Source organism: Cucumis melo, chromosome 5 (assembly GCF_025177605.1).
Source record: "Cucumis melo cultivar AY chromosome 5, USDA_Cmelo_AY_1.0, whole genome shotgun sequence".
In the NCBI taxonomy this organism is placed as follows: domain Eukaryota; kingdom Viridiplantae; phylum Streptophyta; class Magnoliopsida; order Cucurbitales; family Cucurbitaceae; genus Cucumis; species Cucumis melo.
In genome coordinates, this window is record NC_066861.1 from 22,292,935 (window position 1) to 22,437,113 (window position 144,179).

The 144,179-nt window shown below is 33.9% G+C and overlaps 7 protein-coding genes across 18 annotated transcripts; 3 read left to right on the plus strand and 4 right to left on the minus strand.

Annotated features, from left to right (window-relative positions):
* Window positions 1-35,884: 35,884 nt before the first annotated feature.
* Window positions 35,885-43,845, plus strand: LOC103492606 (subtilisin-like protease SBT2.5). 11 transcript variants are annotated; one of them, XM_051084569.1, is made up of 13 exons: window positions 35,885-36,230; window positions 36,841-36,940; window positions 37,081-37,290; window positions 38,276-38,420; window positions 38,526-38,920; window positions 39,230-39,325; window positions 39,408-39,480; window positions 40,430-40,715; window positions 40,964-41,289; window positions 41,607-41,874; window positions 42,224-42,505; window positions 42,886-43,325; window positions 43,548-43,845. In XM_051084569.1, exons 3-12 carry the CDS (start codon window positions 37,118-37,120, stop codon window positions 43,290-43,292), a joined length of 2,451 nt encoding a protein of 816 aa, XP_050940526.1. In that variant the 5' UTR covers window positions 35,885-36,230; window positions 36,841-36,940; window positions 37,081-37,117; the 3' UTR covers window positions 43,293-43,325; window positions 43,548-43,845. The 11 variants fall into 11 exon arrangements, with proteins under 11 accessions (XP_050940526.1, XP_050940524.1, XP_008451292.1 ...); XM_051084567.1 differs by having other exon boundaries at window positions 35,969-36,286; XM_008453070.3 differs by lacking the exon at window positions 36,841-36,940 and having other exon boundaries at window positions 35,969-36,286.
* Window positions 43,846-44,898: 1,053 nt separating this feature from the next.
* LOC103492648 (pentatricopeptide repeat-containing protein At5g57250, mitochondrial) lies at window positions 44,899-56,476 on the plus strand. 2 transcript variants are annotated; one of them, XM_051085471.1, is made up of 4 exons: window positions 44,899-48,485; window positions 55,332-55,510; window positions 55,659-55,776; window positions 55,860-56,476. In XM_051085471.1, exon 1 carries the CDS (start codon window positions 45,030-45,032, stop codon window positions 48,288-48,290), a length of 3,261 nt encoding a protein of 1,086 aa, XP_050941428.1. In that variant the 5' UTR covers window positions 44,899-45,029; the 3' UTR covers window positions 48,291-48,485; window positions 55,332-55,510; window positions 55,659-55,776; window positions 55,860-56,476. The 2 variants fall into 2 exon arrangements, with proteins under 2 accessions (XP_050941428.1, XP_008451327.3); XM_008453105.3 differs by lacking the exon at window positions 55,332-55,510.
* Window positions 56,477-59,689: 3,213 nt separating this feature from the next.
* Window positions 59,690-63,450, plus strand: LOC103492657 (oxysterol-binding protein-related protein 4C-like). The gene is made up of 7 exons (XM_008453116.3): window positions 59,690-59,748; window positions 61,244-61,411; window positions 61,491-61,736; window positions 61,905-62,001; window positions 62,099-62,393; window positions 62,536-62,635; window positions 62,981-63,450. Exons 1-7 carry the CDS (start codon window positions 59,746-59,748, stop codon window positions 63,233-63,235), a joined length of 1,164 nt encoding a protein of 387 aa, XP_008451338.1. The 5' UTR covers window positions 59,690-59,745; the 3' UTR covers window positions 63,236-63,450.
* A 6,614-nt stretch (window positions 63,451-70,064) lies between these two features.
* On the minus strand, window positions 70,065-70,553 carry LOC103499134 (uncharacterized). The gene has a single exon (XM_008462036.1). It carries the CDS (start codon window positions 70,551-70,553, stop codon window positions 70,065-70,067), a length of 489 nt encoding a protein of 162 aa, XP_008460258.1.
* A 6,570-nt stretch (window positions 70,554-77,123) lies between these two features.
* On the minus strand, window positions 77,124-78,574 carry LOC127149570 (uncharacterized). Its single transcript, XM_051085355.1, has 3 exons — window positions 78,344-78,574; window positions 77,975-78,292; window positions 77,124-77,867 (listed from the first exon to the last, which is right to left on the minus strand). The coding sequence occupies exons 1-3, from the start codon at window positions 78,572-78,574 to the stop codon at window positions 77,124-77,126; spliced, it is 1,293 nt and encodes a 430-aa protein (XP_050941312.1).
* Window positions 78,575-87,993: 9,419 nt separating this feature from the next.
* On the minus strand, window positions 87,994-94,707 carry LOC103492663 (glycosyltransferase BC10-like). The gene is made up of 11 exons (XM_008453129.3): window positions 94,307-94,707; window positions 90,850-91,374; window positions 90,144-90,242; window positions 89,874-89,974; window positions 89,718-89,789; window positions 89,543-89,633; window positions 89,186-89,266; window positions 88,967-89,026; window positions 88,758-88,880; window positions 88,623-88,661; window positions 87,994-88,516 (listed from the first exon to the last, which is right to left on the minus strand). Exons 2-11 carry the CDS (start codon window positions 91,228-91,230, stop codon window positions 88,382-88,384), a joined length of 1,182 nt encoding a protein of 393 aa, XP_008451351.1. The 5' UTR covers window positions 91,231-91,374; window positions 94,307-94,707; the 3' UTR covers window positions 87,994-88,381.
* Window positions 94,708-113,156: 18,449 nt separating this feature from the next.
* On the minus strand, window positions 113,157-115,799 carry LOC127149571 (uncharacterized). Its single transcript, XM_051085356.1, has 2 exons — window positions 114,116-115,799; window positions 113,157-114,034 (listed from the first exon to the last, which is right to left on the minus strand). Exons 1-2 carry the CDS (start codon window positions 115,797-115,799, stop codon window positions 113,157-113,159), a joined length of 2,562 nt encoding a protein of 853 aa, XP_050941313.1.
* Between the last annotated feature and the right edge of the window lie 28,380 nt (window positions 115,800-144,179).

Consider the following 144,179-nt stretch of genomic DNA (forward strand, 5'->3'; position numbering starts at 1 on the left):
TGTATGTAAATTAGTAATTTAACACATTGAGTTATTTTATTTAATTGGGCCTATTATGTGACCTATTTAATTAAGACTTAGGATCCCTAATTGAGTATGGACTAAATGGATAGAAGTCTATTCCTAGATTGATTATGATTTAATGGGGATCCTAATTAAACTAGTATATAAAAGACCTAAGCCTATGGTTCCCCATATACCAAAACATTAAGGACTCAGTCTTTCTTTTATCACATCAAGTCTTTCTTTTATACCATCAAGAGAAAGATCTCACTAAGGACATTCGGGATTTTGGTTGAGGAAGACAATAGCTATTTTACTGCAATCAATTTATAGCCATCATCAATTCAAGGAGATAGATTCTAGTGTGTAATTTATTCTTGACAATAGAATATGGTAGATAGTATTCTTAACAATTTGACATGAATGATTTTGGGTTAATTTATTATATAGATTTAAAGTATTTTATTCTAACAAATGGTATCAAAGCATGAATTTCATGTTAAATTGTTGGAATTTGCTTGTTTTGTATTAAGTTTAAGCATTCAAGATTCAAGATTTGATGAATCGTATTGGGTTTTTAAGTTTATTTATTCTAGTTTGAAAGATTTGATTAATTAATAATGTAGTGAATTTAAGTTTAATTGATCATGTTGTAGATTCAAAGTTTGATTAATTATCATTATGTTGCGAATACAAGTTTAATTGATCATGTTGTTAATTCAAGATTAGTAGATTCAAGATTAATTAATCATCCTATGGATTAAACTTGAATGATGATTCTTTTTTTTTAATATTCACATGTTTATGTTCCATTAGTTGTATTTGAATGTACCCAATCATTGGGTGAACTTTGGTAAAGATTATTTAGTGTTCTTCCTTCGTTATTTTTTGCAATAATAAAATTATTGTTATTGTGTCTTATATTTTAGATTAAATTGGTCAAAATAACATGTTGTCAAAGTAGCATTTGTTATCTAGATTAGTTTAATTCTAAAATATACGATGTACATATTCAATGATTTATGCAAATAATTATCGGTCCAAAGGAAGATAATTATTTGGCTAAATTATGAGTATGCATGTGGTAGTGAGCAGGTGACAATTATAAGGATTGCTTATGTGAAAAATAGTCAGTCCAAAGAAATGCTAATTTTTTTGGCAGAGTTTACCGTCAATACTTTGATTGCTACGTTGAGTGTACCATTTACACTTGATGTCTCTACCCAAAGGTTGAACATCAATGTTGTATTAGATATCTTGTAAAAGGGGCACACCATATATGTTAAACTATTTTGTCATATTTTATTTTATGACACCTATTAATTGTGAGCATATAATTTATTTTCTTGTTCTTTGTTTAGTTGGTCTTGCTCAAATATCTGGTAATCTGAGTTCAATCCCTAAGTTGAATGGATCAAATTTCAAGATTTGGAAGTAAAGCTTAGAGATACGTCTCCGGTATATGGATCTGAACCTTGCATTAAGGATCGATAAACATGCTTCTACTAGAGAACAACCAAATACGGATAATATTGAGATGTGCGAACGGTCAAATCGTATGTGTTTGATGATTATTAGACACTCCATTCCAGAGTCTTTTTAGAGTTCTATGACTGAAAGTGATAATACCAAAAAAGTTTCTTGCTAAAATTGAAAAATATTTTGCTAAAAATGAAAAAGAGAAAGCAAGTAGTCTCTTGACTACTTTAACTTCCATGAGGTATAAGGACAATGGAAACATCGAGGAGTACATTATGAAAATGTCCAATCTCGCTGGTAAACTAAAGGTACTTGACATCGAGATAAATGAAAATTTACTAGTACATTTGGTACTTATCTCTTTTCTTGTACAATTCACTCAATTTAAGATAAGTTATAATACTTAGAAGGATAAATGAAGTATTAATGAACTTATCTCACAATGTGTGCAAGAAGAAGATAGGATTAAGAGAGAAAGGACAGAAAGTGCTCACTTGGCAATTAACTTTCATGCTAAGAAGAAAAGGAAACCTACGAATGCTGTAGAAGGGACATCTCAGCAGAATAAAAAACAAGCTATGGAGAATCCTTGTTTCTTCTACAAAAAGAAAGGTCATCTTAAGAAAAATTGTCCCAAGTACACCAAATGGCGTGTAAAGAAGGGTAAACTTCTTACTTTGGTTTGTTCAGAAGTTAATTTAGCTTCTGTACCTATAGATACTTGGTGGGTAGATTCTGGTGCTACTACTCATATAAGTATATCCATGCAGAGTTGCTTGTTGTGCCGACCGCCAAATGATGCTGAAAGATTCATCTATGTGGGAGATGACAAAGCAGTTGAAGTTATTGGCAATTTTAGATTACTTCTAAAATTGGTTATTTTTTTAGATTTGAATGAGACTTTTATTGTACCGTCATTTAGGTGGTACTTAGTATTTATTTTCAGTTTGGACAAATTTGATTTTTCTTATTCTTTTGAAAATAAGAAAGTTAGTATTTTTCAAAACTTCAAGCTTATTGGTACCGATTCTTTAATTGATAACCTATATATACTTGATTCTTATGCTTCATCTAACAAGGTCATGTTATCTAAATCATGTGGTACAAAGCGTAAATTAAATGAGAATTCTGCTATGTTGTGGCACGAACATTTAGTTCACATCTCTAAACAGAGAACTTAGAGACTTGTGTTAGATGAAATTCTTGATTCCCTTGATTTAAGCAAATTTGAAGTTTGTGTGAAATGTATTAAGGAAAAAGAGATAAAAATAAGAAAAATAGGTGCCAGTAGATGTTCAGACGTGTTATAGAACTAATACATACAGACATTTGTGGCCCATTCCCTACGACTTATTGGAATGAACAACAATACTTCATTATGTTCATAAACGATTATTCAAGATATGGGTACCTATATTTAATTCATGAGAAATCTCAATCTTTGGACATTTTCAAGTCTTTTAAAGCTAAAGTTGAACTTTAACTTAGAAAGAAAATTAAGGCTGTCAAGTCTGATCGTGGTGGTGAATACTAAGATAGATATGATGGATCAGGTGAACAACGTCTAGGACCCTTTGCTAAATACCTAGAGGAATGTGAAATTGTCTCACAATACATTATGCCAGAGAAACCCAGCATGAATGGTGTAACGGAAAGGCGAAATAGAACACTTAAGGATATGGTAAGAAGTATGATTAGTTATTCTTCTTTACCAGAATCCCTTTGGGGTGAGGCACTAAAGACTGCAGCATATATCCGCAATTGGATACCTACTAAAGCAATAGATAAAACTCTTAATGAGTTGTGGACACGAAAGAAGCCTAATATTAAACATCTTTATGTCTGGGGTTGACCAGTTGAGGCTAGGCCTCATAGACCAAACGAAAGAAAATTGGACCTAAGAACTATTACCTGCTATTTTGTTGGGTATGTTGAGCATTTTTCGGGTTTCAAAATTTATGATTCCACTTTGAAATTATTTTTTGAGACTGAAAATGCCAAATGCCTTAAGGATGTTGAGTTTGAAGGGGAAGATAACATAAAGAAAGTTGTCTTTGGAGAGGAATTAGTTTCTCTTCCTAATGTGGACATAGTTGATGTTTTTACTCCAATTCCTGAGTTTACTATGGAACCAACTATTGAAAAAGAAAACAATGAAGTCTCTGAAGTGCAAACTCAACAATCTCAAGAAGTGCCATTAAGGAGATCCATTAGAGAAAAGAGAAGTGCCATGTCAGATGATTATATTGTGTTTTTTTCAAGAACATCAGAATGACATTGACATAATGGAAGATGATCCAATCAACTTCCAACAAGCTCTACAAAGTTCTAACTCTCAAAAGTGGATGAATACTATGGAAGAGAAAATCCATGAAAGACAATGACGTTTGGAAACTTGTCGAATTGTCATCAGGAGTGAAACCTATAGGTTGTAAATGAACATTTAAGACCAAAAGGGATTCACAAGGAGAAATCAAAAGATCTGAAGCTCGTCTTGTCACAAAAGATTTTACTCAAAGGAAGGCATTGATTACAAAGAGACTTTTTCTCTGATTTCATCGAAAGACTCTTTTCAGGGTAATCGTGGCATTAGTAACTCACTTAGATTTAAAGCTACATCAGATGGATGTGAAAACTGTGTTTCTCAATGCAAACATTGTTGAGATGATTTATATGGTACAATTAGAAAAATTTGTAACTAATAATTCAAAGTCTATGGTGTGCAAATTTGACGAAATTCATCTTTAGTCTCAAACAAGCCTCTCGTCAATGGTATCACAAATTTCATGAAGTAATTACCTCTTTTGGTTTTGAGATTAATATAGTAGAAGATTGTGTATATCACAACTTCGGTGGGAGTAGATTTATTTTCCTGGTGTTATATGTTGATGACATACTCATAGAAAACAATGATATAGGTTTATTGCATGATATTAAAAGGTTTCTAAAAAAGAATTTTGAGATGAAGGGTTTTGATGATGCTTCTTTTATATTAAGAATAGGAATACTGCAAGATTGCTTTAGTATTTTGAGATTATAACAAAAGAACTACATTAAAATTTTTGAGTAGATTTGACATGAAAGATTGTGCACCAGGAGATACCTCTGTTGCTAAAAGTGATAAATTTCATTTAGGTCAATGCCCCGAGACGACACTTGAGATTAAGGAGATGCATAAGGTTCCCTATGCATCAGCGCCTAATATGTTCATAGTTGGAGTGTTAGGCAGATATTTGAGTAACCCGAGGATGAATTATTAGAGAGCAACCAATCAGGTTATAAAGGTATTTACAAAGAACAAAAAGTTTTATGCTCACTTATCAGAGATAAAATTTTTTGAAAATCATTTGGTATTCTGATTCCGATTATATTGGATGCCAATACACTTTGTGATCCACTTCAAGCTATAACTACATGTTTGTTGAAGGAGTTATATTTTAGAAAAGTGTTCAACAAACATTTATGGCTTCTTCTACCATAGATGTGAAGTTTATAGCATGTTATGAGGTATCTAGTCAGGGAATATGGTTGCATGAAAATTAGTCTTCTTTCCGATTCCGATCTTGAGGAAAGTCCTTTTCTCGACTAACTGGTAAGGAGTGGAACGGCCATCTAGCGATCCGAAATGCTAGGAGATCAACTTCTCTTCCTACTTCAAGGACTTATGCTAGAGAAAGAACTGGAAGACCCACTTCTCTTACAAGATCGAACCCTTCATCCTCACTAGTCGCCCGCGAAAGGGAAAGAAGTCAGATGACGAAGATGAGTGGAATCGAATCTCATTGAATGGATCCCGGAATAGAATCAGATAGGACGGAAGGATTTGAACCTTCTCTAATAGCGGCCTTACCGCGCCCCATGAAAGACAATACCTCCTCTCCTTCGTCCCTTCCTTCGTTAGCAACTTCTAACCTTGTATCAGCAGAGTCATGGAGACAGACTCCACCAAAAAAAAGGAGTCTTTCTTGTAAGGGATTCCATTTAACAATAACTCAGCAGTAATGTATTCCAATAATAACAGAAGCAATACAAAATCAAATCATGTAGATGTAAAGCTTCTAGTTGTGAAAAAAAAAATTCAGAATGGTCAAATTTTTTATAGAACACATAAAGAAGAAACTCGATGGTAATAGATCCATTGACTAAAAGTACACCACTAAAGTTTTCCTTTAGTATGTTACTCACATTGGTGTTAGTCAATTTTCTGATTTCATGGTTTAGAGGGAGTTTGTTATTAAGGATGTTCTTTGACCTTAATTTGTTTATTTTCTATATAGAATAAAGTTGATGGTTTATATTTTATTATTTGAACTTGTTTATCATGCATGCAGTTTTGCAAATGTGGTTTAGCATAAAGTTTTTTAAGAATGATCTCACTAAAAAATTTGGATAAGTTGGAAACAGACATGATCTAAATCACTTTGCATGTAATTTCCATGCTATCCATCCATACTTTGATCTATGTCATTGAATGTATTGGAATTGGTGATCAAGGAAGGTTTAGTTACAAGGATAGTGACAAAAGCCGCCTTAGTTCCATGCTAATACAGGAGATGAACCAGATTGAGCTAAACAGGAATTCTATTGAAATAATCTATTTATGCGCGCTTAAGGTTTATGTGATTTAATTAAATCAGAAATACGAACATAGCCCATGTTGGAGATTGTTAGATGTATTTAAATAATACGTATAATTAAAGTGTGGGCTATGTGTGTAAATTAATAATTTATTACATTGGGTTATTTTATTTAATTGAGACTATTATGTGATCTATTTATTTAAGGCCTAGGATTCCTAATTGAGTATGCACTGAATGAGCCTATTTCTAGATTGATTAGAATCTAATGGGGATCCTGAGTAAACTAGTCTATAAAGAACCTAGGGCTATGGTCCCCCATATACGAAAACAATAAGCTTTTATCCCATCAAGAGAAAAATCCCACTAATGGTATTCAGGGTTTTGGTTGAGGAAGACAATAGTCATTTTACAGCCATTAGTTTATAGCCATCATCAATTCAAGGAGATAGATTCTGGTATGTAATTTATTCTTGACAATAGAATCTGATAGGTCACTTATTCTTGTCAATTTGGCATGAATGATCTTGCGTTAATCTATTATATGAATTTAAAGTATTTTATTCTAACATTTAATGAAAAACTTCACGTATATAAATTCCAAAGCTCAAACTCATTTTAAAACACAGAATTGTTGATTTTTGTAAAGATAATTTATTAATTAATTTTTAAATGAAGAAATTTCACATAGTTATGGAATTTAAGTCATAAAACCCATAAAGACACGATACTTTTCACCGACTTAAATTTTTATATTCATATAAAAAATCAGCAAAAAAAATGAATTTTTTGTTATGCATTTTTTTACTTATACAAATTGGATAATAAATAAATAATAATAATAACAACAACAAAAAATTAACTAACATCCTAAACTAAATATTTACTTTTACTAATTTTTTAAAAGAAAAACAAAAGAATTCAAATGTTTTTTTTTTTACATCCTAAATTACATATTTACATGGAAATCAAAATTCTAAGTTATACGAAATGCAGGTAAATATAAATGATAATTTGAAATTTGAAATATAATTCTTTATGTTTAATCAAATTGGACTCCACAAAGAAAAAGAAAAAAAAAAAAGAGAGAAAAGAAAAATTAGTATTACAGTATGTTTGGTAAAATAATAAACGGGATCACCAATTAATCAATTAATATCAAATCTAACACACTCAATTAACATGTCATTAACACAGCTAAATTCAATGAAATTCAAACAGGCCAAAGTAAACTCAATTCAAACAAATTACCAAATCTAACAAATACACAAATCAAATACATAGCAACCACCAAATTTAATAAAATTAATCAGAATTAATTACATTAAGTTGAGAAAAGAAAAAAGAAAGGTAATTTATGAAAAGGAAAAAGAATTACCTGTGAAGACATTAATTTGGGAGAAAAGTTTCCTCACTTTTTTTTTTCTAACCCTTCCGATCGAGAGCAAATGAGAAGATTTTTTTTTTTTTTTTTTTTTTTTTTTTTTTATAGTGAAAGAGAAAATTTAAGTACCCTCCTTAATTCCTCTTTGAATCTTTATTTATTGGACAACAAGTTAGTTCTTTTAGAATGAGAAGGAAGCAGAGGGATAGTTGTGAGAGTGTGGAGAATATGGAGAATTGCGAAAAGGGAGAAATAAAAATTCGTAGGAGAGAAAATGGAGAGATGAGATATTTGAGGGAAACTAGGGAGTGGAAAATCGTGAGATTACGTTTTTTTTCTATTCCTTTTTGTTTTCTTATTTTTTATTTTTTAAAAAAGTTAAATTCAAATCTAATTTTCTTTTATAAAAAGAAAACAAAAAATACCAATAATATATCACAAAATTCCATAAATTAAAAACAAATAATTAAGTGAACCAACAAATTATAAGAATAAAAGATAAAAATGTAACGATTGTGACTCTCTTACATATTTTTCAAGTCCTAGTAGACTTGCCAAACTATTGTTACGTGATCAAATAAACTTTCTATCAAATAATTTAATATCCATTTTCGCTATGGTGTATAACAAAAAACTCCACCCCATAAATATCCACGGTTGCAACGGTCTCGAGACGATGCGGAGCGGCCGTCGTCTTCAAAATGGGTTAGTTTTTAAAATAAAATAAGAGTCGCCACTAATCTTTTTACGGTGTGATTGAACATCGAAATATAGTAAAAACCTTTTAAATAAAATCATTAAAAAATGGCTTGCGAAAACTAGAGTTGAGTTCGGGAGTCATTTGTGTACGAGAAAGGTGTTAGCAGTGGCCAAATTCCAAATCTTGAATTTAATTTCTTTAAAAACTATTAGTCTTATTTTACCTATCATTACTCCAATATTTGAAGTAATGATCTCATAAATAAGTGGAAAACATTCAATCAATTAGACTATGGTGAAGAAAATCTTCTCAACTCAAGAAAATGAGGAATTAGTACAATTTCTCAAAATCCGTTATAGGAATAACCTTCTCATAAAAACATTTTTTTAAAACATTAATTAAAATCATTTTTTCTTAGGATCAAATATTGTACTCCCAAAGATATGATCTCTCACATCAAGAATTCTATAAAATCAAACTCCCAAATTTTCTAGATTCCATCATAGGATTTCGTTTAGAAAAAACGATATAAGTTATTAGAAAAGATTGACTAAGAAACCTTATGAAATCATAGATTAAATTTTGAACGTTTGAAAAACATAAAAAAATTGTAACTTTAAAAGAAAAAAAATTATAAATGATTAAAAAAAAGAGTTTTGTGAAATGTTTTAAAACTTAGATAATTTGAAGTTAGAAAAATTTTAAAACATTGAGAATTTTAATTATAAAGAGTTGAAAATTTTAAATAGGAAACAAAATAAGGCTTATAAAGTTGAAATAAACAAGAGTAAAAAGCATCATAATAAATTATGCAAACATAAAATAATATATTGAGATTTTAATAAAAACATATTGGAGATCGATCTTGGACTTCCAAAGAATTCTAAGAAATTGGACTCCCAAATTTCTTAGATTCCATCGTCGGATTTTTTAAAAAGAAAAAATAATTTAAAATGTTAACAAACTTAACATTATTAGCAATAACATATTAAATTGACCAAAATAGAGGAAAAATAAAATACTAAATAACATATAAAAGACAAGAACATATTAAAAAAGCAATAATCAAAATGAGAAAAATATTAAAGAAGTGATAATAAAATACTAATGAAGTAATAATAAATGCTATAAAAAGAAAAAATAATTAAATAAATAAAAATGCTAATTATATATAAAAAAATGTAAACAAACAATATATAGAAAATAAAGCTTAAGAATGAATTAGTAAAGGAAAGACGTAATAAAAAATAAAAAATAGATAACAAGGTATGAAGAAATACGTAATAAATAAAAAAAAAACTATAAAAGAGAAGCTCACAAGATAATAAATAAATAATTATAAGAGAAATAAAAGTAGAAAAATAAGAACAATAATAATAAGCAAATATTTAATCATTTAATTTTCTTTTTTTTTTTTGTATTTTTTATGAATGATTGAAGAAAGATAAATAAAATAATTAAAATAGTAAGAATAATGAAAAATAGAGAACTTTGAAAGAAAATGTAACGACCCAACTCCTTATGCTGAATCGAAGTCATTACTAAATATAGAACAAGTGGTTTAAGTCTAAAAATTTTATTAAAACGCATACGGTTTAAGAAATTCATTTATAAAAACATAAACAAGGTAGTCATGCAAAAATGTAAGAACGTTCTGAAATCCTACTCGGGCCCTATCTACATAAAAGATAGTGAAAAATAAAAAGTACTCAAACTCAAATGCTAAAATCTGAAATAAGAAATAAGCGGAAGCGGTAGTCCCTATGGCCCTCCTCGGTCTCACTTCGGGTCGCTCGCCAGCTTGCCCTTGCCCTTGCCTCGTCCTCTACCTGAAAACATAAAATGGAGAGAATGAGTATAAAAATACTCAGTAAGGGACCCACTACTAGTCCCACTAGGTGCCTGTTAACTTCCTGTTAGAGTCCTGATAACTGGTACCCAATCTCTGGCACGTTCCCGAACACGTGCAATCATGCGCTCCCGTAGGAACGTAACTCTGGTCTTCGGTGCCCGGGGACACCTAGGACAGTCGGGATGCGAGGACCCCGTCGAGTCACTCGAGTCATGTCTATATCATGCTAGACTGGCGTCCCGTCGGACCACACAGTCCTCAATAGGTGGTGATCCCGAAGGACACCCATGCAGGTACGACTCTAACAGAATCGAGCTAACAGGTACCCTAATTGCAGTATACATACACATGGCATCAGCATATAACATGTCACATAAATCATTTCTACACTCTCCGTCCCGACATTCGTCGTAACCATAATAGATCTTGCCACACATAACAGGCTATAGCACAACTATATCGTCATTTGCATCATACTAACATTTATTTCAGGCATCATACTGTCAAATTCTCAATATGCAACATAGGGCATACACAGTCTCATACTTCAAACATGAAACTAGTAGTAGAATCTCTTACCTGGAGATCTACTTGTCGCGTCCTAACCGCGAGGCAGTACGCTTTCCAAGCGACGAAGTCCTAACTGTTTAATAAGTCAAAGTTCGTAAATAGGTCGCCAACGACTAACGGTTCGAGACTCAATTGAAATGACTTACCCTAGAAGGAGGTTGCAGTGCTCGAGCCCCTACTGAAGAAATCCCGCGCTGCAGTAATTTCTTGGTCCAAGACGTCCCTTGAGGAAAATAATTTAATTTAGATCCACATTAATTTAACTAACGTCCGAGCACGGAGTCTTACCGAAAAACCACAACAATTAATTAGATTACCAAAATATAGGTGGATGGAGCCAAATTAGTCCTGGCGGCTCGGCTGGAAGAAGACAGGATCGGCTCGGCTTGGGCAGACGCGGCTCGGCTCGGTACAGGAATTTCGCGTGCGGCTCGGCTTGCAACAGGGGGAGACGCGGCTCGGCTTGCGACAGGGGGAGACGCGGCTCGGCTTGCAACAGGGGAGACGCGGCTCGGCTACACAGACGCGCGCGGCGCGGCTTCTCACGCGGGCGCGGCTCACGCACGGGTGCACGCGGGCGCGGGTCGAGGTTCCGGAAAGTGGCGCGCGTCGGTTCGGGTCGCGGGGCGGGTCTTCGGTCGGACCTTTGCGCGCGAGGCTCCGGCTTCCGGATTTCGGGCGGCGCGGCGGCTGCTGGTGGTCCGGCTACCGCGGCTTCGCTCGGCGACGGCTACCGACTGGCGTTTCGGCTGCGCTTGCGTCGGATCGGAGCGGCGCGCCTCGGCTGGCTGACGGGTTGGCTGCGGACGCGCGGAGGCGGCTTCGACTCGGCTTCGGCGTGCGAGAGACGGCTGCTCCGACGGACGCTCGGCTGCGCAGATCGGCTTGGACGATTCTCCCGGCGCGGCTGGAAGCTCGGCGACGGCTCGGTTGCGACTGCGGCTCGGCTGCGCTGCTGAACAGAGAAGGGTGCTTGGCGGCTCGGGTTCGCGGCGGCGGCGGCGGCGGCGGCGGCTAGGGTTTCAATAGGAAAATTTTTCCCCCTTTTTCTTTCTTTGAAAATTTTCCTCTTCCTCTTTACGCACGAGTCCCAAGGCCTCTTTTTAAAAGAAATAAAAATAATAAAAGAAATCTTTAAAACCCTCTTTCCTCTCTCCTCAAATAACCACCTTTGACCCTTTCCAAGGCCATTTATTTGATAAGCCAATAATTTATTTCACCCCCTAACTTCAAAATTAATACATAAAAAACTTTAGTTTAATACTAATAATAAACACACTTTAGTATTAATATTAATGGTCACAACAAAAGGAAACCGAAATTGTTGGGCGTTACAATCTTCCCTCCTAAAAAAAAACTTTCGTCCTCGAAAGTTCTAATCCTCGAACAGCTCGGGGTACTGGGCTCTCATATCCTCTTCTTTCTCCCACGTTGCCTCTTCCACTCCATGGTTTTGCCAAAGGATTTTGACCAGTGGAATTTCTCGACTGCGAAGCTTCTTGACCTCCCTTGCCAGGACCTCGACAGGCTGCTCCTCGTAGCTCAGATTCTCGCTAATCTGCAGTGGCTCGAAGTCCACCACATGTGTTGGGTCTGTGACATATTTCCTCAGCATGGAGATATGGAATACGTCGTGCACTGCAGCAAACGATGGGGGTAGCGCCAAGCGTAAGCCACGGGGCCAATTCGCTCCAATATCTCGAACGGCCCTACGAAGCGTGGACTCAGCTTCCCCTTCTTCGCGAACCTCAGAACACCCTTCATAGGCGCTACCTTCAGAAAGACCATATCTCCCACTTCAAACTCGAGGTCCTTACGTCGTACATCAGCGTAACTCTTCTGTCTGCTCTGGGCTGTCAGCATGCGAGCTCGGATCTTCTGTATGGCTGCGTTGGTCGTCTGCACTAACTCGGGGCCTAGCATCCTCTGCTCTCCAACCTCGCCCCAGCAGACAGGGGATCTACAGCACTTGCCATACAGAGCCTCGAACGGTGCCATACCGATAGTAGCCTGGTAGCTGTTGTTATAGGCAAACTCCATCAGATGCAGATGGGAGTCCCAACTTCCTGAAAACTCTAGTACGCAGGCTCGCAGCATGTCTTCCAAAATCTGGTTCAATCTCTCTGTCTGACCATCAGTCTGAGGGTGGAATGCCGTGCTGAAGTCCAACCTTGTACCTAATGCAAGTTGAAGTCCTTTCCAGAACTTCGATGTGAAACGGGCGTCTCTGTCTGAAATGATGGATACGGGTACTCCATGTAGTCTCACAATCTCTGTCATATATAGCTGCCCCCACTTACTGGCAGTGTAAGTGGATTTCCCTGGCACGAAATGGGCCGACTTCGTGAGTCTGTCGACCACAACCCAGATCACCGTGTAGCCCCTTAGGGTCTTGGGCAGTCCCGTAATAAAATCCATCGACACACTCTCCCACTTCCACCCTGGCACACTCAAGGGTTGCAACAACCCTGCTGGATGCTGCCTAGGTGCCTTCACCTGCTGGCACACCAAGCATCTACTGACAAAGTCTGCCACATCCCTCTTCATGCCCCTCCACCAATAGACACTCCTTAAGTCCTGGTACATCTTCGTACTCCCAGGGTGCATGGTAAACGGGGAACTGTGAGCCTCAGTCAAAAGCTCCGTCTTAACTGCGCTGTCTTCCGGCACACACAGGCGTCCCTCAAACATAAGGCCATCGTCAGAGGATATGGAGAAGTCTTCACCTTGCTCTGTCTCTACCACACGACGCTTCTCTGCCAAGTAAGGGTCATTCAGCTGAGCAGCAATGATCTTTTGCCTCAAGGTTGGCTGAACTGTCAACTGAGCCAACTGTGCGGTCACCTCACCTACTGAGACTGCAATCTCGGCTCTCTCAAAATCCCTGAGTAAGGGGGTCTGCTTGGTGATTAGCGCTGCTGAATGTGCAACTTTCCTACTCAGCGCATCAGCCACTACATTTGCCTTACCTGGGTGGTATAGGATCTCGCAGTCGTAGTCTTTCACCAACTCAAGCCACCTCCTCTGCCTCATGTTCAACTCCTTCTGTGTGAAGAAGTACTTCAGGCTCTTATGATCGGTGTAAATCTGAATCTTCTCACCGTACAGATAGTGCCTCCATATCTTCAGTGCAAAGACTACAGCTGCCAACTCCAAGTCATGGGTAGGGTAGTTCTGCTCATGGATCTTCAACTGGCGGGAGGCATAAGCAACTACCTTACCCTGCTGCATCAGAACACAGCCCAGTCCCTTCTTGGAGGCGTCACTATAGATTACGAAGTTTCCCGAACCATCGGGCACTGTCAGGACCGGTGCCGTCACTAGCTTCTGTTTGAGCTCCTGAAAGCTCCTCTCGCATGCTGGGCTCCAGACAAAAGGGGTTCCCTTCCTGGTCAACTGGGTCAACGGGCTGGCTATACGTGAGAAGTCTTCCACGAACCTCCTGTAGTAACCTGCCAAGCCCAGAAAACTTCGAATTTCACTAACCGTGGACGGTCGGGTCCAGTTGGTCACTGCTTCAATCTTTGCGGGATCTACTGAAACTCCCTCACTGGAAACCACGTGGCCAAGAAACGTCACCTTCCTTAACCAGAATTCACACTTGGAGAACTTGGCATACAACTTGTTGGCTCGAAGGGTCTCCAAAACTTGGTGTAAGTGCTCCTCGTGCTCAGCCTCAGTTTTTGAGTAAATGAGGATGTCGTCAATGAAGACTATGACGAACGAGTCTAGAAACTCCTTAAACACCCTGTTCATCAGATCCATGAATACTGCAGGAGCGTTAGTCAAGCCGAAAGACATTACAACGAATTCGTAATGTCCGTACCTCGATCGAAAGGCCGTCTTGGGGATGTCACCGTCCCTAATCCTCAACTGGTGATAGCCTGATCGCAGGTCGATCTTGGAGAAGACGGTGGCTCCCTGCAACTGATCGAACAGGTCATCAATCCTGGGCAAGGGGTAGCGGTTTTTGACTGTCACCTTGTTCAGCTCTCGGTAGTCAATACAAAGGCGCATTGACCCATCCTTCTTCTTTACGAACAATACTGGGGCTCCCCAAGGCGACACACTGGGCCGGATGAAGCCTTTGTCCAGCAACTCCTGTAACTGGACCTTCAACTCCTTTAGCTCGGCTGGAGCCATTCTGTAAGGGGCCCTCGAGATAGGAGCAGTGCCCGGCTCTAACTCGATGGCGAAGTCTACCTCTCTGGGAGGCGGAAGTCCTGGGAGTTCGTCTGGGAAAACGTCGGGGTACTCTCTTACCACTGGTTCGGAAGAGAGGGAAACTTCTGGCTCTCTCACATCCACTACGCTTGCCAAAATACCCCAAGTACCCTGGCTGAGTAGTTTACTAGCCTTCATGGCTGAGATGACCTTGGGTATACATACCATGCCTGCCCCCCTGAATTTGAAACTAGCCTCGGAGGGAGGGTTGAAGACAACTTCCTTGCCATAACAGTCTATATTTGCATGGTTGGCTGATAGCCAATCCATGCCTAGTATCACATCAAAATCCTGCATGTCTAACACTAGCAAGGTCACGTCTAACATACGATTCGCTATCTCTACCCGACATGCCTTTATTTGTTCTTTGGATAACAGGACCTCCCCAGATGGAGTAGAAACCGACAAGACACTACCCAAAGGCTCTACCTCTAAACCCACATGCTGAACGAAAACGGAGGATATAAACGAGTGGGATGACCCAGAGTCAAATAGCACAAAAGCATAGTGCCCCAAAATTGGGAGCGTACCTGTCACCACAGTGCCAGCTCGCTCGGCCTCCTGCCGGGTAGTGGCGAAAACTCTCCCCTGCTGGGCCGCAGAAGGCTGGGGCGGTGTCGTCTCGAAGGGTTTCCGAGGACACATATCAGCAGTGTGCCCCGGCTGTCTGCACCTGAAGCAGACTCCACTCCCAGCCAAGCAACGACCTCCGTGGACTCTCCCGCAAGTAGTACAAGCGGGTAGCTCTCTCAGAGTCCTCCCGGCTGCTGCAAGCTCCCGTCGGTGCCTCTGGAAGACACCTCCTGACCTTAGTGTTCGCTGCGGTGCTACGTCAGGCTGCGTCTCAACCTTCCTCTTCTGTCCCAAGGCTGACCCTCTGCCGGCGGCCTTAGACGCATCGGCTCTCTCAGGCAGGCTCAAATCCAGTGCTATACGTAGTGCATCAGCATGCGTGGCTGGGCGGAGGGCTCTGACAATGCCCTGAAGGTCTAGCCTGAGTCCTCTAACGAATTTCTCCGTCCTGGCAGCCTCGTCCCTTACCATATCGGGAGCAAAGCGGGACAACATATCGAACTCGGCGTCGTACTGCTCCACCGTCATGTCGCCTTGCTCCAAGTTTAGGAACTCTTGCAACTTGGCGTGCTTCACATTGGCGGAGAAAAACTTAGCATAGAAGTTCTCCTTGAACTGCTCCCAAGTTATTTTGCTTACATCGCCCCCTAGCATTCTCTCCGCGGTCTCCCACCAGGCGGTGCCCCTGTCCTCCAAGAAGAAGACTGCACACTGCACCTTCTGGTCTTCTGGGCACTTCATGTACCGGAAAATAGTCTCTATGGACGTCAACCACATTTGGGCCTTTGTGGGGTTGTCCATGGATCCGTCAAAGGTCTTGGGATTATACTTCCTGAAATCCCGTAAGTGTTTCGCCTCGGCCGACAGTTGAACTGGTACTGGTTGAGCTTCCTCAGGGGCTGGAGGAGCGACGGCCTGAGCCTGAACAGGGGCGGCCTGGGCCTGAGCAGGGGCGGCCTGGGCCTGAACGGGGGCGGCCTGGTTCTGCTGGGCGGCAAGGAAAGGCGCCAAAGCAGCTTGCAGCATGTCCTGATAACGCTGCTCCATCGCGGCGAGATCCGCCTGGGTGACCGGTGCGTTTGGGTCGACTGCCGGTGCAACAGGTGGCGCCTCCGGCTGGCCACGACCGGCTCCTCTGCCTCCCCTACCACCTCCTCGGCGAGTAGCTCTACGTGGCGGCATTCTCCCTAAAATTCACCAACAAACTTTTCACCACAAGAACTTAACACCCTATATCTAGGTCTTAGACTATTCAGGCAAAATTGTAATCTTAACATTAGCAAGGCTTTAGACATACCTGGCGAGTGCCGAAGGACCGTGTAGCCATAGGGTGAAGTAAAACCAAACAAAAATGACTTACATCGTAGGTCAGTCTACAGAACCTAAAACACTGTGCTCTGATACCAACTGTAACGACCCAACTCCTTATGCTGAATCGAAGTCATTACTAAATATAGAACAAGTGGTTTAAGTCTAAAAATTTTATTAAAACGCATACGGTTTAAGAAATTCATTTATAAAAACATAAACAAGGTAGTCATGCAAAAATGTAAGAACGTTCTGAAATCCTACTCGGGCCCTATCTACATAAAAGATAGTGAAAAATAAAAAGTACTCAAACTCAAATGCTAAAATCTGAAATAAGAAATAAGCGGAAGCGGTAGTCCCTATGGCCCTCCTCGGTCTCACTTCGGGTCGCTCGCCAGCTTGCCCTTGCCCTTGCCTCGTCCTCTACCTGAAAACATAAAATGGAGAGAATGAGTATAAAAATACTCAGTAAGGGACCCACTACTAGTCCCACTAGGTGCCTGTTAACTTCCTGTTAGAGTCCTGATAACTGGTACCCAATCTCTGGCACGTTCCCGAACACGTGCAATCATGCGCTCCCGTAGGAACGTAACTCTGGTCTTCGGTGCCCGGGGACACCTAGGACAGTCGGGATGCGAGGACCCCGTCGAGTCACTCGAGTCATGTCTATATCATGCTAGACTGGCGTCCCGTCGGACCACACAGTCCTCAATAGGTGGTGATCCCGAAGGACACCCATGCAGGTACGACTCTAACAGAATCGAGCTAACAGGTACCCTAATTGCAGTATACATACACATGGCATCAGCATATAACATGTCACATAAATCATTTCTACACTCTCCGTCCCGACATTCGTCGTAACCATAATAGATCTTGCCACACATAACAGGCTATAGCACAACTATATCGTCATTTGCATCATACTAACATTTATTTCAGGCATCATACTGTCAAATTCTCAATATGCAACATAGGGCATACACAGTCTCATACTTCAAACATGAAACTAGTAGTAGAATCTCTTACCTGGAGATCTACTTGTCGCGTCCTAACCGCGAGGCAGTACGCTTTCCAAGCGACGAAGTCCTAACTGTTTAATAAGTCAAAGTTCGTAAATAGGTCGCCAACGACTAACGGTTCGAGACTCAATTGAAATGACTTACCCTAGAAGGAGGTTGCAGTGCTCGAGCCCCTACTGAAGAAATCCCGCGCTGCAGTAATTTCTTGGTCCAAGACGTCCCTTGAGGAAAATAATTTAATTTAGATCCACATTAATTTAACTAACGTCCGAGCACGGAGTCTTACCGAAAAACCACAACAATTAATTAGATTACCAAAATATAGGTGGATGGAGCCAAATTAGTCCTGGCGGCTCGGCTGGAAGAAGACAGGATCGGCTCGGCTTGGGCAGACGCGGCTCGGCTCGGTACAGGAATTTCGCGTGCGGCTCGGCTTGCAACAGGGGGAGACGCGGCTCGGCTTGCGACAGGGGGAGACGCGGCTCGGCTTGCAACAGGGGAGACGCGGCTCTGCTACACAGAAGCGCGCGGCGCGGCTTCTCACGCGGGCGCGGCTCACGCACGGGTGCACGCGGGCGCGGGTCGAGTTTCCGGAAAGTGGCGCGCGTCGGTTCGGGTCGCGGGGCGGGTCTTCGGTCGGACCTTTGCGCGCGAGGCTCCGGCTTCCGGATTTCGGGCGGCGCGGCGGCTGCTGGTGGTCCGGCTACCGCGGCTTCGCTCGGCGACGGCTACCGACTGGCGTTTCGGCTGCGCTTGCGTCGGATCGGAGCGGCGCGCCTCGGCTGGCTGACGGGTTGGCTGCGGACGCGCGGAGGCGGCTTCGACTCGGCTTCGGCGTGCGAGAGACGGCTGCTCCGACGGACGCTCGGCTGCGCAGATCGGCTTGGACGATTCTCCCGGCGCGGCTGGAAGCTCGGCGACGGCTCGGTTGCGACTGCGGCTCGGCTGCGCTGCTGAACAGAGAAGGGTGCTTGGCGGCTCGGGTTCGCGGCGGCGGCGGCGGCGGCGGCGGCGGCGGCTAGGGTTTCAATAGGAAAATTTTTCCCCCTTTTTCTTTCTTTGAAAATTTTCCTCTTCCTCTTTACGCACGAGTCCCAAGGCCTCTTTTTAAAAGAAATAAAAATAATAAAAGAAATCTTTAAAACCCTCTTTCCTCTCTCCTCAAATAACCACCTTTGACCCTTTCCAAGGCCATTTATTTGATAAGCCAATAATTTATTTCACCCCCTAACTTCAAAATTAATACATAAAAAACTTTAGTTTAATACTAATAATAAACACACTTTAGTATTAATATTAATGGTCACAACAAAAGGAAACCGAAATTGTTGGGCGTTACAGAAAATAAACAAATAAGAAGAAGAAGTGGGAAAAGAAAAGAAAGGAAAGTTGAAATCTCAACACACTAAACTTATTTGTTGTTGAGGTGTGGATCATTGGGACCAAAACCCTACCATACACCTCCAATTAAGTTAAAGTTTTTTGGTATGCTGGATTCTTGACATTGTAGAGAAAAAAAATGAAGATTTAGAGGTTGCTAGAAGAGAAGATAATGGATTTTGTATATATATTTTTTTAAGAAGGTATGAAGGTTAAAACAAGCAGGGGTATGGAAGTTGGAGATTAGATGAAGAAGAGAGAGCCCGAAGGTAGTAAAAATTTCTAGGGTTCTTTTTTTTTGTGTGGCCTTTCCTCATGTTGTATTGTGTGTATGAAGAAGAAGAGATTATTTATAGCTTGTATTTGAAAATAATACCAACTTTAGCATTCATATCAAAATGACATGAAGCCTTTAATAACCAAAATCAAATTAAAAAAAGTTACCATCTTTCAAAAAAGTTATAATCTTTGGTATTTATCCCCTACCTTAGTTAGCCTAGTTACCCTAACTAAATGGTTTAGTTACTTTAACCAAACTACCTATAAAACTTAAAAAGTAGTTAAATAACATTTAACCAAACTACCTAGTTAAATAACATTTTTTTAGAAAAAAAGTAGTTAATCACAAAATTAAAAATAAACCAAATTATGACAAAAAAGAATCTAACAATTAAATTGATTTTAAAAAATGTCGGATAAAATTAGGTGGGTACATCCACAACACACTTTGATTCAATGGCAACCATATTGGTTAAAAATCAACCATAAACCAATGATATTTTTTCAAAATGTCTCATGGTTTTCAATTCATATTCAAGAAAAAGCGTGAGTTGATAATTATTGGTGGCATAGAGCCATTAAAAAAATGGAGTTTATATTTTTTTTCAAATGATGATTTTTCATTCATCAGAATATTAGAATATCAAACTTTGATATTTTAATATCTATCATAGGTGTTCACGTATATAAATTCCAAAGCTCAATCCCATTTTAAAATGGAGAATTATCGATATTTTTTAAAGACAATATATTAATTAATTTTAAACATTACTGCTTCCCCCAACTTAAATTTTTATATTCATATAAAATTAGAAAAAAAAAAAAACAAATGAATATTTTGTTACACATTTTGTACTTATAAAAATTGGAAAATAAATAAATAAATAATAATAATAAATTAACACCCTAAACTAAATATTTACTTTTACTCATTTTTTAAAAAAAAAACAAAAGAATTTAAGTGTTTTTTTCTTTACATGCAAAACGATAGTTATATGAAAGGTAGGTAAATAGAAATGATAACCTCAGTATAATTCATTATGTTTATTAGTAAAGTAAAATAATAAACAAATGACCAATTAACCGATTAATATCAAATCCAACAAACTCAATTATTATGTCATTCTTACAAAGAATTAATTCAAACAAGCCAAATCTAATAAAACTCAATCCAACGAAATTCAAATACACCATAGCCACCAAATCTAATAAAATTAATTTGAATCACATTAAATTGAGAAAAGGAAAAAAGAAATACAATTTATAAAAAGGAAAAAGAAATACCTTTAAAGAGCTTAATTAATTTGGAATGTGTGAGCAAACGAAAGAAATATCTCAACGTACTCTCTCCTGAATTACTCTTGGGATCTTTATTTATAGGGCAATGCATTAGTTTTTAGAAGCAAAGGGATCCTTGTGAAAGTGTATACGGAGGAAGTAGTTGAGGAAAACTAGGGAGGGAAATTGCTTCTTTGATTAAATTCAATTCAAATCTAATTTTCTTTTATAAAAAAAATAAATAAAACAAAGTAAAGTAAATAAAAGATTAAAATAAAATAAAAAAAAGACAAAATATGGTATTTACAACCACACAAATTAATTAACTATTAAATATTTTTTTTTAAATTCATAGTTTAAAAATGAAAGGGAAAAAAAAGCTGTTGAATGTTGTTTTCTATAGAATTTCATCAAATTCATTTTGTAGATATGCTTTAAAATTAATTGAATGCGTAAGAGCTAATCCATATCTTTAACGATATGATGTATCAATTTTTAAAGTTTTGTAGTTAATATTATAATAATTATCTAATTCTTAGATGCAAATCGATGAAATATACAACCTAATAAGGTAATTACATATGGGTTTTGGAGGTATGACGACAAACACTAAAGGATACATCAACTTAGTTGACCATTATAAACACCTTTTGTTTTTCCTTATTTTAGTATTTTTATTAAAAAAAAAAAAACAAGAGTAAAAATATTTTTCTCCTAAATTTCATATATCGTCACACCCTTTGATTATATCTCATACTTTTCAAACTTGAAAATAATAAAATTAGTTGTATTTCAAGTTTGTATAAATCATGTTTAAAAATATAAAATGAGGGGAGAGCAAACCTATTTGAAAAAAAAAAAACCCAAAGTGATATAGACTATTACGTTAACTTCACCCGAATAATAGCAAAAACACTTATTAATAGAGTTCTTAATTAAAAGATATTTTTTTTTTTAAAAAAAAGACATCAACTTAGTATAATATTACACTTTACTATCGAAAAACTTCTAACTCTACCCCTATCTAAAGAATAGAACTCGATCATTCCTCTCCGATCACTCTCAACCTCTCTAGTAATTAGGGTTCGACTTCTAAGAAGCTCATGCAACGTAACACTACCCTTTATAAATAATATGTGTTTTATGATTTTGATTATTTAAAAGAATGATATAAAGTAAGAAGAAGAAAATGGAGATGATGGTGACATATTCTATAAACATGGGGTTGGAAAAAGAAAGGTGAGAGAGAGTGGCGTTTTGGACCTACTACCATGTGCTCTCCCTAAACTAAAATGGAGACAAATTGGATTTATTCATCTGCCAAATAATATTCTTTTTTATCATTATTTAGGTTAAATCATTGTTTAGGTTCCTATACTTTTACTTGTACAATTTTCGGATCTGTTTCGATTGATTTAGAAAATATATTTTTAAAAAAACTCATTTTTGTTTAAACTCATATTTGTAGAAGTTTATTAAAATACACTTAAAAACTATTATAAGTGGTTTTCAAACACTCTAATTTTTTATTAAACATTGAAAATATAATCAAACATTTCATTAATTTAACTACATTAAACTAATTTTAAATTTAGTCTCTCAAAATTAAATTTTAACGATGAGTAAATATGTTTTCAAATGTAAAAATTTATATAAACAACAAAATACATTTTTTAAGAAATCAACAATTAAATTACTTACACTAAGGCTTAAGTTTAAGATTTATTAGAAGTCCCGCGACTAAAATTGAATAATTAAAAGACATATGAACTAAATTTGAACAAACTTCGAAGATATAAATACTATAATGGATTTTTAAACCTTAACATTATTATTAAGAAAAAATATATGTTATGTTTTTATTGAAAGTTATGATTTCATGAAACCAAATTTGATATAACAATAATAACATGGATTATTTTTAAATATATATAAGAAAACGAATCAAAATATTTACAAATTCTAGCAAAAATGTTATTGCCCATCATTACTTGATTATTATTATCAGTTATTATTTATTAGATACCAACAAGTATCTATCAACGTGTATCTCTCTTTCATTGATAAACGGTGAGTTTTGTATATTTATAAATATTTTTGATAATATTATCGTTTAAAATAATTAATCTAATAATAATAATGATAAATTTTATTTGAGAATAACGTTAAACTTTTAGAGGGCAAAAAGATAAACCTTAGGTGCCAATCTTGGAAAGATTAATTACCATAAATTAACTTAATTAAGTATATAAGTTTTAAAAAGTGAAGAACAAGCGTTGATTGGACTTTTTTTTTCTTTTTTTTTTCCTAAATTCAATCAAAATTTATTTGGCTTTTTTTATGTATTTACCTTTATGAAGAAATTTTATTTAACGTTATCATATAGCTTAATAGTGGGCATTGTATATAATTCGGCATACACTTATTTAGCACTTTTGATAAGATGATAACTTTCGGATAGTTATTCCAAAATAATAATAACAATAACAATAACAACAACATTTTAAAATAAAAGTTATTGCTTTTATATAAATCATAGAGAATGAACAACAGTAGACTTCGTGATGTTTCAGAATATTCACAACAAGCCCTTAATATATACAACAATGATGAGAAGTATATGGACGAGATACATTATACGAACAATGTACCTCTTGTACTGTTGTACCCTTTATCGGTCCAAAGGAGATGTATGTTAGAGTAGAAGAAACTGAGTTTGACGAGGTTAACCATCATGTAGAAGAAGTGCATTCTATGACACAAACACAAAGCTATATCGGTTATGTTAGCCTCATGATGATGATCTTAGCTTTTGGTATAGTTTATTATGACTCAAAGGGTCGATCCATCGTCAGACTTTGAAACAAAATATTATGATACAGGGATCAGTCCATCGTTAGACTTTGGAACAAGATACTAGGATTTAGGGGTTGATCTATCATCTTCATACATGCAAGGAAACAAGCACGATTGTGAAGAGCATAACAAATATTTGTATTATGGATGGAGCATTGTAGAGGTACCAGAGCTCTACCGACAACCAGATAGTCAAGAGGGATTGAAGAAACATAAAGTTCAAAGTCAACGACAACAACTAACTTGAAATCAACCGCATCCAAGTCGTGGGACACAGTCAAACAAAAATCTAAACTAACTCAAATGCATTTTCATGATAATTGACTCAAACGTGAAAGAATGGAATTCCCACCGATATATTTTAGCTGTTTAACTAAAAGAAGCAATAAACAAACTAAAACTTAAAAAAATAAAAATCATATTGACAAATTTAGTTCTTAGGTATAGAGATGGGCATTTTGTTAGAAAAGAAATGATAATAATAAAAAAGTATTTAATTGTAATGTGAATATTATTAAAAAAAGAAATAGATTGGATTGGAAAGTATTGAAAAAGTGAAAAGTCCAAAGGAAGGTGATCCCGTGATTGGCGAAGGGACGTACGGACAACGACCCATTACTTGTTCGTATTCTCATACTTACATCATCCAAATTAAATAACAAACTCTTCCCACCTCGCAACCTATTTTACACATTTCTCCATAAACTTTTACTTACTTTTGTTTTTAATCTTTAATTTTTTATATATATACAATTTCATCACTACTGTGTACTCATGTGATCATGTTTCACAATTTTTATATTAAGATGTTGGTTAAAGTTAAATATCATTTTTGTCATCAACTTTCAAATCTTTAAACTATGCTTTTTAAATTATATGTTTCCCTTTTCTTTCCCTTCATTAAATTAAATTATTTTGTAATTATATTATATTTGACTCATATATCTTCCTTAATTTAAACAATTTTATTATTTTCCTCTAATATGATTACAAAAATAACTTCAAATTGGGTAAATATTAGACATTTGTGATATTGTTTAAACTACTTTTAAAAGTATTAAGTTTGTCCTCTACAAACCAACACGAGTTCTTTCAATATGTTTTGTTTTTAAGAAATTTTTCAAGAGATTACTTGACATTGGATTGCTCCAAACTTGGCACGATTACTTGTGGAGTTCTCTCTTATGATAGAGTCATCAAAGGAAGATGCACCTTAGCTTGTTGGTATATATAGTAATATTAATTTTTTTAAGTCTTTTTTAACTATGTTTTTATGTCTTTATAATCCTTCTTGTTTGAATATGATATCCATTCATTCATGTTTTTCTCTTGTATCATAGTTCTTAATCTCGTTACATGTCCACAAGTTTTCACTTGGTTCGTCTCATAACTACATCTTATTGGGATTGATTCAGAATCTTGAATCTATGGCGTTACATTTTTCATCTTTAAAGATATGGTTAAAATAATTTACACAATCAATTTAATTTGTACACACATTATATATATTAGTTATCGTGTTAATCTATGTAAATTATGTCACCTATGTCATCTTTCATTTTTTATACATTAGTTGTTTGATAAATTTACATTTTATTTTATTAAGGAAAATTATATTCTCTTGAAAGATATTTTTATGTAACAGATTTAAAAGTTCAAAGATGCATAGAAATGAAACCTTTTAAATCAGTGAGCAACAGTTGAAATCTATTCCAAAGTTGTTATTTTATATAACTTAACATTTAAAATATGATTAAAACATGAAAACATGTGAGAAGTAAACCCAAATATTGGATAGAATAATTACAAATTCAAACTAAAAAACAGTATATAACATGAGACCTAAAATATTAGTATGTATGTCACGATACACAACAAAAAAAAAAATGAATATAAAACAAAATTTAGATTTAGCTTTTAAGATTTATAAATAATAAAGACTATATTGCTAATTGAATTATATATATCACTAGTAGAGTCCTATCATTAATATAATATATTATTGACTTAATTTGTTATATTCATAATATATTATTCTAACCCTTTTGTTTGAATTCTAGAAAGTTGAAAAAAATGATTTTAAAGCTTATAATTTGAAATCCAAAAAATGATTATAAAATATTTATTTTGTTTGGAAAAAAAGATTTGAAATGAATGTATTTAAAATTTCACGTGAAAACAATGAAATGAGGAAGTTAATTGAAAATTATTGTGTTATATATGATAGTGATAACAAACAAGCAATTAAAATTGGTTAAAATAATGGTAAAGTTAAAAAAGAGCATAAAAAATGAAATGTGTATTAGAATTAGGAATAGGAAAACAAAGGAGGACAATGAAATATAGAGGCGATGATACTGTCTCATTGTGTCGTTTATTTAATTTTCATGGCCATAATGTTCCACGCGGTTGGAATCCAAAGCACATTATTGCAATTTTCTTTTTTTTTTTTATTTATTTATTTCTTTTTCATGATCATTGACCCTTTCTTTTTCTTTTTCTTAAAATAGGTTCTTTTCTTTTTCCCTCCATTTCTATTTATAAAAATCGAGAATAAGTTTATTATATTAAACAAAAAAAAGTTTAAAAAAAGAAATAAAAAATAGAAATAGAAAGAAGTAGTGAATAAATATTTCTTTTTATGTTTTGAATTTTGTTTAAGTATTCCTATTATTGCAAAAGTCGATGCAATATAATAAATGCACCAATCCACGTGAGAGTATTTCTAGATACGATTCTTTACCAAATTATAATATTATATATATACTCAAAACTATTAGCCTAAAATGAAATTAAGATGCATTTATCTTTTTTTTATTATTATTATTGGATAATAATAGGGTAATTGATGTAAATTAAATAAAAAATGCATGGTAGATTCCATGTTAGAGTATAGAACAATAGAAAGAAAAAAATGGTATGACTGCCGATTGATTTTCGTTGTAGAATGTGACAAACATAATCCATCGTGTAGATGAGTTCTATGTCTCAAAATGAACTTATCTATTTTGTTTTTTTTTGAATTTAGAAGATAATTAGAATAGTTATTTGAATTTTAATGGATTGAATATCTCTTTATACCTAAAAATTTGATTAGTACAATTTATTTCTAATTTAGTCATATATATAAAATATTCATTCATTATCGTGTAAATAGAATATGTCTCACGAACTAAATATGTAGTTAGATTCATAAAATCACAGAGACTAAATTCAAATTAACTTTTGGAAGAGAGGAAAAAAAAAATTATGCGAAGGTTAATACAGTAAACTTTCTTTTCTGTTTTTTTTTTTGGGGAAAGAAAAGGTAAAAAATTACCATTTGCCTTTCCTCCTTGGTAACATTGTATTCAAACTTCATCATATTTTACTCATACTTTCCTTACCCTTCATTTTTTTATTCTCAACCTTTTTTTCCTCTTTTTCTTTTTAACTTTTTGACTGTTATACCAATTTCAAATTATCTGCTATAGAAAATGTGTGTTTATGGCACCTAAATTAATATTATACTCTTTCAAAGTATATGTATAGGAAAAGAAAATACATTCTAAAAATAAATAATGTCAGAAAAAAAAATACTAAACTTATCTACAACAATACTCTCTAAGAAATGGTCAAAACAATTTTTTATGTTTGAATTTACATTTGATTACTCTAGTCCTTGTTTATCTGCTTTTTGTAATCGTAATTAGATATGGGGCCTATCTTGAAATTTGTAATTAAATCTTGTAGCTTGGTTGAGAAGTAAAATGTGTTCAATTAAATTGTAGCTGAAAATTACGTGGTACAACTTACTACCATTAACGTTATCTTTATCGTTACTGTTACAGATATTGTTATTGACAGTATAAAATTATGATTTTTTCATGTTTTTTTTTTGTTATCGTTACTATTGTCATTATTGTTAATCGTTATTGTTATATACCTAGGTTTGGAATAGTAACGGTAACGATAATAATAAAATGTGGCAGATTCATATTTTTAGGACAAAAAAAGCAATCCAATTACATTTACGATTCTTGCCTATCACGATTCATCCATATCAATGGAATTTCATTCTGATTAATTATACCAATTTTCACTATGATTTGGTAAACGTGGCCATAGCTCATTGTGAATGTAGTTGTTGAAATTAAAAAAGAATAAGTATTAAATTGAATTAATTAAGAATATTTAGGAAGGGTTTGGTGAGCTGGAATTTAATCAAGATTATAAGGAATCAGAGGAGTATTGGAATATATGTCGAATTGAGAACAAAAATGAAAACGACGGAAAATATAGCTTAATTGAAAACTACCAAAATGAAATGAGTTTACTATTACAATTTGAACTCAAAACGTGTTCAATCCATACATTAGTTTTTGATTACATTACAATGCCTACCAATCTCATTACGAGTGTCCAAACACCCCATTAGTGTATTTAGTTTCAGGTGATTTAATAGTCGTTTGGGATGCTTGCACATGTACCTAGCTATGAAATAGAATCTTAATAAGCTGAGGCGTGGTACTCAACCAAACACACTTTGATACTTAAGTTAGTATTAAGACAAGATTGGTGTTGAACTAAACACATCGTAATATCACATACTCCTAGCATCTATTTGTGAGTTTTGTTTATATCAGTAGAAAGAATGTTGAGGTTTAATTGTTTCACATAGCTAATTCCAATTAGGGTTTATTTCTTCTTTTTAAAGTTGAAACACTGATCATCTCGTTGTTAAATCTTGAGAATTACAATTTTTTGTTTGCGAGACTTCAATTTGTCATTTTTCTAGGACCACAACATTTTGGCTTTGCACCTAATTTAATCCATGAACAAATATATTTTCTAATTGATGAATGAAATAATGAAACTATATTTAAGCCTTATCCATAAATACATTATAGGTAACAAACCCTATAATTGTTGGTTTCATTATTTATAACTTGTACTCGAAGTCATGTGATGCACCAATTTGTAGTCAGTTGGAAAATCATGTCAAAGATTTTCTTGACTTATATAGGAAAGGATGAATTACTTTTGTGCATTGAAAAGTGGTACCAAAAAAGACATATATTGGATTTTAATTTTATGTACTAATTCTTTTTAATATTAAATTGCTTAGAAAGCAATCTTTTATTTTTATACCAACAAATCTCTAATTAAGGTATATATGTTAACTACTTAAATTACTTTTCAAGTTATTAAATGTGTGTTTCTTATCCATTAATTACGTAGATGAAATAGGTTTCTATTGCATCTCTCTCTTGCATACCAAGAAAAAAAATATGACATTAATATCTATAATTAATTTTAAATAATTATAAAAGGAAAATTATATAATTAATTTTGATGGTGATGGATGTTTCTTTTCAAGTGTTTGAATTAGATATCGATAATTAGTTGAAGTGGTGCTAAAGTGAGCTTAACTAAAAAATAATTAACATAATTTTGTTTCTTTAGAGGTTGAAGATTCGATCTCCTAATTTTTCATGCTAATAGTACTATTTCAAAATTCATTTCTTTTAACCAATCACATGATCTTTTCTAGTTTTAAAAATACAAAATATTGAAAAAGAATTTAATTAGAGATCGTATCCCATAGAGTATTTTTAATTTTAACCGGAACCATTTGAAACTAAAGGGTGGTAGCTTAAGCTTCTTTTTATACTTTGTCCTTATAATCTCAAAATTAGATTTCCTAATTCTTTTAAAGTATAAATCAAGTCCAATCAGTTATTTTAGAAATAGGAACTCGTTACATTCTAATACATTTCAAATTTGAGATATTTTTCTTCTAACATTCTAAAAAATCCAACACTGTTTGGATTATAAAAACACCAAGATCTAGCTAGTGATCGATGAGACATTTGAAATTTGTCTCTTCTTAATTTATGGAAAAACAACAATTCAAGAGTTGTACCAAACACACGTTATATTGATTTAAAAAATAAATCTATGATTGATTATAGTCTATAGGCCGTTAATTTTTCTTTCTCAATGATTGCAATTAAAAAATCATTACCAAGACTAGCAAACTGTCTAAAAGGAGTTTTGAGCTCGATTATCTCAATACAACAATTTATTTTTGTTTCTTATAGCACTACAAAAACTAAGTCATTTTCGATCTGATGTGGAAAATCATTGGGAAAGATCTAAAAAGCATTGGTAAAGAATCTTCCGACGTAGCGAGCCTTGTCGAGAGGATGGTTGGGAGATGTCCATTGAGAGATATTCCCCCGACGTGTAATTGAAGACAATTAGAAGTTCACACTATACATATATACGACATCAGGAGTAACTATCTCCTGACGCATACTTGACCAACGTCGGGACCCCATATGAAGTCCCGGCAGTCCTTTGACAAGATTTTGGAGTTTCTTTCCCAAAAGGTATGGCATCTCTCGATGCTGTCGTCGAGAGTTCTACAATTTTAAAAAAAAATATGTTTTATTATTGTTTGTTTTTTCCTGCATTTACCTAAAATTTAGATCCCAAATCTAAAACAATAATTATTAAACAAATTCTTTCCCGACATTCAAATAGAGAACAAAGTCATTAACAATATTCTTACAACATAGATAAAAGAGAGAGTTCTATTGAAGAATAATGTTCACATAATCAACAAGCATAAAAACTTCCACACAAGTGGAAGATTTTGTAGGATTGGAAGGAAAATTTCAATCAAGATTTGCAGCTCAAAAAGATCTAGGAGAAAGTGTGGAAGATTTTGCAGGATTGAAAGGGCAATTTTTTTTCTCAGTGGGCGGGAAAGAGATCCTTATAAAGATAATGGTCCAAGCTATTCCGAATTACATAATGAGCTATTTTTGATTTCCTATATCCACTTGCAAGGATCTTAACCGACGTTGTGCTCAATTTTGGTGGGATTCCAACTCGGGTAAAAGGAAGACTCATTGGGTCAGTTGGAAGAAGATGTGCATAAGTAAAGAGAGAGGTGGAACAAGATTCAAAGACTTCAAAGTTCTTAATCAAGCTATGCTTGCGAAGTAAAGTTAGCGTTTATGTAGAAATGATGATAGTCTTGTAGGTAGAGTTCTAGAAGGGAGGTACTTCCCCGAGGGATCTTTTCTTAAGGCTTCTCTTGGAAAGAACACTTTGTTCACATGGAGACGTATTTTATGAGGTAGAAGTCTATTTGAGAAAAGTGTTATATGAAGGATTGGTAATGGTAGACACATCATTGTTGATGAAGATAAATGGATTCCCCAGGAAGGTTTAGGAGGCTTGGTGCTGGTTTGTGAAGATCTTAAGAAAATGAGAGTTTTGAATCTTATTGATTTCGATGGAAATTGGGATGAAGAGTTGATAATATCTTATTTTATCAAGTTCGCTTATGTTTCTATCATCAATATTCCCCTTGAGAATCCCAAATCAAAGGATGATATTTTTTGGGGTTCTGATCCTAAAGACAACTTTTTGGTGAAAAGTGTGTATCGCATTGCAATTGATGGTAAAGATTCCTTTGAGGCCTCTTCATCAAATCGAAAGAATCAAAATAAGAGATGCAAAGCTATTTGGAGCTCAAAAGCACTCCCTAAAGCGAAAATTTGGGTCTGGAGAATTTGAAAATATGTTATTCCCTCCAAGTCGAATTTATGGAGGAGAGAAATTACTAGCTATCCTTTTTGTCTCTTTTGCATGAATTTCGAAGAGATCGTTGTGCCTATTATCTAGAATTGAAGATTTGCAAAAAAGATTTGGAACTTATTTTTTCCATCCTTATGTTGGTTTTTTTTTTCTTGCAGGAATTCTAAAGATCCTTTGTTGGTGTGGGACTAGCTTGTGGAAAATCTTTTGGAGGGGGAGATTAAGAAGGTTATTTTGATTTGGTTTGGTTGTGCTAGAACTTGTGGACCTTTTAAAGCAACGTCCAACTAGTGAAATAATTAAACATGTAGTCAGATTCAAAGATCTCTTTATGAAGCTTCATTATCCGGTGCTTCTTTGGTCATTCCTCAATTAAGGTCAAGCTGAGTTGCTCTTTGTGGGTGTCTCCTCACAGTGGCTAAAAATTAAACGCCGATGCATACTAGTGTGATAAGCTTCGAACGTGTTGCAGGCTGGATTATTTGCCACTCTAGTGGCTCCGTGCTCGAGGTCGATTTCAAAAGGTTGTATAATCACTATAATATCAAATACTTGGAGATGAAAGCTATTTAGCTTTAGAAGTGATTGTGAAATCTGACTTATCTAAGGCTATTTCTACATTATCAAATCTAGACTTTTACCTCTACGTTGCATTGAATCTTTCTAGAAATGTTCGAAAGTTAGCTAATGCCCTCAGATCTATCTCCTTTTCTAAGTGTTCGAGGGAGGGTAATATGGTTGCACACTCTAAACTAGGTTAGCGGTTTCTTCTGCTTGGAAGTCCTTTTTAGGTTGATCTTGTTCTTCCTCTTCTTTGGAAGACTTTATGGTGTGTTTTTTAGGAGAACGATATTCTCGTTTCTGTCTCCTCTGTTTTGTATGAAGAGGACCTGATTACTATTTAATTGTTGTATTGGTCGTTCTTTAAAAAGAATTCCACAAAAAGCATTGAAACCTCAAGCATCAAGCTAGTTGTGTTTGTGGTGGAGACATTGTGTTTGGGATCTTCAAACCAAAGTGTATTACAAAACATGTTGAAATAAAAAATAAAAAAAATATTCAAATAACTACAATTTAGTTGCGTTTGTGGTCTAGAAATTGCATGTATTATTGATAGTCCTTCATCAACCTACAAAAAATCATTAAGCAACAAAAGTTAAGTAAATTATTGAAATTAAGAAATAAAATACTAAACAGATATACATACATATTTAAACTTTGTTAGAAGGTCAAGAAGAATATACAAATTTATATAAAATATCAGAAAATAAATCAAATTTAGAAGAGAATAAACACAATAAGAACACTAGCCATAACTACAATTATGAAACCAACAAATTCTAATAAGGTCTTATGATGATGGAAGAAAAAGTAGATAGAAGAAAAAAAGAATCTATTGTTGGGACAAAACCTTCCTCTTCTACCGTAGAAATAAGCAGAAGAAATTAATGAAAGCAATAAAAATTTAAAACACAAGAATTTACGTAGAATAAAACTCCCAAATGGAGAAAAACAATAAACAAGAAAAAAACCCACTATGTAAATAATTCCTCTCTTCCGACACTCTCTAAAAGTTTTTGACCGCTCACATCTTTTACCCTCTCTCTAACTAGAAAATACAAAAGAAATTTAATTAAAGTCAACACTAAAGCTTAAAATACATTAATGGAGAAATTTGTAAACAAAGGTGGTGAGCTTCTTTTATAGGCTTGGAGCCACGTACCTTTCTACTGAACAACCGATGTGTGACAACCCTTCTTGCGGAACTCAACATCTATTAATGACAACAAAGCACATTGTGAAAAATAAGTTGTGGTTATGTAACAAAAGAAGATAATATCAAGGACATTTCTAAACAATAGATGACATAGCTAAGGACATTATGCTTTCACCATCGTATAAATTTCTCAATTCCAATACACAACAAAAATAACACTTTAACACATTGAATCAAATATATCAAGCTAGAGTCTAACATTAACACATTCAGAATCGTGCATATATCTATATATGACAATATGAATGAGCATATAAGTCAATTCATGTTAGAAAAGGGTTACAAGAATTCAATATTTTTCCCTTTTGATACTTACTGCAGATCTTGCTAAGAATATATGGTGCATACTCAAGCTTCCCATGCCAAGACAAAGAACAACCCCTATACAACCAATAGAAACATTAATACCCAACCATATGCACAACAAATTACCCAAAATAACTAGCAAGTCTCGTATAAATGCTTTCTGAAATACATACCACACTTAATACATAACTTAAAAACCACAAAACAATGAATCTAAAGCTCTTGATCTCTTAGTACTTTTTTTACACTAAGGTCAAAGAAAACAATAACCATAAAATTGCTATCACAATGAAGAAGAAGCAAGTAAAAAATAACTCAAATTTCTTATTTTTGGATACAAATTAAAGAAGCCAAAAAATAAGAAAGTCCTAACCTAAACTCCATAAATTAAATCTAGCTAAAGAAATAGAGCAATACCAAAAATTTGAATTAGATACGACGATCGAAGATAGAGAGAAATTATTAGAGAGAAAAAGTGGGCAGTGCGCGTGGTGTCTATATTAGGGGCACTGGACAATGTAAAAGTTGGTCGACATTGGAGATAGAGGGAAATGATCAAATTTAGTAGAAAATAGGGGTGACGAGCGTCAAACGACTGAATTTAGAAGAAAAGCTAGGGAAAAAAAAGAAACAAATGTTTGCACGAAGAAGAAAGATTTTAAAACCTATATCTTGACCCATTAATGAAAGCATCGGGAGTTCGTACCTAACTCCTAGCGCCCTGTTTAATGCATCAGAAGAGGGGTTTAAAAGTTTTCATTCTCACTAAAGGAGCACCTGACGACGTCTCTTCAACATTTGGAGTTCGTCACAACTCTCGACCACTGCTGTATATGGTGTCAGAAGATGGACTTTCTGTCAACGATATTTCTTCCAGTGATTGTTTTGGCCTCAGTAATTTTTTTTTCCTTACAATGTAGGCTCATATTTGATAACGCTAATAATAGGCTTAGTGTATACATACATACTCTTAAAAGTGATAAGATGAGGAGGAAGTTGTGACACTAAAGAATTGATGTATAATTAAATTTATCAACTTAAAGTTTTTAATAAATCATTAATTTAACATCGTATCATAAAAGAAGACGTTAAAATTTAGGTCATTATATAATTTAACACTAAGGGATCCAAATCACTAACTTCATTTATTTAAAATTATGCCACCAACTCTTGAACATGTATCAAATCAACTCACCACATAATTCTTTGAATAATTCTTTGATAAATTACATGTTATTAATTAGACACAAATATATATATATATATATATATATATAGACCCACATGCACACAAAAAAATAGATACTTAATAGATTCAATACAAAGCTTTAAACATGTATGAAAAAGTAGATACAACTTTGAAATTTCAACCAATAAACTTGTAACTTTAATTTAATCTCCTTTAATAACTATTTGTTTTTTTTTATATTATCAAATTCTCTTAATACTATTTCTACCTAGAGATTTATTTGTATTGTTGCTTAATTTCTAGATTTATTTTCAAATAATAAGTTGTGTTTTTCATAGTCATTTTAAAATTTTGAGTAGAAATTCAAATGTTTTTCTTCTTTTTCTAGAAAAGTGAAAAATCATACTAAAAAAAAAGATTTAAAAAACAAATCATATAACAACAATTAGGTTCATTGATTTTAAAAAATCAAATAAATTCCTTAATAAAATTTTAAAATCTTATTTTAATTTAATCGACATATTGTACTCACTTCATTTTAGCTATTGTATTATTATATTTTTTTAAATGCTCAAATTCGATTTATTTTCCATTAATATTGAAATTAGTAACTATTATTAGTTTTGAGCTACTTTTTTTTTTAATCAAATTTGATAAAACATAACAAATAGCAATTTATATTAAAAAAAGAAGACCTCACGTGAAGATCTTTTCAAAATCTATATATAGAAGTCTAACAAAAGACTTTTTTTTCTCTAATAAAAAAAAGCTAACTATAAACTAACTAAATATACTTTTAGTACTTATGTTATAAAAATAACATTTGAATTTAAACATTTGGAAGTTTGAAAATTAAAATAGAACAAATTTTAAAAGATAAAAGTCAAAATGATATTTTAGCCCATTTGAATTTTTTTTTTAATAATTCTTAAATTTCAAACTTTTTATAGAATACATTTTTATATTTTTATAGGATAGGATAGATCTTTATACTTTCAATTTTTGTTTCTAATAAGTCGTTATATTATTCGTCAATTTTCAAACTTTATAGATTCTAAAAAGAAAAAAAAGAACATTTTATCTAATAAGACAAAAACTTCTATTTTTCTAAATAAATCCATAAAATTTGATTAGATACAAAGTTAAAAATAACTCATTCCACACTTTTTAAATTTGATGAAGCTATTAAAATACAAAATTAATAAATATTATTATTTCATCTTCTTCTACCTTCATAATAGTACAAAGGAAAATAAGATAATAAACAAAATAGCAAAGAAAAAAAAAAGAATATTTAGCTTTGTCACAAGTAGGACACAAGCACATGCCTAGAAAAGCAAAATCCCATACCCAATAATACCCTTCAAACCCAAAGTAATAAACCCAATAAAAGCACATCAATTTCCAAGGGCAGTTTCGTAAATTCATCCAAACTGTCCGACGCTTTTCGCGCCAATCTCTCTCTACGCGTCCCTTTTTTCTTCCAAAAATCTCCACAGTTTCAAACCCAAAAAATTAAAAATTAAAAATTGCAAAAAAATTAAAAAAATTTCTTCTTATTTTTTATTTTTATTATTATTTTTTAATTGTAGCATTAATTGACCAATCGGTCCAAAGTTTTTCTGATCTGTGACTCTCTTCATGATCTTCCTCTCTCCTTCTTCTTCTTCTTCTTCTTCTTCTTCTTTTTCTTCTTCTTCTTCTTCTTCTTCTTCTTCTTCTTCTTCTTCTTCTTCTTCTTCTTCATCCTCTTCCTCTCTACTAAGCTACCTACTACTTGCTTTACTAAAACCCTAACTCTCTCTATTTTCATCTCTGATTCAATCCCCATTTCCAATGCCTCATTGCTGATCTGATCCCACATTTACTCTCTATGTGATGTGAATCTCCCCTCTACTTCTCCGATTCGTTTTTTTTTCTCCAATCTCATTTCAATGTATGCCTAAACTTTTTTTTTTTTTTTTTTAATATGTTTTTGCTTTTTGTTGTTTAATGGGCTTTCGGCGATTTGCATATACTTTGCTTGGATTGCTTGCTAAAGTGCTTCCTGGGTTGTCTTCCTTTTTCGTTTATTTATTGCCGTGTTTCTTTTTTTGGGAAATTTTTGTTTTTCTAAGTGTGTTTGAAGATTTGGGTTTTGCTTTTGATGGAGTCAATCATGATTTGGAATTTCTGATTTTGGGTTCGGGGTTGTTTTCGGAATCTGCTTTTACTGTCAGAGTTAGCTCGGAAATGAGTGTTCTGTTACTTCTTCCTTCGTTTTAATCTCTTTTTGGATTTTCCTTTTCGGGGTTGATGAAGTTCCTCGTTCTTAATTAACTCTGTTTTTTTTAATTGCTTTTGGTAATGGCTTTACTATTGAAGTTTGAAATCCTGCTCTAATCTCTGTTTCTGTTTTTTTCATGGTTGGCTTCTTTTTATAATATTCTAATTCTAATTCTTTTCCTTCTATTTTTTTTTGTTCTTCTTCGGCATCCTTCTACATTTTAGTGCGACTATTGGAACGCTTAGATGAAGTTGCATCTCTGATTTACATTTGGGTGTTGAGCGGTTCTTTTTGAAATCTCTTGCACTTGCCTTTTCTTGAAATGTAAACTTACTATTTTTTTCAGTTGATTTTTAATTTTTCACGATATTTTATTATTTATTTATTTATTTTTTATTGGGTTTGAGCTTTTCTTCATTGTGAAGTTCTTGTTTAGTCTATTGATTTTGATGGATTTTGTCCAGATCTTGATCTGAAGTTACCTTCTTGACACTGTAGACAATGGTGGTGAATTTCCAGTACACTGTTCTTGTGTTCTTGGCGATTCTTTTTGTTGGAAAGGCAGAAATTTACATTGTCACCATTGACGGAGAACCGATTGTAAGTTACAAAGGTGATCTTGATGGGTTTGAAGCTACAGCAATGGAATCTGATGAAAAGATCGACCCTACCAGGTTTCAACAATTCAATTCTGTATTTGTTTAGTGGTTGTGTGTGTTTTGTCTTTGTCATGTTCATCAATGGGGTTTATAATAATGGTTGAAAATTATCCTCTAATGCTTTTTCCAGCCACAAAATCATTTACCACCAATAAATAGTTGACGGAATTTTCGAGCTTTTCCTGTCCTTGTTGTGACTTTTGCATGTGGGTTTTTGGATTGTGAAATGTCATTTTCCAACAGGGATTTCAGTTTATTATTTTGGGAGCTGTCGAGATTTGGCCCCCCATGTTTTGACTTGTCTGGTCTTTGTGATCCTATCGAAAATTGAAGAAAGCTATTAGGCGTTTGGATGTCTTACTCCCAATTATTTATAAAATTAGGATATTTGGTTTAAGAATTTGACCAAATTAGTTTTGTATTTTCTAATTGAACTTTATAATGCATTAAAATATTCTCCATTCTTCTTGTTTAATGATTTTATATATTTCTTTGAGTCAATAACGCAATACATATGTACCACTTGATTATTCAAATCCTATTATTGATTACTGAAATTGAAGCAAAACCTTAGGATTTCATCTTACTTCTAAATTATAATTAAGGGCGATATGATTCCTCTCCCTTGTATAGTTTGGTCAGCTTATTTTTAAAATTGTTACTCTAGAAATTGTATACACTTCTCTTGATTATTTTCACATGGAGGTGGTCTGGTGCGGAAAGGCAATTGGAAAACATTTCCTAACATGTATATGTTCCTTTTAATTCTATAAACTAGTTAATGTTCATTCTATACTAGTGGAGCTCTTGGAATAAGATTTCATTGTAAGGCTTTTGAAAATCTATATATAGAGCTCTTGGAATAGATAGTTGTAAGTAGTGTCCTTGTAGTCACTAGTTGCTTCCTTTTAGTTTTCACGGAATTTTGTTGTTTTGAAAGATTTTACCAGCTTTATGTCATTGAATGCTGTGATTTTCACTCATGTAAGTATTTTTGCAGTGAAATCGTGACATCATATGCTCGTCACCTCGAAAATAAACATGACATGCTTCTTGGGATGTTGTTTGAGAGAGGGTCCTTCAAGAAGCTCTATAGTTATAAACATCTCATCAATGGATTTGCTGTTGACATCACACACGAACAGGTTAGACTTCAGAAATCTTCTTGCGTTCTCATTGTTGAAATAATTGGTCTTTTCCCATAGAGTATTAGTATGTCTCTTTTATGTAATTACCTTTTACATTTGTAGGCAGAGTCTCTAAGACGCACACCAATCGTAAAATCTGTTGAGAGGGACTGGAAAGTTCGAAAACTGACAACGCACACACCAGAGTTTTTGGGCCTTCCAACTGGCGTATGGCCAACCGGTGGTGGCTTTGATAGAGCTGGAGAAGACATTGTGATTGGATTTGTGGACTCTGGGATTTATCCACATCATCCTAGTTTTGCAACATACAATACCGAACCTTTTGGGCCATGCATGAAGTATAAAGGGAAATGCGAAGTTGACCCCAACACTAAGAAGGATTTCTGCAATGGGAAGATCGTTGGAGCCCGACATTTTGCAGAAGCTGCTAAAGCTGCTGGGGCATTTAATCCAGATATTCATTTTGCATCTCCTTTGGATGGTGATGGACATGGAAGGTTGGCCTTTGTTCTTTCTTTCTTTGTATTTAAATTTTATTTTAATTGAACTCTTCCAAAGGAACTTGAACCATGCGCTTTGTACTAATATTCTGAAGCCTCACTTGCACTAAATGCGCTACTTAACATCTTTGGAATTGGTGTTGAACCTTTCTTTAAAATATTTATTTTTTATCAGTTCCCCTTCTTTTTCTACTCTGTTTCAAAGATGTTCCTCTTTCAAAAGAAATGAGTTGAATATGCTTTGTTCATTTAATTATGGAGTCGAATGATATATATTTTGATTCACTTTATATTTTACTGTACCAGCCATACGGCAGCAATTGCAGCTGGAAATAATGGAATCCCTGTGAGAATGCATGGCTATGAATTTGGTAAAGCAAGTGGGATGGCTCCACGTGCTAGGTGAGGGAGATAGGAATGGCTCTATTTAAAGTAGCTCTATCATTCTCCTCCTAAACGTTTCACTTGAATTTTCTATGCATAGAATTGCTGTATATAAAGCTCTCTACAGAATATTTGGAGGATTTGTTGCTGATGTTGTTGCAGCCATTGATCAGGTGTGTACATCCAAGGACTTCTGAAAATCTAAAATAAAATTAAGAGATCACACTTTTAATTGCAATTTTCTTACTCTGATGTTTCCTTGATTCAACTTGTTGCTTATTAAAGAATTGTCTTTATATTCCCCTTGTGAGGCTTTGAGTTCTCACCCGTGACACTTGAGTAAAATTTTCAATATCTATGTATATTTATTTTTGAATGCAGACAATCTGTTTGATTGGTAAAGTGTATGTTTGGGTCATTTTTTATTTACCTTTTTTTTAGCTGCCAGTTATGATTTGCCTCTCCTGTACTAACATAATTCTCTATGAATTTTTGCTTCTTTTTTAATTCTAAATACAAACATCAGAATTTTGTTTTAGGAGGAATTCTCATAAATTCGTATAGGCTTGGTTTACAACTTAGCGCGGAATTCTTCATGCTGATAGTATATTTCACTTTGCATGCACCTTTCTCGGGAAATACTGCTCGGTACATGAATGTTTGTTCTATTGACATCAGTAATGCCAAGATATGTGAAGATTTGTTTCTGTAATTGTTAGGTGGGAATGCGATCAAAGTCCCACATCGGTTAAATAAGGGGATGATCATGGGTTTATAAGGGAGGACAACTATCTCCAATGGTATGAGGCCTTTTGGGTGAAACCAAAAGCAAAACCATGAGGGCATATGCCCAAAGTGGACATTATCATACCATCATGGAGATATTTGGAGGTTTGTTGTCCCAAACACTAATTATATATTTTTTTTCTTTGTTCGATCCATAGGATAGCCTAACTGGTTAAAAAAGGCTGTTTGTGTAAAGAATTATAGCTTCAAACTCCCTCCCCAACTGTCTTTTAAATAAAAGGAATTCTTCTTTTCCTATTAATGTCACTTGAGATCTTTTCCAGTTATGGTAAAATTCTGTTCAGATGATTTAAAATAATGAACTCGTGCGAACAGGCTGTACATGATGGGGTTGATATTCTCAGTCTTTCAGTGGGCCCAAATAGTCCTCCTGCAACTACCAAGATCACATATTTAAACCCTTTTGATGCGACCCTTCTTTCTGCCGTGAAGGCTGGTGTATTTGTTGCACAGGCTGCTGGAAATGGAGGTCCATTTCCTAAAACTTTGGTGTCGTATAGTCCATGGATAGCTACTGTGGCAGCTGCAATTGATGACAGAAGATACAAAAACCATCTGACACTTGGTAATGGCAAAATTTTGGCTGGACTTGGGCTATCACGTAAGTTTCATCAAATTGACCTACTTGTTCGGTATTTCAGATTTCAAAAGCATCGTAGTTGTCTGACGTATCCTTATTTGTCAAGATTAAATGGGACATCATGGCTTTGCCATTAAATTGTTGCCTTGCTGAAATTTTGATCAGTGAAGATACTATCTCACTATAATCCAGAAATTTATGTTTTAGCTTAAACTGTAACTGATTCAAAAAAGAAGATAGAAATGATGTAAATTGGTTATTTTGTGCAGCTGCTACACATTTAAATCGAACATACACATTGGTCGCAGCTAATGATGTTCTGTTAGATTCTTCGGTGACGAAGTACAGCCCTTCAGACTGTCAAAAGCCTGAACTTCTAAACAAACACTTGGTTGAAGGAAAAGTACTTCTCTGTGGTTATTCATTCAGTTTTGTTGTTGGTACTGCTTCAATCAAAAAGGTCTCTCAAACAGCAAAAGCCCTTGGGGCGGCTGGCTTTGTTCTTGCTGTTGAAAACATTTCTCCAGGAGCAAAGTTTGACCCCGTTCCTGTTGGCATTCCTGGTATTCTTATAACTGATGTCAGCAAGTCAATGGTAATTTTTTAATTCTATTACCGTTCCTTGCATGCCAAGTTAGATATTCATGATCGATTACATATTTGGTATCATTTTGTGATGTAATATGGTTAAAACATCATCTTATAGTGTATTTCTTCCAAACTTAGATTTGGTGTGCACATTAAAACTTCCATAGTATGGGAGACTTGAGCTGCTCTTGATATTTGGTTTTTACCTTTCGCTATATTTTGCTTTCCTTTTCCCTCTGCATATGTTCTTTATGCTTGCTTGTTTCTTCTCTACCATCTCCTAACTCACTATTTGGTGATTTTGCTCTCTGGAATTTACTTTAGGATCTTATAGACTACTACAACACCTCTACACCCAGAGACTGGACGGGTCGGGTCAAGAGCTTTGATGCTGTGGGTAGCATTGGGGATGGTTTGATGCCATTATTATACAAATCAGCTCCTGAGGTAGCATTGTTTTCTGCTCGTGGGCCAAATATTAGAGATTTTAGCTTTCAGGATGCAGACCTTCTCAAACCAGATATTCTAGCTCCTGGTTCTTTGATTTGGGCTGCTTGGTCTCCAAATGGAACGGACGAACCAAACTATGTTGGTTAGCATTATAAAACCTATTACTGTTTATGTTCCTTTTATGCAACCACCATACTTATATCAAAGTTCATTTAGTATATGATGTAATTTTTGCACCAAAAAAACAAAGGATCGATTAAGGAGAAAATGCTTCAATTTTTTCTCATATTCTCAGTGTTTTAGGAGCACTGAACTCCAGTTTTGTGGAGAGGAAAGTGACAACACCTCGACCACTTAGGAACCCTTTGTGCTGCATTCCTTTAATTTTGTTTCTTTGGGGAAAAAAAGGAAGTAACAACTCCTTCAGGACAGGAATTCTATACTTAACACGGAACACTATTATGAACATGCTAACTGTTTACTTCATCCAGGAGAGGGATTTGCTATGATTTCTGGAACTAGCATGGCAGCGCCACATATAGCTGGCATAGCAGCTCTTGTTAAACAGAAGCATCCAAACTGGAGTCCTGCAGCCATCAAATCGGCTTTAATGACAACATCAACAACAATGGACAGAGGAGGAAGACCTCTTAAAGCACAACAATTTTCCGAAACAGAAGCCATGAAATTGGTAACTGCAACACCTTTCGATTATGGTAGTGGTCATGTAAACCCAAGAGCAGCATTGGATCCGGGACTCATATTTGATGCAGGTTCGATTTTTTTCTTCTATCTAAATTTGATGTCTGAATCATCCGCGCTAATCTTATCAATCAAGTTGATTAAATTTGAGCACGGATCTCTACCAGATCAAGACCTCCAAAAGGAGACGTTTCATTAGGAAAAGAGGGAGACTCATCGGAATCTACCTTCTCTTGGGATAATTTATTATTGGCTCATGGGTTATATATGCTCACCTTTTGTGTTATTCCTCTTATAAACACATACTTTTGACTTGAGATATTGAGATCTAAATGAGTCAAAAGAGCACTTTTAAAAATGGTTTTCCATGCCTAATCATTTACATTGGTTGAGTAGTTTTTCAAATCTGTATGCAATGACTCCGCCCACGTCAAATCTTGGTAATTTTCAGGTTATGAAGATTACTTGGGATTTTTGTGCACAACGGCGGGCATCAATGTTCACGAGATACACAACTATACTAACTCACCTTGCAACTTCACCATGGGACATCCCTGGAATCTCAACAGCCCATCAATTACCATCGCCCATCTCGTGGGAACTAAAATCGTTACTCGCACTGTAACAAATGTTGCCGAAGAAGAAACCTATACAATTACTGCAAGAATGGACCCTGCTGTTGCCATAGAAGTGAATCCTCCAGCAATGACTTTACGGTCTGGTTCATCAAGAAAATTTTCAGTAACTCTCACAGCTCGATCACTGACAGGAACATATAGTTTTGGCCAAGTTCTACTTAAGGGCAGTAGAGGACACAAGGTTAGAATACCTGTTGTAGCCATGGGATACCAACGATGAGTTTGGTTTTGGTTAATTCAGATAAAGAAAAAGGTACAAGTTTTATTATCGGGTTGTAATATTCTTTGTATGTGTTGGAATAAGCTAAATAGGATCTCAGATGTAATATGTCTGAAATATGTATGTGGCTGTAAAGATCAACTCAGAACAAGGGAGGAGGCTACTGGTTTCTTCCACCTAAGTTTTGATTACTAATTTGTTTAGTAATACAGTTAGATTTTTGCATAATGAGTTTTCTTATCTATGCCTTTTCAGAGTCCTCATTCTCTCCTGGCTTTGTTGCAATGAGTGTATTTGAAGGAGCATTAGAGATTTAGAAAAATGGGATTGTGGCTTTTGAAATGGATCCTTGAATGCCATCACTGGTGCTTTTGCTCCTATACTGATATGTACATGTTCTAATCTAAATATAGATCGAGTTTTTCTTGTCATATCAAACTCACACTTGTACAATAAATGATCTTAGTGATAACTTACGAGCAAGTTGTTATGGATCGTTTAGAAGATCATCTTCTTATGCAAACTACTTCTCAATCCATTTTGATTTGGTATACTTTGTAGACATTGGCTCATTAGAAGACTATCTTCTTGTGTGAACTACTGCTCGATCCATTTTAATTTGGTAGTTTTTGTACACATTGGAAGCATCAATGGCAAACTTCTAGTGGGAAGAAATTGTATATGAAATAAAACATACTAGTGAAGAAAGACAATTGGACTAATGTGACCTTAAATTCAAAGAGAATTCAGTCTTTTGCCTCAAATTCAAAGAGAATTCTTCTCACCTTATCAGTCGAGTTATTTCATAATGCACTCCTTCGTCGAATAAGGAATGAGCTTGAAAATTCTTTGAACCGCTCCTTATCATTTGGAGTCGAGTTATTTCATAATATAAGGGCGACTGAAAAGGTTCTATTAGACTTACTAAATAAAGAGAGGAGTTGAGAAGAATTTGAGTAAGAGGTGCGAAGCAGCTCGACTAAGAAGGAGAGGAGTGTAGAGTGCAATCAATGAATCAAGACCTACGGCCGAGAAGAATGAATCAGAGTAGGATGATATAATACAACAATTGAAAACTAACTACAATGAACAAAGAATATTAACTTGAATGTAAGGTAAGAATAGAATAATTTCTAACTTAAGTGAAGACAAATAATATTTAAAATAAAATAGATCTACACATTTCTCATGGTGGATGTATATATATTCCAAGCTTGGTTGAATTCTTCTTGGTTTGTCTTTAGTAATGCTTTAATGAGAATGCCAATGAATTTAACTGAGATAAAACATAATTGAAGAATCTTCACAAGCTTTTGAATCCACATTTCACGAGTAAGGACTATATATTTAGCTAGTACTCAATGTTTCACTATTGATTCAGTTAGACTCTGTTTGAGTGTCAAAATACAAATGCACCCTATATACACTTGAAAGAAAGACCACTGTTATATATGAATCAATAACTTGTGGCACTCTATCCTTTTATTTATGCATTTTCTACCTTTTTCAATAAGCAACTCTTTTTTTCATTTGTGATTCTATTAAAAAGAAATACAATTCATATATTAAAAAGTAAAATCTGTACCAAAATGTGATTCTATTTTTTTTTTTATATTATAGCTCCAAAAAACAAAGAAAAGAAAATCTAAAAAGCCGTTACCGTTCTCGGTGTGATCGTCGGCGGATGCGAGAAAGGATTCAATGGAGGGGATTTCCAAACTCTAGTCCTTTGGAACCATGCTCCTTCTTCTTTTCACCATTTTCACTCCCAAACTAGTTCGTTCTTTTACCTTGTCTTCCAATCCTTCCTCCAACAGTCGATGTCTTCAAACCTTATTAAAATCTGGCTTCTCTCCTACTCTGAAATCCATCAACCACTTCTTTCGTTTTCTCTACCACAATCGCAGATTCGACTGTGTCATTCATTTCTTCTACCAATTAAACGCCAATCAAATCAAAGGAAACTTCAAAACTCACTTGATTCTTACATGGGCTCTCCTCAAATCCCATAAGTATGACGACGCGGAGCAAATATTGAAGACCCAGATGCTGGTTTCTTCAATTTTTCATCGAAATCGCCTTTGGAACTTGTTGATTCGAGGAATTTGTGTCAACAAAGGAGACCCAGAAAAGGCATTGTGGGTTTTGCAGGATTGCTTCAGAAATTATGCTATCTTGCCTTCTTCTTTCACTTTCTGTGTGTTGATTCATAAATTTTGTTCTCTTGGAATGATGGATAAGGCAGTTGAAATTCTAGAGCTAATGTCTGATGAGAATGTGAACTACCCATTTGATAATTTTGTCTGTAGTTCTGTAATTTCTGGGTTCTGTAATATTGGAAAACCGGAATTGGCTCTAAAGTTTTTCGAAAATGCTAAAACACTGGGAAATTTGAAACCTAATTTGGTGTCTTATACTGCGGTGATTGGCGCACTCTGTAAGTTGCATAGAGTTAATCAAGTTTCGGATTTGGTTTGTGAAATGGAAAAGGAAAGTTTGGCATTTGATGTTGTTTTCTATAGTTGTTGGATTTGTGGGTATAGTGCTGAGGGTATGTTATTGGATGCTTTCAAAAGGAACAGGGAAATGGTTCAGAAGGGAATAAGACCTGATACAATAAGTTATACTATTTTGATATATGGTCTTTCCAAGTTGGGAAATGTGGAGAAGGCATTTGGGGTTTTAGAGAGAATGAGGAAATCGGGATTAGAACTGAGTTCGGTTACGTATACGGTGATTATGCTAGGGTTTTGTAAGAAAGGGAAACTGGAGGAAGCGTTTTCTCTTTTTGAAATGGTTAAGGGTTTGGAGATGGAGGTTGATGAATTTATGTATGCAACTCTGATTGATGGATGTTGCAGAAAAGGAGATTTTGATCGTGTTTTTGGCCTTCTTGATGAAATGGAAACAAGAGGGATGAAATCGAGTATTGTTACATACAATACTTTGATTAATGGACTCTGCAAATGGGGGAGAACATCTGAGGCAGATAGACTATCGAAGGGCTTACATGGTGATGTTATTACATATAGTACACTGTTACATGGATACATTCAAGAACAAAACATCACTGGAATTTTCGAAACAAAGAGAAGACTTGAAGATGCTGGGATTTCTCTGGATGTTATCATGTGTAATGTTCTGATAAAAGCACTGTTTATGGTTGGCGCATATGAAGATGCATATATACTCTACAAGAGAATGCCAGGAATTGGTCTGGCTGCAAATTCAGTTACTTATCATACATTGATTAATGGATATTGTAATATTGGTAGGATAGATGAGGCAGTTGAGATATTCAATGAGTTCAAGTCAGCGTCTTGCGAATCAGTAGCTGTTTACAATAGTATTATTAAAGCACTATGCAGAGAAGGTCGTGGAGAAGAGGCCCTTGAGGTGTTTATTGAACTGAACCTCAATGTTTTAACTTTGGATGTAGGTATGTGTAAGATGCTTATCAGAACCATTTTTGAAGAGAAAGGTGCAGCTGGGCTTTGTGAAGCACTGTATGGGATGGAAAAGGTGGGACAAGAGGTATACAATGATACATGCAATGATGCTATTCGGTTTCTATGCAAGAGAGGTTTCTCAGAGATGGCGAGTGAATTTTATTCAAGGATGATGAGAACCCGTTTGCTTCTTGAAAAGAAAACATTTTATTTCCTCATAAAAGCGTTGAATAGTGAAGGGAAGACATGGATTAGTCGGCCTATTTTCAGTAACTTTTTGAAAGAATATGGCCTATCTGAGCCCATTGTTAAGCAGATTATTGTGGACTTTCAATGCACGAAGTTCACTCTCCCAACTTCAGAGAAAATGGAAGAGAGTTTTTCAACATTTATGGTACCTAATACTATGTTTAAAAGGCTAGTAAGAGAAAGAAGATTTTCTGATGCTTATAACCTTGTAATGAAGAGAGGAAATAATCTCTTGCTTGGTGACATATTTGATTATTCAACTCTGGTTCATGGTCTTTGTAAAGGTGGACAAATGAGTGAAGCATTAGATATCTGCGTTTCTGCCAAAACAAATGGAATGAAGTTGAATATTATCTGCTATAATATAGTCATAAAGGGACTGTGCCTCCAAAGTCGTCTTATCCAAGCATTCCAGCTCTTTGATTCACTGGAAAGATTAGGCTTGATACCTACTGAAATCACATATGGGACTCTAGTTGACTCCTTATGCAGAGAAGGATACCTGGAAGATGCAAGGCAGTTGTTCGAGAGGATGATCCCAAAAGGTCTTAAACCAAATACCCATATTTACAATTCACTGATTGATGGTTACATCAGGATTGGTCAAATTGAAGAAGCCTTTAAGCTTTTGCATGAATCAAGGACAGGAGCCTTTAATCCTGATGAATTCTCTGTGAGCTCTGCAATCAAGGCTTATTGCCAAAAGGGTGACTTGGAAGGTGCTCTTTCCATCTTTTTTGAGTTCAAGAATGAAGGCATTTCACCTGATTTCTTGGGCTTCTTATATTTGATAAGAGGACTTTGTGCCAAGGGAAGAATGGAAGAAGCACGGGACATACTCCGTGAGACAATACAGTCCCAATCGGTGATGGAGTTGATTAACAAGGTTGATACTGAAATCGAAACTGATTCTATAGAAAGCGCTCTCACCCATTTATGCGAGGAAGGACATATCTTAGAAGCATATACCATTCTAAATGAAGTAGGCACTATATTTTTCTCTGCTCATAGGCATTCTACTATTTACAATCAACCTCATAAATTGCATATAAATGACGAGAGATCTGTAGATATTATTCATTCTGGAACCAAAGCCTATCCATATGCCAGTTTTCCAAATCTTGGATCCTCAGATGTTAATACAATTGAAAACATGGAGGACGAGAATCTGGAAAAGAGGCCTCATTTTGAAGATTTCAACTTGTACTATACTCTGCTTTCTTCCTTTTGTTCTGAAGGAAATGTTCAAAAGGCTACTCAATTAGTGAAAGAAGTAATTTCCAATTTAGACAGAGGCTAATTGTACAGGAGGAAAACAAAAGAACTTGGTTTCTTCAATGTGGGGGAAAAAGGAAAAGAATTTCTATCCCCCATCGGCAAAGGAAATTTTCTCTGCCCTGGACGGAGGCTGATTGCATAACAGCAATGGTCTTGATTATCTCTCCAAGGGGTTCCCTCTCCATTAATGTGAAAAGCGTAGCATTTCTCTGGACAGGTACACTTGATTTGTTGATATATTATATATGCAAGATGCATTGCTGTACTAAAGAAAAATGCATTGCTGTAAGTTTATGCCATTCTGTCTGATTGTCTTCTTGATATATGAACTCTTGGTATATATTTTACATGTGAATGCAAACCTATATGCATATTATCGAATCACCAATTCAACCAAAAGTTTAAGCCGGTGGTTAAAAGAAAATTTAATTATATATCACTAACACTCTGTTGGAACTCCAACACAGTTTGGAATCAAGTTCCTTTATTACTTCACTTTCTTTACACAATTAGGATTGAAGAGATATCAATCCTTGGTTACAATCTACAATTCTGTTCTTCTCTCAACCAGAAAATCAGAATCTATCTCTCACTCAATTCTCTAACAAAACAGAACATGTCCCTTCCCTCCCACGCTAACTCTATTTAACAGCTTTTCCCGCCCAAATACAGCTGTCTTTCCCACCAAAACCTGCACACTAACTCTATTTAAAATCACGTGTTTTTTATCTAGTATTTTCTACACGTGCTACTTACTAACAAAGCCTATTCTTCCTTCTACTGTAAACTTGTTTAATAAGAGGTCTATCATTACTTCCCCCTTTTAAATTCACCTTGTCCTCAAGGTGAAGAGTTGGAAATTTTTCTTTCATTTCTTCATAGGATTCCCAAGAAGCTTCATGCTTAGGCAACTCTTTCCAGCTCACCAAAACTTCCCACTGTTCAGCCCCTGTCTTTCGGTATTCAACAACTTCTTCTGGTTCAGACTTCCATGTATAATTCTCATCAACAAACTGAATAGTAGGTTGAATATTTTCATACTGTCCCACCAATTTCCTCAACTGAGATACATGGAATACCGGATGAATTCTGGAATTCTCTGGCAACTGTAAACGATAGGCGACGGGTCCAATCTTCTCAATAATTTCATATGGCCCGAAGAAACGAGGAGCAAGCTTTTCATTCCTCCTACTTCTCACCGTAATCTGTCGATAAGGGCGAATGCGCAATAACACAAATTCCCCTACAGAAAATTCCACATCTCTCCTTTTTCGATCCGCATATGACTTCATTTGCTCTTGTGCCAAGCGCAAATGCTCTCGTAAAGAAACCAGAACAATATCTCTTTCCTGCAGCATCTCTTCAACAGTAGAATTCTTAGATGGAGAACTTCCATAAGATACAATAGTAGGAGGTTGTCGGCCATAAACAACTTGGAATGGAGTCATACCAATTGAACGTTGATAAGTTGTATTATACCAATATTCTGTCCATGGCAGCCATTTAATCCACTCCTTGGGTTTCTCATTACAAAAGCATCTCAAATATGTTTCCACCCCTCTGTTCACAACCTCCGTTTGGCCATCTGATTGAGGATGATAAGCTGTGCTTTTATTTAATTTGGTGCCCGACAAACGAAACAATTCAGTCCAGAATTGGCTAAGGAATACCTTGTCTCTATCCGATACAATGGATAAGGGAAACCCGTGCAATCTTACTACCTCCTTAACAAACAACTCTGCTACCAATTTAGCAGTAAACGGATGCTTCAATGGTAAGAAGTGCCCATATTTGCTCAATCTGTCTACCACAACCAGAATTACCTCATACCCATTTGATTTTGGAAGTCCTTCCACAAAATCCATGGATATCTCACTCCATATAACCTGAGGTATCTCCAATGGAACCAGTAAACCGGCAGGTGATAGAGCCATTGTTTTATTTCTTTGACAAGTTAGGCACTCTTCACAGTGTTTTTTAATTTCTGCCTTCATCCCTTTCCAGTACAACTCCGCTGCTATTCTTTTATAAGTTCTCAGAAACCCAGAATGTCCACCAACTGCTGAATTATGAAAAGTTTCTAGAATTACTGGTTTCAAAGAAGATTGCTGAACAATTACCAATCGGTTCTTATACATCAGCAATCCTTTCTGCAAAGAATAGCTGTCTACTTGCAACTCTTCTCCTTGCTCAAGCTGTCTTACTATCTCTTTATACTTAGAATCTTGAGACACCTCCCTTTTAATCACATCCAAATCAACAGTGATCGGTATAGACAACCCAAACAACTGTACTTCCTCTGGTTTCTGTGACAGAGCATCAGCTGCTCTGTTTTCCACTCCCGGTTTATAGTCTACCTCAAACGAGTAGCCCAACAATTTAGCTATCCACTTCTGATACTGCGGTTGTATAATCCTCTGATCTAACAAAAATTTAAGCGCCTTCTGATCAGTTTTGACTCTAAACTTCCCAATCAGCAAATACGGTTGCCATCTTTGGACTGCTAACACAATAGCCATAAGTTCCCTTTCATACACCGGTCGACCTCTATCTCTCAGTGCTAATGTGTGGCTGAAATATGCTAGTGGTCTTTTGTCTTGAACCAATACAGCTCCAACTCCATATCCAGATGCATCAGCCTCTATTTCAAATTGCTTATTGAAGTCCGGTAAAGCTAACACTGGTAAGGATACCATTGCAGACTTCAACCGGTCAAAAGCCTGAGTAGCTTCCTCAGTCCAACTAAATCCTCCTTTCTTTAATAACTGAGTAAGTGGTGCAGCAATAGTACCGTAATTGCGCACAAAACGCCGGTAATATCCTGTCAATCCAAGGAATCCTCTAATTTCTTTGACATTTGTAGGTCGTGGCCAGTCACAAATTGCTTTAATTTTCTCCGGATCCACTGCCACACCCTCTCCCGAAATCACATGTCCCAAATACTCAATTTTCTCTTGAGCAAATTGACATTTCTTCTGGTTAGCATACAGTTCATGTTGCCGCAACACTTTCAACACCATTTCCAAGTGTAACACATGCTCCTTCTCATTTCTACTATAAACCAATATGTCATAAAAAAAAACTAACACAAACCTTCTGAGAAATGGTTTGAAAATTGCATTCATCAAAGCTTGAAAGGTAGCCGGAGCATTGGTCAGCCCAAATGGCATGACTAAAAATTCATAGTGGCCCTCATGTGTTCTAAAAGCCGTTTTCTCTATATCTTCATCAGCCATTCTAATTTGATGATACCCCGATTTCAAATCAATCTTGGAAAATAGAGTGGCTCCACATAGCTCATCAAACAATTCCTCTACTACTGGTATGGGAAACTTGTCGGGGATCGTGGCATTGTTTACTGCTCTTTAATCTACACAAAATCGCCAACTCCCATCTTTTTTCTTAACCAACAGAACTGGACTGGAATATGGACTTGTACTCGGCCTTATCACCCCTGAATCCAACATTTCTTGAACTAACTTCTCCATTTCCCCCTTCTGATGAAATCCATATCGATATGGCCGCACATTAATTGGTTCAGTCCCATCTTTCATATGTATATGATGCTCTATCTCTCTCCGAGGAGGTAATTTTTCTGGCCAATCAAAGACATCTTGGTACTGTTTGATCACTGAACTAATCAGTCCCTTGCTCACTGCTTCTGTGTTTAACAAACAATACTCCTCATCTCCTACTGTTCTCACTTGCAAGGATCTACACTCAATCAAGAATCCACTATCCCTTTCTTCCCAGTTTTTCATCATATTCTTTAGGCTGATCCTTGCCTTAGTCAAGCTAGGATCCCCTTTGATCTTCACCTCTTTTCCTTCAGCCACAAAGGATAGAGATAGGTTCTTCCAATCCACTATAGTTACCCCCAATGAGTACAAACATTGCATTCCCAAAATGACATCTACTCCTCCCAGTTCTAAAGGAAGAAAATCCTCCACAATCCTCCAACCATTCAACTGCACTTCTAGTTTTTCACAAATTCCTTTACCCTGAACAGCTGCTCCAGAGCCTAAGATTACGCCATAGTGTGAAGTTTCTCTGACTGGTAAAATCAATTTCTTTACTAGTTTTTCAGACACAAAGTTATGTGTTGCTCCGCAGTCGATCAAAACAATCACTTCTTCTCCAAGCAATTTACCTCTCACCTTCATAGTTCCAGGATCATTGAGACCAACCACCGAGTTGATTGATAATTCAACCACTGTGGTTAAGTCCCCATTGACTTCTAGGCGGCCCAAATCTTTTTCCTCTTTTTCTTCCTCAACGATTTCATATTCATCTTTCCCTTCGGTTATTACAAACATCCTCAACTCACGTTGTTCCTTCAATCTACACTTATGATCTGCAGAATACTTCTCATTGCAACGAAAACATAAGCCCTTCTCTTTCCGAGCCTGAAATTCTGCATCAGGTAGCCGTTTATATGTTCCCTCCCTTCGATTTTCATTGGATGCCTGACTTCTCAAGGTTATGGTTCGAGTGGAAAATGAAGAATTTCCTTTAATGTCTCCTGCTACTCCTCCTGGATTTATTTTCCCATTGCTAGCAATCTGACTAGACAACTTACCCCCTGAGTACCCACTCATTTTCGCCTCCATTCTTACTATTTCTCTATTTTCAACCATTTGTGCCGCTTCCATCATTTCTGCCAAACCCTTCGGTCGACAGAAAACAACTTCTGATCTAACCCACGGCAACAAGCCATTCATAAAAGTATCTTCAATCACCCATTCCGGCAATTCATTAACTGGAGCTACCATTTTGTCAAACAAATTTATATATTCCTCTACAGAACCCTCTTGTTTAATTCTCAGAAATTGCCCGCCAATAGTGCCATCTTTACTGGACCGAAAACGTATTAACAACCTCTCCTTCATATTCGACCAACTAACAAATCTATTTCTCTCCTCTTGAGATCTATACCAATTCAGTGCTGTACCATCGAAACTAATGGTCGACACCAACATTTTTTCAGACTCTGTTAATCTATGAATTTGAAAATACCTCTCTGCTCGGAACAGCCAAGAATCGGGATCCTCTCCAGTGAAAACGGGCATCTCGATCTTTTTAAATTTGTTTCGGTCAGAGTATCCATCGTCGCTGTCGATCCTCCGTTCTCCTCCATCGTTTCGGTGATTCCGATCCGATTCATTCATTCTACTGGAGGACGCGTCGCTTTCTTTCCCTTTCGCTTTTTCAAAATCCTTCACGGCGGGTTCTGTCGCTTGCCCACTCATCATTGATCTCTCCTTCGAACTCGTCTCAATGATCGTGAACAAAAGCTGCTGCTGTTTTTCCGACTGAAGACGCATTAGATCGATGCTCTTCGCGATTTCGGCTAATCCTCCCTCAATCGCCGGCATTTTACTCAACTCTTTCTTCATTCCGGCAATCTCCTGGTCGATGTATTCCAGCCGTTCTTCAATGCGGGTCTGCACCATCCCTCCCGAATCACGGCTCTAATACCAAAATGTTGGAACTCCAACACAGTTTGGAATCAAGTTCCTTTATTACTTCACTTTCTTTACACAATTAGGATTGAAGAGATATCAATCCTTGGTTACAATCTACAATTCTGTTCTTCTCTCAACCAGAAAATCAGAATCTATCTCTCACTCAATTCTCTAACAAAACAGAACATGTCCCTTCCCTCCCACGCTAACTCTATTTAACAGCTTTTCCCGCCCAAATACAGCTGTCTTTCCCACCAAAACCTGCGCACTAACTCTATTTAAAATCACGTGTTTTTTATCTAGTATTTTCTACACGTGCTACTTACTAACAAAGCCTATTCTTCCTTCTACTGTAAACTTGTTTAATAAGAGGTCTATCACACTCCCCCTTATGGGCTTGAAATATTTGGAAGTTCCAACAAGTGGAAATCAATTTTAATTGGAGAGGAAACGAGAGCTTGAACATAGAACCTCTCTGGATGACTTGCTCTGATAGCATATTAAATCACCGAAAGCTTAAGCTGGTGGTTGAAGGCAAATTTAATTATATATCACTAACATATATTATATTGGAACACACTTGGAAGCTCTTTAGTTGATTGTGTTAATTTTGGTATAGGTGCTCAATCTTCTTTTAGATTTATGGAATTCCATAGGATTAATAACTTAGTTTCTGCCAAAAAGTTTATGCACTTGTTGCCTTAGTTCATTTATAACAGATATGATACGTAACCAACTAATATATGAACTAGTTCACTCGTAACGTATTCTATTTGAGTTCAAAATGAATAGGGGTAAAAGTTCCATTGTAGGTCTCAACTGTTGTCCTGCCAAATTAAGTTATTGGGCATCTTTGGTTGGGAGTGAGGAGTGGCAGTTTCTGTCCTCTCATATCGGGCTTCCTTTGGGGGTAAGCTGTGGAGTTAGATTTTCTGGAACCTTATCTTGCACCATATAGGAAACGACTGTTTGATTTGAAATATGCATTTTTCTCTAAAGAAGGAAGACTCATATTCACTCGGTGTTGAGTGGAATCCCCAGTTACTCCCTGTCTTGTCAGAATTATGATGTCTATGAGTCAATCTGTTGATAGAGTGATACAAAATTTCTTTTAAGGGGTTAATGTGGGGAGCATCTCATTTGGTTTAGTGGAAGTTCGAGGTACAAGTAGTAGAATTAAGGAGGTTTAGGGATCGGGAGCCTGAGATTATGAGATGAGACCCTGTTGGCTAAGCGGTTGTAATGCTTCTTTAGGAGCTTGATGCTTTGTGGTCCAATGTTATTTTGAAAAGAAAGGACCGGCATCCTTCCAACTGGGTGGCTAGTTTGGTTGTGTGGGACTTCGTAAAATACTCTGGAACGCTTAATGCATATGGTTTCCAGTTTTTCAGATGCTCTGTTTGAGAAGGCTTGCAAGTTTGCTTTGGGAGGTTTGTTAGATAGCCTTTGTGTGTTGTTTCCTCATTTCTAACATCTTTCTGAAAAGAAGCATCAATAATTGGCTTCAATTCTTGCTTCTCCTTAAGATTTCTCTTCTTCTATATCCTTGGGCTTCCATCATCCTCTTTCTGACAGAGAGGCGATTCATGTGATCCTAGGATTTGGTCTGCTGCTCCTATCTTTTAAGGGTCAGGAAGGAAAATTCTCTATTTATGTCCAAGCATGTAAGCAAAACCTGGTACATGTCAACCATACCTTGCTGGTCGGCAACTTGTGTAGAAATCTTTGGAATTCGTGTTACTGCATTGAGTGCTCTAGCAGAAATCTAAGACTTGGGGTAAAAGCTTTATTTTAAGAGGCTCCTGTTCTCGCTGTTTCAAAGATGCTCCACTTAGACAAGAAATGAGCTGAAAATATACTTTGTTCATTTTATTATGGAGTTGAATAATATATGTTTTTACTCACTCTCTGTTCTACTGTACCAGCCATACAACAGCAATTGTAGCTGGAATTGATGGAATCCCTGTGAGAATTTGGTAAAGCAAGTGGGATGGCTTCCTTTGACAAGTGAGGGAGAGAGAAATGGCTCAATTTAAAGCATTTGTATGACTATCATTCGCCTCCTAAATGTTTCAATTGAATTTCCATCCATAGAATTGCTGTACTTAACTACAGGATTTTTGTAGGATTTGTTGCTGATGCAGTTGCAGCTATTGAGATCAGGAGTGTACCTCGAATGACTTTTGGAAACCTAAAACATGAGTTGTTTTTCCAATGTGTATACGATGACTCAGGTCATGTTGAATCTTGCCAACTCCCACGTTCTCAACATTCACAAGCTACACAACTCTACAAACTAACCTTGCAAGTTTACCATTGCCATGACCGTTTCTCGTGCCGTAAAACATGTCGCGAGGAAGAAACCTATACAATTACTAGAATGGACCCTACTGTTGCCATAGTGGTGAATCCTCCAACAATGGCTTTCCAGTTCAGTTCTCCGAGAACACTTTAGTTATTCTCGCTGCTCGATCAGTGACAGGAACATAATTTCTCTAAGATTCCATTGAAAGCTTATGTGTTTATATCTTTTTGTATTTGTTTGGAACAAGCTAAAATAGGATGTTCGGTGTAATTTGTCAGAAATATGTTTGTGGATGTAAAAATCAACCTTAGAACAAGAAGTGAGGTGGCTCATGGTTTCTTCCACATAAGTTTTGATTGCCTAGTTTCTCTAGCTTCCATTGATAAACATTTAATTTTTAGTGTTTGGTTTATTTATTTATTTATTTTTTGTCTTAAATTTATTTACGTTAGTTTTCATCACTCCTAGAACACATATAGTCAAGTTCAAAAAACAAAGCAAACTTTAGAAATTGTTTATTCTTATTATTACTATTTTTGAAAAGGTTAAATTAAGTACTTCAACCATCTTAATCCACTTATTTTTCAAGGCGTTTGTTGCATTAATAGTAATCCTCAACTTACACATCAAACAATACATACCAAGGAGGTTCAATTTCGATCAAGTGGAGCTTCCATTTTATGATTTGGTGCCCTTTCGATTTTATGTATTTTAAAATTTACTTTTATAAATTGTATATATTTATTTGATTGTTAATCCATCAATAAATTAGAGACTTCGATCGTCCATATCTATCTAAATTTTGTGATTTTGATTAAATAGACCTGTCAATAAAACAATTCTTTAGTACAACAGGGGTAGAATATGCAGATTTGAATGACCTTAAAATGTGTATATTTTTGCTCAACTTAAACTCAAGTCCTTGCTAGCAAACCTAAAGTATTATCTAGGTTTTAGTCGAGTCAACCCAACCTTCAATAACCAAGCCCATGAATCTACTCTTGAACTTAACTCATTGAATCAAAGTTTGGATTTTGTTTAGATAGATGATTTGATCCCGCCAAACTCTAATCTTAAATTAAATTTAAACTAAACATGAGTTCAATATTTAAGCACCAAACTCTTTGATGATGTTGAGATTTATGAACCTCTACCTCAAGAAAAAAGATAACACATGTCAATAAATTAGCTTTGAGCTAAGCTGATAATGACCTACAAGCCAACCTTAAATTCTCAAATCAAAATCACAATTAACATTAATCATATAGAGGATGAAAATATCTCATGAAGAAGTTTAACTAGAAAAGAGTCTATCCCATGAAAAGAAGGGTTTGCACAGACTTGGGAGGCCTTCCTGCTCCTTCAATTTGCTACCCAAGGAGCGGTAATTCATGAAAGAGCGATCCGCCTTCTCAAGGTAAAGCAAGAAAGACAATTCCCTATTCACACCGGATCCACCAGTCGATCCTACCGCAAAGTGGGACTAGCTCGGCAGTGCCATGAAAATATGGGAAAGCTACTCCAACTCGACTCTAGATGGGGCTTCTTCCCTGTCTCTGTCCTACTCTCATTTTGTGACCTTGAGTCTATAATTTCGTCCTCTGAAAGGGCAACTTCAACAGGTGCTTGAGCCCTCCATAACCTGCACTCCTTTGAAGTCTCGCTTCTAGCCTCTCTCATTTATTTCTTAATGAAGGAATGAATTGAAAAGGAATTGAATCGCGTGAAAGAAAGGCAAAGTCAATAATACAGGAGGATCTAGAAGGGCTAAGCCTCGCCTCAACCCTACTTTTATCTCTGATCCTTTTCTGTCTTCTCTTTATTGGTTATTGGGATTGAGGATTGGAGTGAATCTATTCTTCGTATTACCTCTCGTTAAGAAGGAGTCTCGGGTTTCGTTCATTTGTGGTCAACCTTTTTTTTACTCTTCCTAGGCGCTCTTTGCACTATCGCATCATTTCCTAGTGTGGTTAGCAACAAAGGATCTTTATCCAAACCAGGGGTGCTTTACTCAGTATGCTTTCTTGGGCTTAGATATTCTCATTGCTGACCGTCTCATCGCTAACAGATACCAAGAGTAGTTTGTTGGTAAACGTTTCCATATCACTTGGAAAAAGTTTGATATGTGATACCGATTGCTTCGAGTTTGCCAAGAAGTTCTTTGTCACGTGTAATGGGCAAAAGATGAACCTCTCACCCGTGTCCCTTGCTTGCTTCGACTCGATCAATTCAGGGAGTCTGTCAGCTTAGCCAACAATATGTTGTGTCATCTCCCCGTCTCACCTTCGAGCAAAGCCCAAAGCCCACAAAATAGTCCAAGTCTAAGGAAAACTGGGAAGCGAGATTGAAACATATGCCCCAAGAAGAAAAAGTTAGAGCCTCTAGTTTTGAGTTAACCAATCGAGTTAATGATAAACACACACCAATTGACAAATAATCAAGTTGCACTTGGTTTGATGCCCTTCATCCTTGTCCCTCTATAAACTACCCTAATATTGTCAAAGTTACACTAATTAACCACAAACAACTATCACAATAACGACGTTATAATTATCCTCGTTCGACGACTCTAAGGGGGAGATGGAGAGTAAGTAAATTTCGGTACTAACATTACTTTTATATGTTTATACTTATTGTAACAATTTTAGTTATTAGAGTATGATAAGCTCAACACCACACCAATACAAGAATTTTTTTTTTACAAAAGCCAGTTTGGTGAGCGAAACTAGATCAGGAGAATCAGTTTAGAGGTCACAACAAATACGTGCAAAATCCAAACCCCAACAAATCACAGGAAAAGAATTTTAGCATTCAACTATTTAGCCAGAAGTGTAATAATATTTCTTGTAGTATCATAATGTTTACAACCACCATCATACAATTTAAGATGACATTTGGATAGATAGTGACATTTATTGAAGTGTTATCGTGTCTATAGGATGATAATTTATAATTGCTACCAAAAGTCAACTTTTTTACTAGTGATTCGATGTATATACACGAGTTTTCTTACCTTTTAATAATGTTTTATTTTATACACTTCAAGCAACAATGACAAAATAAAATAAATATTTGACCAACTAAATTATTTTTGTCATTAAATGAGACTTTTTGGCTTTATGTTCATCCTCCCTTCCCAACATAGTATGCATATCATATACAATATTTTACATCTCATCCTCATCTTTTTAAGGTTTTAATGTATCTCCAAAACCATAATGTCATTTTCCTTTTACTTACTTGGAAGATCGAATTGTCAACCTTTAAGATAATAATGTACACTTTATCTATTAAACATTGTTTCTGTTTGAATTGAACAAACCTAGATCATGTGATTAGTACATAAACTATAAGATAGAAGTCTTTAGGTGAGTATTAGGTGAGAGAGATGAAATAAGAGAGAGAAGAAAGAAAGGGATGAAATAAAAAAAATTAAAAAAAAAAAAAATACAAGACTTTGTTTGGATCATATACTGAATTCATATCTTAAAGTGTGTCCACGTTCTCATTAGTTTCAATTTGGATGCAACCAAAAATTAATGTTGAGGAGATGATGACAAAATACATCTAGTGGGACTCTTCAATGCATTTTGACCATTGACTGCAAAATTCTTTATGAATTCTTAAACTTTGGGCTATAAATTCTTTTAATTTCATTTCATTTCATTTCTTTTCATTGATTCATTGCAACCTTTTATCTTCAAAAAATGGTACAATCCTTCTTTCTCTCTAGTTTGTGATTCTCCCTATTCAAACCCTCTCTAAAATGCTAAATACATAGTTGCTTTTATTTATTTATTTTTGTGAAGTTGCTAGTATAATTTGTCGAAGTCATATTGAATTAATAATGTATCATTTTGATTATGTGTTTGTAATAATTTGAAGCATGACTAAGGTTTGAAGAGAGAGTTCTTGTTTGATCATCATGCATGTAAAGTTTTTGATGACCTCCAAATTAAATAAAGTTTAGATGGCATATATACATGTCTTATTACAAAATGTTTAGTGAAGTTTTATTTTGGTCACTTGTAGTTTAAAAACAGTTAAATTATTTACTCTTACCTTTAAAGAATATTAAAATTAGTTAATAAACTTACATTTAGTAAAAATTTAAAGAAGAAGCTTTGGTGAGTGCGAAGAGATCATCAAAGCAATTTTAGTTGAAGTTGGTAAATCTTTTTCTTTTCTTTTCTTTCCTTTCCTTCTTCTTTTAGGGAAGCTCTAATTTCTCCTTTCCAGTTCAACTTTGTATATGCAGGATAAATATTGTTAAAATTTAGTGGAATTTCTAATGTGTTTTAGATTGATTATAAACCCATGGGAGAAATATCTTTTTCATCCTGTATAATTTGGGTATAGTTTTCAGTTGGCTCTTAACTTTAAATATGACCTCTAATTTTTTGAGTTTGGATTTTAATTTAAGTTTCAAAATGTTTATAATTTTAGCATCAAATTTGAATTTTGTTTCAATTTGATTACTAGTTTCAATATTTACACTTTAAATCTCTATTTTTACAAAATATTTACTTTTACTAAAATAAAAAACTTTGACAAACTATTTATACTTGATAGAACAAAATCACTAAAAACACAAAATTTATTACACTTATTCTATGAAGAAGTCTAATAGATTTTGTCAAATGTTCTATTTTTTACAAATTTTCATTAAAATTTAAATGTCTTTTAAATAATAATTTAAAATATTTAAAAGAATTAATAGAAGTATAATTAGTTAAATTTCTCTATTTTTTTTACTATTACACTTATACATGAAATTTCACATCATGATTATTTTAATAATTAACAAATATTACTACTTAATGATTGAATGTAAGTATTTGGTAAAAGTTAAATACAAATGTTGAAATTTAGAAATCAAATTAAAATAAAACTTAAACTTAAAAGAATATACTTGTAACATTAAAACCTTAATGACTAAATTAAAAACATTTTAAAACTTAGAAATCTAAATGTAAAATCTAAGGATAAAATATGTATTTTATAGTTCTTTTTTTTTTTTTTTTTTTTCCTAAACTAGAGTTAATAATGAAGTGCGTTGATAAACTATTAAAAGTTAAATAAAGTACATTTGATTTTTTTTATTATTATTAATATAATTTTGAAGTGTATGAGATTAAAATGGTAATTTTAGAGGGACCAAAGAATAAAAATGTATTGTAAATTAAAGTTGGTGAGAAATTGTAGGATCCGGAAGGGAGCATAGGAACAAGGTGCAACCCAATTGTAATTGCAAAGCCAATGTCTTTAGAGGAGGAATCCGATACGGAAAGAGCTTCAAATCTCCTACGCCAGGCCATGACTATCATCAAAGATCTACGCCCAGGATTCGATCTCATTAAACTCAAATACAAGGTATATATTATTTCGTAACATATTGTTTCTCAATCCTATATTATCTTACCTGTTATGTAATATAATCATATAACCTTAGGCTCCACCAAACTTCAATATTCCAAAATCACATCTTCAATGTTTTGGAGAATCTGTGTATTGTTCGGGTGAAGATATGTTAGCAAAATGTAATGCTGCTGGAAGTGCTTTGGAGCGATTAGGTGCTGTTGTTGGTTGGAGCATTTCCACTACTCGTCCTCTCATTTTTGGTGCTTTCCCTTACAACCCTATTCTTGGTGAGACTCATCATGTTTCTAGGGGTACCCTCAATGTCCTACTCGAACAAGTACGCACCCACTCTTTTTCAGCTCTCACAAACTAAATTTGCTATACATGCATACATACATACACCACACACACATATATATATTGCGAATAATTTTTTCGAAAAAATGATCATTGTGATCTATATATATATATATATGACGGTTTTGCAACTAATTCTTTAATCCAGGTTTCGCATCACCCACCTGTAGCTGCTCTTCATGCTACCGATGAGACAAATAACATAGAAATGATATGGTGTCATTACCTTTCTCCTAAATACCGTGGTATATATATACCGTTTGAACATTTAATTAGATAAATGATTTGTGTCATTACCTAATATAGATTATTTCATCTACATATATATGAATAAATAAATAGGTACGAGTGTGGAAACAGAAATGTGTGGAAAGAGGGAGCTAAAGCTATTGAATCATGGAGAAACTTATATAATGAACTGTCCAAGTTTAGTGTTCAAATTCATTCCAACAAAGGCCTTTGAATGGAGTGGGAAAGTGAAGATCCAATGCATAGAAACTGCACTCACTGCTGAAATCTCTTACAAAGGTCTTAGCTTTTTAGGTCGCAAATCAAATAGTAGAGCCATCAATGGCACCATTTTTGCTCAATCTTTCTCTATCAAAAACTTATGTCATATTGATGGCCAATGGGATAGGTAAAGTCTCTTTTTTCTTTATTCTTTTAATATCAATTTTTACCTCTAAGCTAATTTTCCCATACACACACACACACACACACACATATATATGATACAAATACGAAGCTTATAGTCTATTGTCTTATCCTTGAACATGCAGAAGTGTAACAATGAAGTACCACAATGGGAATGCCAAGGTTATATATAATGCAAATGAAGTGATCTCAAACTTAAAAACTCCTGTTGTTGTTGACCCTAAGGTGAACAAATTTCTTTAATTCACTACCAATGACTTTCGTGGTTTTTCTTTCTTGGATTAATTTCATTTCTTTTGTGAATTATTATTGGTTATTTCATCTTTAGGGAGCTCAGCTATAGCACCACACGATATACATACTCAGCAATTAGTATACATTATATAACTTCGGTGGATAGTTTAATCAAACCATTTCTGAACAAACTAAAAAAAAGGTTTAATTAATTTAATTAATTAAGATAATGAAATTGAAAGTATCGAATAATCCTTTATCTATAAGCTACTTTAGTTATAACATTTGGGTTCATATGAATAATCATGAATTAAAATATTGTACATGAACAATTAGGGTGTTAAAGCAACAGAATCGGCGAAGGTATGGGGAGAAGTAAGCCAAGGGATCTTAAGCAAAGATTGGAAAAAGGCAAAGAAAGCAAAAATGGCAGTGGAAGAAAGGCAAAGGGAACTCGCAAAAGAAAGAGAGTCAAGAAAAGAGACTTGGGTTCCTAAACATTTCAAGCTTTCTTACTCCAAAGAAAATGGTTGGGATTGCTCTCCTATTCAATCCACTGTCCCACCAGCCCCCATTGTTGTCCCAATTTAATACCCTTTTGCTTTGTTATAAATTAAAAGTTCATACGATGTTCTATACATAGCTATTCCACACATATGGTAGGTGGAAGAAATAAAGTTCAAGAAATGATAATTGAGCTAGAGAGAGTAGTAAGTCCCAATTGTAAGATATGTGAGAAAACTTTATGTTTTATTTTTCTCTTTGAATAATGAAGCCTTGCTAGCTACTATCTTTGGTCTTGTATATACATATATGTGATTGATATTAAGTTTCTTTCTTTCAAGCAAAGAAACTATAAAATGGTTGTTTGGAAAAAAAGTTATGCATGAGTTGTTAGGTTATTTTAAGTAAAAAGTATTGTACATGACGATAAAGAAATGCTAATTGAACATGAGTACAAGAGTTAGTTGAAATTAAAAATATTGAGAGAACGTACAAATGCACTCATTATATATTAATTTCTTTTTTAAACATCTTGTCGTAACATTACTTATAGATTTTTTTTCGATTAGATTATTTTATTATATATATAGGATGACCATCCATTTATTTAGTCATGGCACAAATTAAATATATATTATATGCTTTGACATTAACCAAAATATAATCTACAACTTAATTTCCTCCCATAAATTTTGAAAACGATAGCCAATAGAAGTACTTTTCAAGACACGTTCTTGTCGGAGACTTTGTGAGATAATAATTTTCCAAATATATGTATTGACTTTTGCTCCTCTTTAATTGGAAATACTTAGCCGATGCATTAATTATATTTTTGGATTAAGAAATTTTGCATTTTTAGATTAGCCTTTTTCAACATATATAAAACAAAGAAATATAAACTTGAACCTTTTTCTTTTTCTAGGACAGTGTTTAAATATTTAGTTAAGTTCTGTTGAGAATTGTTGAAGGTAAATATTGAAGTTCGCATAAAGAAACAAAAATCTACATACAGGCTTGTGAAGTCCAAAAGAGAAGGTTCTACCCTTGACTTTCACCGTTTTCTTTTTGTTTTGTTTGTTTTTTTCTATTTTCTTCTCGCACAAATTTTTCATAGTAAGAAAACTTACTAAAATCCACCGACCACCATGTCATATATGATACACGTACCTCTTTAAAAGTTGATGATCTACAATCAACAAAATCGATTTTCATTGCTTGTTTGAGTGATCTATATAAAATTGATGTCAACTAATTGACGATCATTACCATTTTGTTATTATCGTGAATTCTCATTGTATGACTATTTAATTTAATTGAAAAAAAGTTGTCATTTAACTATATTGTATTGCTTTTATGCTTTTATTTGTCTATTGATATTGATAACATAAAGATAAAATTATAACGTGGCATGCAACATCTTCATTTGTTTTCTCTTGTTTCTCACACCATAAATATTTGTTGCAGACATATGTATTATTTTATCGTGAAGACACTTGTTAAAAAGAAAATTAGTTATATATTATCTTATCAAACTTTCAATTAACTTTAGAAAACATTGTAATTAGGTATTATCATGTAGTCTCGTTGGCCTAAACTAATAGAGTTGCAATAACAAAAGTAAATTTGTCAATTTTTAAAAGGTTTATAATTTGATTAATCCTTAATAATTTGCCTTGAGGAAAAAAAATGAGGAAGGTTTACTTGCCAAGATTTCCACTAGCTTTTCAAGGCGAGATAAGTTTCGTTCGTGTTGGAGGAAATGATAATACAAGAACTAAATACACTAGCATTAAATGCACAGTACACGCGTACACATAAGACTTGTGAATTGAAATAACTAAGATATTGTGGAAGGGTCACACTATAAAAGAAGAAGGGATTATGCTGATGCAAAGATACGTTGGCAAAAGTCAGGAATGTGTCGGGAGAGAATACGCAGACGCAAAAATGGACGTCGACAAGATCGTCATGAAAGATACTTTCGACGTGCGAACGGGACAGCGTCGGCAAAGGGTTACTGTCGACGCACTCTTTGCCGACGTGGTTAACACGTCGGTAGTGGGGAACTACTGACGTTTGTTAACGGCGTCGCAAATACCTTACTGCCGATGTTGTCAAGTATGTCGGGTTCGTCTAGTACGTGTCGTTGATAGTGTTATCTGATTTAATTTTTTATTAATTAACGTAAAATTAGTAAAAATTCATTAAAATTTCAAATTGAATTACAATTATTATAAAATTAAAAATAAATTATTAAAATACCAAATCAAATTTATGTTAATATTAATTCAAATATTAAAAAATACATGTTCGTAGGTTCAGAAATTACATGAATAATAAAAAGTAAAAAGAAAAACTTAAAACATAGTTCTTAGCGCCGATGCCAGTTTCTTAACTTCTGCACATTGCTTCAGCATGATTGTAGCTAGTATGATCATAGGAAAATGGGCAGAATGTGCAAGGAGAAAAGTTGAACATTATTACAAGGTGCATTGAGAGAAATATGAGGTTTTGCTTCAAACAGAAACAATCGTTACTCTAGTGGTTCCAAAAAAATTGATTAGGAAGAGAGGAGCAGTAAATGACAAGATCGATGATAGAACAGTAAGCTATAGAAAGTTTTCCACTTGCGTATTAAGTAAATATGATTGATAGCTTTTGTAACAATCAATCATATTTACCTAATATGCAAGTGAGGAACTTTCTATGGTTTACCTATTCAGTTCTCGATCTTGTCATTTTTTGCTCATCTCTTTCGAATCAATTTTCTGAACCACCAGAATAAGGGTTCTTTCTGTTTGAAGCAAACTTGTATTTTCCTCCACGCAACTCGTAATAATGTTCAACTTTTTTCTTTACACATTCTGCCCATGTCTCTATGATTATATTAGCTACAATCCATGATGAACTCTTGACTGCTACTAATTGACTTTCTTTGAGCTCCTCCATTGAACATAAGCTCCTCTATAGACTTTTCATACTATTCATTTTCTTTCTTCATTGCTTCAATATAGCAGATTGTAATTCTGAAATACACAATAAGTTTCATATCAAACATATATACAATATACATTCATCCATCAGTAAAAGTACATCTCACTGAAAAGGTAACTTTTTCTTCTTTTCAATAAGTAACTTTACCGTTATTCACCTAAGCATGTAATCAATACTATCAACTACAGAATAGAAAAGATGCATATTTTCACCATCCTAATATGTATGGTTACAGAATAAATGCAACTACAGAATAGAAAAGATGCATATTTGCACCATCCTAATATATAATGCAACTACAGAATAAATCCATTCTCAAATGCATATTTGCATATTTGCACCACCCTAATATATTTGCACCATCCTAAGAAATCATCAAATCAACCATTCAAACTTCTAAGAGTTTACAAAAATAACAAAACCAAAACAGAAACACATTAAGTTCAAAATCATTGAAATACTTGCATCTATCATTCAAAACATTCACATATTTTCATTTGACAAAATGAACTAAAAATATACAAAACACTTTCAATCAATCTTCAAACCAATTTTCTTTTAATAAAAACAACTTTTATTAAGAAAGAATGCAAGAATACAATGACATACAAAAACTGGAGTGGGCGGCGACGACGACTCTTGGCTTTTCTTCAAACTAATCTCTCGGCTTCTCTCTCGGCCTTCCATTCTCAACTGATCTCTCTTGGCTTCTCAACTGCTCTCGGTCTTACCTTCTCAGTTCTGTTAATTACAGAACATGAAGTTGGTTTTTTATAGAAGAACTTCCGACGTTTCACTTATTATGACGTCGACATAGGATCCCGAACTCGTGACGCAGTCACTTATAGCGTTGTGAGAATTCTGTTAAAAGCAGTCAAAACATCCCACATCTTACGACGTTATCTATCTCACATCGGTAGAGGTTCGACTTCTCACGACGTCATGCAATCTGACGTCGTGATATTGTTGTTAAAATTTGTAAATGTTCAACCTTTACCGACGCGATCAAAGAAATATCGACAAAAGGTCGACCACTCATGACGCCTTGCATGTAACGTCGGCAGTAATTGAGACAACGGTGACGTGTACATGCATGGCATCGTGAAAGTCTATATTATTATTTATATTAAATGTTTTCGCAACGTCTCCTCGCGCGGCGTCATGGAAGCATGGTTCTCTGTCAACGTTATTTGTGCGACGTCACTAGAGATCCATACTGTCAACGCTTCCTTCATCGCGTCGAAAAAAGTTTCTTCTTACGACGACACTTTTCCTGACGTCTTTTTCTACATCGACAGACCTCCAATTTTTTGTAGTGTCAGTAAAAAGATCGAAGCACACTTCGGTAAGCGATGTACTAAAATAATTATTTGCTCTACACGAGTTGCAAACATACTACAATGTTGTTACCTCACAATAAGATATAATGATTTATTTAATTAATGAAACTCCAACTTTAAACTGAATAAGATCTAATAAAACTCTGGTACTCTTGTTCTCAACTCAATTCAATACGAAAAGAAAAAAAGAAAGGACAAAAAAGAGAGAATTAACTTTGAAGTGGATACTTGAAATGTATAAAAAAGTTGTAATTCATATGTTAAAAACTTAGTAACTCTTCGAAATGCAAAATAAAATCAAATAATTAAATAAAAAATTGAAAAATTTATTAAATTTAACTCGATTGACTTACTTGACTAAAATCAAATATAACTCATGCAAATAGAAGAAACTAGAAATTTAACTTCCATCTTTGTTAAATTTGTATACGAAAACATCTAATTTAATGACTTCAATCAAATTTGAAGTTTTTAATGCAACCTTTTACTTGTTTCTATTGTAATTTTGGTTTTTTTATTATTTGTTATATATTCGAATGCATGAGAATGTATGACTTTCTTTTTTAATTGAATTTTTGACTCGTGACAATTTTGATAAGATTTAATTAGAATCAATAGAGTAAGTTAGCTTGTTATTCTCTTTGATGAGTATTATTGTTCTAACAACGATTGTACCTAATAAATGTCAATTAGATGCATGAAAATTAGGCATTCCATCTAAGGATCCTTTGAACTTAATGTCATTGGAAAATTCAATTATGAAATGCTTAATCACATTGAATTAGAACAATTAGAACATTGAGACAATTTAACTATCTTAAGTAATTAATTAAATTGGTTAGGTGAAAAAGTTACATAGAAGCAAGTTATAATAATTCAATGAACTCGATCATTCTTTGGATTGGGAGAGATCGATATAACCCAAGCTAGATTCTTTAATTTTGACATAGAATTTCTATAAGTTACTCTTTATTTGCAATTTATTTTCTTTCAATCAAAATCAACCTCAACCCCCTGGTTACCTTTGGTGGAAACTAGTTTGTTAGAGAAATTACTGTGTTCCTTGAGTTGAACTCGTGCTTGCCAATTAGGACTAGTACTCCTTGGTGTGTGAATTCGATAAATTTACTTGGTACAAATTCGGACGACGAAATCCATCTATCAGTGTTACATTGAATTGAAAAACGTATCTACTTATTGGTCCTCAAAATATAATTATATCTTGTTAGATATTATCGTAGTTTGGAGAAGATAAGAGTTTGGAGGTGATATTTTGTTTCTCTTCACATAAGAACCATTTTGAATCTTTTTTTTAGGTATTTTACTTCTAAACTAGATCTTTAATACTATGCTCATGATAATAGAGGAATCCTTTTATTCCTATTTTATTTACATTAAATAAGCAAAACATTCCTTCAACAAATTCAAGTTACATATCAATAGCTGTAATGAATTGAGTCATATGGTCATTATGTCTATAACCAGGTTTGTTTATGGGCTAATTACCTAGAATTAATCTTTTAAGTATTGTTAAATGGATAAATCATGAATGATGGAGAATAAAATGTCTAGGGAATATGAACTTGAATTGAATTTATGTCATGGGGACAACTCCACTTCATTTAAATATATATCCATATGTTTGAAATGTGAGAAATAGAATCGTGTGTCAAATAAGATTTCATCGTGGTTAGGTATCATTTATATGTCATTGGAATTGATCAAAGTTTTATATAGAAATAGTTCAGACAATGCATGACAAAGATTTGATGGTAGAGAAAATGCAAAAAATCAAAGAGAGAGAATATGATGAAACAAAACGATGGTGATGATGATGATTTATTTAATATCATGTGGTTCAAACTATGCATATGATCAATTTTCTGACGTGTCTAATATTTTAATATTATATTCCTTATGCTAAGATGTCTTATATCCTAGTTGTCAAATTTCTCACATCCTAAAAAGTTTCAAATATTGAAATGCAAGACTTGTACTCACCACTTAAAGATTAAAAGTTAATGGCACAACCATTACACTGCAACCATATTTTATTAAAACATAGCATTATTTAGTATATATCATAATATAATATTTTAAAATTAATATTAAAATACAAAAATCAATAATGTGAAGGGAGACACGTGCTCCCACTGACTCCTACATAAATCCGTTGATCCAGAGCCTTTGTATATAGTAATGTATCAATAGGGTTGTTCTTTCATCAGGTTATTTGCCCACATGTGGGTAATAAATCCTATCAAATCTTTCTATCCATTCCATTTTTAAACCGTAACGAATCGGACATGTGACCAGCAGATAGGCACGCACCATCACCCCCCACTTAGCCAACAAGCTACCAAGTGATTTGTAAAAACACTAATTTCAAACAGGTTGGGAGAAAAATAAAGGCAAGTCAATATGAAGGGAGAAGTTGAAGTTTTCTATATATAAAAAAACAATATAATATATAATCAATGAATAAAAGTATGAAGAAAACCAAGATGGGAAATTTCATTGATTAACCATAAAAAAAAAGTGTGGAAATACTCATCTATAAACAAAGATTGTTACTATATGACTTATCTTTCCAAATCTGACTCAATCCTCTCGCAACTATTCGCCGGCTTTTCCTTTATTGTGTCCAACAACGGCCTCCACTGCCTAGATTTCCCCGCTGCCGTACACTTCCACTCTTCACCACCCTCCGCAGTTTCACACGGCGGCAGACTGCCCGATTTTGCGGCGGACTTCGCGGCGGCAGTGAGCCTTCTGGCTATGGAGGCCAAGTCGGCCAGAGAAACGTCGGGATGGAGAGTGGAGAAGGGGAGAATGAAATAAACTTTACCCGGCTGCAGGACGGCGTCGGGGTCCAGCGCCGGGCTGGCGGCGGTGGAGACCAGCTGCGCCGCCGTGCAGATGAAGTACTCAGTCGGAGGGGGCGGTTTTCTGGCGACTTGACGGGCGGTGATGGGGCTGTGGAAATGTTGGACATGGCCATTCAGATGGACAACTTGAACTCTGTCGGCGGCGGCGTCGGAAGAGGATCGGAGGGAAACACATCCACCCATTTGTGGAATTTGTCTCACTAAAGATTTTTGAATCTCTCCTTTTTGTTGTTTTTTGAGAGGATAGGGAAGAGGAAGGAGAGTTGATTAAAAGCCTAAAATTATATATATGTTTAATATATCCATTAAAAAAGGTGTGAAAATATTGATCTATAAACAACAAAGTTTGAAATTAAGAGAGGCAGAAATAGGGAAGGAGATGGTGGGATATGACAAGAAAGAAGGCATTAAAAATTAGCATAGCTTATAGGAACCAAATGGAAACGTTTTAAGTAAATATGATTTTTAAACAGCAAAGAATTACTCATATAACTAAGCATATATATATATATATATATATCCACTTACCTATTATGAATTGTTCTTTAATTATATTAATATCTATATATATATTATATATATATCTTTCAAAATAACACTACTTAATTAGCTAGGTTCCAACTTCTATAGAAATAGTAATTGAATGTTAATCTCTTAACAAAGTCATATATAGAAACTTAGTCCATATGCTCTTAAATTAACCCTTTCTTTTCTAAATTTTGAACTGAAAGATAGAAACAGCGAAGACCAGACAATAAGAGAAAGACAGGGGAGTAGTAATGTGTAAATTTTGGAAGATTGTGGGTTGAATAATAAATAATATTACGAACTTTTGGGGGAAGTTTTGAAAGAGTCAATGATTTGGCTTGAAATATGATCCATAATTTCGAGAAACATTTGGAAAAAATTAGGACGGGCGTACACGTGGGGCAAATGTGTATTATATCATACAATACAATCAAAAATCATTCATATTCACGTTACATTTGGAAATATAATATAAGATGTCATATAAGCATATTACTTTAGAACTACCATTGTTGAAATTTGTAGAGCGTATTTTGGTTTGACTTTTAATTGTTTAGAAACGAAAGTGAGATTAGCTCGATCATAATTAACATGACTTTTCATCTCATAAAGTAATAGATTCGGTCTAACATCCTCACAATTGTTGTACTCATGGTTTAAAACTTCCATTGAAATTTCTTTGATTTCAGTCGGAAAAATTTCGCTTTTCTACCAATTTCAATAAAATGTCAATAAATCTTTAAAAAATTACGATATTTTGTTTGCGTACTTTAAGTTTTTTAATTTTAGGGTCTTGGTTTTACAAAATTTTATAGTTTTACATGTCGGTGTCATTTTCATAAAAGGATCCAACCTTATTATGTGCTATTTTTTTTTTCAATCTCCAACTTTTCTCAACTTTTATATTTATTTTTTTAACCAAAAACTTTTATCTCTACAGAAATTGAATTCGAAGAAATCACGAAAAATAACCTATAGTTACTTTCAGCTTCACTCAAATTTTTTTCATTAAACTTTCGTATCATTTCACCTCACAATTAAATTGATGACTGAGTTATTCTTTTTTTTTTACCATCCAAAACTTACATAATTTTCGACATTATTTTATTTCAGAATATTCTTAAATTTTATATTAATTTGTGATGGGGATGGTTTTCCATTTTCTTTTAAAATTTTTGCTCTTGCATCATTTACACATACATTTACAATAGACATCTAAATATTGTCTTACTTTTATAGAAGTTGTGACTAAAAAAAGGTCAATTATACTTTATAATAAAGTCACAATGTAAGTTTCATTAACTAATTATAATATTTTTTAGGAAAACTTTAACAAAACATCAAACTATTTACGGTCGTGTGACAAAACCCATAAAGTTAGCCACTTTTTAAATATTCCAGTTTGTCCTTCCATCTTTCTTCTCGTGCGATTTCTTTCATCGTATTCCTTATGTGATTTCTTTTATAGTCTTTCTTCTTTTCCTTTTTTTATTTCTGCTGCGATTTCTTTTCATCGTCTTTCTTCTTTTCTTTTTTATGCTACGATTTCTTTCCATCGTATTTATTCTTTTATTCTTCTTTTTCTCTGTTACGATTTCTTTCCATCGTTTTTCTTCTTTTCGTTTTTCTACGTCGTTCCAAATTTAAATGATCGTGTAGAAAAAATAAAAGATCGTGTATAAAGAATCTTGTAAAAAAATAGATTGGAGTAGCCAAATGTAAACGATGGTATAACCAAATTTAAATCGATGAAATTTAAACGTAACCAAATTAAACGATAGAATTGAAAGATAAATTGTAGTCATATCTAAACAATTGAATACCAAACAATAACCAAATCTAAATGATCGCAAATATATTACGCGCACGTTGTTGACGGAGACAAATTTTACATGGTGGGCCTCTGGGATTTTTCGGTTTTCGGAATTGTTCGTATAAATACTTTATCGCTTTGTAATATTTTTGAAAAGACCCCTATTTTTTATAATTTTTTTTGAATATTTTGATGGATATTTCCATAAAATTGGGATGTCCATATTTGCGTGGGAAATTTCTGAATTTGACTTTATATTTTTCAAAGATAGTATGTTATTAGTTGTCTTTTAAGTCTTAACATCCGGAAGAATTTTCTTTAATGATTTTTATTAGATTTCAATAGATTACAAGTGTACTCATTTTACGTTTTTTCTTTCATTTCAATTTCAATTTCAATTAGTACGTTAACTATAATACTAATACACAATTACGTATATAATTATTTCTAATTTAAATTATTTGAAGTGAACATACTTTTCTTTTTTGAAGTTTTCTTTAATTACGTTGATTGAATTGAAAATCAATTATTTATTGTTTTCTTTTAGAATAAATAGAGCTACAATAGATAAATTAATACAAATCCTCCTATTTTGGTTCATATTCACATATCTAATACATTCAAATTAACCGTGTTATCTTAAAATCTATTTAACCTTTATTTATCTTTATATATATAAATAATAATTTTAATGTATTTATTGAAGACTTAAAATAAAAATTGAATGAGTCCATTGTAATCTTATAAATATTTGTTAGATACATAATTAATGGTAAAAATTTAATTTATTTTATTATATCTTATAAATATTTTGATTCATTTTATAATATCTTAAAAAAAACATTTATTAATAGAACTTAAATTATAAAAATTAGAAGATAAACATGAGAATAACTGGCATCAATAATCACTGCGCCCTCCAATTTAAATTCATGCCCTACCAAAATTTTCATTTAATTTCGTAGGAATTCAGGCTAGGGATTAGGGCTAGGATAAGCAACAATAATTCAATTTTTTTTATTATTATTACTTTAGAAAAATTTTAATTCAACCAAATAAAATTAATGTTTTTAAAAATTAAGGGTTTAAATTTATAATTTCCATAAGAAATAATGTTTTTAGTATTAGGGTGAAAAACAATATTATTCAATGTGCCAAAATATATATAATGATTACTAGTAATTTTAAAATGTTTGGATCTCGATATTATAAAGTGTTATTCGATTTTAATATCATAAAACATAGTCTCATATACACAAATTTCAATTTTCACACAACAAATATAAAAAAAGTAAAGAAAAAGAATATACCATCCTACTATCGTAGTTTTGTTATTCTAAGAATAAAAGTATCCCTTCCTCTTTTTCTACCACGTAAACAGAGATACTTTTAATTACCCCGTTCAAGACATGTCCTCATAAAAAGATAATGAACATAATCTCTAATTACTTCACATCGCATTATTACATTTATCATTATAAGAGTGACAATTTTTTTATAAAAAGAAAAATATATAATAAAATCTTATATAATCAAAATTTCAAATTCATTTGTCATCATTTAAGTAAGTAGTGTTGTAAAAAAATTTGGATGAAAAGACAATAATTATAAGAAATGAAAGATGCAAAATGTTTGAATTAGTAACAAAACTGAAATGTTGTAGGAGTATATTTAACTTAGAAAAAACACTATGATTACACTTCCATTTGAGTTTTTAAAGAAAAAGAGAAAATTTGGAGTAAAATAAATGGGAAATATATATATATATATATATATATATATATATATATATATATATATATATATATATATATATATATATATATATATATATATATATATATATTCTAAGGAGGGAACGTTGTGACTACGCCAAACTACTTGGCTATGGAGACTATCGTTTTGTAGTCTTGTGCAACAACCAAATCTTACGTCACATATCCTCCTATAGACTTTTTTTTATTTTATTTATTTTCATTTTACTTTATGACCTTTCTAAATTATATATCCTTTTTTTATTTCTCTCTTACTTTTTGAAACGTTTATTGTAATCCCTTTATTTTTATTTTAACAATTGCAATAATAGATAGGGAACAAATTTATGTTATAAAATTAAACAAGCTAGGGAACAAAAACAAATTAGGGAGAAAATTGGAAGTATGGAATGAATACATTATGTATGTATTTATTCTATTGCACATTTCAAATGTTAGAACATACTATTATTTATAGAGATTACGAGATAAGAAAAGATAAAAATGATTTATGAAGTACAAGTACTTCATGTGAGGAAAATAATCTGTATCTAATATCGATTCTTTCCAAGTATGTATTTGACAGATTTTGTGTATTTATTTTTATGTCGACTTTTTACCAACCTTGGATTAAGTAGATTGTTTAAAGAGCTCATTGATCGTCCTAGTATGAAAATAAAAGGAAAAAGAAAATAAAAAATAAAAAACTAGACAAATAATTAAAAAAATAAAAAACTAGACCATATAATCACCAAATCTCATCTTCACGTTTTAGCCCTCATAACATAAGATTTTAGTGTTTGATTTGTATTTTGTACTATTGTAATTAACTTGACATTTGATAACTTTTAATTTTGTAGATTTAGTGTTCTATTTAAGCAGAAAAAACATATCTTCAACATATCATTATCCTAGTTTTTTTTTTTTTTTAAGAAATTGATGTATTGTTGTATCCTATCGTATTCGTATCTTGTATTTGTGTTTGTGTATGTGCTTCATAGAAGATAATAGAGATGACAATAAAAAAAAACATATTTAGATATATATAATCTATGAACATCTATATAATTCACGTATTTATAACTCCCTCCCTTAGCCTCATTAAAGCCTTAATCAAAAAATTTCCAATGGGACAAAAACTTAGTTAGGAAAAAAAAAATACAATGTTCGTATAATTTAATAACTGCCTCATTAATTAAAAACTTTACTGAGAAAGCCAACTCACTTAGACAAAACTATAGTCAAGGAGAAACAAAAGAGTACATGCAACACAATTTACTCTCTCGTAGAAGCATCACTTGATATCTTCGAGTCGTCCCTACATTCAAATGTTGTGTAGTGAGTTTTAAAATGTTGTAGATAACACCTTCGTAAATAAACCTTTTAATTCCTAAATTTGTGGAATCATATGCTGCCTTCATTTATACTTTATTGCTTTCCTATAATAATATATATAACAATTTTAGGCATAATAATCAAATGAACAACCACATTATATTTTTTAAGAATTGCAAACATAGCAAAATCTATCCGTGATAAACTTCTATCGTTGATAGACTTGTAAATGGTCTATCACTGATTTACTATGATAATTTATTAATGATAGAAGTCTATTGCTCTTATAGACTTTTTTATATTTGAATTTTCAAAATGTTGCTATATATGCTTAATTAGAATCTGATTGATATATTTGCAACCGTCTGTAATAACATTATAGTCTAGGCCTCTTAAAGCATTAGGATTTCAATATGATTTATGATGGATAATTATCAAGAATTTTTCTTATTACTCAAGAAGTTTCTTGGATACAATTTTGCGACATTTGATCTTAAGTCGAATGCCTTACTCATCATAATAAACATCTTAGATCAACATACTAATGCCATGGATAAAAAAATCGCACTACCTTTTCTGTACTTGTAACTTCTGTAATCAATCTTGCATTCAATCTTTCGTAGAGAATTCTTATTCACCGTTCATCAATCACACATCTTCTCGATGCACACACTATATATATATGTCCTATGCATATATATTTTTATTTTCACAAAGATATTAATGTAAGATTTCTAAAATAAAGGAAAATCTTTTTATCTTTTAGAATCTAATTATCTTATTAAAAAGATAATCTTATAAAATCTTTTAGACAAAATCCCAACAAACTCTCCCTTTTGTCTAAAAGAGGAGATTTCTTTTATGGTTCAAGTCAACGCTTCTCAGAATCGTCTCATGGATCAGAAGGCTAACAAAGATATAGCAGCATGGCATATCAACACAAACATTATCAGAGCATCTCATGCGATCAGATCTACACTTACATCACTACCACAACTAACATTATAAACTTTCAACAACAAACTGACTCGTACTTTCATTCCAGTAGATTTTTAAACATCGAGACAAAAACAAATCAAAACAACGAATTAATTGAACTAATTCGCAAAAGTTCAACAAACAACCAACAAAAAAAAAAGAACTAACATCACAATAAAAAGAAGGAAACAAAAACAGCACTCCTTCAGATGCTCCATCTTCTTTCAACCTATCATTACTCCCCCTTTGGACCAAAAAGAAATATCACTCATCACCATGCTCCCCCATACTAGTAGAAGAAACTAAGGATTTTAAGTGATGAATGAGCGAATCAACCTCTAGCCTTCATTCAGTTAACAAATTAATAGAATCAGAGAGAGCTCGAGACTCAACAGTAAATGTATTCACGATTTTGGAAGCTAAGTCTCGATTAACAAAGAAGCCATCAGCACTCTCATCCCAATCATCTGTGTCAAACATGCCAGGAGTTCGTGAGGGACGCATGTCATGTTCTATATCTGGCACATGACTACCCTGAAATAGTCTGTAACTCAGGGATAAGATCTTTGGTTCAAGTTCAAGGGCATCAGTTGTTGTTAAAACAGCAGCATTCAGATGAAGTAATAAAACAAAGAAAAACCACGGTAAAGCAATAGGTATTTTAACACCAAACGTTCCCACATGCCTTAGAAGCTGATTATATATAAATGAGCATGTATCTACAGTATCGTCATTGCATATCTGATATAGAAATGTCCTCAAAGCAATAGAAACACTGGAAGCGTGTGAAGACGTGAACCAGTTGGCAATACCAATCTTATGAAGAATGACATATTTAACACTTAGAGTAACCGCAGAAATTCCATTCACAGGCCAAGAAGATAGTGTCCCTCCAGACAGCACAAACACCAAAACTTCATTTGACGGGTTAGATGGTGAGCAATCAGGTTCAATATTATTACCCAAGAACTCATTAATTACTGCAAGAGAAATCTTGAATTTTAAGCCCCGAATGTGAACTGTTTGGTAGTCAGGACTACTAGGATCGTTAAAATCAGACGACAGATTTACAATGAATTCCCTAATCAACTGAGAATAGAATGACTCAACATTTGATATAGTCTGGGAAAGACACATGCCTTCTCAATAAGACTCATGACACTTAAACAGAAATGATGTTTATCATAAACATTTACCTCATCGACAATCCTTCGCCACACAACATATTTCCATCGTTGAACATTTTCTTCAAGGTGAAAAGAGATTCCATCAATGGGAACAGATGGAATGTTCAGAGGAATCTTCTTCCTTCCAGTCTTGGTGGTAATGTTTCGTCGATTTTGCTGAAATTTCTTTCCTTTTGGCCTAGATACTCCAGGAGATTGTTGAGTCTCAAGTTGAAAATCATCATAAACATCTGGTTCAACAATATTGGTTGCATCAGTGTTAGTAGGGTCAACATTTTCATCATCAATAGGAGTCTCAACAGTAGGAACATCATTCCTTTCCTCATTCTAAGTAAATTTAGTATGTGCAGGCTCTGAATGCAGATTAAGAGCAGCAACATCAACTAAAAATGATGACCTAATCGGTGGTGAATGTTGCGAAGGACCAGGTTCTTGATCAGACGCATGGTAAAGACCAGGTGTAGGAATAAAAACATCTTCAGAAGAAGAACTTTCTTGAGAACGAGCAGATATGATAGGATTAACAGATTTTGTAGAAGCAACATTTAAAACGAAGCCTTTCTTCAACAATCTAGCCAAAGGAACATCATATTGCTCGTCTGAATCCATATTTAAAATGTGAGTCTTAGAGACACTTGGTGCAGTTTCAACACCTTTCGCAGCACTTTTAGCAACAACATCGTCATGCACTCTTAAGATTTTTCGAACGAAAGTCGGTACGGTCTTCGTGGCGAAGCGCTTTTGAAACGACAACCTCGCATTCGTACGCCATGCATGGTAGACTTGGCAACTGGAACTTCATGAACATCTTCCATCAATTTAATTTGATAGTTACCTTTCCAGGTGTTTACCTTTGTGGACTCAAATTTGAAGAAAAGTAATAGTCACCACTCAAAACAAATAATAAAGAGTCTGAAGACTTAAAAGATATCAAGTATTTTCTATTCAGAAGCCGTAACAATCGCCATTAATTCCTATTATGGCGCTGACAGGCCTAGTTAACATATATCATGATAAGAACCCCCGCTTTTTTAGATAATCAAAGATTCAAATTTTACACACTCCTAAACCTGCGTGTAAGTGCTTAAATAAATTCGCATCAAGGGGTTTAGTAAAAATATCTAATAATTGTAAATTCGAACAAATATGCTCCAAAGTGATAATTTTATCTTCAATAAGCTCCCTAATAAAATGATGTCTGATATCAATATGTTTAATTCGGCTTTGCTGAACTGGATTCTTGGAGATGTCAGTGATACTCATATTATCACAATATAGAGTCATAAGATTCTGTGGAATGCAATACTCTTGCAACATATTCTTCATCCAAATAAGTTGAGTACATGCACTTTCTGCCACAATATATTCAGCCTCAGCTGTAGAAAGAGATGTAATTTTGTTTCTTACTGAACCAAGAGATGATATTGTTTCCTAGAAAGAAACATCCCCTAGAGGTACTTTTTCTATCATTAGAAGAGCCAACCCAATCAACATCGCAATATTTAACTAGAACAAAATTCGTATCATAGGAATATAGGATTCCAAAATCACTTGTTTCGTGGACATACTTGATTATCCTTTGGACTGCAGCTAAGTGCGATGCACGCCGATCAGACTAAAATCGAGTACATATTCCAACGACATAGACAATGTCAGGCCTGTTGGCTGTTAAATACAATAGACTCCCGATCATGCTCCTGTAAAGCTTGTGATGCACATTTGTACCATTTGTATCTTTGGTAACTTTGATATGTATCGCATCTGGAGTCCTTTTGTATTGAAATTTTTTCAGACCAAATTTTTTCACAATATTCTTGGCATATTTCTCTTGAGTTATAAATATGCCCTCACTTCTCTGTTTGATTTCGAGACCCAGAAAACAAGATAACTCTCCCACCATACTCATAAAATTCTGATTGCATAATATTAATGAAGTCTTCAACTAGTTCCTTAGGGAATCCTACAAATATAATGTCATCTATATAGATTTGTGCTACAATTAGATCATTGTCAGATCTATTAACGAATAATGTTTTGTCAGACCCACCTATCAGATATCCGTTGCAACCCAGATAAACAGTTAGATGTTCGTACCATGCTTTTGGAGTTTGCTTTAGCCCATATAATGTTTTATTGAGCTTATGCACATACTGAGGAAATTAAGAATCTATAAATCCTTTTGGTTGCACAACATAGACTTCTTCATTTAAATAACCATTTAGAAAGGTGCTTTTAACATTCATCTAATATGATTAAATTTGCGGATGCAAGATATACTGAGTAAAAGGCGTATAGTTTCGAGTCTGGCAACAAGTGCAAATGTTTCATCAAAATCAACTCCTTCGACCTGTGCATAACCCTGAGCCACTAGTCGAGCCTTGTTCCTTGTTACATGACCTACTTCATCTGTCTTATTTTTAAAGATCCACTTGGTTCCTATAATATTTACTCCTACAATTTTACGAACCAAGGTCCATATATTTGTTATGCCTAAATTGGAGTAACTCTTCCTGCATTGCATTTATCTAATATTCATTTTTAAGAGCAGCATCTATAGTGATTCACTAGCTAAAGTATAGCATAGATCAACAATCATTTTTGTATAATCTACCTTATCCTTCTTTCTAGTGGTAATTCCAGCTGAGGGATCTCCAATAATAGAGCTCGATGGATGATTCTTCCTAACATGTGATGATAGAATAGTTCAGTTTCTTCAGCCGATACTTCCTTAGGTATTGACTTTGAGCTTTCGTCAAGACTATTTATACCTGTATCGGCCTTAGGAATGTCAACAGAAGTAGTTTCAGAACCCATAGTTACTTTAGGTGCTAAAACATCATCATCATCAGTTTGTTTGTAAGTACGTTCAGAATCATTTATCACTACATTAATTGTTTCCATAACCATCCCAGTTCTATTGTTGAAAACTCCATAAGCTCTACTATTTTTAGAATATCCAAGAAAAAATCCTTGTTCAGATTTAACATCCCACTTTCTTTGATATTTCGTACCAGCAAGAATATAGCAAGTACTTCACAAGACATGGAAATATTTAACGTTAGGCTTTCTACCTTTCCATAACTCATATAGAGTAACAGTAGTTCCAGATCGGGATGTAATTCGGTTGTGAATATGACACACTGTGTTAACAGCTTCTGCTCAAAAATGCAATGGCAAAGTTTTGGCATGGATCATGACTCGAGTCATTTCTTGTAAAGTTCTATTTTTTCTTTCAACTACTCCATTCTGCTGAGGAGTTAAAGGAGCTGAATATTCATGATGTATTCCTTCCATTTCACAGAAGTTATTCAGATCTTTATTTTCGAATTCCTTGCCATGATCACTACTAATTCTGACAATCGTCTTCCCGTTTTCACGTTGTAGACTTAAACATAAACCGAAGCATACTTTTACAGTATCAGATTTACCTTTCAAGAATCTTACCCACGTGTATCGAGATATATCATCCACAATCACAAACATATACTTCTTCCTTCCAAGACTTTCAGTTTGCATTAGACTCATTAGATCTATATGTAGTAATTCTAAAACTCTATTGGTGGAAAAATCCTTCATACTTTTGTGGGGTGCTTTAGTTTGCTTTCCAATTTGACAATCCCCACAGAAAATTTTTCTTTTGGAGTCAATACTTGGGATACCTATAACAGCCTCATTTTTTTATGATTTTATCTATGCTCCTTAAGCTAGTATGTCCCAACTTTTTGTGTCATAGCCTAGTTTGATCCTCTTTAATAGAGTGGCAAACATCTGAATTATTAGAAATTCAGTGGTAGCAATTATCAACCTATCAACAATCCTTCATAAGAACTCGATTATTTCCATCAATTACTATACAATTGTCTTTACTAAAGTTTACAGTGTAACCTTGATCACGTAACTGACTTACACTGATGAGATTTTCTTTAAGTCCTTCAACATATCTAACATCATTTAGACAAGGTAGATTAATTTTTGCACTATTCCCTTTTGCTATGATTCTCCCTTTTACACCATCTCCAAAAGTGACATGTCTTGAAGCACATTCCTTTAATTCAGAGAAAGATCTGTTTTCAGTCATGTGTCTAAAACATCCACTATCAAAATACCATGCATCAGTTGAGGCTTGAACAGTAGTGAATGTGATATTACATTGTTCCGACTACTCTACCCTCCAGACCATACGACTTCTTTTTCTTCTATTTTGATTTAGAGAATTAGAATTAGAATTATTCTTCTGAAACTGATACTTTACCTTTCATTGATACATTCTGTCTCTTTGTAGCATATAGCAAAACGGCCTAATATGACCTCTCTGGCCACAGTAATGACAAACCCATCTAGTAGTTTTAGTTGAAGAACTAACATCTTTCGTTACAGTAGGTGCAGTTGATTTGTCATTTGCAGAAGTAGAAACAAACTTTATCTCAGTCGATGGCTTAATATTTCTTACAAATGAGTTAAAACCAAGACCATATTTGTTGGAGCTGGTCTATCCAAAACTTAATATTAAATTTAAATTCTCAGACCCTAAATTCTACATTTTCACTGACTTCATTGTTTGGTCATATTCATTCTGAACTTCCCTTAGTTTTAGCTTTAGTTTGGAAATGATAGACATTAATCGATCATTTTCTTCCATAAGATCTTGAATTTTTTCTTTTTGTTCTGCTTTGGCTTCAGAGTCTTCTTTTCACATAACTTTAAGCTCTTCAAAAGTCAACTTATTATCATAATTCTCTTCAGAATTTTCACTTTCATCCCTAGAATTGGTTTCTATAATTCTTACTGTGAATGCATTCATGTTGTTATCCTCTTCTTCACTATCATCAGTGTCCTCATCTGACAATGTAGCATGGAAATTTTTCTTTTTCCTTCTAAAAAACATGGGACATTCAGTCTGATAATGACCAACTCCCCCACATTCTCTACATCTGAAAACTCTTTCTTCACCATCCTTTTTCCGTTCATATCACTATCCCTCCTATTAGAGACTTCATTAAACCTCTTAGTATTGTTCTCATCATCTCTTCTTCAATAATTTGTCAGATTTTGAGCATTTGATCCTGTAGTATTTAAATTTTTTACTTTCTTGACAACCTTAGCAAACTGTTTAGTCAGAAGAGCTATCGATGCGTTCATGTTTGCTTCGTTATCATACTGATTTACTAATGTCTCTTCTTCATATATTGACTTAAAGGCAATGCCCTTGCCTTTCTTATTTTCTCTGTGAGATATAGTCATCTCAAACGTAAGCAAAGATCTAAACAACTCATCTAGTATTAATTTAGTTATATCGTGTGCTTCCTTTATGGTCGTGATCTTCATGTCAAATTTTTCTGGCAACGATCGTAGTACTTTACGCACTATCTTGGATTTAGGAATCTTTTCCCCAAGTAGCAATGATTCATTGGCAATTTCCAGAACTCTCTTGTTGTAATCTAACAAAAACTCTTCTTCTGACATTTTCAGGGCTTCAAACTTTGATATTACCAACTGAAGTATGGATATTTTAACTTTTGTAGTTCCTTCATAAGCAACCTCCAATATTTTCCAAGCTTCTTTTGCTGTACTACAGGAATTTATAAGTTTAAACACGTTCAAATCAACATCATTAAATATAGTATTGAAAGCTCTAGCATTCCCTACTGATGCTTGTTCTTCAACATCAATCCAGTCAACTTCTGATTTTGGCACAGATACACCATCTACAATGATCATCGATGGCATATCCAGCTACAAGAGCTCCATACGCTTTGTCATCTAACGTTTTAATAAAAAATATTATACGAGTAATTTTTGTCATCGAGAACAAGAGGTCGTGAAGTTGAAGGTCCTTCCCTGATTATCTTCGTGAACTAGCAACCTGCTCTAATACCAATTGAAAAATAGTATGAGATAATCAAATAAATCTTTAGTTAATTTTGAAGTAAATAACTATTGTAATAGCTAGAGGGACAACAAAGAGAATAACACAATAACTTTAGTAACCCAGTTCAACTAAGGTCTCCTACATTTGGGGATCTGCGCATAGCCCTGATGAGTAATATTATTATGATTCACACTTAGTCAATATACATCAATACAACATTTAACCTCTGATCAATTGTATGACTATTTAACATGCATATTAGCTTCGGACTTCAGGCTCCCCCTTTATACATGAGTAAACTTTCTCTATGATGTATGACTTCAGGCTCCCCCTGAATGCATGAGTGAATCTCTTCAACAATTCCTTCATCCTCTTCTGAAGTTTTATGTGACCACTCTAATCACTACTAAGTCGAATGTCTTACTCATCATAATAGACATCTTGGATCAACATACTGATGTCATAGATAAAAGATTGCACGACTTTTTTTGTACTTGTAGCTTCTGTAATCAATCTTGCATTCAGTCTTCCGCAGAAAAGTCTTATTCACCGGTCATCAATCACACATCTTTCCGACACACACTATATATATATGCCCTATACATATATATTTTTATTCTCATAAAGATATTAATGCAAGATTCCTAAAATAAAGGAAAATCTTTTTATCTTTTAGAAACTAATTATCTTATTAAAAAGATAATCTTATAAAATCTTTTAGACAAAATCCCGACATTCTCTTTTATTAAAATTTTCTTCTGACTTTCCAAAACTTTTTTTTTTCATTATTGTCTCACATTTTGCTCTCACCATAAACCCCTCATCTATGATTATTTATGTCTTAGTTTTTTCTCATTCCAATATATATATATATAAAAAAATTGTTCTTTTCTTCTATGATACACTATCTATGTTAAACAAAAGTTCTCAAGCAATATTGTGTCTGTCTATTAACCTCATTTCTGTTTTCCAGCTTCTGTTCCAACACTGATCTGCTTTGTTGTTGCCGTTCTAATTCCTATGTAATAGTTTGTCGAACTGGCCAAGCGATGAGTTGAAGACCGGAGTGCAATAACAGTAACTAAACTTAAACATGGTGCCAAATTCAGTACTCGATGACCTTGACATTCTCGTAGATTTTCTATGACTAGATAACTTTATTATTGATCGTCTTGAAAGTATCTAAAATTGAAAATAAACCATGTTGATAGAATATATATTGATTTGTGGAAATACTCATCGATCTTTATCGAGTGGTAAAGGGTATGCAAGGGAATGTTGTTATGTTGGTGTCATCATATGTTCACGTTTGGATTTTAAATCCTAGACTGAATCACATTAGCTTAAAAATTGAAACCAGACTAAAAGAAGCGACGAATAGACAAATCCTTGAAACGCTCACGACGACCATGAATGTGCACAAATTTCTTGCACCAACATAGTTAATTAAAAGTTTGGATTTTAATCAAGACAATTTTCCGCCATGTACACTTTCAAATTTTTGCTTCCCCTAACTTTAGTATCTTCAAATTCCACATTTTTTCTTTTTTTTAAAAAAAAAATTATAGCCTTTATAACTGATTTAAAAATAATTCTTTTTAACTTTCTAACTTTTTCTAACTTCTCTCTAAAACTTTATGATTAGAATATAATTTGTATTTCTTTGTACGGTTTAGTTCCATTTTTTTATGTATTCATTTAAATATGTAATTTTTATCCTTATATTTTTCTAAAAAAATTAAAAAAAAATTTGAAAAAATTGAAAAAATTAACAAATTATTTACAATTCATAAAACAAAATCGCTAAAAATCAAAATTTATTACACTTGATTTTTATATGAAGCATAAATATTTTGTCGAATATTCTACTTCTGACAATTTTTTAAGAAAAAAATTATCATAAATAGTAAAATTGTTGAAAATATTTATAAAAATATAGCAAAGTTTCAAATTCTATCCGTTATACTATCAAATACCACCGATTAATGCTAGTAGAAATCTATTAGTGATACATATAAAATTTTTCTATATTTTGTAAATAATATGACTCATTTTTCTATCTTTAAAAAGATCTTGATCGATCTTAAAATTAGTCTCTATGATCAATTTATTGTCGGAACTTTCAAATAAAATTAGATTAGATTAACATTTCCTTTCATAATTTCTATAAAATGAAAATTAATGTTATTATTTAACCAATTTCGATGAAAATAAATAAATTTTAGAAGTTAATTTTAGAATTCATTGAGATCAGAGTATATAACTAAATTTAACATTTGTTAAAATACATCAATTAAATAAATATTTTAACTAAAGTTTATTTAAGCTCTTTCAACTTCTCTCTCTCTCCCATTTCTCTTCCAAACAAATCTCTTGGAATTCATTTGACACTTCTACTCTAATCCAAAAAAAGGGTTTCCAAGAATAATAATAAATGATAGCTTTTTAGGTTTGGAGGACTTGAGAAGACCCATCATATATACTAATTCAAGCTTCCACTTTATATTTTCATCTTGCTTAAAAATCAAAGCAAAGGAACTTAATTATCTATAACCCAAAAGCATAAAAGTGTTTTTAGTTTTCCATACATAAAAGTGATTTTAGTTTTCCACTAGCTTGATAATAGCAAACATGATTTTTGCTATGTTCTATTTGAAATTTTGAATGTACTTGTCTCGGGATGAAAAGCAAGTAGACTTGAGATGAATAAGATGTGCCTTGAGCAAGTTCTTTTGGTTGAAAGTGAACAAATTTGTTTGAAGAAAAGTAAAATCTACGATTACCTTCATCTTTACTTGTAATTAATCTTTTTTAAAAAAAAAAAAAAACACTTTTTGTACTAGAACCATATTTTGAGTTAAAGAGAGACTTTGATTTCATATGGACCATTTATTTTGATTCAAATTTCTCTTACAATCTTTTTGACTCAATAATGACCATAGCTTTTTAATGTATTTAAGTGCAAGTTGGGGGACATTGACCTAAAGTTGCTCCATTTAGTTCTATGATCCCAAAACAATGATGACTTTAAACTTAAATTAACAGATTAATAACAATGAAGTTTTCTTAAAAAAAAATGTAGAATCACAATTATAGAGTTGAAGTATATTAAAGTATTGACCTAATTAAGCTTATCTCTATTTATTAGTTTAAGTTTTTTTATTGAAACTAGTGAAGTCTTTATCAAATTAAAAATAAACATATTAATTTGCTCACAAATCTAACACTAAGGTTTGTGGTTTTGTTCCAACTTCGTGGTAATTATGACAATTCTTTCCTCTAAAGTTATTTGTATGCTTTCGTTTTTAACTTTGACATTTTCATCTAGAAGTAAAATGATAATGAAATGATATTGTTATACTATAATTGACAAGATTTTAGAGGTCAAATTCTATCGTTTCATGTTCGAAGTTATACTAAAAAAACTACATTAGTAAACAAGGATTTCATGAAGCAAATAACGAATATTACATTTTAGATCTAGTTATTGGTAGCCTTGAAGTCGAAACAAATCAAATAATAAAACATAAATTTCAAAGTTTTGGTCATAAATCTCAACAATAACAACATAGAAAAATATTTGAACACCGCTAATGTTTACATTCCTTGATAATTTACTAACAACGTGGTCTTCTTCAAAGAAACTCTAGGTTTTTATATACATATTATATAGCTTTAGGTACCTAATGAAAAGAGATGTAGTCATAAATAATTAAATAAACATCTTCAAAAAAAAATTAGCGTAAAGAGTGAAAAATTGAACCATCAACTTTAAAATCGTAATTATCTTAACTTGACATATTTTTGAATTAATAGTCACTTTCAAATGCATGTTAAATGTTAATAGTATAATCCAACCAGATGCGGTGCTACATTGTATCAAAATTGGCAATTCATCCAAAATCCTATTTCATTACAATGACCAATTATGCTTCACAAAGTTATAAAAATTGAGTTCCTCCTTGAATTTTGTTCTAAGTAGTATCATTTGCAAGCTATAACTCTCTGCTTTACATTTTTCGATATCGATTTCAAACCAAAACTAGCACGCATAGATATATAAGTATAACATCTCGAAAATCGACAAAATATAACTTTAAACATATATACATTTAGTAACTTCTTTTTGGGGAAGGGGAGGGATTGATTCGATAAGGTATTGCATAGGCAAATAAGGCAAGAATGTTTGCTTTAATTAACCATGAGATTCAAGTTGCTACTACTTCTATAATGCCTTTATGCTACTTCACTGTCATCTTTTACAAAGTGATGACCCACAAAATGCCCCAAAATGGATTAAATAAAGAAAAAAAATCACATTAATTCACTATTCTTAAGGAAGCAAACTCCACTCAGTTAGCTTCCTTCCCTCTCTCCCTCCCCCTCCCTCCCTCTTTCCCTTCTATCTTCAATCTCAACAAACAATGGTAGGCTCTGTTATAGCATTCTAAATGTGTCGTTTCTCGCCTCTAAGCTTTCGTGGTAAGAGCGGATGGGTGTGTTCGAAGCAACAACTGATATGATCAAAGAATATCAGGTAAAAAAATTTAGGCTGAAATGGAAGAGTAGTTGGAGAAAAGATTCAGAAGGTTATTTAGAGCCTCAGGATAGAACTTTCTTGCAAATAAGTAACATGGCCTCTGTACACCATTCCACAAACATGGCCATCTTTGCACTTCCTTCTGCACAAGCTCAAAAATACAAAATGTTTCAATACTCGTCATCATCAAAAACTTCGTAATAGTTTAAATAGACATAAAGATTCAAGATGTTTGGGAATGACCATACCCTCTCGTCACTCGTAACATGTACGCTAACATCGATCGACTGCAAACAGAAACATCCAACACAAATAGCTAAAATGTCTGTCTTTGTAAGGTGCCATCAATGTGTACACGAATTGGAGGGTGTTGGGAATCATACCGTGATATTTTGCAAAAGTTCATAGGTAACATCTTGAGCACCATACGATTTTGGATGCCACTTTCGTTCAGACCAATCAACGTGAGTAATTGACCAGTTTGCTATCCCTCCAGGATCTGTCATCTAGACAGCAAAAAGAAAAACCGACATTCAGCTAGAAATATGCAATATACACGAGACAGAGACATGATATTTAGGTAAATTCTTACATGGAAAAATGTGGGCAAGTAATGCTCATCTGCAATGCAATTGTGTCCCTCCACACCTGGCTGAAATAACCAAGACATTTTCGTTAGCATTACTCTGGAGTCATCTCGCCTCACTATCAAAGTTCTATTTATCAATGATTTACCAGCATAATACTTATTTCAAGTAATGCATGGCTCCGGACAATATAGTATAATCACTAAACTGAAAGTACAAGTTACCTTGCAATAATCTCGAAATTTTGAGTAGTAAAGATTGTCGGCCACAACAATCAAAGCGTGTTGTCGCTTCATTGAGAACCACTGTATAAATTTTTTTACATATTTAGATTGTGAAGCCACATGAAGACCGGTTTTTTTTTTTTTAAAGGATAAGAACTATGCCTCAAAGAAAAATTTCATATAACGTCCAGATATTGACCATGAATGAAATAAAACCAAAAAGACCATAAGGAAGGTTGATAAAACTTATGAAGCAACACAATAAGAAATGATTACTTTAAAAATTAAAGATTAAACAGCTAAAGGCGATCTGGAAAGTGATAATGTTATTGTAGACAATTACTATACTCTTCGTACCTGAGCACCTTTTCTGAAGTCTTTCATCTCAATTTCAGGTAACATGTGCTCTGAATATCTCCCGTTTCCATGTGGACCAGGATCGTTAAAGCTGAACATAAAAAACAATGATATATAAGGTATACATATTTCTGTCAACATTGCGTAAAAAGTACCCGATCCTTGTATTACTCACCAATCCACATAGCTGATATTCGTATTGATCAAATACTGGTAAATATAATCAAAATTGTGCAATGGTACACAACTGCAATTCCAGATATAACAAATCAGTATTGTAACTCACAAAAGTAATCATGGAGAAATTGAACCGACTCTTTATTAAGGCCACCTATCAGAAAGTAAAACAAAGTGCTGATTATCAGGATCGTGGAGAGCATTTGCTAACAATCGTCTCTCAGCGTCGACCATGGAAATTTTACCCCAAATGACCTGAACATTCAACGAGTTCAACAAACCAGTACAAGGTGCTTAGATCGGTGATTGATAGTAGCACTAGCAGTTACAGTCTCTACTTCAACAAACAAAAGGAATAATAGTTCATGCAAATAAGGAAATAATTGTAGAAATGATGTTTTCATTCTGAAAGTTGAGTGTAGACCTCATTGCTATGAGTTTCTCGACCAGCAAAGTAACGGCTAACATGCACTGGCTTTTCTTTAGACGCATGGACATAAACAGAGAATTTCCCTTCATGGCCCTGACAAGAGATAGGAACAATTTCAGCTGAAAACATAATAATACCTTCACCATCATCAGATGTGATAGGTTGATATATGAGATTCAGATATGACTTCAGGGAGATTGTTCTCCATGATTACCAAGAGGTGATAGCTGACCATGAACGAAAATCATATGCTAAATCCTCCCAAGAAATTTGAGAACAAGAGATCTTAGCATATACCATCCTATTAAACTAGAGGCATTACAACTTCAAACAACTCAACCCAACTCATTATCAAACAGTAAAGAGACATGAGATATTCCCACATTATCTAGGCTGTATGTAATATTGATCACATTGATTAAGTCTTTTTTACTAACATATGACACTTGCCAGGCTTAGGCATTAGAAATCTGGTAAGATGAGAAATTGAAACTAATACAGTCAACATGCAGAGTCCAAACAAATATATTAAGGATAAACATCATAAAAAGTTTAGAAGTCACAGTAGTCGATGATAACTGCAGCCACCAGTGCACCACAGATGAAAGCAAATAAAATTAGTATACTTTCGATGAAAAATAAACACCGTTTGAACATCTAAAAAAGATGGTACGATATGTATGCAAATACAGAAACTTACATGAAAGAACTTATCCCATAGCTTCTCAAAAGGAAGGGAACCAGGAGTCAAGAATAAGAATGCAATTTTGGGTGTATTTGCTGTAACAAATGGTGTGTTCAAAATTTCTCTAATAACAATACGTGATGCGATCTCAGCATCACTATATTCCCTTGCAGGTACGGGTGGGAGCCAGTCAGTAATAACCTTGCAGCCCTTGGAAGAAAATATGTAACAGGCAGCTGTGCCACTAGGAGGATAGATATAGGCACATATTAGGAACACGCTAACCATTGAAACCAAGATAATAATCCACAACGGCCTCTTGGTAGTACGAGGCCGAGGACCAGGCAAAATTTTCATATCGCCCATGTCTAATTGCCACTTTTGACCTGTCTTCATCTAGAACAAATGCATTACTACTTCATATATAAATTGGTTTCAATTGTGTTCACCACAAGGCAATGATCAATACTATCTGGTCTAGTAATGATCTGGTCTTAGAAAACCACTAATCTGATTCTCAATTTCAGTGATGTTAAGAATCTGCAAAGTGAATACACAAATTGATCCATTAGGAGTTGAAGAAACCATCAAAATGGTCAAAACTTGAATCATATAAGCTTTAATTATACGATAAAAAATAACATAAACTCCACATCCACACTACAAATATCTATAAACTAGCTCTTATCTTTCAGTTTGGGCAGTGTCTCATGTTCCCTGCTGTGGTTCAATCATTTCTTGATGAGAACAACATCCATACAGACGAATGAAAGAGTACAAACAAATAATAATAATAAAAACAAAACAAAACAAAACAAAATAAAAAGGAACCTATTACAAGAACTACAAAAAGAAAGGACTAGTTGTTGAGAATAAGATTTGAAAACAGGTTCCTAAGCCCACTCCAGGAGTATCTTTTATTCCCATTAGTATCAGTACAATGCTATGTTTCTTACCAAAACCAAAACAAAAAGAAGCGAGTATCAAAAAAATTACGTTAAAAAAAAATAATTTTGATCTCTAAACTTTCGTAAATGTAACAATTTAGTCCCAAAACTTTGGTTTGAATCGATTTAGTTCCTCTACTTTCAATTTTGTCTCAATTGTCTCTAAACTTTGGTATGCAATAAGTTAGTCCTTGTACTTTTGATTTTGTAACAGTTTAGTCCCCAAAGTTTAAAAATTAATCTCATTTGATGTCAATTTTTATTATTTTATAACGTAGGCTTTGTATTTTGTAAAATGACTAAATCTCTAATTAGCTTATCAGTTTATTTATTCAGAAAATCTTATTGGATTTTCACACTAATATCTATAATGGGAACTAAATCGTTAAAAATTCTTAAGTACAAGAACTAAATTGTTACATAATAAAATTCAGGACTAAATTGTTATAAAATTGAAAATTCATTCATGGACTAAATTGTTACTTTTATGATATTTTAGGTACTAAAAGTGATTTTTAAACAAAATATTATTTGAAGAATCCTTTAGAAAACACACATATATGAAACAGCTATACAATGAAGCAATGGAACTTACAAAACATCTCTGAATGAAATGACAAAAAACACACGAGTTGGAGGCTATAGACGAGAAGTAATAGAACGAAACTCAAGAGCAAGAACTCATAATAGAGGCTACAAAACATCAGAATCCCAGATATAAAAAAGACTGCTACAAAGATCTGGGGAATTCTTTCAGTTTTGTTCCAACCAAACACCCCCATGAAGAGTTGTATTAGGCTATTAGCATTTAACAAATGACCCTAGACTTCCTGATGCAGACACAAAGAGGGTAGGTGATGGGTTGCGAGGGCTTTTTTTACCAAGCTTGGGAAAATAAACTGTACTCCAAGAATTTGGAAAAGTTTCCACCAAACATTGCCTGAAAGGATGTGAGAATTTATGCTCAATTAAAGAACTCGGATTCCTACATCATATTCTGTCATTACTCATTAGTACAAATTCCTCCACAAGAAACCAACCAAAAGGAAGACTTGTACACTTTTAGGATCATTTAATGTAATTTAGGGAAAGAAGAATAGCAGGCTGGTTGGAAGATTATTAAATAAAGAATTGCAAACATTGATTTGCTCAAATATGCATTTGTGTGATCTCATTTGAAATAGAAACTAGAACTAAGTTCATCTGGCTGTTTTATGATATCTTTTCTTTTATCTATAGTGTCCAATTTTAGAAATCTAGCCAACTTAAAACTCCAAGTCAGGTTCTAACTGCATATAAATTTATAACTGATCAGTGACCACTAGACATGAAGTCAGGGAACTAATAAATTGTCAACCCCATTTCACTTCTTATTTTCGAAATTAGGCTTCAACCAAACATAAATAGTTCACAAAGACCAAGACATATTTGGAAGTAATTTTGAAGTAGTTAAAATCCCTTTTGTCTTGTTTAAGATTACTTCAAAACATAACTTTAACTATTCGAAACTAATTCTGATGGTATGAAAGTTGTATTTAAAATTATAAAACAAAAGATTAATGTGATTTTAAATGATTAAAAGTATGTTCGGGAGTAATTTTAATTAGGACAAATACAAAAGTGATTTCAACCAATTCAAAATCATTCCTAAGTATGCCACATGTCATCTTGGTTGCAAGTCTGATAACCAAAATTTGTATTAATTCCCTTGAACTTTTACTCTTGATTGACTTAGACACCTCCACCACAAAAAGATGATAAGGAAAACCCACTTTCTTTTCTTAACTCAAAAAAAAGAAACAAATGCCTAACTTTCAAGTCAAGTTTCAAGAAATGAAATCACTAACCTAGAAAATTAATTCATCTTTAACAACCATGTCACAATACATCATTTTAATCAATAACCCATAACCCTCTATTCATAACTGTGATTTAAAGTTGAAATTCAATTCTCCCACGAGGGATAATATGAGAAACACTTTTATCCTAAAAGCTAGTTGTCGACATTAAAATGTGACCAACACTTTTTTTTCTCTTGATAAAGTAACAATAAGATAGTTATCCAATAATTCCCATCTCTTTTATACTGATGCAAAACCTTCAAACTTAAGAGATGCATTGATTTTTGTTTCAATCAACATTGGCTTACAATGTCCTCAACCATCATACAAATAACTCAAACGACTCCACAAAGTCAAACCCATTCAATCCAACAACCAGCCCTTTAGGTTAAAACAAGTAAGCCTAATCTAAACAATAAATCAAAAGCCTAAAAACTCCAACGCCTCCCCGGTCAAAGTCCCCAAAAAACTCCATCGATACCCCAATTCCTCCAATGCTCTGTTCCGTCGGTGGGTAAATACTAAATCCACAATACAATGCAATAAACCCCAAAACCTTAATCTCTTAAGTTCATCCACCATTAAGTAGAAGCAAAACAGAGAGACCCCACAAATGGAATTGAAGAATTGAAACATGGGAACCGATTGGATTCAAAAAAGGAACAAAAAGGAAAAAACAAATACCTGAGTTATTGAGCTGGGTGATCGGAATCCGACCGTTGAATCGAAGATCTGAAGACCCCCAAGCTCTAAAGTATTGATAAATTCCGAGATCTAAGTTGAAGAAGACGACCATTCCATGAAGAACCAACAAAACCCAAGTCAGACTAAAGAAAATAAAGGGTGAAATTGGCAAAATCGAAACGACCCTTTTGCGTTCTTTGATTAACAAATCGAAAGAAAATGATATTTCGAGCTCCTTCTTCGGTTTTAATTCCTTCACTCTCTCTCCCCTTCTATTCTCTGTCTAAAAACTCTTTTGCATATAAAAATGGTACTGTGAGAGAGAGAGAGAGAGAGAGTAGTGGACGCAGTCCTCGTTTTTGGAGGGCCAATGACTGTTCCAATCACAAACATTTCGGGGCCGGCGTTTCTCGTTAAATTTGATTATAAAAATAAAAATTGGGTTTTTGGGTATTTTTTCTTAATTTTGATTGGGTAATGGTGGTCGGAGCGTGCAATGTAACGCGCTCTAACAGCGCGTGACAGATTATTTCTCATTGTATATTGGTCGCTGGGTTTTACGTTGACTTTTTTATTGAAGGTTTGAACGGAACTGCGGCGGAATTAGCCTTCTATTTTCACAAGTTGCCTCTCGCCGTCGCCCGCCAAACTAGATTTTCTTTTTTTAATTAAGGATATACAAACTTGTTTTAAAACAACACAATTAAAGCTATAAACTTATATATAAGTTGTAAAGTTAATATAAATGAAACACAACTCAACTCGTTATGATTCATGCTTAATTGTGATATTGAATATCTGTATTCTCTTTTTTCAACATTTCAATCATTATAAAATTCCAGGTAAAACGTGTTTCATTTGGAAAATTCATGTTGATTTACTGCTAACAATTTTCATTCTTGGATACAAGGGAATGCTAGTGTGATCAAGTATTGAATACATATTTCGAATGCACGTATCGAAACGTTACATGTTTGAACTATTGTCAATTATTTAATCTCAATGATAATTGACATTACTTTTTTATCTAGAGATTGAAGATTGAACTCCTCCCAAAGTTTCAAGATAAGATTGATTTGGATTTTATCGTGGTTAATTATTTTGGACTTGATTTAAGTATTTTGTATGTTTGTTTGAATTATGCGAAGAACATTAAATTTGTGGGGGTAAGTTTTTTTTTTTTTTTTTCCTTTGAATTCATAACTTTGGAAATTGAATATTCAATTCAGCTTAATTTTAGAAATTTTTATTGGAAAAATATAATTCAAAGTATTGGCATCTAAATTCTATGGATGTTAGAGTTTAAAAGTCTTAGAACCTTCGGTTAGAGACTAGAACTATTTTATTCCCAATTAAGAATGAGAAAGTTCATGGTTATATAATAAACTATTAGGTTGATTTATATTGAAGGGTCATTTAGGAAGTAATTATTTATATAAATAAAATAAAAGTTTTTGAAGGGGTCATTAAGTAAGTAATTAATTATATAAATAAAATAAAAGTTTAAAACTAAGTAGGCAATCCAAAGATGCTAATCAAAACAAAAATAAGGAAACTCTCGTAGATATAACAAAACGTCAAACTATTTACGACCTGTATAATAAGGTAATTTTTGTAAATATTACAGATTTGCCCTTTTATCTTTTTCTTCCTCGCGATTCATCTCTATTTCTTTCATCGTGTTTTTACTATGATTTCGTCTTTCTTTTTTTCTATTTTTTCTACAATTCCTCTTTATCATCTTTCTTATTTTTCAATTCTTTATTTACGTCAATTAATCTTTCTGTCATTTTTCTTCTTTTCATATTCTTTTTTTTTTGCTTTTCCATCGTCTTTCTACTCTTCCTTTTCTTTTTTTACGCTGCAATTTCTTTCCATCATCTTTCTTCTTATCATTTTTTAGCGTCCTATACAAAAAATAGCAAAATTTAATCTTGAAAAAAAATCATTTAAATTGGAGTAGCTAAATGTAAACGATAGTTTAAGAAAAGTAAATGATGGTATAAAGAAATCTGTAGAAAAGAATTTAAAACATTGTGTACCAAATTTTGAAAAAAAAAAATCATTTAGATTTGGGTCCCCAAATCTAAACGATTAAATCTAAACGATTGTGTAACAAAATTTAAACATAATAGACGATCGTATAACAAAATTAAACGATGGAATTGAAAAGATAAATTGTAGTCATATCTAAATCATCACGTATAAATTGTAGCCATATTTGCGTATAAATTATAGTTATATCTAAACGATCGCGTTTAAATCGTAGCCATATCTAAATCATCGCATATCAAACAATAACCAAATCTAAATTATCACAAATCTATTACGCGCGTTGTTGACGGCGATGTTGATTTTTTCATTTTTGGAATTGTTCTAAATATTTTGCCGCTTTTTTTATATTTTTAAAAAGACCCCTAAAAATAAACATAATAACCAAAATACTTGATATACTCTCTGACTAAAATGAACTTTCAAGGAAAATTTTTATAAATGAAATAAATCGTTAAAATTTTTATGGTCCGTAACCAAATGAAAAAGTCATGAACTTGGTTATTTTTTAAAATATTTCAAGTTTGTCCTTCTCTTTTATTATCTTTTTTCCTTTTATTTGGTTGTTCAATATTGTATACCAAATATAAAAGATATTTTAAAAAATGTGATCTTACACAATTAATTTTGAAAAAAAAGTCATTTAGATTTGGTTAGTCAAATTTGATTACCAAATAATAGTCAAATATAAACAATCATATACTAGTCAAATCTAAACGATCATATAATCAAATGTATAGACAATCTTGAAAAAGATCATTTAGATTTGCTAAATTTAAACGATCAAATCTAAAGGTATCAAACAATAGCCAAATCTAAACGTATACCAAATATATTACTCACGTTGAGGGCGTTGTTGATGGAGAATTTTTTTTATATTTTTCATAGTAGGTTTGTATGCCTTATCCATTTATCGGTTTGTTATATTTTTTAAAAGACTCATTTTTAATAATTTGGATACAAAAAACAAACAAATCCAAAAATTTATAAATTAAAATAGACATTTTGTAAATTGAAAGACCAAAATACATAAATTTGTAAATTCAAAGGCCGAAAGAGAGAAGTAAAGCAAAAGTAGGAAAAGCAAAAGAACCTTAATTGTTTTTTAACTGTATTTTCTTTATATTCAACTATTAAGAAACAGAAGATCAAACGTTCAAGTTCAACAACCTTCGATACAATAATTTTATTGATTACCCATATGCTCATAGTTTGATATAATTTGTTGTACTAACAAAAATGAATTGATATAATTTATTTTAAATCTAAATTTTAAAGCCATATAGAAACGTAATACTCTCCAAGAGAATTTTGATTTTGTCCAAAAAAAAAAAAAAAAATAGTGATAATAATTTCGATAAAATCACAATCACTAAAACATAAGATTAAAATACTTATATATGACCATCTACGAAAATATCAATAAAATAGTAAAACTTTCGTAAATATAACAAACTATTAAAATATTTACGGTCGGTATAACAAAGCTTAGCCATTTTTTTTCCCTTTCATCTTTCTTCTCTCGAGTCGTTTTCTTTCTTTTCCCCTTTTTTACGCGAATCGTTTTCTTTCTTTTCCTCTTTTTTTTACATCTCAAATATGATTTCTTTTTATTCTCTTTCTCTTCTTCCCTTTTTTAGCTGTGTCATCGTCTTTTTCTTTTTTCGTTGGGTAACCATATTTGATTTCTTTATATCTTTTTTCTTCTCTGGTTGTTTAGATTTGAGGTAACAAAATCTAGAAGATCGTCTAATCTTGAAAAAAATCGTCCCAAAACAATTAAAAAAAATACCAAATTTTGAAAAAAAAATTGTTTAGGATCGTGTACCAAACAGCTAAATTTAAACGATGGTACCAAATATATTAGGGTTGTACCAAATATATTATGCGTGTTGTACCAAATATATTACATTTATTGTTGACGGGACATTTTTAACATTTTTCATTGTGGGTAGTGGGTTTTTTCTGTTTTTAAAATTGTTTTATATAATGTAAATATTTTGAAAGACACCAATAAAATATCTATATTTTATATGAAATTTGTATTGAATGTTGTTTATTTCTAACCTATATGTGAAAATAAACTACTATAATTATCATTTAAAAAAATTAGACGATAAAAAAAACATGGTTGAAACTAATAAACATTAAAAATACAGAAATGGAAAATTAACCAAAATAGTATTTAATTTAGACATCCAGTCAATTATAATTTTTATTTAGTAGTTTAAATCTAACCTACTAAATCCACTTTCAGTCTGTGTATTTCTTTCGATATCTTCTTTTTAACAAATTTAGAGTGGAGGAATAAAACCCTCACTTTAAATTTAGTTAATACTGGAAGCACTATGGGTAATGTAAGAATTAAAATAAAGGATATGAGAGAGTGCATGCGTATATAATAAAATAAAATAATTACAATTTTCAATATGATTTTTTTTTTTGAAAAAAAAAAAGAAAAGACCAATCAAGTTACTTTATGATTATTCTTTAGCAAATTGATAGTTTTTTTTATCTTTATTATTTGTAATTTAACAAATGGATAGTTTTTTTTTTTTTTAAAGAAACAAATGGAGATAATTTGTTGTATAAACACATAATTAGGACATATGTTGGAGCCACATAGGGTTATTTGAGACAAGTGTAGTAGTGTAGATATCAGGTAGAAAACAATAGCAAAATCCAAAGTAGGTATTTCTTTTTAAGTCCTAAAGAGCAATCAAGACTAAGATTGAAATTTTAATTTTGAAAAATTAAAGTGCATTATTTGTCAAACCTATTATTTAAGAGAATATTATTCAATGACCAAATATTTTTAATATTAAAATATTAAATCACAAATTTAAGTATATACCATTCATTTGATAAGGTTGTTTTTCTTTTAATTTTTTTTTAAAAAATATATTTGCCCACGCATTCATTATATACAATATATATATATATATATGCTCACACATGCCTAGCTAGTATGAATTTTAGATTTTTTTTATTATAATAATTATTATTATTTTGGTATAATATGTTGGTTGATAGGTTTGATACTTTTTTAAAAACTTACTTACGACATACTTTTTTAAAAAAAGAAATTAGGATTTATATTTATATTTAATCCAATAAAACAAATATAGTTCAAACACCAATGATCTGAATATAAATATAAAAAGGAATTTCTTTTCATCAGTGCCTTTTTCTCTACAAATTTTTTTTTTTAAAGAAAAAATGAACAAGATTTTGATAATATTGTTTGGTTGGTTAGCCAAGAAAACACAAATATAGTCATCAACCGATCCTCCATTTGTGTGTGAATATGACACCATTTTTTGTTTTTTTTATTAATATAATTAAATTTATATTACAAAAAAAATACTATTGCGTCGGTACTAGGATTTGGATCCAAATTCAAAATTAGTTTCCACAAGTTTATGCTTTTAACATTTCAATGGGACTTGACAATGTTATATATCCAGCTACTTGTTTTTATTTGCTTCTAAGAGTGAAGAGATATTGTCTTCACAAATCCTTTAAACTTGTTTTATCCTCGCTCACTGTTTCAAGCTAAGAACATTTAATTTTAAAGTTTCTATAATCAAATCACTTAAGAAGAAGTTGTAAGTGCAACCATCTGGTTGGTACAACCAAGTTCCTAATCAAAAGTTGCCATGTGGTAAACTTTTCTTTACCTTTCAAAATTATATTTTTCATATATTTTTTACCTTCGTAAATTAATAAAAGTATGTTTAAACGTGAGTTAGAGTTACACTCAAGTATTATATTACTTTTCTTTTTATGTTATGCTATATAACGATATTTTGAAATAATAATAATATATCTTTTTCTTAAAAAGTGGAAGAATCGAACATGTAGGACATGTTTGGACAAAGGATTATAAAGGCGAGGGTTGAGTTATGTAACTCAATCATTGTTTGGGGGAAGACTTATCATAACCCTAGTTTTTCCCCTTAACCTCCCCCTCAACCCTTCTTCAATCCCTCTTCAACTCCTCCTGATCAACCTATCTTCAACCCTTCCTAAATACATTTTTTTTCTCATTTATAATTTCTAAACTTATTGGTGTTGTTAACTTTTAATCTTTTTATTTTAAAAATGCATCTTGTTTTTAAATTATGAATTTGATACATAATGTTATTTTGGTTATCAAATTAAGCTTGGTTAAATAATATAACAAATCTTTTGTTAGAGAGACGGTAGGTTCATGAATTTTTTACCCAATAATTATTGTTGAATGACTAAAATAAATATTTTCAAAATATATAATAATTATTAAAAAGAGTAAAAGTTAAAGTTAATATTTTAAAAGTAGACTAAAATAAACTGAGGAGAAACATAAAATTAAATTTATTGTAATTTTTCACTAGAAAACAAAACTAGAGTTGATAAAAGTCTTGATTGTTATTTTATGTTTACGATACTTTATATTTTCAATTGTTATTTGCAGATTGCGTGTCACATTCTCAAAAACCAATTTATTGAAACGTAACATATACTTAAAAATGTTGAAAATGAACGTTGTAGTTAAATAAATTAAGACGGATTGTTTTACGAAAATTAGGACAATTTTGTGAATTAAATATACGAAATTTATGTACTGGATTTAGAATATGATTTTTAAAAAAATATTTACACGTACTGATTACTTTAAAAATGTTGAAAATAAACTCCATATTTAAAGAAATTAAGGTAAATTGTTTTACGAAAACTATGACGATTTGGTAAATACGAAATTTGTGTATTAGATTTATAATTTAAATTAATATATATATATATATATATATATATATATATGTAATAAATTCCATAACACTACATAACCCTTCCCAAACATATCTTATCGTAACATTATCATAATATTTCCTACGTATTCCTTTCCCTAAACACATCTTATCATAACACTTCCTTCAAATACATTTTATCACAACCCTAGGTTTATCGTAACCCTAACTCCTCATAATCCAACCCTTCTTCCAAACGATCTCCTAAATTTAAGGTAAATAGTACGAGCTTTAGATATAGAAAAAGAAGAGCGCTGCATGCAGCAAGGCTATTACTAGACTAAACTCACTGTTGATGGAGAAAAATAAATTAATATCATAAAAGGTTGATTTAGGGTGACAACCAATGGAATAAACGAACAAAAATAATTGGTCTCTTAACAAACTTGGTAAGAACCCCTCTTTTCTCCCCGGTGGAAAACAACTTTGCTTTCCGGCTTTGTAGAAGTTAATTTTCCACACGCTGTCTTTATCAATGAGAAGATAGAGCTAGGTCGATGCACCAAGCATTCACAAATGGGAGGCCTACATGTCTTCCAACGTATTTATTTGAATCCACCTTTTAACTCTTAATGAATAAAAACTCATGCATTCTATTTTTTTTTTTTTTATTATTCTTGTTCATCCTAAACACAAACTTAACGTAATAAGTTAGAGACAATGAAACTAAATTTAAGGTGATTATTTTGAATGACAAAACTGTAAAAGTAGTCTAATGACAAAATTGTTGAAGTAGTCTACGGTATCTATTATTGATAAATTGTAATATTTTGCTTCTTCCATATTCATAAATATTTTGGTTCACTTTTCTATATTTAAAAATAATCCTTAAATTTAATGTATGAAATTAAAAAAAAAAAAAAACATGTAAATGCTAAAAATAAGTGTAATTCAATCAACGTAACATGTAATACTACTTAAAATTTGAAGGAAAATATAGTAAATAGCACAATTAAGAAATAAACTAAAAGTATTAATAAGTATAAAATATTTGCAAATATATTACAAATTGTTTGGTCTAACTTTAAATATCAAAAATTTTCTGGTGTGCACTATCAGTAATAACCAGAAATAATATAAACTATAAAAAGTATTTCTCAAATTGAAGACGAAGACTCTTACTAATAACAATTTGTATCGATAACAATTAGATGACACATTTTTCAAACTGGAAGCTAATAACCAAAAAACAACTATCAATAGAAACAGAGAAGAAGGGTCTAAAATGAAGAATGAGGGGTGAATTTGAATGGATGTGAAAGTAGAGGAAATATATGTTTGAATAATGGACTAATATAAAAAAGATAGAGAAATTACGATTATACCCTAAGAATGAAGGAAGGTTCTTGGAAATGGTCAAAATGGTTGGGGTTAAACCAATCGCTGGGTTTGGGGCGTGAGGCGAAGATTGAAGTGACGGTTAACATTAAATTACATAAATGACATCCAATTCCTGGGTCGTTGGAGGCTTTGATACATAGATAGCTACCCATGAAGAAAATTCCAAATCAATTTTAATTTCAATATTATTGGTCAATTTATATATTTATTGAGGCCGCTACCTAGAATTAAACACAATCTCATTTAATTTTCTTTTCAAATATTCTCTAATTTCTTTCGCTATTATATACACTAAAATCAAAATGCTTCTAATCTGAAACCTACTATCTAGTATAAATAAAAATCATATCAACATAATCACCAAGAAAAATCATGTTTTACTTAGATTTAAACTACTAGAGGAGATAATTAACTTTAAGTGATCCTATAAGTTACCATATCAAGAAAATAATGAAACTTAGCTTCAGTCAAAAAGCACACCTTAGGTATATATAGACCAATAACAACAAGCTAGTCTTTCATGAATGTCCATAACACTAGGTGAGCCAAATTACTTTTACCTATGGATTACTTTCTTAGTTTTTAAATACTAATGCCCCTCTAATGATGAATAGTCTGTCTATGGTACAACCAATAAATAGACCCTCATTCTATAGAAAGGGTAGAACCCTTTGTTTAAATCTTGAAGACACTTTTAATTTTAAGCGAACACTTATCTACTTATCTTAAAATCGAGAAAGAGTAAATATCATTTTGTGTGATTATGTTTCCAACTCCCTACTCGATCTTGTCTCCAAATTGTAGGCTTATTGAGTCAACAAGCTAACCACTCTCACCTGTACTAATAAGGACAATATTTCATAAACAGAAATTCATAATACACTTAGGATTAAGACTAAGTTGTCTAAGTTATATTATTTGAAATAAACTAAGTTATATCTAGTGGTTACTATTTGGTGGTCCAGTTTTATGCAAACTCAGAATATAGGATATCCCCACTCAAATATCATATGCATGAACACTTTAGAGCATTGTGTTTGTGTCAAATACAAAGTGGGTTGTATATCCATAGTGTTACTAGGATAATGCTTGGATACGACCCAACCTTATCTTTTTACTGTAGACTCTTTAAGTTGTATCTTAAACATAATGTATGTCTCTATATATAATTCAAGACTCAAAAGACAACTTAGAATGTTAGTTTATTGGATTTAGGTTATTTAGACAAAACTAATGAAATAATTAATAACACTTATTTAAATAATTACAATGACAACATTTTATTAAAAACAATCAATAAGTTATATTTTTTATTTATGAGTTTTAGGACATAAAACTCAATAAAGCATGGTTAACATATAGCAATTTTATGTTGAATGACCTCTTAAAAAAATTTCTATGATGTACGTGAGTGAGCACAATACAACCTGAAAAGACCCGTGTTAGTTTGAGAGGACACATTTCACTCTTAAAACCATTTTATAAGACAAACAAGGATAACAATATTAGGTCGCACGGAAGTGTTGGGCTCATCAAGTACCAAATTCTAGTCTTGTTTATTTTCTATCTTCTTTTTCCTAAACTCTTGTTGTTTTTCCATTAATCTTTTCCACAATCTTTTTATTCATTTTCCACTAATATGTATATTATTCCGTATATGTATGCATTAACCTTTTAAATGCTTAAGAAAGTGTTGATGAAGTATTTACAAACTCTTAGATAAAGTTAATAGACGTCCATCTTCCGAGTTCACTATTTTATCGATTTTCGGTCATTTTTATGACATCAATTTGTTTTGTCCATATATAACTAAGTGTATTTTAAATACTAAATAAAGATTATGGATTCAAATTGAATAATTATCCCATATGCCAATCAAATAACATATTCCCAAAAGAAAAAAGGGCCAATTAAATAGACGAAAAGAAATATTGTGTAAAATAAATATAATGGATTCGTGAATCACGTTGGAACATGTGCGCACGTGACAAATAGTGAGCCAATAAACCTAAAATGGAGTTTTGAAACCAATAAAACACCTATAATTGTGGAATTAATCATTCAAACATTTTTATTTTTATTTTTTTATTTTTCCTTTTTTATATAATAAAGAATGTTACCTAAAATATCGGAACCTAAATATTCATAGACTTCTATTAATGCATTTAATGAACAATTATAGATATGGATATTGATAGAAGTATATTGTCGATAAAATCTAACATTTTGTAAATATTTTTAGTAGTTTTGTTATTTTCAATAAATATTTATTAAATTATTATATCAGTTATTATTTTGGATTTGCTAAAAAAAAAAAGACAAGTTTCTTAAATATCATTTTACCATCATAATAACTAATAAATTATAAATTTAATGTACTTAATTTTAAATTAGAAAAAGAATACAATTGATAAATTTGTCTTAATTTTTTTTTTCAAATCTTAGTTTTCTTTTTAATATTATATATTAGAGTTTTCTTTGTAAAAATTTAGGTTGGTTTGTGAAAAATACACATGACTTGTACATGCTAAACATCGAAGCTAATAGCTGACGGATAATAGTAAGCATAAACCATAATCGAACACAAGAAAATTGATAGTCAAGTTCGATGCCACATCATCTACATTTGAGGATCTCATGCTCATACAAAAAGATTATATATTGCCATATGAAATAGTATAGGGGAAGTTTAATTAAATTGTATTAAATTTAGGGTATTAAATAGTATAGATATTAAATAACCATGTATACCATCAATCCAGGTTTAATTTTACGGTTTCAACTCCCCTTGAATTGTTCTACTCTAAATATGTAACATGAATACTAGAGCAAGCTCTTATTGAATGAGACATCACAATGTTACAGAGACTATCGGGCTTTTCCAAACTTTTTACAATCTCTTCTCTTCTACCTTCTTAAGAGCTTTCCAAAATTAGGAGCAAGACCTTGTGTATAATTAAGTCATCGAGGTTTTAAAGAGAGATACGTCACCAAATCTCAATCAGCAATCTTCATGACTTAGTAGCACATTGTTCAAAACAGCATCCAAAAAACCAGCGCAACCAAATTGAGAAAAAGCAGCAGAATCCAAACAAACAAAAACCACTTATCTTTCAGTTAATTAAAATAAATGAATAGCTAAGCAATTAAATAGATAAATAAATAAAAGAAATGGGGAAAAATATAAAGAAACGATGAAAATAGATTTGGTACATTGAAAAACTATATTAATTTTTTTTTTAAGAATTTGTCTATATTAAAAAAAATAAAACAAAAAGAAAATGCCATTTTCATTAAAAAAAACATGGGATACTTAAAAAAAAAAGAAGAAAGAAAAAAAAAAAGAAAAAGAAAAACAGAGATATTTTACCGTCAAATAAATAACTTGTTATTAGTTATTTTAAAATTAGTCTTAAAAATAAATTTTATGAAACCTTTTGTTCACACGAGATTTCAGGAGAAATTTAATTCGTGGAATCGAACTTTGTATTGATTTATGTATTGCGGATACAATCTCTAATATTTACTCCTTTGATTCTTTCTCTCGGATACAAAAAGTAAAATTTAAAACTTCGTGGTCTTCGATCTTCAAGAAGTTGTAACTACAAGTCAATTCAAGCTTCAATCTTCTGGAATTCAAGGAAAGTTTGATCTTCCAAGTGTTCGATCTTTCAGAAGGTTGATTTTGAGGTTGATGATAACTTGCGCGTCTTGAGAGTCTTCAGAAGTTTTTGTCTTCAATTCTTCAAAGCTTCGATTCTTCTCTTCAATCAAAGGTCCCCTCATTAGATGTCTCTATTTATAGAGAAATTTTATGGGCTTTAAGTGGGCTTGAGCCTGTTTGTTTGTTAGGCTTGGGCCTATTTGTCTGTTGGACTTAGGCTTAGCCCATTTGCTTATTGGGCTTGGGCTTGAGCCCACCTGACACTCTGGGCTTGGGCCCATTTGCTTGTTGGGTTCGTGTCCGGGCCCAATTGTTTGACGGGCTTGGTCCATTATTTCTTACCCTAATTTATATTTAGGACTTAATTAGATCAGATACAAGAAAGCTTAATTATCCAAACTCAATCAAATTATGATTATCACAATATTTATTGTGATGACGTGGCAGAATTTAATTGGCCAAAATTTATTGCTCAACAAATGCCCCCTTTTCGAGATTCATACACCTGCATGAGTGGATGAATTTCGAAAACAATAATCTGAGATAAAAAATACAAGCGATTTGTTCTTGATTTTGGCTCCCATAAAAAATGTCAAATTAATTACTATGCATTTGGATATGAGTGATTAAAACACTACGTGAAATTTAATTAATTAATTTATTATTATCATTATTTTTAAATAGTAATTGGAAGATTGACGCTTAAAAGTAATAAAATTGGGATATTGCCAATTCATGGATGTAAGTTGTTTATTATTATTATTGACTCTAATGTTTTTTTTTTTTAATTTTTATTTTTATTTTTATTTTTATTTTTGTGTAAAAGAGAAATGGGATGGTAAAATTAGTACTTATTTATTTATTTTATTATATTTTCTACATATTTAGAAGAAAAGAGAAGAAAGAATAATAATAATAATAATAATAATAATAATAATAATAATAAAAATAAGAAAGATAAAAATGTGTATATGAATGATAATCATTCTTTTTTTTTTTTTAATTTAATATATATATGTATATATATTCCTCTTTTGAATTATTATTATTTGTATAGAATATATAGATACATATTTTCCAAAAAACGGAAGAAAAAAAAAGATAAATAAATAAATAAATAAAATCTCAAACTTCTCCAAGATTTAAAAAAAAACTTTTTTTTTAAGATTTAGATAAAGATCTCAACAATTTAAATGTTTTAGATGAATATCTCAACCATTTAAATGTTAAATCTCACCAATTTAAATATTAAATCTCAACAATTTAAATGTTAAATCTCAACAATCCTAGATATGATTTATTTTTAGTCCCTATAAATACGTGAGGCTATGGTGCAAAGAGGCACAACATTCACATTATTTATTGTCAAAGAGGGAGGAAGAAGAAAAAGGTTTTTCTTTGTTTTTTTTTTGTTGATTTTTTTTTGGTTTTTTTTTTTAATTTCGCCGGCTGCACGCCTCTGTTAGTCCGCGGCGAAAGAAAGAAGAAAAAGAAAAAAAAAAGAGAGAAAAGAAGAAGAAGAAGAGGTGCAGAGATGTAGAGGAGAAGGAAGAAAAAAGAAAATGGAAAAGGAGAAAGAAAGAAAGAAAAAAAAAAAAAAGAAAAAAGAAAAAGAAAAAGGAAGAAGAAGCATAGAAAAGAGAAGGAAGAAAAGAGAAGGGAGAAAAGAAAGAGAGAAGATGGGGGGGGGGGGCTGCGGCGGCGGCAGATTTAGGGTTTCTTTCTTTTTTTTTAATAAATATCTATTTATAATTTTTTTTCTTTTTTTTTTACGTATTTTTTTTATAATTTCTAAAAGAGTTTTTTTCCTTTTTTTTTCAACCTTTTTTTTATCTCTTTCTTCTCTTTTTTTTTTTTAATTTTTTTTTCATAAATGTTTATTGCTATTATTATCATTATTGTTTTAAATTTAGTTTCTTCCCTTTTTGTTAACTTTCCACTTTGTTCGCCATTTTTTTTTGTAGTCTATTATTTATTTACTTATAATTCTTTTTCTTTTCTTTTTTTATTTTTTATTTTTTATTTTTCTTTGTTTTCTATATATATATATTTATCCTTTTCTAAAAGAAAGACTTTTCATTCATTTATTTATTTGTTTGTTAATCCCTTCTTTTTCTTTCTCTTTTTTTTTTTCCTAACTTACCTATATTTTTTTTTTCAGGTTTGCACCAACCAGAAGCTCTATCAAAGGTTGGTTCCATTTTTTTGTTTACTATTAACGATTTTTTTTCTTTTTTCTTTTTTCTTTTCTTTTTTTTTTTAAAGAAAGAAAAAAAAATGGAGATCCCATGCAAGTATATATGAAGTTAGATCTCCTGGATGCTCTGCTTCTATGAATGTCAACTTTTGGGGTTTGTTCATGATAGACGATGCAACTCTATCATGACGCCCTACTGATTCCTCGACGCCTGGGGTTTGTTCGTGATAAACGATGCAACTCTATCATGACGCCCTACTGATTCCTCGACGCCTAGGGTTTGTTCGTGATAGACGATGCAACTCTATCATGACGCCCTAATGATTCCTCGACACCTGGGGTTTGTTCGTGATAGACGATGCAACTCTATCATGACGCCCTACTGATTCCTCGACGCCTGGGGTTTGTTCGTGATAGACGATGCAACTCTATCATGACGCCCTACTGATTCCTCGACGCTTGGGGTTTGTTCGTGATAGACGATGCAACTCTATCATGACGCCCTGCTGCTTCCCTGATGCCTAGGGTTTGTTCGTGATAGACGATGCAACTCTATCATGACGCCCTACTGATTCCTCGACGCCTGGGGTTTGTTCGGGATTTGTTCGTGATAGACGATGCAACTCTATCATGACGCCCTGCTGCTTCCTCGACGCCTGGGGTTTGTTCGTGATAGACGATGCAACTCTATCATGACGCCCTACTGATTCCTCGACGTCTGGGGTTTGTTCGTGATAGACGATGCAACTCTATCATGACGCCCTAGTGCTTCCTTGACGCTTGGGGTTTGTTCGTGATAGACGATGCAACTCTATCATGACGCCCTACTGATTCCTCGACGTCTGGGGTTGTTCGTGATAGACGATGCAACTCTATCATGACGCCCTAGTGCTTCCTTGACGCCTGGGGTTTGTTCGTGATAGACGATGCAACTCTATCATGACGCCCTACTGATTCATCCACTCATGGGGTTTGTTCATGATGGACGATGCAACTCTATCATGACGCCCTGGTGCTTCTTCGACGCCTAGGGTTTGTTCGTGATAGACGATGCAACTCTATCATGACGCCCTACTGATTCTTCGACGCTTGGGGTTTGTTCATGGTAGACGATGCAACTCTATCATGACGCCCTGCTGTTTTCTTGACGCCTAGGGTTTGTTCGTGATAGACGATGCAACTCTATCATGACGCCCTATTGATTTGTCGACTTTGTTTTCATATACTCTTTGTTCCAAGACAATGTCATCGACACTAACTTGCTTGTGATGATTTTCTTTTACAGACGATGGTTTACTTCACGGAACGATTCTTGTATGGAGTTCGACATCTCGTAATACTTTCTGACAGAAATCAACCCAGAGAAGATGGACTTAGTCTCATTGTGGAGAAGCCGTGGGCTGGCGCTTTTGCAGATCATTGGCCACGCTTAGACAACAACTCAGTTCTTCCTAGGTTATCCGTGGAGGTACCCTTGTCCGAGGGAAAAAGCGCATGGGTCTTGCAATCTTCTATCCACAATGAGGCTCCTAATTCTGGTAGAGCTCTCACTCTTGGACAACGTTTAATTGAAGGCCAAACACGTTGGGGTACTGTGACCAAGGTCCCTGGAGAGTTTTGCTTTACTGACTGTTATTGGGAGTGGTTGGAGCTTGTAGTTGGTCGAAATACACGACTTCTTTACAGTACTCGTTTATATGGCGCCGTAACAGCTTCTTTATACACTTATGATCGCAACAGTGATGTTGTTCGAGCATTTTGTGAAGCATGGTGTCCTTCGACTAATACTCTTCATACTATGGCAGGCGAGTTATCCATTTCTTTGTGGGACTTATGGTCCTTTGTGGGTCTTCCCATTAAGGGAGATTTCTACGAGGAAAGGATCCCTTCTTTTAAAGAATTGACCTCCACATCGCGGGATAAGACGAAGTGTCTTCCGACGACCTGTCAATATCTTTTCCAGGCGTATTACTCAATAGTTTGTACGCAGAGGAATGATCGCTCGGCCTCTTCTAAGAATGACTCCCAAGTAACTATTGGCTCTTGGATTTCATTCTGGTATCTTGGATCTAAGAGCTATGATAAGCCAACAACGCGAAAGCAAAAGAAGGCGTCGCGCTCCAAATCCACTTAAAACCCTGATGGTTCGAAGATCCAAGCTCGTGAGTGGTCTTCTAGGGAGAGCATGTTATTCGCAGAACTTGGGATCAGAGATGATTTGAAGGATGAAACGTATTTAGCTGCCTTCTTATCTTGCTGGTTGTGCCTTTTTGTATTTCCTCAGAAAGGATCGTTTCTTCGTCCTGGAGTGTTTAGGGTTGTAAGCCTAATGGCCGCTGGCACTATTTATAGTCTTGCAGTTCCAGTTTTGGCGAACATATACCATGGGCTAGGTTTGATAACCAAAGCCTCCAATCCGATAGGACGCATGGACTTTCACTTTCCCATGCATTACGTCCATGGCTGGTTAGCTCATTATTTTGGCACACATTATCCACTTCCCACGGAAGTTCGAGGGCCCAAGATGACTAACTTTTCAGGCGAAGGCGAGTCTATTTATTTTGGCGAATATGAGGCACGCGAATTGATCCATAATGGTGCGAGAATTCAGTGGCACGCTAGCCTCCAGAACAGAAGTAAACATGAACGCATGGTTGATACCCATGATTCATCGTTTCTGCAAACGTAATATTTCGTAAGCATGCGTTCTTGCTACTTGTCCTCTCGTTGCAAAAATACCTGGATCATAACATCATACAGTCCATATCGATTTGGACGACAGTTTGGTTTTACCAGGACCTTCCTAATGATATAGGGGGTATGCCACCTGCGATCACGCTGGATAATATATTATATCACTGGAGAATATGTACGAGGCGTAACACTTTATCCGAGCTATACTTGCCCACCCGTTCATTAGAGCCTTGCAAGCATGTGACTCAGCGATTTACAGACTGGTGGACTACGAAGCACGGGACCTATTTTGAGGATAACAGACACCATTTGGTGAGTAGTGTCATTCCTCCCCCTTCACAGCCTAGACTACCGAAGAACCGAGGGAGCAACCTAGGTGGTAAAGAAATTCGATTGGTTGAGGCGATGGCTCCTAATCTTGAGGAGGAGGTAAAGGAGCATAAAGATGAGAGTGATAGCAGCAAAAGTGATCGTCATTGGAAGAGACCTTTGAAGAAAGCGAAGGTATCAGGTGATCATCCCGACGGAAGGGGTTTAAGTGCTTTGGAAGTTCCTGATGTTCCACCACTGGTTTGCACGTTTTCCCTTCTAACGTTTTTTTTTTCGTTTTGTTCATCTTCCTAAGTGACTTATTAATTGTTTACTTTTGAAGTCACCATTAAACGATCATCTTGAAGGACTTATAGAGCCAGACAGTGATGAATCTTTGACGGGACCTCACGCAGTTGATTCAGCATTTGAGGAAGTTGGTACCTCGAGAACTCCCGTCAATAAACCGACTGAACAATCCTTACGCCCATCTGCTCTTCTCGAGGAGATTCGTCGAGGCAAGATGACAGTGGGGGGAAAAGACCTTGAGAGCCCTTCATCCAAAGAAGGTGCCTGTCCTAAAGCATCTTTACAAAAAGTTAGCTCAGCACATGCTCCCCTTACGTTTTCTGAATTACCATTAGGCGTTTCTAATAAACAGACTATGAGAAACCCTGAACCTTCTCAGTGGGTTGGTGAAAAGGTGGTTTCAAATTTCTTTCAGAAAACAGCCTTATGTATGTGGGAGGATATCCAAGATAAGATCATGCGAACTCCTTTTGAATATATCCCTAGACTTAGGCCAGAAATAGCGACGGTTCTCTCCGGGATTGAGAAGATTCATGCGGATGGCTTGACTTCTCTTGAAGAGTATCTAAATAGTTACCTTAAGAGGGTAGACAATTTTAACGATGTGCAATCTTCATATTCTGCACAGTTGTCGTCGACGGACAAAGCTCGTCAATTAAATGAGAAGACATCTGCCATCAAGGAAACTTTGACTTTGGTGAAACAATTACGAGGAGATGCCAAAGTTATTCAGGAAAGAACCGTAGAGTTATCTTTAGAAAGGAAGGAACTGGAGAAGAGACTTCAGAGCATAAATGCTGAATCTGAACAGCTGTCGATCTTATCTTGTGAAAAAGCGAAGGCCATAGACCAACAAGAACTAGAAGTTGCCAAGCTCCAGGATGAAGTCAATACCCTTGAAAGCACCCCTGCTATTACTGAGGAAGCGATTGAGGCACTAGCTACTGTTTGCCAGAGCATGGAAGCTGCACGAGAAGAATTCAAGAACTTCAAGTGGAGGCTTTGATTTATGCCCCCTTTGCCCCCTTTTTCTTTTGCTGCAAACCTTGTATATATGTGTATATATATATACACACACATTTACATTTGTTTTGCCATGTTTTCATATGAGCAGACAATGAAACATGACTCTTTTTTTTTTAATGCATGTGACTGAACTTAAAGTGAACTTTAAGCTGCCTACGTACCCTTTTTATACTATAGGGATCAAGTCATGACGTAGTTCAAAATGTATTTATTTACTTATTATTATAATTTTTTTTTGTTTACATAACTGGATTAAGCATAAAACTTCTTGAGAAATCTGCCGTTGATTGGGCCAATTCGTAATCCGTCTTGATCAATGATTTTGTATGCTCCATTCGTGAAAACTTCTTTGACAATGTAGGGTCCGTCCCATTTAGGTGTGAACTTATTTCCCGTATGCCTTGTCGTGATAATAGGTCTTCTTACTGCGAGCACTAAGTCACCAACTTGAAATGATCGGGGCCTTACCTATTTGTCAAAGGCTTTTGACATTCGTGCTTGATAACATTCGAGTGCTTGTTGAGCTTCCAGTCTCTTTTCGTCAAGTGCTTCCAACTCTTCAAGGCGTAATCTAGCATTGTCTTCAGTAGTTAGCCCTTCTTGAATAGCCATTCTTAAGGAAGGAATTTCTCTTTCTAGTGGGAGTACTGCTTCAACGCCATAAACTAAGGAATAAGGTGTAACACCCGTAGGAGTACGATGGGTAGTTCTGTAGGCCCACAATGCTTCCCCAATCTTTTCTTGCCAATCTCTTTTTGTCTTAGAGACCACCTTTTTAAGCAGACTGCACAAAGTTTTGTTGAATGCTTCTGCCAATCCATTTGCTGCAGCATTGTACATAGAAGACTTGTACTGTTTGAAGTTAAATTTTTCGCATAGCTTGTCCATCAAAGTGTTAGCGAATTGTCTTCCATTATCAGTTACGATGCGATGAGGAATACCATATCTGTAAATGATGTGTGTCTGAACGAAATTTACAATGTTTTCCTTCTTTGCTTCTCTTAATGGCACGGCTTCAGCCCATTTAGAAAAATAATCAGTTCCTGCAAGGATGTAAGAATGACCAGCCGTTGATTTAGGCGTGATAGGTCCAACCAGGTCGAGTCCCCAAGCTTCAAAAGGCCATGAAGCTATTGTCGGATGGAGCGGCTCTGGTGGCTGATGTATAAAATTTGCATGGAATTGACAAGCCTCACAATACTTCGCAAAATGCATCGAATCGTGGATCATGGTAGGCCAATAGTAACCCATTCTTTTCAACTGATATTGGAGCTTTGGACCAGACTGGTGGGCACCACAAATACCTGAATGAGCTTCCTCTAAGGCCTTTGTCGATTCCTCTTTTCCTAGGCATCACAGTAGAAGTCCCTCATATGAGCGTCTGTAAAGTGTGTCTTTGTAATAAATAAATCGCGCAGCTCTTCTACGTATTTCAGCTCTATGTCGAGGATCGGTGGGAAGTTTTCCATGCTCCAAATAGTCTATAATGGGTTGGCGCCAATCTTCTTCATCAATTGCATGTACAGATATCACATCAGCTTCTTCGTATTGACTTTCAATTGACGACACAATCCATTTTTGGCAAAGGGAAATGTTTATTGGTATATCTTCCGAGACTGTTAAAGCAGTGGCTAGATTTGCAAGTGCATCAGCTTTCTTGTTTTCTGATCTCGGTATATGCTCCAATATTATGCTGTCGAATCTGTCCATCAATCTTCTAGCATAACTAAAGTAAGGCTTCAAGTCTTGATGCTTTACCTCATACTGATAAGAGAGCTGATTTATGATTAACTTCGAATCGCCGAATATTTCTATGCACTTTATCCCAAATTCTGAAGCCATTTGGAGGCCGATAATGAAGGCTTGGTACTCGGCAACATTATTTGAACACAATTCACCGAGTGTGAAGCTATATGGCAACATATGTTTCTCAGGAGAAATGAAGACAATGCCGACACCAGCTCCACTTCTTCGTGCCGCACCATCAAAGAACATGATCCAAGGCTCCATGCTTTCAATAAACAATACTTCCTCATCAGGTAAGTCGTCACATAACTTCCAATTTGATGGAACTGGATGATCAACCAGGAAATCTGCTAATGCTTGGCCCTTTACTGCTTTTTGGGGGATATATACAATGTCGTATTGTTGGAGTATAATAGCCCACTTCGCGAGGCGTCCCGAGATGACTGGCCTTGATAATATATATTTGACAGGATCAGCTTTTGCCACCAAGTGTATAGTGAAGGCTTGCATATAATGTCTCAGTTTATCTATTGCAAAGAAGAGGGCGAGACACATTTTTTCAATTGGAGAATAATTTAATTCAGCTCCTGTCAGAGTTCTACTTAGATAGTAGAGTGCACATTCCTTACCCTTATCATTTTCTTGTGCAAGTAATGCCCCGAGCGAAGTCTCTTGAGCCGCAATATACAATATTAATGGTTTTCCAGTTGCAGGCGCACTTAAGACCGGAGGGTTGAGCAGATACTTCTTTATGCTATCAAATGCATTTTGGCATGACTGGTCCCAATCAAAGACTGCATCCTTCCTCATTAGTCTCTGGAATGGTTGACATCGACCTGCAAGATTAGATATAAACCTTCTAATGTAAGCCAAGCGACCTTGCAATCGTCTCAATTCGTGCAGGTTCTTCGGACTTGGCATCTTCTGGATAGCATCAATTTTTGAGTGATCAACTTCGATGCCGCGATGTCTCACTATAAATCCCAAAAACTTCCCTGAAGTTACACCAAATGCACACTTGAGAGGGTTCATTCTTAGTTGATATTTTCTGAGGCGATCAAGTACCAGCTTTAGGTCTTTCAAGTGATCGCATTTCTTCTTGGACTTGACTACGAGATCGTCAACATAACATTCAATGTGTTTATGCAGCATATCATCAAAGATCCTTTGCATAGCGCGCTGGTATGTAGCACCTGCATTTTTCAATCCGAAAGGCATTACCTTATAACAGTATATACCTTTTGGAGTTCGGAATGCTGTTTTCTCCTCGTCCTCTAGAGCCATTCTAATCTGATTATATCCTGACGACCCATCCATGAAAGATAAAGCTTCATGCCCTGCAGTTGCATCTATCATGATTTCCATGATAGGCAGAGGAAATCATGATAGATGCCCTGCAGTTGCATCTATCAAGAGCTTATTTACCTCTTCCTCGATTTGAGAAATGAGTTCTGGTCGAAATCGTCGTTGGGCTTGCTTGACTGGCCGATGCTCTGGTTTGATTGCTAAGCGATGAACGGCCACCTTTGGATCTAGCCCAGGCATTTCCTTGTATGACCATGCAAAGACATCTTTATATGCTTTGAGTAAGTTTACATACTCATTTTCATCATTGTCAGAAAGTTGGGTGCTTATGAAGGTCGGACGAGGTTCTTCTTTCGTACCAAGATTGACTTCTTTTAACTCGTCAATCGTTGATTGACCCCCATCCTCAAGTGATAACGGAGCTGCTTCGGCATCCTCTTCAAATATATCATGATCAGATGTCTCTTCTACTGTAACATGGTAACAACCTGTCACATCTACTTCATCTTCTGGTTCATTATCTTCAGGTCGAGTAAAAACAACATCATGTCGCTTTACTTTCAACGAACCCTCTGTATTTACTGAGACGAACATCTTTCTTTTCATTCTTGATGGAAATGCACTACGAATTTCCTCGTCTCCTGTCACTAGGCTAGATTTGTTTGAGACGGACATGGAGGCTTTCTTTTGGTCTCTTGTTACTGATACGCTTAACCTTTTGAAGGCAGATTTTCTTGTGGTTGGAGTTGGGCTGATAGATCGTACTTTCTTTGCACTTGTGTTTAGCCTTTGAAAGGCAGAAAGTCGAGTGGAGCTGCAGGTTGAAACTTGATTACTGTCTTTCGCTATCGATGTACTCACCCTCTGGAAGACTGAAGGACGTATAGCAGAAAAAGCAATGCGATCGAAAACTGAACTTCTTTGACTTCTATCTTTTTTGCCCTCTTCAGAATCTTTGCTTTCTTCAACCGTAATGTGGCATGTATTAGCAACTTTTGCTTTTCCTTTACCAGTTATTCGGACTTGTTCAGAAGACTGATATCCAATTCCAGCTCTGGAATTAGGTATAGAATATCCTTATTTCTGAAGCTTCTTTTAAGTAGGGGAAAGCTCAGGCCTTTCATCAAGTATTTTCACGCTTTTAAGCTCAGTACGAGTTGTAAAGTCATAACCCGCCTTTGCCATCAACTTATATGCCTTTGGGTCGAATCCCTCCACTGTTCGTCTTTCTGGAAGGTATGCTTCTAAGTCCTTTTTCTCAATTTTGTTTGCTTCTCCTTTCTCTATCTTGGTAAGCGGCGCGGTGAAATTTTCCTTTAATATCTCGGTATTTTTGACCGTCAGGTTTTTCGAACATTCTGTAAATGGTGATTCTCCCTTCTTACGTCGGGACAAAAAAATATAACGTAAAACAGGGGGATTTGAGACTTCCTTTTGTAAGGTTGCTATCTTTTCAGCCTCTGGCGCCCTTAACTTAGTTTCGGTCGTCGATTCACCATTTTGTTGACTATTAAGTGCATTCCCTTTATTTGATTTCTTGCTTGTGATCATTTCTTGCTCGTTCATAAAAGTGCCTTTAGTCACTGGAACTTCAGTTGATATGATTTCACTCACGTCTTCACTTTTTGTATAAAATTTTGCATCAGCGAAGTGAGACTCAGCCTTTGTAAATGGCCTAGAGTCAGCATCAACCTTTTTAATTCCCTGTTTATAAAATTTAAAGCATTGATGAAGTGTGGAGGTTACTATTCCATTTTCATGTATCCATGGACGTCCCAATAACATTTTATAAGTGGTCTTGGAATCGATCACATGGAATATTGTGCTTGCCTGCAAATCCCCTATGACGATTTCCAAACGAACAGTGCCTATTGCCCGTTGTGCTCCTTGATTAAAGCCTTGAATCACCAGTTTACTATTTGATAACTCTTCCACTGAGATACCTAATTGATTCATTGTTGACTTTGGTAGAATGTTGACGGCGGAACCGTTATCTATGAGAATTTGATTACGCTTTTGCTCCCGAATGTATCCTGACACATATAAAAGTCTATTATGAAGCTTTGACCCAAGTAGCAAATCTTCATCACTGAATGATATCGACATACAAGAGGAATCATACGTCATCGCTGGTGATGTAACAATAGTCGAGACATCATCATTTTTTAATATCTCGATGATTGTATCCTTAACTTCTCGCGATAGTGTCAACAAATCATTTATGCCTAAAGGAAGTAAATCCTCTGGCTTGGGTGTCTCCTCCATCGCATTTGATGGAAAAGCGTCCTCCTCCGTCGTACTGGTAGTATGACACGAGACTATTTCCATTGGAAAGTTTTTAGGGAAGAAGTCCTTTAGAATTATCAGTCGTCGTGGTCGAGAAAGCCCCTCACTTTCTTCAATAATCGGTAGAAACTTTCTCGGGTTCTTTCTTGTGTTTCTTCTCTTGGACTTACCCTTGCTCCTGTACGTTCAGTACGCGCCAGATTCTTTTTGGGAAAAACTTTGCTTGCGCTTCTTTCGATGCGTTACCAGCGTCCATCCTTCCTCAACATTATCCACTTGTTTTTCTTCTTCCTTGGGGCTATCAGTCCGGAAGTCATTATTTTGTAAATCCTCCGGTGAAGAATATATAACAACAGGCTCCAACGATCCAAATTGGATTAGACTCCCTATAGCAGACAATCTACTATCTGACTGTATGATTACTGCGGCGTGATTTGTTTGTGCCACATCATCAAGTTCTAGCTCGATCTTTTTGTCTAGAGCTAACTTTAGAATCAACTCCTTCAACACAAAACATTTTTCAACGGGATGGCTGATGACCCGATGATATTTGCAGTAATTGGGATCGTTTACTCTCCCCATTTCTGCAGGTCGTTTACATTCGAGGAGTTGAATGAGTTGTTTTTCCAGTAGTTGGTCTAACATGTCAGGTAAATCAGAGTCTGGAAAAGGATAAACTTTTTCTTGCCTTTCTTTTAATGTTGGACGTCTTTTTTCGCCTTCGTCTTGGCGTTTTTTCATTTTCTTTTCCTTTGAGACAAGCTTCAAAGGGGTCGTACTGACGACCATAGCCTCCTTGGTAGCACCCTTCAATGCCTTCTGGGTGCTCTTCACTTCTTTCTTTTCTTTTCTAACTTCTAGGACTAAAAGATCATTGTTTCCTCTATTAGCAATACTTAGCTCCATATCATGAGCTCTGGTTGCTAACTGTTCAAAGGTACGGGGTTTTATTCCCTGCAAGATGTACAGGAGTCCCCAATGCATTCCTTGAGTGCACATTTCAACAGCTGATAGTTCGGTTAATCTATCTTTGCAGTCGAGGCTTAATGCTCTCTAGCGATTAATATAGTCAATGACTGGCTCACCTTTTCGCTGCTTGGTTGCAGTTAACTCTATCATGCTAACAATGCGTCGGGTACTGTAGAAACGGTTGAGAAAGTCTCTTTCAAGCTGCTCCCAACTATCAATGGATTCAGGCTCCAAGTCGGTGTACCAGTCGAAGGCGTTTCCTTTGAGGGTTCGAACAAACTGCTTGACTAACAAATCTCCTCGTGTGCCAGCAGTTTCACAAGTTTCGATGAAATGAGCAACATGTTGTTTTGGATTGCCCTTTTCCATCGAACTGCATGTTGAAACTTGGGTGGCAGGTATCCATGTGGCATTCTCATATTGTCAATCCTTTTTGTATATGGCTTAGAATATAAAGAGAATGTTTGAGCAGGTCCACCATATTGAGTTTTGATGGAGTTTGCAATCATCTCTTGCAGCTGTTGGACAGACAATGATGCGATCGAGGTGGAATTTTGTGGTTGACTTTCTTGCATGATCGCTTTCCCTTTGTTAGCATTTTTTATAGTGTGTGTGTGACTTGATTCAGCAGCGTCACGACTTTCAATGTGATTCTTCAACAATGCGATCTCAAAATCCCTTTCTTCAACCACCTTCATGAGCATATTAACCTTTTTTTCGAGCTCTGCCATTCTGTCTTCGCTTGTATCCACATCAGTTACCATAATTGACATTATATTTGGCTGTGGGACCTCCTCGTTTGAGCGCTCAGACAACGAGTTGTGTTCGTCAATCGCAGGATTCTCTTTGATTACAATTCCACCTTTTGGTGGCTTAGAGATTTGCTCCCAAATATTCTTTGCAACGTCAAAAGGAGGCATATCTTCAGATGACTGAATCTCCCTTGAGCGGCTACGAGTGTTTGGCCGTTTGCCGATGTCACTGAGAGCTTTGGAAGTGTTGCCTTGAGATGTCATGATTTTCTTTGGATGTTCTTCGAAAAGAGAAAGAGATGAAAGGTAGAGAATGTCCCACCGGGCGTGCCAAATTGTTCACACGAGAGTTCAGGAGAAATTTAATTCGTGGAATCGAACTTTGTATTGATTTATGTATTGCGGATACAATGTCTAATATTTACTCCTTTGATTCTTTCTCTTGGATAAAAAAAGTAAAATTTAAAACTTCGTGGTCTTCGATCTTCAAGAAGTTGTAACTACAAGTCAATTCAAGCTTCAATCTTCTGGAATTCAAGGAAAGTTTGATCTTCCAAGTCTTCGATCTTTCAGAAGGTTGATTTTGAGGTTGATGATAACTTGCGCGTCTTGAGAGTCTTCAGAAGTTTTTGTCTTCAATTCTTCAGAGCTTCGATTCTTCTCTTCAATCAAAGGTCCCCTCAAATGAATGGTAGATGTCTCTATTTATAGAGAAATTTTATGGGCTTTAAGTGGGCTTGGGCCTGTTTGTTTGTTAGGCTTGGGCCTATTTGTCTGTTGGACTTAGGCTTAGCCCATTTGCTTATTGGGCTTGGGCTTGAGCCCACCTGACACTCTGGGCTTGGGCCCATTTGCTTGTTGGGTTCGTGTCCGGGCCCAATTGTTTGACGGGCTTGGTCCATTATTTCTTACCCTAATTTATATTTAGGGCTTAATTAGATCAGGTACAAGAAAGCTTAATTATCCAAACCCAATCAAATTATGATTATCACAATATTTATTGTGATGACGTGGCAGAATTTAATTGGCCAAAATTTATTGCTCAACACCTTTGTAATCTGTTTGGTGTGTGATCCAAAAATTATTTTGAAAAACCTAATTTAGTGAAAAACAAAAAATAAAATTATCTTTTTAACTATATTAAAAAACACGTTGGTTCCAATTTAAGATTCAAAATTCAAATGTGTGTTTGGTTGTAAATTTGAAAATACAATAGCATAGCTCCTGTTCACAATTTCTAAAAACAAGATATAAAAGTAAAAGACGATAATTTATTGATTTTGAAAATGAGTTATTTTGAATGTTGTTTTTGAAAATCATTTTAAAAAACGAGTATACCAAACACTTTTTATTTAACTTTTTTTTATATTTTTTGCTTTTAGAAACATAAAAATTGAAATGATTCATGAACCAAACCGGCTTCACTATTCTGCATTTTCAAATTAACAAACAAACAAAAATTTTAATTATTGGATCCAAACTTTGTTAGAAAAAAAACTATTGTTTAAAATTTAAATTTTTTGAAATGAAATGAAAGTAGTAAAATAAGTTATTTTGATAGTCAAAATAAGTTATTTTGATAGTCAAAATAAGTCTAATTTTCAAAATTTATTATCAACTTCGAGATTAGAGGGATATCCCCTATCCCGATGTTTTCACTTTTTATTAAATAATTTTTTTAAAAATTTTATTTCATATATGTATTTATTTTCACCCTATTGGAAAAGTAGTCTTGGATTGACTAAACTATTGGACCCCATTCTCGGGCTTCATTTTAAAGTTTTGGGCTTTTCCATAGTTTGGCCTTTCAAAAGCCCCAACCTCAACAAAATCATGGAGGTGAAACTTAGTCTTTCTCCTCATCATTTGCCAACTCTACTTCTTAGTTGGATTGCAGGACTTAGGTTTATAACACCACAAGCTTAGAATTTAGAATTTACATCGGATACAACACCTTCTAACTTTGGTAAATATATGAATCTGGTTTGTCTTGAACTAACACATGCTCAAGTTTCTAGAGATTGAGCCACCGAAAATGTGCGTCTTGTTTGGTAAGCCATCAACTATTTTAAATATTTCTTAACCATACTTTCATATTCTCAAAATTTTCTTTATTCAAATGCGATCACTTTTGATGTTTTGCTTCTAAGCTTGGGTGTTACAAGGTCTATTATAATTTTAGCTTTAATATTTTAAATGCATTCATTCATTTTAGTCTAATTTTTTTGAATACCTAATCTTATTCTCCAAATCTTTACATAAATCTGCAAATTAGTTCTCATGGTTAGTTTATTAAGTTTTAACAAACTTTCCTAAAATAATAATAATTTTCTTTCGAGAAAAGATACAATACAAAAATGACTCCGAAATTAAACTTATTATATAGAGGGAATGCTACATGAACTAATGTTTTTGAAAATGTTAACTTTATAGTTTAAAGTAGAAAAAGAAAGACTAAATTCGGACAATCTTAAGTATATAGTCAACACTACAAAAGAAGATATACTTTTTTTGCGGCTATATTTCCAACATATGAAATATCGTCGAGAGAAACAATCTCTCATGATAAAAAATATCGAGGTTATTTAATTGAATGTAGATTTTCCTATCTCTAAACGTTAATTATAATTCTTCTCCTCTCTCTAAAAAAAAAATCACCCCCTAACCTAAAAATTTTCCATTTTCACCCTCCACCCGTTCTTTGGCATTTTATACACTGTGACAAAGATGGATTTGAATCTATAATTTTAGACAATAAATTTAATATAATTTGAAACCTCAAAATATAGAGATTAAAATAATTATATTTTAACCTAATACTTTTCTATTTTGATCAAAACACTTTTGCAATAATTTATATAAACTTTTTAAAAGTTTAAATTATGCATACCATAAGTATATATGAGAGTGTGTGCGTGTGCGTGTGTGCGCTACGAGTACCGTACATTAATGTCTGGATTATTTTTGTTAGAGGCTTTCAGCTTTAATATTGGATTGTTTTAATATTTTCACCATTATTTTAAAGCTACAAAATATTCTTTTATTTCCTAATTAATATCATCTTCGAATATTTATTTTTTTTACTGTTATTTGTCAACCTGAGTTATTTTTCATTTAATGATAAGTAGAATATTATAAACTAATGTTTTTTTTTTCATTGTAAGAGATTTTGTTTATTTGCTTTTAAATAAATATTGGTTTATTTTTAGAAAATTCAAATAGATATTAAACACATTGTGGTGTATGTCGCGACGTGAACGCGACGCGAAGTGGCCTACGTCTTCGATTATTTAATCTTAATAAATAATAGGTTCAGAATCGTCATCAATCATATTAAGGTGTGATTAGTCACAAAAAAAACATTAGTCTACGTAAATTCAGATTTAGGTTCGGGAGTCAGTTGTGTGTAGAGAAGGTGTTAGCATTTCACAACACCCATAAAAATGGTTACCAAAATTTATCTTTTAAACTAAATTTACAGAGGTTCACAAAACAAAATTTTTATTTGTGTTTTTTTTTAAAATGTTCCATGGTTTCAATTTACATCTAAGAAAAAATGCTAAACATGAATTGATGATTTTGGGTGGCACAAGAGTCATTAGAAAAATAGAATTTATTTTGGTTTCAAAAGATGATTTTTATTCACCTCAAGAATATTAAAATATCAAACTTTGATATTTTGATCTCCATCATAGGCGTCTAATGGGAAATTTCATGTATCTAAAAAAATAATAAATTCAAAATAAAATACTACTTAGTCCCATTTTAAAATATAAAATGGGGTCTTTTCAAAAATATAAAAAAGTGGCAAAGTATTTACACTATATAGAACAATTTCAAAAACGGAAAAAGCCCAGAGGCCTAACGTGTAAAATATCAAAAATGCCCCGTCAACAATGCGCGTAATATATTTGGTAACACAATTTGGTACATGATCGTTTAGATTTGACTAATTTGTTACACGATCGTTTAATTAATTAGGTTACACGATCGTTTAGATTTGGCTACCCGAAATCTAAACCAATTTTTTTTTCAAAATTTGGACGATTTTTTTCTTTAAAATTTGGTATAAATGATTTTCTTTTTCAAAATTTGGTATAAACGATTTTTTTTAATATTTTTTATACACGATCTTTTAGTTTTGGTTACACTAATTTAAATGCCTAATCAATTTTTTTAAGATTCTTATACACCATCATATTTGGTTACCTAATCTAAACTTAAAAAAAAAAGAAGAAGAAAGACGATATAATGCATGCAGTGAATGAGAAAAAAAAGGAGAAAGAAAAAAGAGGAAGAAAGACATGCACACATCTAAAAAAGAGAGAAAAATAAGAAAGATGATAGAAAGAAATAGATTTTGTTACTGAAATCTAAAAATAAAAAAAAAGGAAGAAATCGCAGCTAAAAAAGAAAAGTACAGAGGAAGACGATTAAAAAATTGCAGGGAGGAGAAAAAGATGGAAGAGAAAACTTGGAATATTTAAAAAATGGCTAACTTTATTGGCTTTGTTACACGGGCCGTAAATATTTCAATAGTTTGTTATATTTAGAAAAGTTTTCCATATAAAACTGCTGATATATTTTGTTTAAAAACAATTTATTGATTAATTTTTTAAAATGAGAAATTTCATGTACTTATGGAATTTAAATCATAGAATCCATAAATAAATATTACTTCTTTTCCATCTCAAATTTTTATATTCATGTGGCTAAAAACAAATCAATTTTCATATATTTTGCAATTATAGAAATTAAAAAATAAATAAATATATAATAATAATAGTAGCAAAACAGTGAAATATGAGAAATACAGGTTGGGAAATAATACAGGTTGAAAAATAATACATGTTGGTAAATAATACAACAAATAATATACGTTGGCAAATAACATACAGGTGGTGAAATAAATACAGAGTGTAATAATCGTGAAATAAATATTAAACCTAACAAACTACTTTGCCATTCACAAGTTTAATCAATTAATATCAAACATGCAATATATTTAATAAATAGTAAACAAAAAATTAACAATAGTTAAATTAAACCTTAAATCTAACAAATTTAAAGCCCCCAGTAAAATCAATTGGTCTAAATCTGTCAATTGGTCTAAATTTGCTAAATTTGAAACAACAGTAAACTCAATTGACTAGCAAAACAAAAATAACACTACCAGAAGAAGGGAGTTTGCCGACGTAGAGATGCATCGGCCAAAGCCAAGAATATGCGGAAAAGGCTACGTCGATGCAAAAACGTACGTCGGCAAGATCATCGTGAGAAAAGCATTGTGGGAGGCTCTCCTGACATGTTAACAGGCTGGTATCGGCAAAGGGTTAGTGCAGACGTGTTCGCCAACATGGTCAACATGTCGTCATTGGGAAACTGCCGATGTTTGGTGGCAGCGTCGCAAACAGGTTACTGCCGACGTCGTCAGGTACGTCGGCATATGTGAACCACCGACGCGGTGTCAGCAGACCGTCTGCTGACACCGTGTCGTCAGACTGACTATTTGGCGACGCATAATGTGCGTCACGAAATCCTTATTATAATATATTTTTAATTTTTTTATTTAATTTTATTTCTTTTTTTGCAAATTAAAATCGAATTCGATTTAAATTCATTCAAATACTGAAAACAATAAACGTAAATATAATGAAATGCCAAATGAAATTTATATTAAAAATAATTCAAAAGTACACATTTGAGAACATTAAAAGTACCAAATTATCTAGAATTATCGAGTGAGGTAGTGGTCGTATAAGAAGTGCCAATCTTGCACCTGATTGCTCAATCTGGGGGGTGGGTTGGCACGAGCCTGTTCAAGATCATTGAACTTCTTAAAATAGTGGTGGTTTTGTCTTTTGAACTCCTTCTACACGCTGGACATCTAATGTTATACAAATCGAGTAAGTGCTAGATCAGTGAAATCTAGCATGAATCATTGCTGTAAAAGAAAAGTACACACGGATTAGGATTGAGTATATGTATATACGTATAGGTAACATATATGTACGAGTGATTTAAAAACTTACCTATAAAACTCCCTTAACGAGCTCGATGTACTCTGGTGTCACATCAACTCACTTAAGAAAGCGAACTGAAAAAGTATCTTGCGTTAACACGCCGATGGTATTGCTAAAGCAAATGGCGTGTGGCGAGATAGACTTGTCCTAGCCTAAAGAGATAGATATAGGGATCTTCCCGTTCTATGCAACATATCTCTCCAACTTCAGGTTCTTGGAGTGCTGTCGTCTCTTGGGAGTGGGAGTAGCAGGTTGGGAGGCATCTAGGAAAACAGAATAATTTCATAAACATAACAAAAGAACTTATGCATAAATAATTGCTTATGTAACGATGACTAACCAGATGTGTCGCCGACTGATGACGTGCCTAGAATGGTATTGAACTCATTGACATTAAAATCAAATAGACCATAGCTCTCATCGAAACTGACGGAAAATTGAGACATAGTACCTATGGACATATAAACCAATATTAATTAAACATATGACAGTACATGAAACTGAATATGTAAAAAAAATGAAAAAACTATGAATACGTGATTCGTCAGTTATTGTTCATCGTCATCGCTTGATCCACTTTGAACGGATAATTGTTCATAATCATTTTTTATAAAGTTGTCATCGACATGACGAGACAATCGGTCTTTCCACCACTATAGGATCAACGTCGACCCTACACAGGGTGTCGTCCTCAATGTGATCCACGAAACGATGACCGACAACAATTTTGGGTACATTCAGTTATTGATCCTCAACATCATCCACTTCGGGTACGTCCAATATACACTTTGCAACGACCTAACTCTTTATACTAAGCTGAGGTTATTACTACTAAAAAAAAATAAAACCTTAACCAAAATGGAAAATAACACTTTCACTGAAAAACCTCAAATGCTCGTTATAGTTATAAATAAATTAAAGTATGTAGAAATAAATCTCTAAAAATAAAATCCTAACTCAGACTCTATCTAAGTTTTAAAAGAGAAATAAATAAAGAATACAAAAATACTGAAATCAAAACTATAAAGTAAAAGCGGAAGCAAAAGTTTCCCTATGGCTAGTCGTGGTAACTTCTTGTCATTCACTAGCTTCCCTCTACCTTTACCTCTACCTCTGTCTGAAAAATTAAACATAGAAAAGGTGAGTATAAACATATACTCAATACGGGACTTACTACTAGTCCAGTCCTGTTAGATGTCTGTTAACTTTCCATTAGGGTCCTGTAAAGAAGTACCCATAAATTGGTGCATTATGAAACACATGTAATCTAATGATGCTATAGGAACACATCTGGTCTTCGATGATCCCAAAGGAACACCTAGGATAAAACTGGTCTTTGGTGAACTTGAAAAAACACCTAGGACAAATCGATCTTTAGTGAACTCGAAGGAACATTTAAGATAATCAAGCTGTAAGTGACCTCCTCGGACCACTCATATACATTACATCTCATGACATATTGGTGATCTCATCGGACCATATAGTTACAAAAAAGGTAGTGATCCCGAGGGACATCCATGTGGGTACAATCCTAATAGATAAACTTAACAAGACACTCAATACATAGCATGTAGCACATTATAACATCATAAACATGACATGAATATTAATCATAACGTTCTTAGTCATAAGATTAATATTTCATGCATCATTATTAACATAAATCAGTTATCATCATCAAGTAAATCAATCATCCTCAACATAATAACAATCATAACTATCAGTCATCCATACATTATGCATCTTAGCTATATTAATGTATAATGGAGAAATTACATGCAAGCTCTTAACTTTAGTACGGAGGTCTAGTCGGAGAATCTTTTACCTCGAGATTAGTAAACAGATAATTATACCTAACAGCAATAGTCAGAGCTTTTCAAACAGACAAGTCCTAAACATATCTGAAACTAAATCAATAAATTCCTCAGCTGGCTAAAAGTCCAGAAACCTAATTAATTCAACTTACTCAAAGTTGAGGTTGAATCCAAATTATCCTTGATCTAGAAAAATTCTACAATACGAAACTTCCAATTTGATCGAGCCAATCCTTTTAGAAACAAATTCCAATTGAAATCCAAGATAAACTTTAATTAGAACCAAATTTAATATTTGTTGGACATACCTAAAACCCAACAAAACTTACCAAAATAAGTGGAAAAATGACAAAAAATTAGGTTGGCGACTCGGCTAAAGGGAATATCTGGTGTGGCTAAAGACTGGCGCGACTTAAGGATAAATGGAATCAGCTTGGCTTGGAGGGACGCTCAGCTTGAACGGCTTGGATCGACTGAGAGGTAAATACCAGCTCGAGTAGGTGGCTTACGCAGCTCACGAAGGAAATGGTTCAGTTGGACTCGACTAGGACATTGAGGGCTCCGACAACTTGCGTTCATGGCTAGGTTTGCAAGCGATGGTAGGACGTGATGACTGACAACAATCGATGACAATGCTGCATAGCGGATAGATGCGGCGATGAGGTGAAGGGTGGTGTTTGAAAATGGAGAGACCAGCCTCGGGTTTTAAGGTGACTAACGACCAAAGAGAGGGACGGAGATGACGATATAACTTGAGAGTGAACGACGGTGCTTCAAATTGACAGGGAGACAACGTTGAGGAATGTGGAGGCCAGATCCATGGTGGAGGAACTCGCAGGCAGCGACTAGGGTTTCAAGGAAGGAGAAGAAGATGAATTTTTACTTTTCACGCTTTCAAAGTTGCTTAATTAAATAAAAATAAAAGTAAAAATATTATATTATATTATTTTTTTCTTTTTCCCTTCTTCCTCATTCTTTAAAAAAAACCAATCACACATTCTCTTTCTTTATTTAATACAAATCAAATTATTATTTTTGTTATCAAAAAATAAAATCAAATAATCTCTCTCCTCATTAACTCTTCCCATTATATCAATTTTCTTTCAAACAATTCATAATATACTAATCTTTAATAATTATATTATACTTAATATAATTATTTCACCCTACTTTTAAATATATATATATATATATATATATAGAAAATTAATCTAATTCCTTAAATCTCACAAATTAACCAATAATAATCTTTAATAACATAAATCTCCAAATCTTCAAACTAATTAAACATTCTCTCAACAAATATTTAATTAGTCCCAATTCCACAAAATCAAACAAAATTCTCAATTTATATCAAATTAACACTCAAAATAATTTCAACATGATTAAAATTGAACTTAAGGTAATTAAGATTAAAATCACCTTACTTTGGAGCATTACATGTTTATTTTGGGCTACTTGAACAACCTTCCAATTGACACCATTTTTTGGGTCGTCGATGTAAAAAACTTATTGTGCTTGGATTGAACGAATGACTGGCTCTTCAGGAAACCAAAAACGAGATGTGTTGATAGATTCGTACCCCAATTCCACGTGTGTTCTATGATTTTTTGTTCTTGTCCATGTCAAACAATCTACACTTCAATAGCCAAACATGGCAGCCCATCGGATATGTTACAAAGAACCTCTTCTAATACACCATAAAAATTATTGTCGTCGCCTCCACTCGTATTGCTTTCACCGACTACCATAACTCCACTATTTTGTGTTGTACATTGGGAATCACAATCTATCGTGTGAAATCGTACCCCACCCACGATGCATCTAGTGTAGGATCAAACATCAAGTGAAGGTTCCATTGCAAGTGAGAAGAAATCATACGAAAGGTTATTTCTCTCACACATTTCGACGACCTAAAATTGTTTTTGTTAATAAGTATATACGTCTGTGAAATAAGTCTAAGAAAATTCCAAATGGATTTATGTACTCCACATGCATACACGACCTCTAAACCAATCAAGAAATGCTCGTTGGTGTCTTTTGAATAAGTCGACAGCACTGCTTGCCTGACGACTTATCAACCTCAAGTATTTCCTAAAGTTCATTGTTGTGAGTTTGTGATGATTATGACTTAAGAAAACATAAGGAGCTAGTGAAGTATTTAGAATTGGAAGTGCGTACTTGCGGTACTCAGCCATTTCATTTACATTTTTAAGATGTACCAATAGATCTGACGCTTCTTTTCTTGTGATAGAGATCTTGAACTTGCCATGCTTAATGGTCGCACCTTCTGCATAAACACTTTAAACTCACCAACTATTTCATCATCAGGAATGATATCATCATTTCATTCATCCCGAGAAAACCAAGTTTCAATTCCTCTTAAATATCTTAAACAAAAGGTACTTGATTCATTCATGACATATGCTTCGACAATGGACCATTCGAGACGTGCTTTATTTCAGACGTATTGCTTTAGCGTGCGTAGGCTTTTCTCAATGGGATACATTCAACTGTAATTAACCTGGCTAGTGACCTTTGCTTCATATGGTAAGTGAACAGCAAGATGTACCATTACGCTGAAAAAAGCAGGTGGAAATATTCTTTCCAGTTTGCAAAGTGTGATAACGATATCTTCTTTTAATCGGTCTAAATCACTTACTCTTATCGTCCTCGCGCACAGGTTGCGGAAAAACTACAAAGCTCAGTAACAGCAGTGTACACATTTTTTTGGTAAAGGTATACGAATACCAATAGGTAGAAGCCGATGAATTAGAACGTGACAGTCGTGAGTCTTAAGACTTGATATTTTCCCATCTCTTACATTCACTCATCGTGAAATATTAGAAACAAGCCCATCGAGAAACTTAACTGGTTCAGGAAGTTACAAAATGCAACTTGTTCGCTACTAGTCAACGTGTAACTTGCATGGGGCTTCACCAATCTGTTACCGACTTCTATTAAGTGTAAATTTTTTCTTATTTTCAAATCTTGAAGGTTCAAAGGATTCATAGTATCATTTATTTTTCCTTTAATGTTCAACAGTGTACCTACCAAGTTGTCACAAATGTTATTTTCAATATGTATTACATCCAATGTATGACGTATTAGTAGACGTGGCCAGTAAGACAGATCGAAAAAGATACTTCTTTTTGTCCAGTTTAGAGGTTTCTTTTTTTTTTTTTAATCTTTTAGTGATGAATGTTTACTTATCAATGGAAACTCAAGAGAATCTACTTGTTCCAAGATATCATGTCCATTTAGAATAACCGAAGGAGGCTTACACTCTAAACTTCCATCATGTAACTTACTTCTACGCCAAACATGATTATTAGGAAGATAACGCCGGTGTCCCATGAAAGCTATTTTGCCTCTAATCTCAAATGACAATTTATCTCCCATGCAGATGGGACATGCTTGATACCCTTTTGTATTCTATTTGGATAAGTCACCATACACCGAAAAGTCATTAATAGTTCATAAAAAAGCAGCCTACAATTGAAAAAATTTGATCGGTAAGAGAATCGTATATACGAACACCAAATCTCCATAATTATTTTAGTTCCTCAATTAATGGTTGGAGGTAAACATCAATTTCCCTACTGGAAGTTCTTGGACCGGGTATTAGCAATGACATGGAGAAGTTGGACTCCTTCATGCATTTCCAAGGTGGCAAATTGTAAGAAATTAACACCATAAGCTACATACAGTATGCGGTGCTCATATGTCCAAAAGAATTGAACCCATCAGAAGCTAATCCCAAAGGAACGTTATGTGGATCTAAAACGAACTCAGAAAATTCAGAATCAAAATGTTTCCATTTTTCTGCATTAGCTAGATGTCTCAATACGTCATCCGTTTCGACTCGCTTATCTTGATGTCATTTCATTTATGACGAGTCCTCTTACTATACAAACAATCACTGTAATCTTAGTATCAATAGAAGGTGTTGCAATACCTTATGCGGGATTTTGTTCCCTCTGATAGAACTAGCCTTGTACCTAGACTCATCACGAGTTGAACAATGTGCTAAATCTACGAACTTCTTCGTAATACAACAGATAATCGTACTTATATGCATGAATAATATCGTATCCCAAGCTAATCTCACACAACTTTCATTTCGCTTCATAGAAAGAACTAGGGATAGTAATACTTCACATTGAAAATACACGTTTTAACAGTTGTAATAACATGTCGAACGACTTGTTACTCCAACCATTAAAAACCAGTGCATCATCATACCTTAAAAGTTGAAGGATGAAAATTTCAAACACCTGAAGTATAACTCACGACGATCTTAGTTTAATAACTCCTCAAATATATTTTCCGTCTCCTTTTCTACACCATTGTTGAACGACATGTCATTCTCCAAACCTGCTTCTTCCGCTGTTTCATCTTCTTGTTCGATCGAACCTTGTAAATTATGCAATAATCCCAACATTTCATTATCTTCAGAAAATAGATTACTACTAGTTCCTTCAATATGGAACGGGTCACTGCTAGTTCGTTCATGGACATCAAATCTTTCTATACCTTTATACAAGTTCACTAGCTCTTCAGGATACACCCATTATGTGTAAGAAGGGCACATTCCAATGGTTAATAAATATCTCTCCACACCCTTTAATGAGTCCCAATTAGAGTTCGTATATCTTTTACATAGACACTTTATCCGTCCATTCTCATCGATGTGATACTTCGCAACGTCTAAGAATTTGAAAACTCCCTCTCTATACTCAATCGATAACTTATTTCTAATGTTCATTCAACTCTTGTCCATCGTTAAATACCTAGAACATAAATATGTGTAATTATCTTACACTAAGGGCAACCATAATTCTAACTAAATAAACGCACTCCTACTTCTAACAAACAACTCGTATTCATAAATAATAAACTATAGGCTACCGTAACTGCAAGATAACCATAACACATAAATAAAAAGTTTCAATTTCTTCAATTTCATCAATATCATATATTTGAAAATTTAATCAATATCAAAACTTCAATCATTTTTATCACAATTTCAATAATAATCATTCCCTAACATATTACAATTGGTAAAATTTCATTCACACATAGAATTTGGTTCTTAAACAATTAAATATACATTATAACTAAAAAACTCTAACAATTTCAATTTATAATTTAAATTACAAAGATATTTATTTATTCAATCTACTAAATTTGGTACATTCTACACTCTACATTATTTCCTAACATACACATACAAAATTTATACAATATACATTATTCCTTAACGTACACATACGAAATTTATACAATATACAATATAAAATTTATGTATATAATTTATACATACGATATACAATTTATACATACAATATAATATATATTTTTTAGAAATGAAAAAAAGAATAAAATACACTATTTTTATCGGTAAAGATGACGAACGAAATAGATGACAACATGAGGATGATGGGCAGCGGTGGACATAGAAGCATGAACGGTGGCAGATGAAAATGGCGGCGACAAGCTCTCCGATCGATCCTTTCCTCTTTTTTCTTTCTTTCTCTTCTCCCTTTTCTCTTTCTTGTTCGTGTGCATCTATATTCTATGAATGCAGAACTAAATTGAGAGGGGATCACTTGACGCAACTCAAAAATGTCGAGAGAACTCTTAACAATCCAAGGGGTTCTCTAAGAACTACCGATGTAGTCCCTTATGGCTTCGTGAGAAGTTTGTCAAAAGCAGTTAAAACGTCACACATCTCGCGACGTTACCTGCCCACGTTGGCAGAGGTTCGACCTCTTACGATGCCTTGCAATTTGGCATCGTGATATGGTTATCAGAATATTTTAAATATTGACCCTTTGCCGACACGGTCAAAGCAACGTCAGCAAAAGGTTGACATCTGATGACGCATTGCATGCAACGTCGGTAGTTATGAAGAAAACAAGGATACATGCGTGACATCCTGAAAAGCCTATATTATTATTTCAATTAAATGTTTTCGCGACGTCTCCTCGTTCGGCATCGTGGAAAACTTACCCGCTATCGACGTTTATTATATGATGTCGCCATACCTCCTTATTGCTGATGACTTCTTCACGGCGTCACGAATAGGTTCTTCTTATGACGTCCCTTTTTTTGATGCCTCTTTCTACGTCGAAAGACCTCCGAATTTTGGTAGTGCAAGGTAAACTTAGATGACCTAAATCAAACAAATTTGAAGGATATTGAAATCAATAGGCCTAAATCTTCTAAATTTAAAGCAACAATAAATACAATTGGCCTAAACCTAACAAAATTAAAGTCATCATAAAATCAATGGGGCTAAATCTATTAGATTTGAAGCCCAATAAACCCAATTGGCTTAACTCTAACAAATTTAAAGCCACTGTAAAAACAATTGGCCTAAACCCAACAAAATTAAAGCCACCGTAAAAACAGATCAATGAAATTCCAACAAAAACAAATGTGAAAAGTACATAGTTATCGCCAAATTCATCGAAATTGACGAGAAAGGAAAGAAAGGAAAAAAAGCAAAAGTTACCTTTGAAGACCAATTTGGCAGAAAAGTTTCTTGAGATTTTTCAACTTATCGGTATTTTCCTTCCAAGAAAATCCCCTTTTACAGTAAAGAAAGAAAATCTAACGTATCTCCCACCGAAAAAAAATCCTCTTTTGTTTTTTTAGAGTGCCGAGAAGAAGGTAAGGTCGTATTCTGAGAATGGAGAAGGTGGAGAGAGTCGTGAAGAGGTAGAGGAAAAAATATCGTGGGAGAGAAATATTGGGTGAGTTGAGAAAAAATAGGGAGGAAGCGTGAGATTCATATATACTTTTTTGTTTTCTCGTTTTCTTTAAAAGAGTTAAAATCAAATTCAAAACCAACTTTCTTTAATTCAAATAAAATAAAAATAAAGTAAATAAATGAAATAAAATAAAAATAAAAAATAAAAATAAAAGACAAAATACGGTGTCTACGGTGTATATATTAAATCTATTTTATTTTCTTATTTAAAGCTTATCATTGATTCTTGCTACTATTAATAAATAAATTAATTTTTGAATTTTTAGAATAAATTTCTTACTTGGATAGGTTTTGAAAAGAAAATCGTTTTTGAGAAATTCATAACTATGAGAAACTTTTGTTGCATGTGCATTTGACATTAATAGTTATTTAATTATTTTTTAAGCTTTGTACGTAGTTTGGTTAAATTAACGAAACCATTTAGTTAGAGTAACGGTGAGTTGAGAAATACTAAATGTGGCAACTTTTTAAATTGATTTTTGTTGGCAAAAGGCTCCATGCCCTTTTAAGGTGTAAGCCAAAAATGACATTATTTCAAATTAAAAAATATCCTACCACTTTGAATCTTTAGCCATCAGAAGAAATGATTTTGGGTATAAATAATCTATTCTTCTTCATCCACACACAACAACAAAAAGAAAAGGCCACAAAAAAAATCCTAGAAATTTTTTAGGACATTCGCATCCTCTCTTCTTCATCTAAATCTCTAACCTCCATAGCCCCTACTTCTTTTAACTTTCATATCTTCTTTAAAAAAAAACTCAAAGATCTACAACATCCATTTTATCTTCTCTTCTAGCAACCTCCTAAAGTTTCATCTTTCTCCCTACAATGCCAATGATCCAACACACAAAAAGTTCTAACTTAGTTGGAGGTGTATAGTAGGGTTTTGGTCCCAATGATCTACACCTGAACAACAAGTGAGTTTAGCGTGGTGGGATTTCAACCTTTCTTTCTTTTCTTTTTCCTTTTGTTCTTTTTATTATTTTGTTTATTTTCCTTCAAAGTTCTTTATTTTTCATTATTCTTACTATTTTCATTATTTTGTTTATCTTTCTTCAAGCTTCTATAAAAAAATGCAAAAAAAAAAAAAAAAAAAAAAAAAAGAAAGAAAGAAAGAAAGAAAGAAAGAAAGAAAGAAAGACTAAATGATTAAATGTTTGCTTTCTATTTTTCTTTCTAACTTATTGTTCTTTATTTCTCTACTTTTCTTTCTCTTATAATTATTTATTTATTATCTTGTGAGCTTATATTTTATATATATGCTTTTATTTGTCACGTATATCTTTCTACTTTTTTTTTTTTATCTCTTTTTATTTATTAGTATGTCTTTCTTTCGTTAATTTATTCTTAAGGTTTATTCTCTATATATATATTGCATCTTTATTTTTTTTTTGGTATTTAATTAGCTTATTTAATTATTTTTTCTTTTTATAGAATTGATTTTGCTTCTTTAATAATTTTCTCATTTTGATTATTGCTTCTTACATATGTTCTCATCTTTTATATATGTAATTTAATATTTTATTTTTTTCCTCAATTTAATATATTATTGCTAATAATTGTTAAATTTGTTAACATTTTAAATTATGTTTTCTTTAGAAAAAAAAAAAAGAACCGATGGCGGAATCTAGAAAATTTGGAAGTTCGATTTTTTAGAATTATTGAGGTGAGGAGTTGATTCTTTGGGAGTCCGAGATAGATCTTCAATATTTTTTTTATCTCAATATGCTATTTTATATTTGCTTGATTTGTTATGATGCTTCTTTACTATTGTTTTTACTTATTTAATTTTCCTATTAAGCCTCAATTCGATTTCTATTTAAAATTTATAAATTGTTTTAATTAAAATTTTCATTGTTTTAAAATCCTTATAATTTAAAATTCTCTAAGTTTTAAAATCTTTCACAAAACTTTTGTTTTTAAATCATTTAGAACTTTTTTTAAAAAAATTTATAATTTTTTTCAAACCTTCAAAATTTAATCTATGATTTCATAAGGTTTCCTAATAAATCTTTTCAAATAACTTATACCATTTTCCTTAAACAAAATCTTACGACAAAATTAAGGAAATTTGGGAGTCCGAGTACCTAAAATTCTTGAAGTGAGAGATCGCATCTTGGGAGTCCAAGATTTGACCCCAAGAAAAAATTATTTAATTAAGGGATCTTTTCAAAAATATAACAAAACGGCAAAATATTTACACCATATAGAACAATTTCATAAACGAAAAAAGCCCACAGGCCTACCGTGAAAAATGCCAAAAATGTCTCGTCAACAACGCCGTCAATGTGCAAGTAATATATTTAGTACACGATCGTTTAGATTTGGCTATTATTTGGTATACGATTGTTTAGATTTGGTCGTTTAGATTTGACTACAATTTATTTTTTTAATTCTTTAGTTTAATTTTGTTACACAATCGTTTAATTTGGTTACGTATAAATTTGGTTACACGATCGTTTAGATTTGGACCCAAATATAAACGATTTTTTTTTTCAAAATTTGGTATACGATTGTTTAGATTTGGCTAAATGATTTTTTGTAATTCTTTTGGTACATGATTGTTTAATTTTTTTTATACGATCATTTAGATTTGTTTACACGATCGTTTATTTTTTTTAAGATTCTTTAGTACACGATCGTTTTAAATTTGTCTATACAAAGATTTATTTTGCTTTACTCGATCGTTTATTTTTTTAAGATTCTTTAGTACACGATCGTTTTAAATTTGTCTACACAAAGATTTATTTTGTTTTACTCGATCGTTTACATTTGCCTACTCTAATCTAAATGATTTTTTTCAAGATTCTTTATACACGATCTTTGATTTTTCTATTTTTTGCACAAGGTCATTTAGATTTGATTACCCAAATATAAACGACGTAAAAAAAGGAGAAAAGAAGAAAGACGATGGAAAGAAATTGCAGCGAAAAAAAAGAAGAGAAAAAGAAAAAAGACGGTGGAAAGATTAAACGACGTAAAAAAAGAATAGGAGAAGAAGAAAGACGATGGAAAGAAATCGCAGCAGAAAAAAGAAGAGGAAAAGAAGAAAGACAATGAAAGAAATTGCAGCGAGGAAGAGAAGAATGACAGAAGGGAAAAGCTAAAATATTTATAAAATGGCTAACTTCATGAGCTTTGTTATACGGGCCGTAAACAGTTTGATATTTTGTTACATTTATGAAATTAACCTTTCATTAATGTTTTTTAAAAAATATTTTTATTTGAAGGCTATTCCTATGACAGATTTTGAGAAAATGTATTAATTTCTCACTTTCTTGATGTGAAGAAATTTTCTTCAATATAGTCTAATTGATGGAATGCTCTCCACTTATTTTATGAGATCATTGCTTCTAATATTGAAGTAATGAGGGGTAAAATAAGAAATTAATTAAAAAAAAAGAATATTTTCAATTTAAGATTTGAAATTTGGCCATCGTTTTCTAAACGGGTGTTGTGAGGTGCTAACACCTTTCTCATACACAAATGACTCCCGAACTCAACTCTAGTTTTCACAGACCATTTTTTTATGATTTTATTTTCAAATTTTTTACTTTATTTCAGTATCCAATCACACCGTAAAAAGGATTGGTGGAACTTCCCTATTTTGTTTTAAAACTAATCCATTTTGAGAATGTCAGCCGCTCTGCGTCGTCTCAGATACGTGGCGACATTAGGAATAAGATCATAAAAGCTGAAATAGTTAATAAACGTATAAAATAATAAAATAAATGTATACAAGTGATTATTAAGGTTATGTAATATATAAATTAACACTTCATGGTGTTAGATATTAAAATAGCTCACTTGGATATAAGATATATATTTGATATAAGATATATATTTTTCGACCAAAAGATTAAAGATTATCAAGAATAATTCATTAGTTTATTATTTCGACATTTCGTAGTAGCCTTATTAGACCGTACATCTTTCTTGGTATATCCAGATAATAGGTAGGAGCATAAACTGAAACATTATGGATCTACAAAGATAGTTATGAAATCATTAACACCGCATAAAAACATTCCTCCTAGAGTAGCTGTTAATACGAATAGCAGAAACTCTGTTATAGCCATTTCTGTACATTCAATGTACTCTACGGATAGAGGAATACATAGAGTTGAACATAGTAAAATAATAAATCAAAAAATTTCGTTGAAATTGTTCGTTTGGAAATTTTTCGAAAAGCTAATCATAGGTTCTTCTCTCCATCGAAACAATAGGGTCGTTATGTTCATTACTAAACTTGTTGATGAGATGAAATATAAACAAGGTATCTTTTTGATCAGAGGTTGAATTGATCATCAAAAGAAAAATTAGATAAAAACTTAGGATACATTCTGGAAAAATAAAACTTCCATCGAAGAGAAGCAAATGAAAGGCTTTTAATTTCATAAAAATTCTTGTAAAATCGAGAATTAAGTTTTCATTCTGTACATGCCAGATCATGAATTAGTAACTGCATCCAATCTCCAAAAAAATCCCACTTGTTTCGAACTTTCTCTTTTTGGAATGAAATATTTACGGAATCCCCATGAATAGGATCAAACCTTAATCCATGGTATTTACATGAGATTCCTCTTTCTCTTTCTTAAGCAAGTCCCCGAGAGGGCTTGGCTTAGTTGATCTATGATTTATGTTTCATCTTTCATTTCGTTTTCATTTGTTTCAAGAAATATATCGATCAATTCCGGTTCTTTCTTTTTATATTGATTCTTTTTTGATCGAGATGTATGGATCCATGGGCCTATATGTCTATATAGATCCTGTTCATGGATTAACGAAAATGTGCAAAATCTCTATTTGCCTTTGCCATTCTATGAGTCTCTTCCTTTTTACGTATGGCATCGCCACTCCCTTTGGCAGCATCCACTAATTCAGAACTTAATTTGAAAGCGATATTTCGACCCCGACGTTTTCGGGATGCTCCTAATAACCAACGAATGGCAAGTGCTTTTCTTTGTGTGGATCCTATTTCAATGGGAACTTGATGAGTTGATCCGCCTACACATCTTGCCTTTACTACTATATCGGGAGTTACTCCACGTATTGTTTGACATAAAATAGATAGTGGATTTGTTTATGTCTTTTGTTGAATCTTTTTTCATGGCTCGATAGATAATTTGATAAGCCAATGATTTCTTTCCATGTTTTAAAATACGGTTAACCAACATGTTAACTGATCGATTATAATAAATTGGATCGAATTTTGCAATTGTTTCTTCTGCAGTACCTCGACGTGACATGAGCGTGAAAAGGGTTTAAGAATAAGTTCTTTTTATAAGGGTTAAAATCATTTATTTTTGCTTTTTGACCCCATATTGTAGGGTGGATCTCGAAAGATATGAAAGATCACCCTCCAAGCTGTACATACGACTTTCATCAAATACGGCTTTCCACAAAATTGTATATGTATCTATGAGATTGAGTATGGAATTCTGTTTACTCACTTTAAATTTAGTATCCGTTTCCCTCCCTTTCCTGCTAGGATTGGAAATCCTGTATTTTACATATACATATGATTGAGTCCTTGGGTTTTCAAAATAGTGTAAAAAGAGGTGCTTCGAATCATTACTATTTGACTCGAACTTGTTCTAAAAAAGTTGAGGTATTTTGAATGGTTTAATGACACGGACAAAGTCAAGGAAAACCTTTGAAATTATTTCAATATTGGACCTTGGACATATAATCCGAATCAAATCTCTTTAGAAAAAAGATCTTTTGTTTGTCTCATGGTAACCTGTTCTAGTTCCTTTATGAAACTTTCGTTATTGGGTTAGCGATACACTTCACATGTTTCTAGCGATTCGCATGGCATCATCAAATGATACAAGTCTTGGATAAGAATTTACAACGCACTAGAACACCCTTGTTGACGATCCTTTATTTCGACAGCATCTAGGGTTCCTCGAACAATGTGATATCTCACATCGGGTAAATCCTTAACCCTTTCCCCTCTTACTAAGACTACAGAATGTTCTTGTAAATTATGGCCAATACCAGGTATATAAGCAGTGATTTTAAATCCCGAGGTTAAGCGTACTCTGGCAACTTTATGTAAGGTAGAGTTTGGTTTTTTGGGGGTGATAGTGGAAAAATTGAGAGATAAGTCACCCTTACTGCCACTCGATAGAACCGTATGTGAGATTTTCACCTCATACGACTCCTTGTTCAATTTTTTCGAAGTCATTGGATCCTTTTCCTCGTTTGAGAGCCTCCTCCTTTATTCTATTCTGTCCTGAAGAGTAATCGGGACCAATTCAGTCACGTTTTCATTCATTTAGAATCTGGGCTCTTCTATGTCATTTTTATTTACTTATTTTTCCCCTTTTTATTCCCTTCAATCATTCCTTAAGTCCCAGAGGTTTGATTTTGTGGAATCTGACCCATTTTTTCATTGAGTGAAAGATACGAAATAAATCAGATTGATTTTTCGATCAAAAGTACTATGTGAAGTCTTCGTTTTTTTTTCTCTTTCTCTATCCCTATCCTGGGTACAGTGCTTGAATCAATAGAGTATCTTTTCTTCTGTATCTGTATGAATCAATATTATTACATTCCAATTCCTTCTCGATACCTAAAATTTTGAATTGGATCCAAAATTGACGGGTTAGTGTGAGTTTATCCATGCAGTTATGCACTATTTGAATAGGAATCCATTTTCTGAAAGATTCTGGCTTTCGTGATTTGGTAGAGATCCTTTCGATGACTTATGTTGTGTTGAGGGGATATCTATATGATCCGATTGATTGCGTAAAGCCCGCGAGAGCAACGAAACCAGGGAAAGTATACAGAAAAGAGATTTATTTTCTATTCTATTAGTATTAGTGATATTCATTCAGTGAGTCCTTTTTTTCGTGATGAACTGTTGGCACCAGTCCTCCCTTTTTTTCTCTATGGATTGAGGAGAAAGGGGGCTTCGTAGGAAGAGGATTGTAACATGAAAGAAGCAAGGAGGTCAACCTCTTTCAAATATACATCATGGATTCTGGCAATGCAATGTAGTTGGACTTTCATGTCGATCCGAATGAATCATCCTTTCCACAAAGGTAAATCTTTGCTTGCTAGGCAAGAGGATGATAGAAAGTTACAAATTTTGTCGCAATACGACATGTATTTCTATTACTAGGAAATTCATGAATGAAGTAGTTAATGGTGGGGTTACCATTATCCTTTTTGCAATGACAAATCTTGTATGTGTTTCGAAGAAAAGATGTTCATTTTTTGGGGTCTCAAAGGGGCGTGGAAACACATAAAAGCTCTGGAATGGAAAAGGAAAAGAGATGTAACTCCAATTCCTTCGAAAATGATAAGATCTTTGGCACAAGAAGAATGGGTTTATCCATATCATCTTGATTGGGTTTTGATTTCTCTATTTTTTTAATAATACAAAGTTGGGTTCTTTTCCTATCTATATCGAATAGAACATGTTGAACCAAATCTTCTTCATATAAAACCTGCTTTATTTAGATCGGGAAAATCGTACAGTTTTATGACATCGTGTGCTATGGCTCGAATCCGTAGTCAATCCTATTTATGATAGGAGCTGTTGACAATTGAATACACTTTTGTCCATTATTTTTATTTTTGTAGCCCTAATAGTGTGAAAAGAAAGAAGACCCAATTCCAAGTTGTTCAAGAATAGTGAGATTGAGTTTTTCGACCCTTTGTCTTAGGATTAGTTAGTTCTATTTCTTGATGGGGGTAAGGGAAGGGATATAACTCTGTGGTAGAGTGTTGCCTTGACGTGGCAGAAGTTATCAGTTCGAGCCTGATTATCTCTAAACCCAATGTGAGTTTTTCTATTTTGACTTGCTCCTCCGTCGTGATCGAATGAGAATGGATAAGAGGCTCGTGGGATTGACATGAAGGGGTAGGGATGGCTATATCTCTGGGAGGAAAGTCCAGGCGAATATGAAACGCATGAATACAAGTTATGCCTTGGAAGGAAAGACAATTCTGAATTAGCTTTATCTACAAACAAGGAAGCTATAAGTAATGCAACTATGAATCTCATGGAGAGTTCGATTCTGGCTCATTATGAACGCTGGTGGCATGCTTAACACATGCAAGTCGGACAAGAAGTGGTGTTTCCATGGGCGAACAGGTGAGTAACGCATAAGAACCTACCCTTAGGAGGGGAATAACAACTAGAAACGACTACTAATATCCCATACACTGAGGAGAAAAAGGAGGAATCCACCCGAGGAGGGGCTCGCGTTTGATTAGCTAGTTGGTGAGGCAATAGATTACCAAGATGATCAATAGTTAGTCCGAAAGGATGATCAGCCACACTGGGACTGAGACACGACCCAGACTCCTACGGTGGCAGCAGTAGGGAATTTTCCTTAATGAGCAAAATCTTGATGGAGCAATGCTGCATGGAGGTAGAAGGCCTGCGGGTTGTGAACTTCTTTTCTCGGAGAAGAAGCAATGACGATATCTAAGGAATAAGTATCGACTAACTTTGTGCTAGCAGCTGCTGTAATACAGAGGATGCAAGTGTTATCTGGAATGATTGAGCACAAAGTATCTGTAGGTGGCTTTTTAAGTCCGCCGTTAAATCCCAGGACTCAACCCTGGACAGGCGATGGAAACTACTAAGCTGGAGTATGGTAGGGGCAGAGGGAATTTTCGGTGGAGCAATGAAATGTATAGAGATCGAAAAGAACACCAACGACGAAAGCACTCTGCTGGGTTGACACTGACACTGAGAGACGAAAGCTAGGGGAGCAAATGGGATTAGATACCCTAGTAGTCCTAGTCGTAAATGATGGATACTAGGTGCTGTGCATATCAACCCATGCAGTGCTGTAGCTAACGCGTTAAGTATCCCGCATGGGGAGTATGTTCGCAAGAATGAAACTCAAAGGAATTGATGGGGGCCTGCACAAGCGGTGGAGCATGTGGTTTAATCCAATGCAAAGCGAAGAACCTTATTAGGGCTTGACATACCGCGAATCCTTTTGAAAGTGAGGGGTGCCTTTGAGAACACGGACACAGATGGTGCATGGTTGTCGTAGCTCGTGCCGTAAGGTGTTGGGTTAAGTCCTACAATGAGCGCAACCCTCGTGTTTAGTTGCTAATCGTTGAGGTTGGAAACCTGAGCAGACTGTCGGTGATAAGTCGAAGGAAGGTGAGGATGACGTCAAGTCATCATGACCTTTATGCCTTGGGCGACATACGTGCTATAATGGCTGGGACAAAGGGTTGTTATCTCGCAAGGGTGAGCTAACTACAAAAACCCGTCCTTAGTTCGGATTGTAGGCTACAACTCGCATGCATGAATCTAGAATCGCTAGTAATCTCCGGTCAGCCATACGATGGTGAATTCGTTCCAAGCCTTGTAAACACCCACCCGTCACACTATGAGAGCTGGTCGTGCTCGAAGTCATTACCTTAACCTCAAGGAAGGGGATACCGAAGGCAAAGCTAGTGACTGAAGTGAAGTTGTAACAAGTTAGCCGTACTGGAAGGTGCAGCTGGATCACCTCATTTTTAGGGAGAGCTAATGCTTGTTGGGTATTTTTGTTTGACACTGCTTCACACCCAAAAAGAAGCGAGCTATGTCTGAATTAAACTTGGAGATAGAAGCCTTCTTTCGTTTCTCGACAGTGAAGTAAGACTAAGCTCATAAGGTTATTATCTTAGGTTGAAACAAGTTGATAGGATCCCATTTTTTATGTCTCCGTGTCCTTCCGTTATGGTGACATGAGGGCGAAAAAAGGAAAGAGAGAGATGGGGTTTCTCTTGCTTTTGGCATAGTGGGCCCCAATGGGAGGCTTGCACGACGGGCTATTAGGTTAGTGGTA

Excerpts from the sequence above, each read along its gene's own strand:
- LOC103492606 (XM_051084569.1), top strand. The coding sequence starts at position 37,118 with ATGGTGGTGAATTTCCAGTACACTGTTCTTGTGTTCTTGGCGATTCTT. Across the intron at positions 40,716-40,963 it reads GGCTGGACTTGGGCTATCAC|CTGCTACACATTTAAATCGA; the intron begins GTAAGTTTCATC and ends TATTTTGTGCAG. Across the intron at positions 41,875-42,223 it reads GGACGAACCAAACTATGTTG|GAGAGGGATTTGCTATGATT; the intron begins GTTAGCATTATA and ends TACTTCATCCAG.
- LOC103492648 (XM_051085471.1), top strand. The coding sequence starts at position 45,030 with ATGCTCCTTCTTCTTTTCACCATTTTCACTCCCAAACTAGTTCGTTCT.
- LOC103492657 (XM_008453116.3), top strand. Across the intron at positions 61,737-61,904 it reads TCAATGTCCTACTCGAACAA|GTTTCGCATCACCCACCTGT; the intron begins GTACGCACCCAC and ends TCTTTAATCCAG. Across the intron at positions 62,636-62,980 it reads CTGTTGTTGTTGACCCTAAG|GGTGTTAAAGCAACAGAATC; the intron begins GTGAACAAATTT and ends ATGAACAATTAG.
- LOC103499134 (XM_008462036.1), bottom strand. The coding sequence starts at position 70,553 with ATGGGTGGATGTGTTTCCCTCCGATCCTCTTCCGACGCCGCCGCCGAC.
- LOC127149570 (XM_051085355.1), bottom strand. The coding sequence starts at position 78,574 with ATGGATTCAGACGAGCAATATGATGTTCCTTTGGCTAGATTGTTGAAG. Across the intron at positions 78,293-78,343 it reads GGTCATCATTTTTAGTTGAT|AATGAGGAAAGGAATGATGT; the intron begins GTTGCTGCTCTT and ends AAATTTACTTAG. Across the intron at positions 77,868-77,974 it reads GGCGAAGGATTGTCGATGAG|TTGATTAGGGAATTCATTGT; the intron begins GTAAATGTTTAT and ends TTCTATTCTCAG.
- LOC103492663 (XM_008453129.3), bottom strand. The coding sequence starts at position 91,230 with ATGAAGACAGGTCAAAAGTGGCAATTAGACATGGGCGATATGAAAATT. Across the intron at positions 89,975-90,143 it reads GAGAAACTCATAGCAATGAG|GTCATTTGGGGTAAAATTTC; the intron begins GTCTACACTCAA and ends TTGAATGTTCAG. Across the intron at positions 89,027-89,185 it reads AATTTCGAGATTATTGCAAG|CCAGGTGTGGAGGGACACAA; the intron begins GTAACTTGTACT and ends TGGTTATTTCAG.
- LOC127149571 (XM_051085356.1), bottom strand. The coding sequence starts at position 115,799 with ATGGAAATCATGATAGATGCAACTGCAGGGCATGAAGCTTTATCTTTC. Across the intron at positions 114,035-114,115 it reads TCGACATAGAGCTGAAATAC|GAAAAGAGGAATCGACAAAG; the intron begins GTAGAAGAGCTG and ends TGTGATGCCTAG.